Source organism: Thalassophryne amazonica, chromosome 3 (genome assembly GCF_902500255.1).
Source record: "Thalassophryne amazonica chromosome 3, fThaAma1.1, whole genome shotgun sequence".
Lineage (NCBI taxonomy): Eukaryota > Metazoa > Chordata > Actinopteri > Batrachoidiformes > Batrachoididae > Thalassophryne > Thalassophryne amazonica.
The window spans coordinates 121261530-121370129 of NC_047105.1; the positions used below are offsets into that span (position 1 = coordinate 121261530).

General features: G+C 40.9%; 1 protein-coding gene and 2 long non-coding RNA genes across 5 annotated transcripts; 2 read left to right on the forward strand and 1 right to left on the reverse strand.

The window, feature by feature from the left end:
- Window positions 1–28042: 28042 nt before the first annotated feature.
- si:ch211-117k10.3 (Krueppel-like factor 15) lies at window positions 28043–67277 on the forward strand. 3 transcript variants are annotated; one of them, XM_034167391.1, is made up of 4 exons: window positions 28043–28178; window positions 41972–42059; window positions 42527–43675; window positions 67046–67277. In XM_034167391.1, the coding sequence occupies exons 3-4, from the start codon at window positions 42585–42587 to the stop codon at window positions 67065–67067; spliced, it is 1113 nt and encodes a 370-aa protein (XP_034023282.1). In that variant the 5' UTR covers window positions 28043–28178; window positions 41972–42059; window positions 42527–42584; the 3' UTR covers window positions 67068–67277. The 3 variants fall into 3 exon arrangements, with proteins under 3 accessions (XP_034023282.1, XP_034023279.1, XP_034023280.1); XM_034167388.1 differs by lacking the exon at window positions 67046–67277 and adding an exon at window positions 50081–50851; XM_034167389.1 differs by lacking the exons at window positions 41972–42059; window positions 67046–67277 and adding an exon at window positions 50081–50851 and having other exon boundaries at window positions 28044–28178.
- A 1747-nt stretch (window positions 67278–69024) lies between these two features.
- On the reverse strand, window positions 69025–98978 carry LOC117507522. Its single transcript, XR_004559736.1, has 3 exons — window positions 98943–98978; window positions 91787–91791; window positions 69025–69204 (listed from the first exon to the last, which is right to left on the reverse strand). It is a non-coding gene; the product is annotated as an uncharacterized LOC117507522 (long non-coding RNA).
- LOC117507521 lies at window positions 79519–86959 on the forward strand. The gene is made up of 3 exons (XR_004559735.1): window positions 79519–79593; window positions 85774–85778; window positions 86949–86959. It is a non-coding gene; the product is annotated as an uncharacterized LOC117507521 (long non-coding RNA).
- Window positions 98979–108600: the final 9622 nt, after the last annotated feature.

The following is a 108600-nucleotide window of genomic DNA, read 5'->3' on the forward strand; positions in this document are numbered from 1 at the left end:
ACTGTACATGACATTTTAAGCAGTTTTTTAAAAGAAAATCTTTCCTGTGCTGCTCCACCATGATGCCGTGCAGCTATTGATACATGACAGTTGCACTGTGCACAGTTTCTTTGAACACAGTCGCAGAAGCATGTAACCCCTTCAGAGTGGTCGCAAGTCTTTTGAAAACTGCAGGCAGGTTTGCTACACAGTACCATGCTGTTTGTACTGAATTATTGATGTAAATGAAGCACAAGATGCATTCAGAGACTTGGAAATGTTATTGAATCCATCCCTTGAATTGTCTAAACAAACTGGCTAAAAAAGTGATTATTTGTAGGGGAAAAAAATCCACAGATCATCCATTTACTTCTGACCTCTGAGCAGAAAGGGGCCGGCTATAAAAATGTGTACAATTCCTTAATGGCTAATGTGATATTTTTATTAAACCCCTTGAATTGAAGCTGAAAGTTTAAACCTTAATCACATGTTGATTGTGTCATTTGAACTCTTTTGGTGATGTACAGAGACAAAAAAAATTTTATTCCCCAAATACAGACTTGTTTTCTGCTTTTAAACATCTGGAAGACGGGAGAGTTTTAACAGTGCGCTGTAAGCTAGTTGTTTTAAAATCAGAACCCTTGGTTTAGCTTAATTGAGTCTCACTTTTGTGTTTATTGCCGCGGCTCTGTGTATTTGCTGGAACAGGTTTAGATTAGTCGCGGTGTGCCACGCAAACGTGTGTTGGGCGGCCTGGAGCCGGTCCGTTCGGTCAGCGCCATGTGCCGGGCAGACTCCACCACAGGCAGCAGGTCCATGTGTGTCTGTGTGCGCGCGCGGCTTTTTGTTTTGTTTTGTTTTTGTGTGCACTCTTGTAATTTGTGCGGCTTCTTGTAAGAGGACTCCATCAGCCTCGTCTGTGGAACGGTTTATTGCGTGTGTTGGGCGTTAAAATGATGCACCCACACCTTTTAAAAACGTCACACCCTCCCCTGCATGGCCAAAGCATCTTCTCGGCCTACAACCCCTTGTGCCAGGCACCGTGAATTCTTACTTTTTATGAAATGCAAGAACTTTTTTTTTTTCCTTCAAGTCCAAAAAAAGTTGAATGTTTTTTCTCCTGTTGGTTCGTTATTCTAATTCTCTATTCAGATTTTTTGTAATGTTTGTTTTTTAAGAAAAGAAATAAAATGTATCTTGATTTTAAAGAAAGAAGTTGACCCTATCCCATCTGTTCTGCCTGGTGGACGGTCTGTGACTGAAGAACAAGTCGTCCATCCCTCCCTTAGCTACTCGTCTTTCACTCTTTTGCAAACTCCCTCCCTCCCATCAGCTCAGTGGTTACTGTTGGTATCTATGTTCATTTGTTTCTTGGAGCTTTTTGTCGCCCATAATTCCTTAGACATTGGAGATGATCTATGTAGACGTGTGACTTTTCCAGCCGCAGCATTTATAAATTCTGAACGATGTGGTACTGATGTTCAGAAACGATCGCGATCTTAAAGAGTAGGCAGCTCAGTATCTTTTCAGATGAACTCAAGGTATTCGTTTGTCTATTAATGCCTTAATTTTCATTGTGTTTCAGTAGCAAAGTCGTGGCTCATTTTCATTACTGGCGGTTAAATAAACGAGGCCTCAGAATGTAAATCTGTCCTCATGTTTAGCTTTTTTAAGCGGCAAAAAACAATTTGTCTGATCCACTGATCGTACAAAGCCATAAATGATCTTGGTACTAGTGAGGGGAGATCACTGCAGCAGAGTTTTAAAAAACATACAAAAAAAACAAAACATTTTTTAAAAATATGAGCAGTGATCGTTTAAAAATATTTCTTGTGAATTTATGACATTTAGGAAAAAGATTCCCTTCTGATTCATCCCAAGACTGCAATAGAAACCAGTTCTCTGTGGAGGAAATCCTTTGGCTCCAAAGCACATGAATTCTTTTTATCACTGTCATTAACGCACTGGTGTATTTTTCTACATTTGGACCCCAAATTGGCAGCAAATACTTAATAGTTAGTTAAGGAAAACTGCATATTAACAGAAATCTGATGCTCAGAACTGTTTACAGCTGACGTAGGATCAGTTTGGCGTACTCTTGTTATGGAGGACTCCAGCCTCTCTGTCATCTCATAGGAGGCACGTAGCACAAGGCTATGAAGTTATCCTCATTCACCCATTCATTATGTTGTAATGTTTGCTTTTTTTTCTTATATGCCTTCAGTTGTACTGGCAATGTAAATGTAAGCCAACTTGTGATTCTTCTTACAGGTGACAAAGTGGAGAAGCTTTTGTCAGTCGTGTGGAAAAGGAACGTTGAGCTTTTGAATTTTGTGCATGTTGTGGTAAAAATGAGAAGCAATGATGATGATGATAGTAATGGCATTGCGATCTTTCAACAAAAACAAAAAAGGAAAAAAGTATTAACAACGATGTTGATAATGTTTTGGCTTCTAATAAAGGCAACCTACTTTTTATAAGGATTTAACTACTTGTTTTGTGACATTGACCTCTACTGTACAGGTGTCAAATGGTCCGGTGGGGAAAGTTCAAGTTTTGCTGCTAAAGAAGAGATCGTTCTTATTATCGACCACTTCGTGGTGCTGTGTGAATAATGGAACAGAATGCACACAAACTCCTCCAAACCGGAGGCCGTACTCACACTTGTATCACGAAACCTCCTTCACAGAAATGTACTAAAGTACAGTGCAGATAAAACTACAGCATCAATTTTTTTAATGCATAGTTTATTTTAATTAAGCTTTTTAATTTCAAGCTCAAAACCAAACCTCTTCAAATATAACCAGTACAAGTGTAAACCTTACTGGTTAGCTTCCTGGTAGAATGACAGAAAGCTGCTGTTTTGGGGGGGTGGGGGGTTCAAGTGGAGGCTTGTGCTTGCCAGAAGGCATGAGGGGGGGGCCTGGGTGATTAGGATTAGGAAATCCGCCCCTAATGATTTTGAGTTTGATAATAGGACTTTAATTAAATTCAACTTTGTTGCCATGCAGGAACCGCCTTGGGTCCTGCATGGCAACCACCCAGGCAGACACCCGTTCCGTTCTCAAATCTCTAAAATAACCATCTGTGTGCAGCAGCCAGGTGATACCTGTACCAGGAAGATGGCCCACTTGTTCTTCTCCAGCTACTGAGATCCTCAACACTCAGACATCTGCGTGGTGGATCATGTACAGAGAAATGGGCCACGTGGCCAAAATGTAGCTGCAGTTAAGAATACAGGGAATTCTAATGTAATACATTTCAAGTGCACCAAAATTTTAAAAAATTCTATTTGGTGCACTTAAAATGTGAAAGGTACAAATGGCACCCCCAAGTCAATCTTTTAAAACTAAAGTGTGTTCAGACCTTTTTAAGAGCATTTTGAGTCTTGAGTATCTTCAGAAGGAACTAAAGTTCATTCAGCTACATTTTTTTTGTTCTTTATTCTAATTAACTGAGGTCTTTTTCAGATACGTAGTGAGAATTTGTGTCTTACGACAGACGTGTGTTCCTCCAGACATAAGTAGTACAGGCATGGTCACACTCCAAACAATTGATCACAGAGAACAAATATTTACAAACTTAACAATATTACCAGTTTCTTGTAAGAGTATGCGGTGCTCATTAGGAGCTCACGTGAGTATTTACAGTGCAACTGTCTAATCACCAGTCAGTGTGCAGCTCTGCACACTGACTGAGCTCTTGACATGATCCATCATTTATCCTAATCTGTTGTTTGTACTGACCTGACCCCAATTATAGGTGAACCCCATTAACTTGCGTATGTGTCGCTCGCATTTTGGATTTACTCACGGGTTTGTGGACCCCGGAAATTAATGTTCAGAATAATAGTGGTGCTATGTGACTAAAAAGATTAATCCAGGTTTTGAGTATATTTCTTATTGTTACATGGGAAACAAGGTACCAGTAGATTCAGTAGATTTTCACAAATCCAACAAGGCAAACATTCATGATATGCACACTCTTAAGGCTATGAAATTGGGCTATTGGTAAAAAAAAAAAAAAAAATAGAAAAGGGGGTGTTCACAATAATAGTGTGGCATTCAGTCAGTGAGTTTGTCAATTTTGTGGAACAAACAGGTGTGAATCAGGTGTCCCCTATGTAAGGATGAAGCCAGCACCTGCTGAACATGCTTTACTCTTTGAAAGCCTGAGGAAAATGGGACGTTCAGAAGAACAGCGTAGTTTGATGAAAAAGTTGATTGGAGAGGGGAAAACTTAAACGCAGGTGCCAAAAATTATAAGCTGTTCATCTACAATGATCTCCAATGCTTTAAAATGGACAAAAAAAAAAAAAAAGACGTGTGGAAGAAAATGGAAAACAACCATCAAAATGGATAGAAGAATAACCAGAATGGCAAAGGCTCACTCATTGATCAGCTCCAGGATGATCAGAGACAGTTTGGTGTTACCTGTAAGTGCTGTGACAATTAGAAGACGCCTGTGTGAAGCTAATTTATTTGCAAGAATCCCCCGCAAAGTCCCTCTGTTAAATAAAAGACGTGCAGAAGAGGTTACAATTTGCCAAAGAACACATCAACTGGCCTAAAGAGAAATGGAGGAATATTTTGTGGACTGATGAGAGTAAAATTGTTCTTTTTGGGTCCAAGGGCCGCAGACAGTTTGTGAGATGACCCCCAAACTCTGAATTCAAGCCACAGTTCACAGTGAAGACAGTGAAGCATGGTGGTGCAAGCATCATGATATGGGCATGTTTCTCCTACTATGATGTTGGGCCTATATATCGCATACCAGGTATCATGGATCAGTTTGGATATGTCAAAATACTTGAAGAGGTCATGTTGCCTTATGCTGAAGAGGACATGCCCTTGAAATGGGTGTTTCAACAGGACAATGACCCCAAGCACACTGGTAAACGAGCAAAATCTTGGTTCCAAACCAACACAATTAATGCCTCGTAGATGTGAAGAAATCATGAAAAACTGTGGTTATACAACTAAATACTAGTTCAGTGATTCAGATTGCTAAAAAGAAGAAGTTTGAACATAATTTGAGTTTGTAGCGTCAACAGCAGATGCTACTATTATTGTAAACACCCCCTTTTCTACTTTTTTTTTTTTTTTTTTACTAATAGCCCAATTTCATAGCCTTAAGAGTGTGCATATCATGAATGCTTGGTCTTGTTGGATTTGTGAGAATCTACTAAATCTACTGGTACCTTGTTTCCCATGTAACAATAAGAAATATACTCAGAACCTGGATTAATCTTTTTAGTCACATAGCACTACTATTATTCTGAACATTACTGTATGGTTTTGGTCAACCTCATTAACTCAGTTTCAGATAACTGGCAATTCGATTTTGCGGACCCCAACTTGCCCGGGTTAATGAGGTTCACCTGTATTTTAAAAATGCCTATTTACATTACCATGGCAACATTTTGAAAGGCCCTATTCTTGGCTGTCAAGTTTAGCAGGAATAAAAATCCAAATCAAGGTCTCACACAGGATTCTCTGGGGGTGAACCTTTATTTTCAGTGCAGACACACAATCTAAAATCAGAATTAACTGTATATAGAAACTTGTGAAACGCAAGTGGTGTGAAACCAGCAAATGTCTGACAAAGATGGAGTGGAAGCGATTACTGAGTGACACCTGCTATAAGAATAGAAGAAAAGTTCAGGGATGCACCCATTCACACGAACATGAATGATGAATAAGTTTGCAGCAGAGCAAGCAGTTGCTGAAGGTTCAGGGTGGAATTGGTTTGAGAATGATCAAAACATGTCCAGTATTATGTTGCAGATCCAGCAAATTCTCAGGTTGTCCAAGAAAGTAGCCCATCAACAGAATCAAATGCTTTACAAAAATCAACACAGGCTGCAAGTAAGCACTGTTGATATTCACACTTGCATTCAATTAGTACTCACTTTAGATCTGGTCAATGGTTGACTTCTCCGGTTGAAGCCAGACTACTCCAGCCACTGAACAGCAGTTAATTGGGACTGATTCTTGAGAACAATCCTTACAAGAACCTTTCCCAGCACAGAGCGGTGGACACACCCTTGTAGTTGTTGCAGTTCAGAGATCACCCTTTCCAGAGTGACAAATCATTTCAGCCCATAGATTGGTACTTCTATCTGAGATTGAAACAAATATTGTTTGCAGTACCTGGATTACAACATCTCCACCTGCCTGGAGGAGTTCACCTCCAATACCACAGACCTCTGGGGCTTTCCACAACTTCAGTTGATTCACTATTTGCAGTCTCTCTAACAATTGGAGACTCAGGCACAAGAACCTTGGTACTCATAATGTCTAACATCCCAACAGGAATATCAGTCTTGTACAACTAAAGGAGCTGGGTCAGTCAAAACGTACAGCCGAGGCATCTCTCAGGACTGAGCCATCGCCCACTCAGACTGCAGTGGAACAAGGTGTCAGTTTTGAGAAGTGTGCTTTTATTTCTCTGTACACAGGATGAGGATCACTATAGACCACAGATGAGTCACCTGGTCACACATTCCGCTAACAAATACCTCCTTGTGTCCTGCTAGGATCATCAAAGCTTGCTTTCTCAGCTTCCTGTACACCGTAGTATCGACAGTTGTATTTAAAAGTTTGTTCACCCCTGATGATTTCCATGATTTTCCTTTATAAATCATTGGTCGTTTGGTGCAGCAATTTCAGTTAAATATATAGCAGACAAACAGTAATATTTGAGAAGTGACATGAAGTTTATAGGTTTTACAGGAAGTATGCAATAATTATTTAAACAAAATTAGGCAGGTGCATAAATTTGGGCACGCCAACAGAAAAAAATACATCAACATTTAGTAGATCTTCCTCTTGCAGAAATAACTGCCTCTAAACGCTTCTTATAGCTTCCAATGAGAGCCTGGATTCTGGTTGAAGGTATTTTGGACAATTATTTTTTACAAAACATCTCAGGTTTGTAGGTTTCTGAGCATGGACAACCCGCTTAAAATCACACCACAGATTATTCAATAATATTCAGGTCTGGGGACTGAGATGGCCATTCCGGAACATTGTACTTTTTCCTTTGCATGAATACCTTAGCAGATTTTTGAGCAGTGTTTAGGGTCATTGTCTTGTTGAGAAATCCAGCCCTGACACAGCTTCAACTTTGTCACTGATTCATGAACATTGTTCTCAAGAATCTGCTGATATTGACTGGAATCCATGTGACACTCAACTTTAACAAGATTCCCAGTACCTGCACTGGCCACACAGCCTCACAGCATGATGGAACCACCTCCAAATTGTACTGTAGGTAGCAAGTGTTTGTCTTGGAATGCTGTGTTTTCTTTTTCAGCCATGCATACCGCCCCTTGTTTCGTCCAAATAACTCAATTTTAGTTTCATCAGTCCATAGCACCTTATTCCAAAATGAAGCTGGCATGTCCAAATGCTTTAGCATACCTCAAGTGACTCTGTGGCATGTACGCAAAAAAAGGCTTCCTCTGCATTACAGCATCTCGTTGTGCAAAGTGTGCTGTATAGGTGAATGATGTACAGAGACGCTATCTGCAGCAAGATCATGTTTGTAGTTCTTTGGAGCAGGTCTGTGGGTTGACTATGACTTTTCTCACCATCCTTCGCTTCAGCTTACGACATTTTTCTTGGCCTGCCACTTCGGGCTTCAATTAGTACTGTGACCATGGTCTTCCATTTCCTCACTATGTTCCTCACAGTGGAAACTGACTATTGAAATCTCTGAGATAGCTTTTTGTATCCTTAACCTAAACCATGATGTTGAACAATCTTTGTTTTCAGGTCATTTGAGAGTTGTTTAGAGGCTCCCATGCTGCCACTTATTAGAAGAGATGCGAAGAGGAGCAACATTTGCAAATGGCCACCTTAAATACCCTTTCTCATGATTGGATTCACCTGTGTAAGGAGGTTAAGGTTCAGTGAGCTTACCACACCAACTTTATGTTCCAATAATTAGCACTAAATGTATTCAAATTAATAAAATGACAAGGGTGCCCAAATTTATGCACCTGCCTAATTTTGTTTAAATAATTATTGTACACTTTCTGTAAATACTAGAAACTTCATTTCACTTCTCAAATATCAGTGTGTTTGTCTGCTGTATGATATAATTAACTGAAACTTCTGATATAGACAACCAATGTTTTATCAATGAAAATTATCAGCGGTGCCCACACTTTTGCATACAACTGTATGATGGCTGGATAGATACATGCTGAATACCTGCTGCAGGGTGGATTTGATTCAGAGACTGAAATGAAACCTTTACCAACAAAACTATCCTGGATTCCAGAGAGCTGTTACACCCAGACGAAGTTACAGGCTTCTCTGGCTGTCATTGGAGAAGTAGTGCATCGTGCATGTTTTGCATTTTGTATTCCCAGTTATACAGCTTCATGATGAAGTGGCATAGAGGAGGATTTTCTTTTGCCAAATTTAGGCTTGCATCTCAGATGTACCTTCTGGCAAACTAGCTGATCTTACAGGTCTTCTGAAGCCGGCACGTGTCCAGGCCCATTTGAAGTTCACCAGTGACCCTCTGGATGATCCAGAGGAGGCACGGGAGAAACATCATTTTTGGGGATGCATTTCTGCAAAGGGCACAGGACGACTGCACAGAATTGAGGGGAGGTTGGATGGGGCCATGTATCGTGAGATTCTGGCAAACAAACTCCTTCCCTCAGTAAAAACATTGAAGATGGGTCATTTCTGGGTCTTCCAGCATGATGACCCGAAACACAGCCAGGGCGACTAAGGAATGGCTCAGTAAGAAGCATGTCAAGGTCCTGTAGTGGCCTTGCCAGTCTCCAGACCTGAACTTGATAGAAAATCTTTGGAGGGAGCTGAAACTAGAAACTTGAAAGATCTGGAGAAGATCTGTATGGAGGAGTGGACCAAAATCCCTGCTGAAGTGTGCAGACTTGGTCAGAAACTGCAGGAAATGTCTGACCTCTGTAATTACAAACAAAGGTTTCTGTACCAAATAATGTCTGTTTTTCTATTGTATCAAACACTTATTTCATGCAATAAAATGCAAATTAATTATTTAAAAATCATACAATGTGATTTTCTGTTTTTTTTTTTTGTTTGTTTGTTTTGTTTTTTGTTTTTTTTTTAGATTCTGTCGCTCACAGTTGAAGTGTACCTACAATAAAAATTACAGACCTCTCCAATCTTTGTAGGTGGGAAAACTTGCAAAATCGACAGTGGAGCAAATACTTAACTTGCCTCACTGTATCTACCCCATACAGATTTACCATAGAGTGCCATACTGTTTGTATTTCTTAATAATTGATGTAAATAAAGTCCAAGACACATTCAGTGACTTGGAAATGTTCATGTATCCATCCCCTGACTTGTTTGAAGAAAATTGTCAATAAAACTGATTATTTACGAGTATTATACTAAAGCGTTCCATTACTTATGCAACCCATCATCTTGGCTTTTTACATTTTTAATTAATTTATATGATATTGGGGAGGTGATGATCTAGTTGTTAAGTGTTGGGCTTGAGACCAGAGGATCCTCTGTTCGAATCCCAGCCTGAACGGAAAATCACTAAGGGCCCTTGGGCAGGGTCCTTAATCCCCTATTGCTCCCGATGTGTAGTGAGTGCCTTGTATGGCAGAGGCCTGACATCGGGGTGAATGTGAGGCATTGATGTGTAATGTGCTTTGAGTGTCTGATGCAGATGGAAAAGCACTATATAAATGCAGTCCATTTACCATTTGCAGAGATTTGCCTTGAGTTTAAGGAAGATAATTTTTTTTTTGTATTTGAAATGGCATATGCAAATTAAAATGTGTGAAATACCAAAAGTGCCAATACTTTTGGAGGGTTCTGTATGTGAAGAGTTTGGCTCAATTCCAAGGTGCCATTTGGACAGGAGAACAACACACACACATCCACTCTCTCTCTCATCTCTTAGTATGTGTATGTATGTATTTGTGTCTATATATATATATATACATCACATATTTGTCAGTCTTGGTGACTTGTTATTCAGGTAAGCACGTCCCTTCGGCTGCTCCCTTGTTTTCACTCGGGGTCACCACAGCAGATGATCCGAGGTGGATCTGAATATTGATTTGGCTGGAAATGCATCAAACTTTTGCTCAGTTATTCAGGTATTTTGATGACATTTTGCTGAATTTTCTAGCCATTTTTGACAAGACGTTGCTGTGAATTTCATGCAGACTAACATTTAGTCCACTGATCAACTATTTTATCTTGATGTTAAATCTCAGAAAGATGATTGAATGGTAAATGGACTACATTTATATAGCGCATTTCCATCTGCATCAGACGCTCAAAGCGCTTTACAATTATGCCTCACGTTCACACAGACACATTCACACGCCGATGTCAGGGTGCTGCCATGCAACTGAAAGTGTTTGTTTGAATTTATAAGAGATGACTCATAGTCGGTTTTATTCTAGCTGCTCCAGAAGTTGTCCTTCACAAACCCTCTTTATACGTAGATGTGAAGGATGACAAGACCAAAAGGATAAGACCTTTGAAGAGCTTATTGGAACCTAGTTATGCTGAGATTCAAACTTCTGCTTGCCACGCCCCCTCTGGGAATGTGAGTGAAGGAGAAGAAATATTATATATAATATAATTTAATATAATATAATGGCTGCACAGCAGATTCAATTTTGGCGCGTTTTTGACAACCGCCACTAGATGGCACTGTAGTAACGCTGTCGTCATTTTGGAGTGAAACCTAGTGACTAACTGACAGCTGTTTGAAAGATTTGCTTTTTACCATCATTGGAAAATAATAACAGAGACATCAGAACTTCATTTCAGAAAGAAAGTTCATCAATTTCAACTGCTGTTCATTTATGTAATAGCCATTTATGGAATTTGAGTCAAAAAATTGTTCCCAGTCCAATATTTTTTTATTGGGGAGTAAAATTAAGGAAATTTAATTTAAAATTAATTTACTTCTTGAACATGCTTATTCCAATTAAGGATTCCGGGGGGTGCATTTGGTGTGGTCCCTGGCATGTTTAATTTCTTTTTTAACGTGTTTCTTTTTGTTCAACAAAGAATAAAAAAAAAAAACACAAAACCTACATAGCTTTATAAAGTGAAAAGAATTAGAAAAAAGAATGTTCAGAATAAACTGTAAACTATCAGTGTGACATTAAACATGTTGCATTTCATGGTTAATTTTTATATATATTCTTAGAAAAATTGGATAGAATATGTACATTATAAATAATGCAAGAAAGAAATATAAATGGCAAATTATTATTATAACAAAATCGGAGAATGTGACAGCCAAATCAGAAGTGCAGTGGAAAATTTGTTAAAGTCAACAGTAAATTGTACAACACTTCCTGTCCTGGGTGTACTCCGCCTCGAGCTCTGTGACTGCTGGGATTGGCTCCAGCCCCCGTGACCCTTGATTGGACTAAGCAGTTGAAGATGAGTGTGTGTATACGTTACGGCCGAGGTACAGAATGACCTGATTGGACCAAAAAAAATGCGGGAAGCTCAGTGAGAGCAAAACAGTAACGATTTATTGGAACAGTTTATACAGACAAAATGGAATTTAGAATGTGCAGAGGACGCTGGAATGAGAAGGCACAGGTTGGACCAGGACAGAAGGAGGAACCGGTAACTGGAACCAGGTGGCCGCCCATGGAGCTGACTGGCAGTAGAAAACATTGTAGACAGAATAACAGGGATTACTGAGTCAAGGAGCACTGAGTACACCGACAAAGAAATGTCTTACGAGACAGAGGGCCGGGTACGGCTAATGACAACAAGAGTTTCTGGTGAATGTGGAGTGGATGAACCAGGGTATGAATACAGGTGGTAATGATTGCAGACAGGTGTGGACAATCAGCTCCATTTGGCGACGCCTGCAAAAAAAACAACAGGAGGGGGAACAGAACAAGGCATACACCAAGGCAAGCACAACAGTACCCCCTCCTCGAATGGGTGCCCCCAGGCGACCCAACAGGCCTGCCTGGATGGGCACGATAGAAGTCCCAGAGGAGGGAGGGGTCCAGGATGAGGCCCCCACAACACCCAGGAGCATTCCTCTGGCCCATAACCCTCCCAGTCCACCAGATACTGGAACTCCCGTGACAGATGTCCAGAATCTGCCACACCGTCCAGGTGGGGGGACCATCCATGAGCCGGGTAGGAGGAGAGGGATTGCCTGGATGGCACAATGGGCTGGAATGTACATTTTTGATCCAACAGTGTACCAGTCTGCATACTGTACACAGCAGGTACGTTTTAAGTCAGAAACACGCCCTTTCTCTCACTCGCAGTGTGCTCTGGCCCGTTTGAATTCTAATTAAAGTGTACCCTAGGCAGCCACTACTATGTAGTAAGTAAAGTGTGATGCTTGCTACCTGACCTGAGTACCATGTGAACTGCGAAAATAAGGGCTCCAGTGAGCAGGTCATAATTTTATAGGGCAGCATGGTGACTTAGTGGTTAGCACTGTTGCCTCACAACAAGAAGGTCATGGGTTCGATTCCCACCTGTGTCCTTTCTGTGTGGAGTTTGCATGTCCCACATTTAAAAGAAATGCAGGTTAGGTAAATTGGAAACTTTACAATTGTCCAGGTTTCCCTTGCAAAAGACATCTCGATCTCAATGGGACTAACCTGGTTAAATAAAGATTAAATTAAATTCTTAACCTTATTCATATAACATAATGACTGTCTCCAATAAAAGAGTGGTTATTATTGTATATAAAATTGTCTTCTTTTAGTACATATCAGTCAGTTCATTCAGAGATGGAAATGTAAACTTCGTCTTCACCAACAAAGCTATCACCTCCCACCTTTCCTGGATTCCAGAGAACTGATAGGGTGTGACAAAGCTGCTTCAAAATGCTATCGGTTTAACGTTATAAAAGTAAACTTTTCAGTTAACGCATTAGCGTTTATCGAAGGTAACTTTTCGGTTAGCTGTGCCCACCACTGCTTATTTGAAAGCAAAAAGAATGTAAAGAAAGACCATTTAAAATGTGGGAGATTCCAGAATTATTTTTTACACATTTCCCCTGCATAATTTTCAATTTGCAAAATTTAATTCCCAAGTTACACTATCACCAGGCTGGGGGCATTCACTTCAAAGTGTGAAAATCTCACATTGTCATTGTGATTCAGATTTTGTCATCCCTCTATATTGTAAAAAAACAAACAAACAAACAAAAAAACCCTAAAGGTCCAGCTTTCCTCCCCAATTCAGCAGGTGCATTCTTGGAAAACTTTTCATTGCATTTCTCGGCATGTGATGTACATTTTAGGAAAAGCAGAAACATCCCGATGGCTGGCTGGCAGTGAAATGAATATTGCTTCATCTGATAATGATGCTTCTGAGCTTTCATTCGAAAGTGAAGCTTAAGATTTACAGAGGCTGTAAGAGAGGCAGAAGGTGTCACCCCGAAACTCTTAATTTTTTCAGACTCTGTTGAGTTTTAGATCCTAATGTGTGCTGACACTGCTGTTTGTGTCACTGGACACTATTTTAGTCCCACCGTGAGCGTGCTCGTGAATTGTGAAAGAACTTTGTGAGGAGCTCCGCGACGCTGGCTGGCAATTGCACATGTAGGGACTCTTGGTGGACTTTGGAAATCACAAATGAGTGGACTGTTCTTTTTTTTTTTTTCTTTTCAGTGTAGCTGGTAGATTTTATTTATTTTTATTTTACTTTGCAAGTCTGTTCTGTAACGGAGCAGCACACTGTCATGCACCGTACACGCGCACCTCTCCGCTGTTTTTCAGGTTGTCTGTCAGACAGCCTTCTGTCTGATCACACAGATGTATTTTGACAGTTATATCCATGACAACACTTAGTGTGCACAAAGCTGAGCATCTAGTAAACTGTTAACAGGCTGCGTTCATGATTAATGGACGTGCACAGTCACTGTTTTCACACTTTGAAAAGCAGCTGTAAGTTTTCTCACAGTGGAGACCAGCTGCTGTTTTTTCTGTGACTGCAGTCATCAAAAACGAGTCATCATAACACGACATCACACTTATGGAAACTTTGCAATTAATGTGCAGCTTCATTAGCAGCATTCCATTCAAGTGCGCGCTGGGACATTTTCTTCAAAGAAATGCTGTTGGAAACACGGACATGTTATGATTTCAGTGCGACATGTCCTTTACAGCATAGAAGAATGGAACTAATGCACGCCACTATCTGGCACCAAAATCTCAAAGTGTGTCTCTGTACCTGAAGAATTTCTATTTCCGTTCTATCTCTTTCTTCATAGCAGCCTCCTTGTTCACTGTCACAGGGGCTGCAGCATCGTTCTTAGCCTCTAATTGGATCGATCCCATGGCAGACAGCAGCAATCGAGTCAGCTGTGCACCTGCCTCCGTATGCTTGGTGCCGACATGCCTGCCCCCCAGACAGCCCGGCAATCACAGCGTCCCGCACAGGCTGTGGTCACCACCTAGATGAAATAAAAAAATTCAGAAATCATCCTCTGATCATCTGGATTCGTGTAATGTTTGCGTTTTGTCATGGTTTCTTTCATCTGGATGTAATCCAGATAAATTAAAGAGCTGATGTTGTTTATGTGAAATTTCCCCACAAAAATGGATTTGTGCGCAGTCAAGTCTCACGCTAAAACATCATCACTCAGTATAATGACGCGAGGTGGCAGTATAATGGCGCAATGCCGTTGTTCCATTGTCTAGGGAGAACATGGATGTTAAGTCTAACTAAATTCATGGTCTTGAAAACAGACTGTTTTTAAGGTCTTGGTCTCACCTCCTCCAAAGATTTGGTCCTGACTCGGACACGAACACTGCAAAATCCCAATCTTGGCACACACTTGACACTTTCAGGTCTTGACTTGGACTTGATATAGGTGGTCTTGTCCCCATCCATAGTTCGGTGTACTGCGTTTGACACAATTGTGAACATTTATATGTTTCTGCTCCTTTCATCTGGTGAGTGATGGCTGATTTAAATTTCCTCTCCTGCAGGGCTTGATGGTGCAGCGGGCTAACAGTGTGATGATTGCTTACGTGCTCACTGCCTGCTGCTTTAGCTTGCTGGCTTTTTTCTTCTCCACCAAATTCATCTTCAGCCACACTGACCTTCAGCACCCACCAGCTTGGCCACCAACACCAGCATCATGGCACATAATGTCTGAGCATCCTCATGAGAATATGTCCGTCATCATATTGTTTCAAAATACACTGAGCTGTCAAAGTCGGTAAGATGTGGGCGAATGCTGTCAATCAACACATTTCATTTTAGCTGCACAGAGTACACTTTCATGTGCATAATGAGGGTTTTTGTTTTTTGTTTTTATAATGGTTGTACAGGGAGTGACAGAGAAAGATGTCCTGCTGCGTATTGTTGCTAAGAAACCTCACTGGAGTCTCGACACTCCATATGTGGCACATTATGCTGAAGTCTTCTCATCCATATGCTCCATGTGGCATCTTCATCAGCTTTATTAGTGCCAAAAAGTAACTGAACAAGGCTACAAACCACACACATAATTACAACCTGTAAATCAAAACTCCAGGTGTTCACACCTTTACCTTCTGTTTGTGAATCAGCCATGAAGCTCAATGACAAGTATGTTTTATCTCCCTGCACCTTCTGTTACTAACAATCAAGCTAACTGGCAATAAAACAAAATAAATCAGCATCTCGTGGATGATACTGATGTTGTTTGGAAGTATGAGAGATATGTGAGGCCCAGGGGATGGGATGGTGTAGCTGAACATTTTTTTTTTATCATAGAATAATTTCAAGAACAAACACTAATGGTATATACAGTATCACGGTATATTCATTTTTTTTTTAACAGGTAAAACTGAAGTTGTGTCAGGAAGGGCATCTGCTGTAAAACTTGTGCCAAATACCAATGAGGATCTGGTTGTATCCCCATTAGCAACCCAGACTAAATGCGAGCAGCTAAAAGGACAACATCACGATATATTACATTTTTCTGAAAATTTCAGTATACGTGCTTCTGAAGTGGCCATACAATGGTATGGGAACTGCATGGCACCAATCACTGTATTGTGCAAAGCTGCACTAAATAGGAAAAAAAAAATACTCTTCTCAAATAACGCCAGTCTTTGAAAAACACTTTTAGGGAATATAATAAAAATTAAGCTGCACACGGCCTTCAACTTGCACCTCCAAAGAAACCACTGCCAGATCCTGAGGGAGGGACATGGAAGCAGAGCGGTTTGTGTTCGAGTCCTCCATTGCTGAAGTGGCTGCTTTAAGCTGTGGCCAGCTCAAAGGTGCTTGTCGTGGTGGCAACCCAAGAATCCGCTGATGGTCTCCAATGGCTGAAGAAGGCCTTTCGTGTTTTGCTAGCAGAAAGATCTCCAGAGTCAGTGAACAGGTACCGGCAGGCCAGAGGGACTGCAGCCTCAGTGGTGGATGTGACAAAAATTTTGGCACGGGAGGAGTTTGGCAAGGCCATGGAAAATGACTTTCGGTCAGCCTCAATGTGGTTCTGGCAAACTGTCAGGTGCCTGAGGAAATGGGCAGTTCTTAGCCCAGGCTGTGATCAGCGGGGGAGGAGAGCTGCTAAACTGGACTGAGGATATTATCAGGCGGTGGAAAGAACACTTTGAAGATCTCCTCAACCCTAATAACATGCCCTCCATGGAGGAGGCAGGGATGGAAGACTTGGGCGGATCTGGTGCCATTTCCCTAGTGGAAGTCACCAAGATAGTCACCAAACTCCTCCATGGCAAGTCGCTGGGGCTGGGCGAGATTCATCCTGAGTTGCTGAAGTCTCTGGATGTTGATGGGCTATCATCGCTCACACATTATACAATGTTGCATGGACGTTGGGGACAGTACCTTTGGATTGGCAAACTGGGGTGGTGGCCCCCATCTTTAAAAAAGCGAAGTGGAGAACTGGGGAACTGAAAGATTCCATGATATGAGATCAACCTGTTTATGGGATCCAAGATAAGAAGATACGGGAGAGGCTATTAAGAGATGCTAAGCTAACTCTGGAAGAGGCAGAGAGACTGTGCCATGCAAGCGAGCGAGCCGTGCAGCACGCAAAGACATTTAATGCAACAAGTGCCACTGCTCTACATGATAGTGCAAAAGTGGCAGTGGTTAAAAATGGAATGAAAAGTGATACTCCACAAAAGAAATACAAAGATGAAACGACATACAGTGCATCCAGAAAGTATTCAAAGTGCTTCACTTTTTCCACATTTTGTTATGTTACAGCCTTGTTCCAATATGGAGTAAATTAATCCCCCCCCCCCCCCCCACCTCAAAATTCTACTCACAACACCCTATAATGACAAAATAATTTTTTTTTAATTTTTGCAAACTTAGAAATAAAAAAAAGAAATCACATGTACATTGAGTATTCACAGTTTTTGTGCAATAGTTTGTTGATGTACCTTTGGCAGGAATTTCAGCCTTAAGTCTTCTTGAATATGCCAGAAGCTTGGTGAACCTATCTTTGGGCAGTTTTGCCAATTCCTCTTTGCAGCAGGATGGATGGGGAGCGTCGGTGCACAGCCATTTTCAGATTTCTCCAGACAGGTCTGGGCTCTGGCTGGGCCACTCAAGGACATTCACAGAGTTGTTCTGAAGCCACTCCTTTGATATCTTGCACTATGGAAGATATTTTCAACCAGGATGTCTCTGTACATTGCTGCATTCATTTTTCCCTCCATCCTGACTAGTCTCCCAGTTCATCTTGCTGAAAAACATCCCCTGCCGCCTCTACTATGCTTCACTGTAGTGATGGTGCCTGTTTTGCTCCAAACATGGCGCCTGGCATTCACACCAAAGAGTTCGATCTCTGTCTCATCAGAGCAGAGAATTTTGTTTCTCATGGTCTGAGAGTCCTTCAGGTGCATTTTTGGCAAACTCCTTTTCGGCTGCCATGTGCCTTTTACTAAGGAGTGACTTCTGTCTGGCCACTCGACCATACATGATTGCTGCAGAGATGGTCGTCCTTCTGGAAGGTTCCCTTCTCTCCACAGAGGAATGTTGGAGCTCTGACAGAGTGGCCATCGGGACTGACTAAGGCCCTTCTCCCCCAATCGCTCAGTTTAGACGGGCAGCCAGCTCTAGGAAGAGTCCTAGTGGATCTGAACTTCTTCCATCTACAGGTGATGGAGGCCACTGTGCTCATTGGGACCATCAAAGCAGCAGAAATATTTCTGTACTCTTCCCCAGATTTGTGCCTCAAAACAATCTTATCACAGAGGTCTACAGACAATTCCTTTGACTTCATGCTTGGTTTGTACTCTGACATACACTGCTAAATGTGGGACCTTATAGGCAGGCAGGTGTGTGTCTTTCCAAATCATGTCCAATCAACTGAATTTACCCCAGGTGGACTCCAATTAAGCTGGAGAAAAATCTCAAGGATGATCAGTGGAAACAGGATGCACCAGTCTAAGGCACACCTGTGCACTAATCATGGTGTCTAATCAGCATCTTGATATGGCACACCTGTGAGGTGGGATGGATTATCTCAGCAAAGGAGAAGTGCTCACTATCACAGATTTAGACTGGTTTGTGAACAATATTTGAGGGAAATGGTGATATTGTGTATGTGGAAAAAGTTTTAGATCTTTGAGTTCATCTCATACAAAATGGGAGCAAAACCAAAAGTGTTGCGTTTATATTTTGTTGAGTGTAAGAGACTGGCCTAAGTGAGACTTTCTTTGTAGGCATGGTGTCATGTAACAATGCAAAAAATGACCATGAAACCACGGAAAATCACAGACACTCAGAAAATGACGACACATTAATTATGTCACTGCCAACTTAGTAGCACTAAGGATTGACAGATGGAAAAGTAAATCTGATCACCATGAGAGAAATTAATGTTGTGAAAGAAAAGCCTAAAACAATCAAGAAAAACTGTGTCACTGAAAGACTACAACGGAAAAGACATAGAAAGCAGCAGACTCAGTGACAATAATGAACAAAGAATACAATGTACTGTTCTCCATCGTAACTGAAAACCAGGAGTCACTGGTAGGAAGGGTTACCTCAAGGAAATTAAACCTGGTGAGGAGAGTTGACCACATCAACTGCTCTGAGGCAGTTAGTGCACACACAAGCACAGCTGAGTCCATTATGCAGCGTTATCGTGATGTTTTCAAAGGACTGAGATGCCTGCCATACACATACAAAATTAAACCGCAAGAGGATGCATAAGCCAGTGATCCATGCATCAAGAAGAGTTCCAGCTCCACTTCGAGAAAAAAGTCATCACAACAGTGAAAGAACCAGAGTGGGTAAACTCACTGAGAATATGCATGGACCCAGGAGATTTAAATCAAAATATAAAATGTGAGCACTACCAGATACCAAAACGTGAGGAAATTGCAAGTGAGATGGCTGACGCTAAATGCTTCTCAAAGCTAGATGTGGCAAAGGGATTCTGGCAAATCAAGTTGGATGATGAAAGCTCAAGATACTGCACATTCAATTTGCCTTTTGGGAGGTACGGATTTCTTAGAATGCCATTTGGCATAATCTGAAGATTCATTGCTATGTTGATGATGTGGTGATCTGAGGCTCCACACTACAGGAGCACAATGAAAGACTGACAAAAGTAAAGTGCTCCAACGGGGATGTGAAATAGTCCAACGGATATGTGAAATTATCCTGCACTTTTTGCTACAAGCATGAAATTTTGCACATTGATGCCTTTCCATAACCTAAAAAGATATACGTAGATGTGGAGGCATTTGAAAAAGTAATGTAAACTAGTTTTTTGCACTTTATTTCAAAATGGATGCAAGTAGTATTTGATTTCCTATATCTTTGCTTCTAGAATAACTAGATTAATAATCTTGGTGTCTAAATATACATTTTTGAGGTCAAAGAATGCAATGGAAATGTTAAAGCTCTAATCGTCTTTATTTTTTTCTTACTCAAATGCAAAACCCATATGTACTCAATTTTCTCAGTGTACTTAGACTATACGTAGAAACTCGTGTACAAATATAAGGAGGGATTGTAACACTTCTAAAGGTCATCATTCTTAAAAGAATGGACACTGTATTTTCTTATAATAGCACCCACAGTTTTAGTTTTATGCATTATTGCATAGATCGCATTCAAATACGCAGACTTTAACACCACTACATGTCAAAGGACATGAATAATTTGTATCAAAGTACTTTGACACTGACTGAAACAAAGTTGAATTTGTCTATAAGCAATAATTATAAGTTTAGATTTAATAACAACTCACATCCATATGCTGCAAAACTATCATTGGCACTTCCATTAAGGATACAGTTATCTACTGTACTTTTCGGTACAAGTCTGCGAGACAGGCCAGATGGTGCTTAGCTTCTTGCACAATGGTCCCCAGAACTGAGTTTTGCAAGATGTTTTTAGTCGTGCAGTTGAAGTGCACATGTGCATCCTCTAGTGTCTAGTTGAAAGGTTGATGAAACAAGAAACAGCTTCTGAAGGCTGAAGCTGCTGTGTACGAGTATATTTGGCTGAGCCGGCTTCAGTTGGAGTTTCTGCTGCTTGCCATTTCTTTTCCTCTCTTTTGAGCATTGTCGTATTAAATTTCAGATAACATGACTTGCCATGACGCCTCATTACTTTTGAGACAGTGTTCAATACCTTTGCCCTTGTCAATTTATTTTTCCTTTATTTTTATTTTCCTTTATATAGTGCCAAATCACAACAGAGTTGCCTCAAGGTGCTTCACACAGATAAGGTCTAACCTTACCAACCCCCAGAGGAACAGTGGTAAGGAAAAACTCCCTCTGAGGAAGAAACCTCAAGCAGACCAGACTCAAAGGGGTGACCCTCTACTTGGGCCATGCTACAAACATAAATTACAGAAACAATTCACAGAACAATTCACAGATGAATATACAAGAATTGCTGTTGGTGCACAGGACAGGAGGGTCGCCAACACGAACACAACTCCCATCTCTGGATGGAGCTGCACCTTAAACAGAGAAAAAACAGAATCAGGCATCAGAAAGACAAAAAATACTGTATAATTTGCCAGCATTAATCAACAAGAAAAACAGAAGAAATACTAAGGTGATCGCCAGCCGCTAGCCCTAAGTTTCACTAAAAGACCCAGAATTTAGGTAAAGTTGAGGCCACGGCCCGCTCCAATTACTAATAACATGAATTAAAAGAGTAAAAAGCGTAAAACAAAACTGTACCAGTATGCTAGCCATATGAAAGGGAAAAGAAGTGCGTCTTAAGTCTGGACTTGAAAGTCTCCACAGAATCTGATTGTTTTATTGACGCAGGGAGACCATTCCACAGAACAGGTGCACGATAAGAGAAAGCTTTGTGACCCGTAGACTTCTTATTCACCCTAGGAATACAAAGTAGTCCTGCACCCTGAGAACGTAAAGCCCGGGCCGGTACGTAAGGTTTAATTAGGTCAACTAGCTAGGGAGGTGCCAGTCCATGAATAATTTTATAGGTTAGTAGCAAAACCTTAAAATCTGATCTCACTGGGACAGGAAGCCAGTGAAGACACGCTAAAATGGGTGTAATGTGGTTGAATTTTCTGCTTCGTGTCAAAAGTCTGGCTGCAGCATTTTGAACCAATTAGAGAGCCCTAATGCTAGACTGCGGTAAACCAGAAAATAGAACATTGCAGTAGTCCAATCTAGAAGAGATGAACGCATGTATTAGGGTGTCAGCATCAGCCATAGACAGGATGGGACGAATCTTCGCTATATTTCGCAGGTGGAAGAAAGCAGTCCTAGTAATATTTGTAATATGGAGGCCATAGGACAATGAAGGATCAAAAATTACCCCAAGGTTCCTCACTTTGTCAGTGTGATGTATGACACACGAGCCGAGGCTGAGCGTTAACTGGTCAAATTGATGCCGATGTCTCACTGGACCAAGAACCATTATTTCAGTCTTATCAGGGTTTAAGAGTAGGAAGTTTCTCAACATCCAACTTCTCACTGCTGCAAGGCAATCTTCTCACACGACTGAAAAGCCACCAAAAGCCATCTGAATCTTTCGAATGGTGGAAGAGGTGAGCATGTCACAACATGTCCTGTGAGATTTCAACACGGAGGCGCTTTTCTTCCGCCATCAGCTTCGTGCCCAAGCCATCGGCATGAATTTCGCTGCAACTCTTTTCATGGCAAAATCTTCTGTCACAGTGGAATGTGCCGAAAAAGTGCTGATGTCCACCTCTTCCGCAATTTCTCGGATAGTCACATGATGGTCCCACATCACCACAGTGTTCACTTTGGAAATGATCTGGTCATTTCAGCATGTTGATGGCCGCCCGGAGCACGGCGCACTCTCCACTGTTGTGCGGCCGTCTTTAAACCGGTTGTACCGCTCCTTAATCTGTGTGATGCCCATAGCATCGTCACCGAAAGCCGTCTGAATAATCTGAATGGTTTCCACCTGGCTGTCGCCCAGTTTCTGGCAAAATTTGATGCAGTCGCGCTGCTCCAGTCATTCCGCCATTTCCTTGCAAAGAAAAAAACGACGAGAGACTACACCCATCCTCACACAAAGGCTGCTTACAAGCAAATGACGCAATCAACAGGCGTGAAAAAATTTACGCATGCGCACGAAGGTTCAAGATTGGCTCATGCAAGCACACGTGATTCAAATCCATCAGGTTTTTGAAAAAAATAAAAAGGTCGGATACTTTTCTAACAGACCTCGTATGTTCTTCTCAAAGTAATCCAGGAAATCTTGTGCTGTAAAAGGAGAGCGAGCTACAGGTGGTTGTCCATGAATAAGTGTTGCCACCATGTTGAACAAGAACTTTGAGTTATGCTTGTTTTTGTTGATCAAATCAGAGTAGTAGGTCCGCTTTGTAGCCAATAATGCATGCTTATAGTCTAAGATAGCATCACGCCACGTCTAGAAATATTCAGTTGCATGGGAATACTTCCCAACTCACTAAATCTTTCCAAGTTTCTAGCTCATGTACTATATCCAGACCCACACTCAGACCTCTTTGATTTACCAGGACATTGAAGTAGCTCTATTGTATTTTTCTGGCATAACATGCAGAGAAACCAATCATTTGGCAATGGTGATATACATTGTGTAGATGTTCCAGACTGTGCTGGATCTCTCGATTTACTGTCATCATCCATTTTATTAGTTTCTGTACAGTTAGTTTTCAGTAATATTGTGTATATTTCTACTACTACAAGCATTCTGTTATATTCTTTGCAAACACCACCACTTTTTAACAGGTACCACATAGAACAATCTGCAAAAAAAAAAAAAAAAAAAAAAGAAACAATTAGTTAACACCTATACAAAAAGTGGGGTGGGGAGTGTGCGTCATGTGAGCAGATGAGATGAGTTTGTATCAGTTTCATAATGTCTGGAGTTGCCTTGACAACATCAGACTGTAGGGGAGGACAGAAGATAAGAAGGGCAGCCGAATGGTTCACCAAGGCCATAGAAATTCTACTATTATACTAAGTACAGTTCTGCTACAGGTCTAAGGTGATAAAGATGAATGGCTGGACAGATGGACTGACTGGAAGATGGACAGATGGATGGATGGACAAACAGATGGATTGTCAGACAGCCTGAACATTCAATGTCTCCAGCCTTAATGGGAAGGAGCATTAAATATCTGCTGGAGAATACACGGAAATGATATAATTACAGCTGCCCTTTAGAGTTTATTAAAAACTGGAGAGAGTGAATGCTTTGCAAGTGTTTCCATTGTATTTCTTGACCTCAAAAATGTGTATTTAGACAGCAAGATTGTTATTCTACCTATTCTAGAAGCAAAGATATAGTAAATCAAATAACAATAATGAGGTCGGTCACTCGGGAGTAGCTCGGAGTCGAGCCGCTGCTCCTCCATGTCGAAAGGAGCCAATTGAGGTGGCTCGGGCATCTTTTCCGGATGCCCCCTGGACGCCTCGCTGGAGAGGTGTTCCGGGCATGTCCCATCAGGAGGAGGCCCCGGGGAAGACCCAGGACACGCTGGAGGGACTACGTCTCTCAGCTGGCTTGGGAACGTCTTGGGGTTCCCCTGGAGGAGCTGGGGGAGGTGTGTGTGGATCGGGAGGTCTGGGTGGCTTTGCTTGAGCTGCTGCCCCCGTGACTCGACTCCGGATAAAGCGGAAGAAAATGGATGGATGGGGTTGGCGAGGAAATGGTTACCGACCTTGACTTCACATGGAACCAATGGATACCCCGATTTCAGCACTTGAGAAGTTGAGGGAGGAATCTGGGTGGCTGGGTTTGTGACTGTCCTGGATCAAGACTAAAGAGCCAGGCTTTCTGTCTGTGGTGAAGGTTTTGAACGGCCACACCAAAACACAACCACTATGAGAACCACCGCTCAAGCCTCCAAGATATGATTTAATAAACATCATAACTGAGGATAGCCTGTTAGTTGAGCTTGTCAGTGTTGGTTTCATTTGTCCTGCCCAGGTCATAATTGGTCTTACCCATGCTCCTCCTCTTTACCCATGTATGGTCTGTGAACCCACACACACATAGAGGGGTTGATGTGGCTGAATGCTCTGCAAAGGCACCTTGACACTTGCACGCATTTAACTCCTGCACTGCTGTGCAATCTGTCATGCCAATGTGAGCAGCTGTGTTCCGCTGGAGGCTGCGTTATACAAAATATTTATTTCTGATTAATCATTTGCCCTCAGAGTTTGACTGATGAAACCATCTCTAATTGCTTCTGGAATCACAGAGGAAATTCTACAGCTGCAGCTTTCTCTCTCTCTCATGCGCTTCATGATGCGGAGAATGCATTTGGAATTGTCTACAAGGTAATTATTTATAATATTTATATTGTAATGGCTTGGTAAAACAGCTGCATTTTCATTCCTTCTTATGAGTATTTGTAAAATTATGTTTATGATAGATTTAACATCTTGTCATAATCGAGATGATCCAGATTAAATCGAGATGGCTCGCACTGACACTGACAATTGTTTGCGCAATGTTCACGTGAAGTTCACATAATTAATGCCTGCCAGAGATTTTGAACATTTTGAAATTTTCTTTGCGCACTTGCACAAAGCTACGTAAGCATATTGCATTCACTGATTAAAAAAATAGAAAAAGTAAAGATCTCATCATTTTTGTCCCTAGGGTGAAGAAGAAGTCTGCAGGTCACAGAGCTTTCTCTTATCGTGCCCCTGTTCTGTGGAATGATCTCCCTGCGTCAATAAAACAGTCAGATTCTGTGGAGACTTTCAAGTCCAGACTTAAGACGCACTTATTTTCCCTTTTGTATGGCTAGCATACTGGCATAGTTTTGTTTTACACTTTTTACTCTTTTAATTCATTTTATTAGTAAACGGAGCATGCCGCGGCCTCAACTTTACCTAAATTCTGTGGCTGGGGATCACCTTAGTATTTCTTCTGTTTTTGTTGTTGTTTAATGCTGGCAAATTATACAGTATTTCTTGTATTTCTAATGCCTGATTCTGTTTTTTTCTGTCTGTTCAAGGTGCAGCTCCATCCAGTAGAGGTGGGTGATACTGGGAATTTTGGTATTGATCCAATACCAAGTAAATACAGGCCCAGTATCGCTGATATCGATACCGATACTTTTTCATATTTACGCTTCATAGATCCAAAGGATCCAAAAGACCTAGGACAGAATTTCGCCAAACACTGTACGTGACAACAAAATACTTTATTATCACAATCAACATTTTTGTTTAAAAAAAAATCACTCAACACAACTTAAAACAAAATCTCCTAAGGTAGAGGGCTGACTCAAGGAGAGCACTGAGTGGGCAGGCCAGGTTGAGCTTACCTGCATGCCTGTTGGCTGGCGCCGCTGAGCCACATGACGGTGCAACAACAAAAGACCAGAGGGGGGAGGGTGTGCTGCTCCGTGTTGTGTGACACAGTGCAGCTCAGAGAGTAGACTGTGATTAATCTGCGTGCGTAGCAGTCAGTGCGTGCGGGAGAGGAAAAAAAGCTTGAGTATCGATCTTTTTACACGAGGATCGTTCAATATCAATACCAGCGTTGGTATTGATATTATCAATATTAGGATCGATCCGCCCACCTCTACCATCCAGAGATGGGAGTGGTATTTGTCCTGGAGACCCTCCTGTCCTGTGCACCAACAGCATTTCCTGTATATTTGTTTTGTGAATTGTTCTGTAATTTGTGTCTGTAGCATGGCCCAAGCAGAGGGTCACACCGTTGAGTCTGGTCTGCTTGAGGTTTCTTCCTCAGAGGGAGTTTTTCTTTACCACTGTTGCTCTGGGGGTTAGTAAGGTTTGACCTTACTTGTGTGAAGCACCTTGAGGCAACTCTGTTGTGATTTGGCGCTATATAAAGGAAAATAAATTGAAAATATCCCAAGCTCGCAATTCCGAGAAAAGATCTCGTAATTAATTTTTATCCAGTGAATGCGATACGCTTCCGTACAAAGCTGTGCACAGTTTACAACAGTTTACAATGAGTTTTCAACAAGTTTACTCTGTGGCATGGCAGATTGCATACATTTGTGCAAGTGTCAAGGCGACTTAATGCTTTGCTTAGTGTATGAGCTCAAGTGAGTGCCATTCTAGTTTATCTTTTTTGGGATTTTGTTTGTCACTGTGGCTACTTAAAAACGTGTGGGATGATTTTTAGTGATGGCAATTTCGAGGCCTCATGAACCAATGAGCCACTTCAACACAACTGGCTGAAAATTGACACACTGCTTCGAGGCGTTTGATACAGTTTGAAGGGTGACATCTGCTGGATTGTTTTGAGAATTACCCTGAGCGAGTGCTGTGACAAATGTTTGCAGTAATTCATGACTGATGTGGTTTGTCCTTGAAAAATACTAATAAAAAATGTCATCTTCATTATTGTGTCTTTCTTAATGTAATGAATAGTCCCTACAGATGCACACATACTGGTTATGAAAGCCTTTATTGTAGACTATATGTAGATTCATCAGTCCTCAAATAATATTTGGATGGAATGTGACGGGAAAAGTGAGAAAGGCATGTGCTTCTGCAACTTGTGCTTATGATACTGTAATTTGTAAATTAGAATAGAGGGGATAGGAGACGGTGATTGTGCAACTATCAACAATTTTTATTCAAAAAAAGAATCATTTCAACAGTGCTGGGCTTTAATCGGCTCCTCTTCTGCCTCACCACCTCTCCAGCTTTGGAGAAGACCCGCTCGCCAAAATCACAGCTCTTCAGTCACTCAGCTCAGTCTCTGATCTACCTATGAATATATAGTCTAACCTATAACTTGTGTTGATGTACTGTGGATAAATGTTGCATATGAATGGATGCCTGTTGTGTGTGGTTAGGTCCTATGTGTATGTAGCTAACTATACTAAATGAACTCTAAACTAGACCTAAATATAAACTAATGCTGTCCCTGTCACGTAGTAATTGGCAATAACACTGTCGCTTGCAGTCTCCTCCTCTCACAAACCCACAGTTTGTGCCGCGATTCAGATCTCATTTAAATACTTGGCGGGTCGTATTGACACGCCCAGATTATTCGACTTTCCCGCGAAGCTCGACACGTGGTGTGACGTAACGAGGCCTCGCTCGCAGTGGTCACGTGATGGGGGCGTGCTCGAAACGCTGCTCACCGACACTTCTGGTTCACAAAGCTCGATGCTGTGTCGAGCAGACTGACTCGAGCTTAACATCACTAATGATTTTTGTGAAATGTAAAGGTCTGGATGGAGGAATTTTGACATTGTGAGATAAGTCCCCCTCTCTTACATAACTTGTTAGATTTTTCAGTAATGCAGTTTGGTCTGATCCAAACAAAGATCGAGATCTAGCAGATTTGTAACAAACATAAAGCTCTGTTCTGCTCCTTCAGGCTGTCTGGCTTTTGGCAGAGGTGTGCGCTCGAACTGCACCCTTTCCATGACGTGTCCACAGAACACACTGTGCCACATTGTATCTACTTCACAGTGTGGCAATCGCTCCAACAACACATGGCAGTCAGGATTTATCAAGCTGCAGCCAATCACAGAGCCGCTCTTAAGGCGAGCCTCCGCCGCGCGCAGCCAATCAGCGAGGCGGAAGCGGACCCGTGCCTTCGGAGTTGTGCAGCGATGCAGTCACGTGACGTGTGGAAACGGAATGCCAACATGGATCCGTGGCAAGGACGCGGCGAGAGTGCGCCACCACAATAACACGACAGAGGAGAAAAACCCACAACAATCAAAACAAACAACAAAATACCGAATCGTCGACGGCGCAGCGTCCGGTGTCCGAGCTGCTGACGGTAGGTCGAGCCAAACGACGGCGCTCGGTTTATCCGAGTATAAATAGAACACTTTTGGCCTAGCCGAACTTGAGACTAGTGGACTCCGGTGCCGGAGTAGTTGGGTTCAGACGGGTTACCGGACGATCGTCCTCTAAAAACGCAGCGTGGACGCGGTTTTGACCCCACGCGGAGCTCCGCGGCCTTATTATACACCGCTTGTTTGCTTGTGGCCCGTTTTAAAGAGGCCCGACGAACACACGGCAACCTGTGCACGCGGACAAACTGCTCCCGTCACCAGACTTTAAAATGTTTAAAACACAACACCGATCCTCATGTACATATTAATTTCTGCATTTGTTCCTGCTGCAGCTTGAAATCTTTTACGGCTGATCTGTGCTGCTTTATGAATTAAAAATCAACTAGATATTATGAGATATTCTAACGTTATATAACGTTAAAATATTTGTTTAAAACGATGCAAAACGCCCTAAAACACACACTTAAATCAACACTGTTCAGTCAGCGCTAGCTCAGGTGCAAGATTTTGAAGTTACCCATAATGCATTGTGATGTTGGATATATGTGTCTCCAAATTTGTTGAAAAAGTTATGCTTTTATTCCAAGTTCTTTCTCCTTTCCGTGACTATTCTAGCTGAAAGATGGTGACTAAACTTATTCATATTGCGGTTTGACTTGCTGACAGTCCTGACTACTACTTCTTTTATTGTCGGCCAAGACTTCGTAGCTGTTGAACGCTCTCCGTAGCCGGCAATAAATTCACTCTATTGAGGTTTCAAATCCGGCAAAATCTTGTGAGATCTCAGAGACGTGGCTTTCACTGCGAGATGTATAGTTTATTATATGGCTGCGACGCTACACATGCTCCGATTGACTGATTTCTGGTTCGATGTTTTCCCATACCCGATCGGTTACCGTGACAATTAGTCCGAAACGTATATCCCATTCGTTACAAACCAGAAAGCTAAAACACGATTTGAAAGCTCAAGTTGGGCGTGAACATACTCCATAAATATCTAAACGGTATCAGTAAAAAGACACAGATTGAAAACTTATCAGCTAACGACCAGACCATCTGTTAGCAAGTTCTTCATCTCTGACCATGAGCCCAAAACCGTCAGCAGCTTTCATATTTGGGCAGTACTAATATAGTGTATATATATGTCATATAATAAACAAATTATTAACCTCGCTAACACCTCTGTCTGATATTATACGATTCTAGACTTTTGATGAGGTGTACCCGTGATTATGCAGACCTGGTCAGGATGGGGTTCACTGAGGCCTTGGCCGAGGTGTAAAATCGACCGAGTACTCCGTCAAGCATCTGTCTGTCATACTTTTCAAAGTTGGGAGCATGTTACTTTTCAGTGACGTACTTGCGAAACAGGTTGGCTGCTGACTGTGTATTTCTGCGGGTGTTCGTGTAAAATTAGTTTTAAGTCAGCGTCGCTAACAGACGCAAACCTGTCTTCTGCCATCTTGTTAACAAACTGACAGCCAAAGTAGGCGTATCACGTTATGATTGGTTGTTATCGATAGAAGGCGTCACTCGATTAGCTAGCACTATGCTGCACGCGAAGTGTACTCGGCTCCACCAGTGGTCAACTCGGCATGTGGTAGAGCTCAGAAAGTGGTGAATGGGCCAATCACTGGTTGTCAAAATCCCATACCATATAATAATTTCCCATACAGACCTCTCACTTGGTTAAGAATACTTTAGCATTGTATTATTATTATATATAGAGTATTATTTTTTATATATTTTATAATTGTTTAACGGCTACTAAGAGCAGTCTTTCTGTAGCCATCGGCTATGAAGTCACTTCCTTTGTTATACTCATGTGAGATCTTGTGATATGTAGGCGAATTCGTGGATCCCAGAGGTGACGTCATTCTTGTGCATGTGTAAGAAATGGGCTTCCTACAAAGCAGCAAATCACACCATTGTTGTTAGCATTTGAATCGTAACACCGTCAACAATTTCTGTAAGCGACGAAATTATGTGTTTCAAAGTACATGACTCCATTACACGTGCAAGTTCAGTAAAAATACTTCATCACGCTGAGGTGTAGTAACAGACTGAAAATTCTTCCTGATCCAGAGAAAATTCCAACGGAGAAATGGAGCTGTGACCTGACAAACTCTCCTTATTATGTCCATTGTACTGGGCAGGCTATTATTATTGCTGAGATTTACATTTGGCTGTATTTCTGGTTTCATTGTAACTTGTGTGGAGTTCATAAACCAAGCATTAAAAATACATCTAATAGGTGTAAACCAGAAACTAAGTACCAAACCAACAAACTAAGTAATAAATAAAAAATGCTAGAACCTGACTGACGTCGGTTGGACGATAATACGAGGGCTGTCAATAAAGTTACGGTCCTTTTTATTTTTTTCAAAAACTATATGGATTTCATTCATATGTTTTTACGTCAGACATGCTTGAACCCTCGTGCGCATGCGTGAGTTTTTCCACGCCTGTCGGTGACGTCATTCGCCTGTGAGCACTCCTTGTGGGAGGAGTTGTCCAGGCCCTCGTCGGAATTCCTTTGTCTGAGAAGTTGCTGAGAGACTGGCGCGTTGTTTGATCAAAATTTTTTTCTAAACCTGTGAGACACATCGAAGTGGACACGGTTCGAAAAATTAAGCTGGTTTTCAGTGAAAATTTTAACGGCTGATGAGAGATTTTGAGGTGATTCTGTCGCTTTAAGGACTTTTCACGGTGCGAGACGTCGCGCAGCGCTCTCAGGCGGCGTCATCAGCCTGTTCAAGCTGAAAACCTCCACATTTCAGGCTCTATTGATCCAGGACGTCGTGAGAGAACAGAGAAGTTTCAGAAGAAGTCGGTTTCAGCATTTTATCCGGATATTCCATTGTTAAAGGAGATTTTTTTAATGAAAGACGTGCGGACGGGTCCGCGCGTCGGGACGCAGCCGCCGCGACGCTCCGCCACAGGAAAAACACCTCTGTTGAAAGCCTTAAGGACAAGTTGGAACATGTCCTGCCTGTTAAACAATTTCTCATATACTCACTCCACTGAAAGCCATCAAAAGCCGCCTGGATTTTACAAATGGTTATCAACACGGAGGTGTTTTTCCTGTGCCGCCGCACCGCGTCGGCTGCGTCCCGACGCGCGGATCCGTCCGCACGGATCCGTCCGCACGTCTTTCATTAAAAAAATCTCCTTTAACAGTGGAATATCCGGATAAAATGCTGAAACCGACTTCTTCTGAAACTTCTCTGTTCTCTCACGACGTCCTGGATCAATAGAGCCTGAAATGTGGAGGTTTTCAGCTTGAACAGGCTGACGATGGCGGCTGAGAGCGCTGCACGACGTCTCGCACTGTGAAAAGTCCTTAAAGCGACAGAATCACCTCAAAATCTCTCATCAGCTGTTAAAATTTTCACTGAAAACCAGCTTAATTTTTCGAACCGTGTCCACTTCGATGTGTCTCACAGGTTTAGAAAAAATTTTGATCAAACAACGCGCCAGTCTCTCAGCAACTTCTCAGACAAAGGAATTCCGACGAGGAGCTGGACGACTCCTCCCACAAGGAGTGCTCACAGGCGAATGACGTCACCGACAGGCGTGGAAAAACTCTTGCATGCGCACGAGGGTTCAAGCATGTCTGACGTAAAAACATATGAATGAAATCCATATAGTTTTTGAAAAAAATAAAAAGGACCGTTACTTTATTGACAGCCCTCGTATATGAGCCTTTCATAAATGTATCGGTATCGACATTGTTTCAGCTGATATGAAAACTTATTTTACTGAATAAACAATGCAACCAAACACATTAGCTGTTGGAAATGGTTTCATTACATAGTTTGTACAGCAGAGGGTGCTCTGACTGCATTGTTTACATTGTCAAACAAACTGGACAAACTAGGTAAGAAATATTAAAAACTCATGCATATCTTGCAATACAACAACAGCATCCTGCTGGTTTTTACTTCTGAAGTGCTACACAGCACCCACGCGGAATATCGTCGTCCTGCTGTTGGACGTCTTTTTGCAAGGAATGTTTTCACAGTTTTTGCTCTATGGCAAGATGCATTATCATGTTGAAAAATGATTTCAACATCCTTTCAATTGATGGGATAAGAAAAGTGTCCAAAATATCAACGTAAACTTGTGCATTTATTGATGATGTAATGACAGCCATCTCCCCAGTGCCTTTACCTGACATGCAGCCCCATATCATCAATGACTGTGGAAATTTACATGTTCTCTTCAGGCAGTCATCTTTATAAATCTCCTTGGAACGGCACCAAACAAAAGTTCCAGCATCATCACCTTGCCCAATGCAGATTCGAGATTCATCACTGAGTATGACTTTCATCCAGTCATCCACAGTCCACGATTGCTTTTCCTTAGCCCATTGTAACCTTGTTTTTTTCTGTTTAGGTGTTAATGATGGCTTTCATTTAGCTTTTCTGCATTTAAATCCCATTTCCTTTAGGCGGTTTCTTACAGTTCAGTCATAGACGTTGACTCCAGTTTCCTCCCATTCGTTCCTCATTTGTTTCGTTGTGCATTTTCGATTTTTGAGACATATTGCTTTAAGGTTTCTGTCTTGACGCTTTGATGTCTTCCTTGATCTACCAGTATGTTTGCCTTTAACAACCTTCCCATGTTGTTTGTATTTGGTCCAGAGTGTAGACACAGCTGACTGTGAACAACCAACATCTTTTGCAACATTGCGTGATGATTTACCCTCTTTTAAGAGTTTGATAATCCTCTCCTTTGTTTCAATTGACATCTCTTGTGTTGGAGCCATGATTCATGTCAGTCCACTTGGTGCAACAGCTCTCCAAGGTGTGATCACTCCTTTTTAGATGCAGACTAACGAGCAGATCTGATTTGATGCAGGTGTTAGTTTTGGGGATGAAAATGTACAGGGTGATTCCATAATTTATTTCTCAGAATTGAGTGAGTCCATATTTTTTTCCCTCTGCTTGGTCTAAAAAAGTAACCGTTACTGACTGCCACAATTTTTTTTTTCCTGATTTCTTATAGTGTTTCTTAAAGCCAGAAAGTTGCCATTTGAAATGACTTTAGTTTTGTGTCATGTCTGTGATCTGCTTTTTTTTCTACAAAATTATCCTCCGAGGCCGGTGATTCCATAATTTTTGCCAGGGGTTGTATTAGATTTATACAGAAATGCAGCTGTTTAAGAGCGTACTCCGCCATCTTGGATGATTTTGTTCGAATGCACAGTCATCTACCTATTGACTCTGATTGGCAGTTGACGTGTTGTGTCTCTCAGTATTTGCATAAAATTGACTTCAGATCTATTTGGCCCCGCCTGGCTGGTGGCAGAGTCACTATTGTCTCTTGCTGCTGCAAAACACTCACTCTGATTGAAAATGAATGGCAAGTCATTGCTTTGCCTCTGTCGCTGGTAGCTACTATGGCCACGGCTTACCTTTCTCTATAAAGCCCCATTCACACCGGGCCAACATAGATTTGCGTCATGACAATGCCGAGTTTTGTACCCCAACGCCATAATATGGTGAGGGAAGCAAAGGGCAACGTGAAATGGATGCAAAAAATTAAACCTATTTTTTTTTTTTTTTTTTGTGGATTTTTTGGCATAGAGAGCTGGATGTAGAAAAGAAGCAGTTTTTACACAAGTTGAGGCAGCGTAACAGCACTTAACGTGCCTGGATGCCACACCCACACAGTATAATGCTACCTGATGCCAATTTATGATTCCTGCTGTGCTCCTTTGTTTCCAAGCTATAAATCATGCAGCCTGGCTGCAGCTCCTCAGTGCTCTCACCTCCTTGTGAGTTATCTCACGATTGTGTTAAAGTCCATCAACTCCTGCTCACAGACCGATCGTCAGGAAGAGGACATGTCCACATCCAGTGTCCTCACGGAGGACATCTCCACGTCCACTCATGGACAGATCGTGCACGTGCCGGCTGCAGCTCCGCGGTCACAGGAAGAAATGAGAAGAGAAATCAGTGCACGCCTGCAGCGCTGCAAAAGAAGAAAGATAAACTAGAAGAGAAATCAGAGTGCACACCTGCTCATTACAGCCTGGCTGCAGCTCCTCAGCCCTCTCACCTCTTCCTTCCTGCGTTATTAGATATGCAGCATATGCAACTGTATGCAGGTCCGGTGTGAAAGGGGCTTAAGCCTTCATGGTCGCATTCTTGCAAAATCAGGTAAAGTTACACTGCTTTCTCGTAGACACATACAACCCCTGGCAAAAATTATGGAATCACCGGCCTCAGAGGATCTTCATTCAGTTGTTTAATTTTGTAGAAAAAAAGCAGATCACAGACATGACACAAAACTAAAGTCATTTCAAATGGCAACTTTCTGGCTTTAAGAAACACTATAAGAAATCAAGAAAAAAAGATTGTGGCAGTCAGTAACAGTTACTTTTTTAGACCAAGCAGAGGAAAAAAATATGGACTCACTCAATTCTGAGGAATAAATTATGGAATCACCCTGTAAATTTTCATCCCCAAAACTAACACCTGCATCAAATCACATCTGCTCGTTGACATTGACCCTATGTCATGACATTGACCCTATGTGTCTTTTTGCAAGGAATGTTTTCACAGTTTTTGCTCTATGGCAAGATGCATTATCATCTTGAAAAATGATTTCATCATCCCCAAACATCAGAAAAGTGTCCAAAATATCAACGTAAACTTGTGCATTTATTGATGATGTAATGACAGCCATCTCCCCAGTGCCTTTACCTGACATGCAGCCCCATATCATCAATGACTGTGGAAATTTACATGTTCTCTTCAGGCAGTCATCTTTATAAACCTCACTGGAACGGCACCAAATAAAAGTTCCAACATCATCACCTTGCCCAATGCAGATTCGAGATTCATCACTGAATAGGACTTTCATCCAGTCATCCACAGTCCACGATTGCTTTTCCTTAGCCCATTGTAACCTTGTTTTTTGTTTTTTTTTTCTGTTTAGGTGTTAATGATGGCTTTCGTTTAGCTTTTCTGTATGTAAATCCCATTTCCTTTAGGCCGTTTCTTACAGTTCGGTCACAGACGTTGACTCCAGTTTCCTCCCATTCGTTCCTCATTTGTGGTGCATTTTCAATTTTTGAGACATATTGCTTTAAGTTTTCTGTCTTGATGCTTTGATGTCTTCCTTGGTCTACCAGTATGTTTGCCTTTAACAACCTTCCCATGTTTGTATTTGGTCCAGAGTTTAGACACAGCTGACTGTGAACAATCAACATCTTTTGCAACATTGCGTGATGATTTACCCTCTTTTAAGAGTTTGATAATCCTCTCCTTTGTTTCAGTTGACATCTGTCGTGTTGGAGCCATGATTCATGTCAGTCAGTCCACTTGGTGCAATAGCTCTCCAAGGTGTGATCACTCCTTTTTAGATGCAGACTAACAAGCAGATGTGATTTGATGCAGGTGTTAGTTTTGGGGATGAAAATGTACAGGGTGATTCCATAATTTATTCCTCAGAATTGAGTGAGTCCATATTTTTTTTTTCCTCTGCTTGGTCTAAGAAAGTAACCATTACTGACTGCCACAATCTTTTTTTCTTGATTTCTTATAGTGTTTCTTAAAGCCAGAAAGTTGCCATTTGAAATGACTTTAGTTTTGTGTCATGTCTGTGATCTGCTTATTTTTCTACAAAATTAAACAACTGAATGAACATCCTCCAAGGCCGGTGATTCCATAATTATTGCCAGGGGTTGTATAAAAATGAAACATTCACTATGTGAAAGCTACCAGAAGTTCAGCTGCCTGACAAACACTGGATGTTGATGAATCGGTGCATTCTGGGCTGATTTTTGCTGATATACTAAAGGGAGAATAGATTGCGTTTGGAATTGGAAATGCAATAGGAAAATGCAAAGGTTTTTTTGTCTTTTAAATGAATTAAATTTTTTTTCCTTAGCATGCATTTGGCTGTGTCTGCATGTTGAAAGTATGTTCATCACCTGGATTCAAATGTTTTTCTGTGATTTGGGTCCCTCTTGTTTGATTGGTCTTAACCACTGGTTTCCCTTGCAAAATCTTTAGGAATTGGGTTATTTTCACAAAAGTGTGCCAGTAACGGTAAAGAATATTTTGGGGAGAAAAAAAATGGTGATCCCCCCCCCGCACCTTGGATGCTCAGATGTGCAGCAGAGAGATTTGTGATCATATTCAAGCAGCAAAGCTCAATTATTTTCCAAAAATAGTGTTTCTGGGCTATGGTCTCTACTGTTATTGCATTATTCTATTGTTTTTGTAATGGAATTCTTGTCTAGCTCCAGTGTTAATGGGTAAATGAATGCAGTATGTCTCGTGAGCAGGTTTCTAGCCTAGTGCATGATGACTAAATTTATACAGGTGAACCTGTAGTTACAGTTGATGTGTGGATCCTGAAAATTTAGACTAGTGTATAAAGACTACTGTATGTTTTTGGTCAACCTCATTAACTCAGTTTCAGATAAGTCAGATAGGCATCCAGCTGGGAACACAGCGGGTGGCATCGTCACGACGAATTGTGCGGAAGTGCGGAGCCAAGATTTGTGCATACTTGTGTCAAAGCACCTTTAGTCATACATGTAAACAGGGACACCGAACAGATACCCCACTGAAGCAGAGGTAGCTGGAACTTGTAAATGTCCTCATGCCAGAATAAGTTCTTGTTGCGTTTCAGAAACACACACATCTCTCGAAGGTTGTGTCCTTCAGCAAGCACCGGTCTGGTTGAAAGATGCGTCCAGCAATACTAAATAGGCGTTCACCTGGAGCAGAGGTGGCTGGAATTTGCAAATGTTGTGAGGCTAGACTTGCCAAGATGGGAAGTTTAAAGTGCTGAACCTTCCAGTAGACAAGAATGTCTGGAGATCGGGTTCCAGAGGCTGACTGCAAACAAAGAAATCTGTTTGTGTATGTCTGCCCTTTGTCTTGGCTATTGATAAGAACATGTTCAATCAATTCATAGTCAAAGAAGTTGTGGGGGATTTTTGGAGAGGCATTTGTTGCATTGTTCTGAAACAGGTCTTAATGTTTAAGAATGTGTGAAGTTGTGGTTAGAAATTGGAGGCTACATGCATTCCTATTAGGATGATAATAAGCGCTTACAATTGGCGTGCCGTACAGTATTATGTAACCAGTGAAATGTTACACAAGCTTGCATATTGTTGGTACTAATGAAAAGGAAATCTTCTGAACAAATCTGTTGCTGAACTATTTAAGATAATCAATTTTAATTTAGTTATCTTGACTAATTCTCACAATTACATTTTTTTTTCTCCAAAGGTTATGATTACAATGATGTGTTTTGGCAGAAATTACAGATTACATTAGAATACATGAAAAAATGTAATGATTAATCAACTAAGATTACAGATTGTGATTACCTCATGTCTGATGTGACATCTGTTCTTGTCTTGTGCATGCATATTGTGCTCTGGCGACGTGTACGCATGGTGTGCTCCAACAATGTGCATCATAAACAATATTATAATGAAAACGTGCTAGAGATGATTTCGTGATAAATCACAAATGACAACCATGATATTCTGCAAATAACCTATTTGGATTTTTTTTTTTTTTCTTAGCCCTTTATGAAACTGCATTTCAGTCTGCTTATGCTGGAGCCTTCAACATGCTTACAGAGAGTGAAGATTGTTCAAAGAGAAGATTTTTATTTAGCAGCACAACAAGCACTCAGTCACATGCCTTTTTTAGATTTTGCAGTAAAATCTGTGTTGCGATGTAGCCAGAACTTGTCTTCTTGTTCTGTGGTGTGTTGCATATCATACAAAAACAGGTAGTTTCTCCCCTGTTCATCATTCACACACCTCAGCACCCGTGCTACACACATTGACACTATTGCTTAAATGTACTTGAGTTAAAGGGATGCTACTGGCTCAAAAAAAATTACTCAAGTACAAGTAGGGATGGGTATCAAGAACCGGTTCCTTTTGGGTATCGTTAAAGAAATGATTTCATCCACTGACATTCAATAACGTTTTTGCTTAATGATTCCCTTATCGGTCCTTCAGAGTGGCCGTTTTTGGGGGTGTTTGTCAGGAAAATGATGATTTCTCTACATTTCTGTAGCGTGGCTTTGCTTTGAACCTTGAACCAATCAAAGCAGTGATTCGCAGATCAAAGCACTGCTTCGATCTGCCAATTGTTGATTCATTTTTGTATTTCGCTTTATCTTAATTTTTCTAAAACCCTAAAGAGCATATGCCTCAGTAATATTTACCTTTTTATGTTAAACTGACCTGTTATGTTCTTCTGAAACAGTTGATAGATGTATATCAATGCTAACGCGTTAGCATGTCTAAGGTGTTTTCAGTGTTAAAGTTAGCATTAATCTGTTTGCGTCTCAGTCGGCACATTTGTGTGCATTTCTCTTCTGTATAATAATTATACAGAATAATAATCATGCTCAACATTCGTTGTCGTAAAGGAGTCCTTCCATCTAAAAGGACCAAGTTGGCTTTTTTGTTTTATTTTCTGTGGAATAGCCCTTCAAACCAAAAACTGTGGCAACAAAGCACCGTAGCTATGGCCTGTGTCAGACACAGAGTGATTCAAGATACCTGCAAAAGGATTACATGGAAGGAGTAAACTTTATCCCATCCTTGAAACCACTGAGAAGTACAGGCGGTGGACTCGAGTCGTGCTTGTGGTCGACTAAATTTCTTCCACAAACATGTCAAGGACAAATACATCTATTCCAAGCACTTTGTTGGTGAAGCTGGGCCAATATTGAGCATCCGGAGTTCTGGACGTTATTCCAGCCACGTTTCTTTCTAAGCAAGTAAGTCATGTTTCCCACGGGGCAGGTGCTACATGTTTAAAAAAGTGACTATTGGTATTTTCTCTAGTTATCTGTGGTATAGTGCTCGTAGTGGTAGACATTGCGTCAATTAGTGCGCCTGAATCACGCACACTTCATATGCAAATAGCCATAATGTTGTTAAAGCACATTTTAAAGCTATACATAATACCATGAAGCCGTGGTATTTTTGCCCACAGTTATCATACCGTCCAAATCTCATCTCATACCGGCCCATGCCTAGTCTCAATTTCAAGATGGCGGTGGATCTTGAAAATCCCCCATTGTCCAAGTATGCATTGCAATGTATGTATAAATCAATTAATCCATCACTAGGTGGAAAAATGTTGGTAGCCTGGATATTGTGGCCACTTCGATTAGATAGAAATTTATTGATCCCTTGGGAAGACTCCATCAGATGCTTGGACATTTTCAACTTCACTGCAGCAATCACATTAGAGATGTTGTCTGTCACCAGCACGACAGCTTCCACTGACACCTGCAGTTCCTCCACAGCATGAGTCAGTAAGATGAACACCTCTGGGAGACTCAAACTCCTGTCATATTTTAGTATGTGTGGCAAAATCTGCCAGTCCTCTTAAAGGCAATGTACCGTTTAGGGATGTGAATCTTACAACAACTCATGATTCGATTTGATTCTGATTCTTGGGGTGACAATTCGATTCAGAATCGATTTTCGATAGAAAGAGCTCAGAGAAAGTTATATTACTTAAATGTTTATGTTTAAGAAAATGCAGCTTTACAAGGTTAATCAAGTGATTCTAAAGATGTAAATTTACTTATCTGCTTTGCTTGTTCAGAGTTGACTGGCAGTTTAGCGAAATGCTGGTCAGTAGTCGGCAGAGACCGCTGCTCCGCTTCTTTTAGCTCCGGGTGATGACGTAGCATGTGGGCTTGCGGATTTGAAGTGTTTCCGAAGTACTTGACTTTCATTTTTGCAGATTCTGCACACTGCACAAGTCATGTCAAGCTCCTTCTTACGCAGCAAATAATAAAATCCAAAATGCGGCCAAACATTTGCCTTCAGCGAAGCACGCCGGACCCTCCCCTCGCGGGGGCGCTGTAGTACGGAAGCCGTTGCCTGACAGACAGTACACGCAGCGAGTAAGAAAGAAAATGTTTAAAAAATGCTTTTTAAAAATCGATTCTTGGACATTTTGGATCAATTCAGAATTGTAATAAGAATCACGATTCGGACGTGAATAAATAAATATATAAAATTTATTTATTTATTTCCCCGGCACCCCAGTACTCCCCAGTAGTTGACTCATTGATCCCATTACCGGGAAATTGGTTGCAGTTATGACTTTTGTGTGAAGTGACTACATGATGGCAGGTAACACGGTGGCTCCAGCATCCTCAACAGGCTGGACGAAGAAACTTGTGAATCTTCTATTTCAAAATAAAGCCATAGATCCTGAGTTATGAAAGCTGCCCTGGACTGGGGCATTCTCTGCACTTTCTTAGAGATGGACAGCAAAGTTCAAAGCGTCTCAAGGTCTTGGCTGAACTCTCACTGTTTCTTTTATGATGGAAAGTGTTAGCTTCTCGCAGTGAAAATGGTGAATTTCTAAGATTGGTGGTAATTCCAAGGTATTTGATTTTTGTCTACTAGATTTTATACACAGCGTGCGTCTTGTCCAGTTCACGGTCACCAGTAATTTCCTGAAATCAGAAATGTGCTCAGACATTTGCTTTCAAAATCCTAGGCTTTTTTAAATTACTTGCTCTTGATTTTTGCCACATTCCGCCATTTTGTGCAAGCCCTGTTCTTCCCACCAATCAATGGGCCATGGCAACTAGGAAGTTATGCATTAGGAAGCAGTGTTACCACACTATAATCCATCATGTTCCTGTCATTGCAAAATCATCTGCGTCTGCAGTACCTCTTAGAAAGGATTAATTTTAATACTCCCAGTGGTCGTGATGTTCGACAGCTTGTATATCACCCCTCTGATGCTTCGCATTCTCTTTTTATACAAGCATTCCCAGATCAGAACTCGGCTGGAAGCTGTCGGTGACCACCACATGCTCCAAGCTGAATTCAGGCGTCTTCCCTCCTTCACAACTAACATAGAAACGGAATCTGACATACATCCCTTGCAGTCATTATTAAACAATTCAGGTATAAATGAAGCAGCTCCTCTTTCACACCTCGCACACGTATAACACAAACTTGTCATTTAAGCCCCTTTCGCGCCGGGGCCAACATAGAGTTGGGTATAGTGCCGTACGGACTACTCCGAGTTATGCAGCTCTACGCCAAGTTTTTGCTCCCTTACGCAGCAGTATACTGAGAGGTACGCGAGGCACACGCAAGAAATTAAACATGTTTAATGTGTTTTGTTATGTTTTTTTTCTGTGTAGAGCACTGGACACAAAGTATGCAGTTTTTAAGCAAGTCTGCGCAACACTTCGCTACTGTATGCAAATCTGTGCAACTGTACACATCCAAAAACTGAGTGCATGCATCCATAGTGAATCAGCAAGAGAACAGGTGTAGCGCATGCGTATATCTGCATGATCCACGCAGCGATTGTGCATGCTTAAAACGTGATGGAACTGGTGTGTGTGTGTGTGTGTGTGCGCGCGCGCTCAGAACAGGTAATCTAACCTGCACGTGAGTGTGTGGTGAAATGTGTCCAGCCCATAGCGCCTGTGCATACTTACAACAGGTGATGGAACTGGCTGAACGAGCCATTGTGTGCACATGATGAGCCGGTCTAAAGGCACGGATGCATCCGTATGCACTTCAGTCATCCGGTATTCAGAAAAACAAGGTTTACATTGTTTCAATTCATAAACTGGATTTCTTTTGAAATTCAGAGAACAGAAACAGCAGGTCCTGAAAAAAGAGCAGAGAGAGAGACAGCTCTCTCTCTCTCGCATGCTGAAGCAAGAAATAGGATGCTTAATTATGTTTGTGAGTTTAAATGGCAATATCTTCTACTTTTTTTAGGAAGGGGACACAACGGACTCTGAACTTGGTAATCTGATATTCCAAGGCCTGACAACGCAGCAGTCTGTCTCTCTGTACATCTGGAAATGTGAGTGCCGTTTGCTTTTTTGAACCGTTTTGAGAATGGAGTGCGTTTCCACAATGCCAAAAAAAAAAAAGTGGAATGTGAGAGGCAGAAAAATAGCAGCGAGGACTACATACATGGTAGTAAGCATACAATAAGCAACTGTAAGCAAGACTAGGAACACAGCCGTACGCCATCACACACCAGCTTACTCAGGGACTACACCAAATCTACGCAGTTTCCAGCGTACTCCATACGCATCACAACGCGATTGTATGGAAGCACGGAGTGAAAGGGTCTTTAGCGGATCAAACCCTGGTTACTTCTATGTAGTACTGGCTTACTGGGCACTTGTTGAATACAAAGGATGAACATAGTTGTCTGTTTTCACTTTATTTTCTGTTTTGTACAATCAGATGTATTCATTGTTCTTACTGACCTCTAGTTCTTCTCACATAAGGTTTAATCCTGTTCTCTTGTTACCTTTGCAGATTTATCCTCTGGTTCGTGTTTCTCCAGCGTCCTCTGCCCTGTATTTCGTTTGGATCAATGGTGTCTGTCAGCAGCAGAACGCCCAGTTTGGAGACTGGCCTGTTCCGGGACAGCAGCCTGTTCACCCTCAGCCTGGATGAGGGAGTCTGCAGTGAGGGTGGAAGTTCAGCCTTCTGTGACAGCCCTGAAGCAGAGGAGCTGGGGCCTGGGAACAGCTCCAGCCCTGTAGAGGAAGACGAGGAGGAGGAAGAAGATGAGGAGCATAATGATGAAACTGTGCAGTTGCACATTTTTCATGGACCAGAGAGAGAAAAGGAAAGTCAACCTCCAAGTGAGGATTCCACGCTGCCTGAATTCTCTTTCCATCTACCGTCACCTTTCTCCCCAACCCTGGATGACATTGAGGAATTCCTCAGAGAAAAGATGGAATTGGTGAGAGAGGGGCTATTGGCCCCCAAAGTAGATGCCACACTTCCATCGTGTGTCTCCAGTGCACCGCCAACCTCACACCTGGAGACTTGCAATGACCAAGGCACTTGTGCCTCTGTATGTACCCCAAGGCCAGAAACCTCCCAGAATGAACAAAACGGTCCCATCACTGCTGAACCATCTGCTGCGACGACCCTGGAAAAACCTTCATCTTCCTTAACCCCTCCAGTGCTCTTTGGTGCGCCATTGCTTCTGCAGATACAGGCACTTCCTCTACCCCAGCCTCCAACCTTGGCAGGCTCTTCTCCTGGAGCCCCCCGTAGTGTTTTTCTCACTCATGTGGTCATGGGGCTCCACGGTGCTACAGGACAAAATGTCACCATAGTGGCTCCACAAGTGCCCTCTGTCCCCACCACACTGGTCTCAATAAATGGTGGAGATGGAAAGTCAGCTGACCATAAATACGTGAAAATCGCCCCTCTACCCATCACCATGAGGACTCTAGAGATTACAGGGGTTGGAGACCACAGCAGTGGCTTGTTGAAAGCCATTTCTCCACGGCTGACCAGAGTGCCCCCAACAGAGACTCAGAGGGTCCATAAGTGTTCCCATCCAGGTTGTGGGAAGATGTACACCAAAAGCAGCCATCTGAAAGCACACTTTCGGCGACATACAGGAGAAAAACCCTACATGTGTAGCTGGCCTGAATGTGGCTGGAGGTAATCACACACACTCAACTTCAAGTGCTTAGTCCAATTAAGGGTTGCAAGGGGCTGGAGCCTATCCCAGCAGTGATAGAGCGTGAGGCGGGGTACACCCTGGACAGGATGCTAGTCTGTCGCAGGGCCACATATAGACAAACCCATGCACACCTACGGACAATTTAAATTTTCCAATCTACCTAACCTGTGTGTCTTTGGATGAGAGAGGAAGCCGGAGCACCCGGAGAAAACCCACATGAACACAGGGAGAACATGCAAACTCCACACAGAAAGGCCACAGGTGGGATTCAAACCCATCCTTCTCACCGGGAGGCAACAGTGCTAACCACTAAGCCACCATGTGGCGGTAAGTAGTGTAAAATAATCAGATTAGACTACAACTTTTTGGGGGCTGATATGTTTCCACTGGCCACCCATTGGCTTTAATGCTTCAGGTTAGTACTCTACCTTACGTGTTATATTAAGATGCTAAAATTACCCAAGGTAATAAAGACAAAAAGCAAGTTAATTGTACATGATTTTGGAGGGTACTGTGGTCGATTATCAACCCCCCATCTATTTGCAGCATCCATTTCATTAGCAGCTTTCCGCTATATGGAGGGCCTATAATCGACCACAGAGCCCGGAATAAAATTACGTTATTTGTACTGCCATCATTGTGGATAAATCCACTATCTGAAATTCACCAAAGTAAAAATATAAAAAAAATATATATATATATATAAACGACTTGTATAAAATCTCCCAAGTAACAATAGGTAACTATTTAATCAGTGATTTAATCATCGTATTTGATTATAATCAGACAATAAATTTGGTTCTAATCTGCTGAATCATTAGCCTTTTAGAGCAATTATTAGGAAAATACTTGTATATCTCTACGTATAAAATAGTTGCAATTAATCTGGTAAATACTGTTATTGTGTTGCAGCATGTTTTCCTAATTTTAGTAAAGTTACCATTGTCATAATGTACTTAAAAACACATACACGCTAACTATAGTCTGTTAGCGGTGCTAATGTTGGCATGAAAACACACTAACGGATATAGTTGGTATTAAAAGTAACAAGAATTTGGTTATTTAGAGGGGACAAATTAACACAATGTTAATGACATGTAAATTGATGGATAAGATTCATTTTAGAATGTTTTATTAATTTTTATTACCCCCGGTATGGGGGGGGGGGGGGCGACATAATGATCGGCATGTGCGTTTTTGATTGTTAGCCCGATTATCTCAAGAAGCAGCTGAAAACTTTCCTTAATATTTAGCGTAAGGGTGTACTTGGGTGACCCCCAACGCCAGTCGATTACCGATTTGTGGGGAGCAGGGGGGATATGTCATCTGGTGATGACTCTTGTTTGCATGGAAGTAATGCATCACATTGTAATTACTAACATTCTAGTCTAATTTATTCCTCCTCTATATAGTTTCTCAAAAGTCGATACAAGACATATAATTTGACCTCAGATACTATCGATGTATTTAATACTGCCTAAACAAATTTTATTTAAATGCATGCAGAAGTTGTAGTATGTGGTGTTTGTATAGCGTCTTTACCCTATCCAAAATGAACATCACAACCTATATATTTGTTTGATAAGATTACTAACCCCAAGACCCTTGATCAGTTTCATGTTTATGGGTTCCCCTAAATGATCTGGTTTTAAATCTCAAACCCCACACAGACCCAGTTATGCCCTATCTTAGACATTGCTTTAAAAACAATTGCTTTCCTGTCTTACTGGGAGCAAGCCTGACCTGCTGTCTGAGCAGCAAGACTGGAGAACTGGTGTATTTAATCTGCAACCTGATGAACAGGTAGAAAGTTCTTATCCATGCCATCCATAGAAAGAGACACTGTGTGTATTTAGGGGGAAAAAGCAAAGCATTAATTTTTATTTTTTAACTCACCGCAGGTGTGCTGCTGTTCTGTTTGTAGCCACTGTGTCGGCTTCGCGCTAACACAGTCAGGTGATGTGCACAGATTTTGTGTGTATTTTAAAGAAAAAGCCTAAATATGTTTCTGAAACTCACCAAGGGTGTGCTGCTCTTATTCGTTGGTTTACCAAAGCATTGAGACACAGTAGGATCATGCAAACTGTTTTAAATCACTCAGAGCTGCTGCAGAAAAAGCAGACAAATAGCACTTCACATCTAGTGCTGACTCATCGAAAACATGGGGATGTGATTCTGGTACTTGTACCCAACATCTTACGCCACTGCTGTGTTAATACCACGACCATGGTATAAACTCCTACTGCAGTGCAACTTTAATTTACACTTGGGCTTTTAAACGCCGTTTATCTTCTGTTAAACCTCGGACCTTGTTACTCCTAACAACCAGTCAGCTGCCTCTCAGCTCAGTGGGTAAACTGACACACCCTTTGAAGTCCGTGTGGTGAAATTGAATATTAAAATTAAGAACCCATCATTTATGATGATTAAAAATTAGTTTTTTGTTTTGTTTCAGAATACAACACTTTTATGTCTCCAGATTTTTGTTTTTCCAGTTTTTGATGAAACATTTTCTGTCATTCTTAGTTGTTAAAATAGTGAATAGTTCTCAGAGCACAGCGCTGGTTACAGTCAAATATAAAAGCCTATGTCTACCCATGATGGTATCATTTCAAGGCTCCCAGAAATTTTTCCTGTGCACCACAGCACCAGCACTTGAGGCTTGAGCAATTTGGTGATAGCAATCTTGCTCATTTATAGTGTTAAAGCCTAAATGCAAGTACAATTCAGTCCAAAAATATTTGGCCCCTTTGGCATTTCACACATTTTAAGTTGTTTAATGCCATTTAAAAAAAATCTAAAATTATCGTACTCAAAGCAAATCTCTACAGCTTGATATAGATTAATTAAAAATATAAAAGCCAAGATGATGGGTTGCATAAGTAATGGGCCACTTTGGTATAATACCTGTAAATCATTTTTATTGCCAGTTTTCTTCAAGCAAGTCAGGGGATGGATACATGAACATTTCCAAGTCACTGAATGTCTTAGACTTTATTTACATCAATTACAAAGAAATACAAACAGGTCTGTGGCACTCTGTGATAAATTTGTGTGGCGTAGACAGTTAGGTTGGGTGAATTGGAAACTTTATAATTGCCCAGGTCTTACTTGTAAAAGATCTTGATCTCAGTGTGATTAAACTGGTTAAATAAAGGTTAAATTAAAATCACAGGCTTAAGGATTTTCTTAAAAAGACCTGAAAGTTCAGCTACAATTTGCCAGAAGGTACATCTGAGATGTAAGCCGAGATTTGATGTTTTGGTGAAAGAAAACCCTCCTCTATACCATTTAATCATGAAGCTGTATAACTGGAGATACTATGCACAATTTCTCCAATCACAGCCACAGAAGCCTATAACTTCTTCTGAGTTATCTTGGTGGCTTTCCTCACTGTTTTCCTTCTTGCAGACTCACTTGCCAAATAATTTTGGACTGAACTGTTTGTGAACAAGATGAATCGGATCTACGTTTATATCCCTGCAAGGTGCTTTGAACAACCAACATTTCATGGTCTTCATATTATTTGAAGGGCAGTAAATGGCCACATGAAAATTTAAACCATTTCTGTCCATAATATCAGAAAACCAGGACCATACACCCTGAGGCCGAAGGGTGTATGGTTTTCTTCACCGTGTATAAAGCCATATTCATACGTAAACAACTTGATAACGATTTTATCATATACCTATAAATGATAAATGTTGTTTGGTTTTCTTCAGGGTGTGTAAAGCCATACTCATTGGTAAACAACTTAACGATTTTATCGTATACCTATAAATGTTGTATGGTTTTCTGAAGGGTGTGTAAAGCCATATTCATTGGTAAACAACTTAACAATTTTATCGTATACCTATAAATGTTGTGTGGTTTTCTGAAGGGTGTAAAAAGCCATATTCATTGGTGAACAACTTGATAACGATTTTATCATATACAGTGGTCCCTCGTTTATCGCGGGAGTTACTTTCTAAAAAGAACCCGCGATAGGCAAAATCTGCGAAGTAGTCAACGTTATTTTTTACAATTACTATAGATGCTTTAAGGCTGTAAACCCCTCACTACACTATACGCTTTTCTCAAACAGGCATTAACATTTTCTGTCTTTTCTCTCCTGTGTAAACACTCAAAGTTCAAACCTTAGTAGAAAAAAAATATTTTCCTATAAATAATTGTGATGGCTTTTAGAGCTAACGAACGCTCTGCTGTCTGGATTGGCTGATTACCAAGGCGCCATTCATTTTGTGGGTTTTACTCGGGTGGTATGAAAAATAATACCCATCCGTGAAAAGAGTGTATTGCTATTTATTCTTTAGTGTTTTATCCAATCATATTGGCGTATCATTTATAGGTATATAAGTGTCCATACCACTTTCTAAATGGTTATATACGAGGTCTGTTAGAAAAGTATCTGACCTTTTTATTTTTGCAAAAAACCATATGGATTTGAATCACGTGTGATTGCATCAGCCAAGCTTGAACCTTCGTGCGCATGAGTGAGTTTTTTTCATGCCTGTCGGTTGCGTCATTCGCCTGTGAGCAGTGGTCCACCCCTCTCGTCAGATTTTTATTGCGAATAAATGTCTGAACGATTTGGAGCTTTGCTGCATCAAATCTTTCCAGAAACTGTGAGAGACCTCCAAGTGGACACCATTCAGAAAATTCATATGGGTTTCAGTGACTATTTTATGGGGATTACACAGATTAAGGAGTGCTCCAGCCGGTTTAAAGACCGCCCACAGCGTCTGAGAGCACGGCGCACTCCGAGCGCCGATCGACAGGCTGACACCCCGCTGAAACAACCAGATCATTTCCAACGTGAAGGCTTTGTTGATCCGGGACGTCGTCTGACTTCCACAAAAATGGCAGAAGACGTGGACATCAAGACTTTTTCGGCACATTCCACTGTTAAAGGAGTTTTTTTCATGGAAAGAGAAGTGGAGGGATGTGCCGCGGAGCCGCGCATGGCGTGCGACAAAAGCACCTCCGTGTTGGTCTCACAGGACGGCTTTCAGATGGCTTTCAGAGGCTTTTCAGTCGTGTGACTATCCAAGAAATTGTGCATGAGCTGGACATGCCAGAACATGTCCTGTGAGGCTTCATCACGGCGTTGCTTTGGGTCATGCGGCTCCACCGCGACGCGCGGAATTCTTCCGCTCCTCTTTCCATGACAAAAACTCCTGTTAACAGTGAAATGTGCCGTTCATTTCCACACTGGACGCTGTGTTGATCCAGGATGTCGTCTGGCTTCCACAGGAATTGCAGAAGACGTGGACATCTGCACTTTTTCGGCACATTGAGACAGACGTGCGGAGGAGCCGCATGGCGCAAAGCAACGCCGTGATGAAGCCTCACAGGACATGTTCTGGCATGTCCAGGCTCATCCACAATTTCTCAGATAGTCACACGACTGAAAAGCCACCGAAAGCCATCTGAAAGTTGTCCTGTGAGACCAACACGGAGGTGCATTTGTCCCGCGCCATTCGCGGCTCCGTGGCGCATCCCTCCGCTTCTCTTTCCATGAAAAAAAAACTCCTGTAACAGTGGAATGTGCCGAAAAAGTCTTGATGTCCACGTCTTCTTTCATTTTTGTGGAAGTGAGACGACGTCCCGGATCAACAAAGCCTTCACGTTGGAAATGATCTGGTTGTTTCAGCGGGGTGTCAGCCTGTCAATCGGCGCTCAGAGTGCGCCGCGCTCTCAGATGCTGTGGGCGGTCTTTAAACCAGCTGGAGCACTCCTTAATCTGTGTAATCGCCATAAAATAGTCGCTGAAAGCCATATGAATTTTCCGAATGGTGTCCACCTGGAGGTCTCTCACAGTTTCTGGAAAAATTTGATGCAGCAAAGCTCCAAATCGTTCAGACATTTATTCGCAATAAAAATCCGACGAGAGGGGTGGACCACTGCTCACACAAAGCCTGCTCACAGGCGAATGACGCAACCGACACGCGTGAAAAAACTCACGCATGCACATGAAGGTTCAAGCTTGGCTGATGCAATCACATGTGATTCAAATCCATATGGTTTTGCAAAAAATAAAAAGGTCGGATACTTTTCTAACAGACCTCGTATGATAAACATCACAGCATTGTTGGATAATATCGCACCAAATATGAAAGAAATGCACCAAATGTTAGTCGGAGTTGCAGAATTCACCGCTGTATCTTTAGAAAATTATCGCAGATACAAATTTTGACTTGACAGGCATCAGGCCAGCATTCGATGTTAACATAAGTATGAAGGATGTCGTTTGTGTAATCACTGACATCTTGCTCAAGGCTGATGGACAAACTTGTGCAGGTCAGATATTCCATGTGGGCCTCATACTCTTGCGTACTATGATACTATGACTGTACCTCAAATGTCTGATTCTGTGTCTGCAGGTTCTCCCGGTCTGATGAACTGTCACGTCACCGGCGTTCTCACTCAGGCATCAAGCCTTATGAGTGTTCACTGTGCGAGAAGAAGTTCGCCCGCAGTGACCACTTATCCAAACACACCAAGGTCCACCGCAGCTCCAGGCCCAGTCGGATTATCAGGGCCACTGTTTAAAACCGTGACATGGCCTAGACACTGCCACGCGTCCACCTATCCTGATCTAGGCCTAGCCAGGGGATTTTGGGCCTCCCTCAGGATTTTTGGTGCTTCATCAGCAGAACGTTCACGAGTCTTGAGAGTTGGCTCCTGTTTTCCCAGAGCATTTCCTTCCTGTCTCGCCTCCCTGTTGTTTCACTCTTCTTGGCAACCATTGGCTTGTCTCAAGTTTAAAAAAAAAAAAAAAAAAAACAACATTGTGGAGTTCTTGGCCTTCACACACATGACAACATGTGGCGGATCTGTCTTTCGGAAGCCCCTTTGCTTGCACTATTCCTCGTGATATCAGGTGCTGCTGGGAATTGAGCAGCAACAACAAATGACAGCTTCTGTAACTACGATCTAGACTTCCCTGTCAAAGTCAAATCCCAGGGTTCATGTTTCCAGCTTCCCAGTGTTTTCATGCTATCACTACTGGCATTTGGGTCACATTCATGCCAAGTATTAGTCTTTAAAGGTCTGTGTGAACACAGATTCATGAGACAGAACCTTCATTTAACCCATTTGATAGTTCACAAAACTGTTAAACTTCATGTTGAAATCTACTTAATATAAAGTACCTTTTTAAAATTACAACTAACTGTATTGTGGCAAGTTTCAATGCGTGATTTTACAGATGGCACAATTGGAAGAGCGTATGCAAAGTTAATCTTGGAAATTAGGAGCTCTGAATTACCGATTTGCCACAGACAAATACAGTAGTGTTCAGAATAATAGTAGTGCTATGTGACTAAAAAGATTAATCCAGGATTTGAGTATATTTCTTATTGTTACATGGGAAACAAGGTACCAGTAGATTCTCACAAATCCAACAAGACCAAGCATTCATGATATGCACACTCTTAAGGCTATGAAATTGGGCTATTATTTAAAAAAAAAGTAGAAAAGGGGGTGTTCACAATAATATTAGCATCGCTGTTGGCGCTACAAACTCAAAACTATTATGTTCAAACTGCTTTTTTAGCAGTCCTGTGAATCACTAAACTAGTATTTAGTTGTGTACCCATTTTTTCATGATTTCTTCATATGTGCGAGGCATTAATTTTGTTGGTTTGGAACCAAGAATTTGCTCGTTTACTGGTGTGGTTGGGGTCATCGTCTTGTTGAAACACCCTTTTCAATGGCATGTCCTCTTCAGCATAAGGCAACATGACCTCTTCAAGTATTCTGACATATCCAAATTGATCCATGATACCTGGTATGCGATATATAGGCCCAACACCATAGTAGGAGAAACATGCCCATATCATGATGCTTGCACCACCATGCTTCACTGTCTTCACTGTGAACTGTGGTTTGAATTCAGAGTTTGGGGGTCATCTCACAAACTGTCTGCGGCCCTTGGATCCAAAAGAACAATTTTACTCTCATCAGTCCACAAAATATTTCTCTTTAGGCCAGTTGATGTGTTCTTTGGCAAATTGTAACCTCTTCTGCACGTCTTTTATTTAACAGAGGGACTTGCAACTAAATTAGCTTCACACAGGCGTCTTCTAACTGTCACAGCACTTACAGGTAACTCCAGACTGTCTTTGATCATCCTGGAGCTGATCAGTGGGTGAGCCTTTGCCATTCTGGTTATTCTTCTATCCATTTTTGATGGTTATTTTTCATTTTCTTCCATGCATCTCTGGTTTTATTTGTCCATTTTAAAGCATTGGAGATCATTTGAAAAGCTTATTTTTTGCACCTGCGTATAGGTTTTCCCCTCTCCAATCAACGTTTTAATCAAACTACACTGTTCTTCTGAACAATGCCTTGAATGTCCCATTTTCCTCAGGCTTTCAAAGAGAAAAGCATGTTCAGCAGGTGCTGGCTTCATCCTTAAATAGGGGACACCTGATTCACACCTGTTTGTTCCACAAAATTGACAAACTCACTGACTGTATGCCACACTACTATTATTGTGAACACCCCTTTTTTCTACTTTTTTTTTACTAATAGCCCACTTTCATAGCCTTAAGAGTGTGCATATCATGAATGCTTGGTCTTGTTGGATTTGTGAGAATCTACTGGTACCTTGTTTCCCATGTAACAATAAGAAATATACTCAAAACCTGGATTAATCTTTTTAGTCACATAGCACTACTATTATTCTGAACACTACTGTATATCTAATGATGCTATGGTAAAATGTCTCACCATAGACTCAATTTGGCAGTCAAGTAAGAACATAACTGTAACTAACATTTGTATTGACAATAGGGCTGCCATGATTAGTAAACTAGTCATCGACTATAAGCTGTCAGCGACTAATTTAATAAGCGCCATTGTTTATTTTGTTAAGCTTTGTTTTTCTCTCAAAACTGCTGCTGTATCTTCCGCTGCCTTTCTGTCCTTGATGCACATGCACAGTAGTGGTAATCCGGGTCAGCCGTGATGTCACCGGAATAGTTATGTCCAAATATCATGGCTTCCCAGCAAGGAAGCTCAAAAGTTTGGGAGCATTTTAACCAGATTAAAGAGGAAAAAACATACAATAAAAAAAATGTGCAAGGCAGAACTTGCATTCCACTGTAGTACAACGGCGATGCAGGAGCATCTGAGAAGGAAACACGTTATGGCTGATTCTGACGAAGCAAGAGTCATCTCGGGAAGCTAACTGGCTAGTTAGCCGCTAACATGAGCGTCTGTAGTGAAATACTTACTTAGCTAAAAACTTTTACAATAATTTCATTAGCCTTAGCACACATGTGTTTGCTGCAACGTTATAACAGCGATGTCATGTTTGAATAGGAACTGTGATATCGCTAATGTTTTATAATGCTACGTTACAGTGCTAAAAAATGTCTCTCTTCAGTGAATGACTTACCAAATAAAAGTTGAATTATCTTAATTATTTTTAGGTAGCACATACCTTAAATACTTCAAGCTTTAAGCTAATTATGGTTATACAAGAGCAGCTACATGCTGGTGCATTAAGCGGCATTTTTTTGTTCTGATTAGTCGACTAATCGGTGACTAGTCTATCAAAATAATCATCTGTGGCAGCCCTAATTGACAACTGACAGACCTGTGTGAGGTTTGTCTTGCCTGTTGAGCTGGTATCCAGCGAAGCTTTAATGCTAAATTTATCCAGAATTTATCTTCCCAGTGGGATTTTTGGTGGCCTGTTTATTAGCTGTGTCCATCATATTTTAGCACTTTCAGTAAAATACTTAAAGAACGACTGCTTTTCTTTGGCTTTGTCAAGCTAGCGCAAGCATATTTAGCTCTCAATGCCCACTGACCCTTGAAAAGCATCGTGGGAAGCCATTTTATAGTGTGTCACGACGTCTTGTTGCAATATTTATCCGTATGGTTAAAAATTATAAATTCCAGACCAGACGGTTTTTGACCATATTGGTGATGTAGGATTGTAAATCCTTTATGTGAATACAAAGAAAAAAAAATTGTTGTAGTTGTGAATACATTTTTTTTTCCAAATAAATCCTAAAATCCAAAGGCGCCATAGCTTTAAAGTTTCCCGTTAATTAAAAAACAAAAAAACAACAAAAGCATTATTTGTCTGCCACTGTGCCATGGATGAGTGGCAGGAAATGATTGAACAAATGAAAAAACATTGTGACAAATTTGCTTTTAATGATAGTTTAGGCTTCATATTTTGAAATCCTCAAAATCCCACAATTCTCTCTGTGTGTGAAGTAGCAAGTCTTGCCTGTGCCTTAAGCACATTTTAGGAATGGAATGACTCCATTCCTTTTAAAGCAACAGTTACAGAAACGAGCCCAAAGAATTTTCACCAGGGTCCGGTTTCATAAAGCAGTCTAATCACCGTTTCACATCGACGGCTAAACATGTAGGTTAGCCGTTTTACATTAGTCAGCGATTTTTCACTTGCATAGCAGCCTCGTGAGCGCCATTCTCAAGAAACGCCTCCAGTGTGTGAGAGTTTTGTTTACTTCGCGGTTGGTCATTGTCATTAACTATCCAGCCTGTGTTTTGTTGACTGGCTTTATTAACATTTACAGACACATACGAACTGCAGAACGACGTGCTTAGCTCTTAGCCTAGCAGTTCTTTTTCTACATTTCCATCAAGCCGTTTTGTGCAAACAACGCAGTTCAGTGTAATGACACCCGGTGGCTAATGTGAGAACTGTCACAAACGCATCATGACAGTCATCGTCTGCTACAACTATGGACAAAAGCGGAGGAAGCTGTCCTTTTGGAGGAATACAAGTGACGTAGGGGTGCTCTAGAGTGTTCCATCAAGTGATGATACACGATAGCCACCGCTTTTGAGGTAAGACACTGAAGTTTTGTCAAATAAAATGAGATTAGCCTCCTCTGTACCCATCTAAAAACCTTTGATGGGTAATGTAAAACTTTAGCCGACTAAGCTCTTTGTGCAGTGACTAACATCAAAAGATTAGCCAATTAAGTTAGTTTAGTTAACTAAACAAGATTAGACCGCTTTATGAAACCGGGCCCTGATATCACTGGGCTATTTTTGGTCAGATGCTTTGTAAAGTTTATTTTAATGACACCTGGAGACCTGTATTTGTTTCCAGAAACTGTGCAAACTGTGGCCCTTTATTTATTTACATTTTAAAATTGTTCCTGCGTGGGTGCGTTCACATTAATGGCTGAAGTGACCAGAAGCAAGGGCACATGAAGGCCTTGTTTGGACTGCCAGTAAAAAAGATTTATATGTATATCCCATTTGAATCTGACTGCATAATGCAAGTCTGAATAGTCAAAAGTCGCATGAAATCTTTTTTTTACAAATCCATTTAAAGCCTCATTCATAGGGGATTTAAAGTGTGATTCAGATCGCATGTTTGCAAAGCTGTTTTGCTGTAAATGCACAGATTGAGTTAAGATTGTTTTCTTACATCTGTAACACGTCACGCCTGAAACACACTGCACGTTGTTTTAGGCGTGCGACACACACCAAGAGTCTTGGGGAGAGATTGAACAGCAGCTGAAACACTGTCGTATGTGAACACTCAGACACACATCATTTTTCTGTTTTATTCCACGCCCCACTCCCCCTTCCTCGTGTGTCCTTCATTACTATAGCAACCAATGTGGAGACAGCAGATGACTGCAACTCGGACACACAGATTTTGCTATTTAAAAAAAAAAAAATGCTAATTTGCATTATAAAATGTGGACAGTCAGTCAGTGAGATCCAATTTGAATCGGATATGCTTTAAGTCCAATCTGAACTGGCAGTCTGAACAAAGACTTCAAAGCCTACATTCCCATTACCATTTAGTGATCAAATGACATTTTTATCTATGTACTATACTTATTTTTCTAATTTAGTCTTTTTTTTTTTTTTGATCTGCAGCTAATCTGTCATTGGAGTCTGCATAGATGACAGTCATGTGTGCAGCTATATAGAGGATTTGCACAGTCATCACTTTTGTTTGGACACAATTTAGGTGGTCGCACTTTTGCAACATTATTGTCGCTGCAGGAACTTCATGTATGCTGCACTGTAATTTCTAAACTGTTGATCTTAATTCAGAAACATTGGTAACATGGTTGCCCCACTTTCCCTAAGTAAACTTTCAAATAAAACTCAAATTAGTTCATCCAAATACTCATTTAATGTTGGTTTTACCTCAAAGTTCACTTGGAACAAGTGAGGCATTTTCCCAACTTTTAAGTAAAGTCAACATGTGAGCTTTACAGTGGGTTCGTCCAACCAACTTAAAAGGCACAGAAAAGCTTTTAAAAAAAGCAGCTGTTAGACCTCAGTTCTTGTGATATTTATCACTATTTGATCAATGATTTGAGTAAGTAACAATATGTTTTATTGTAATTATTATTATTTTGGCCTGATAGGGTATGTGAATACCATATAATGAAAGGTTTTTGTTATTTTGGGGAATATTGTTGGAGTCCCTGTGTCAGAATGTGTAAAAATCTTAAAGTCCCCATATAATGATAAATACGTGAGTGGTATTTACAAGTCACTGAGAAAATTAGCATGCCAGTCGTTGACGACCGGGTCAGGTGTACAAATGACCCAGTGTTCTGTAGAGATGAGGTGCGTCATTGAGATGAGGTTCCTCGCGTAATTGCATATGTGTGCACTGAAAAAATTACTTGACGAAGTTCGCTTATTTTGATGGGCAAGTAAATGTGTAAATTGTTCATCCGAACGTAGTAATGTATAAAATCTACTCCCTATAAAATAAGTATTTTTAACCTGGAGTTAGCTTATTTCAACAGGCAAAATATATATATACATTTATGCTCCTAAGGTAAAATACAGAAAATGTTTTACTTACTAGGCTATAAATACACTGAATACAATTTATAAAAAAAAAAAACTTTGACGGAAAAAACAAGAACAAAAAACAAAATGTGCATGCGCAGTTGCACGTCGAGTGAGGCACCTCATCTCGACGGGTGACGTCTTCAAGTCTGGGGTAGAGCGATATGCGCAGTAGCATGACGCACCTCATCTCGACGGGACACCGGTTCAGTGATCCTCTATGAAGTCCTGCAGAAACATGTTTTCTGTAGCAAAATAACAATAGAAGTAATAAATCAGAAATTAATGTTATCAGTGCCTTCATCTGCCAGCCCAACATTGAATTATACTATGATACATGCAACTTGGTGACTGCGTTGCTTTCGTGCATAAGCAGGAAGCATTTGTGCCATTGGCCAGCAAAAACCTGATCGAAATTTGAGTGCAGTTTTTCTGCACAACATTCAGATACGTCTTACACGGGCTGTTTCATGACCTACGTATATTTTGCGAGTATACACACAATGAAACTAAACACAAATGTAACCCACCCAAAAAAACAACTTTTAATCCTTTATCTGCTTCATCTCAGGGAGCTTTGATGGCTGCTCTCCATTTGCATGGTTTGACACATTGTGCACAGATCCACTCACACAACAGAAAACCTCATAATGGAATCTGTTGTTCACAGTGGTTCCAGCATACCACAGCTCTTAAAGGGGATGGTGGATGATTGGTTAGTTTATTCCATGTTAGGGTGAAAACACACCAATGACTAATTGACTTGTTAACATTACAAAACATCTGCTAACGTAATCTGCTCCTTTTCTACCAATACAGAAGAGAACGACTGACCAATGTTTTTGTTTTTTGAATTCACAAAATGATTAATCACTAATATACTAGAAGTTGGTCAGCATCCCTTGACCAAATGTCAGTGCAAATCCTCTATAAGGAAGTGTCCTAAATTTCATATGGATTCAAAATAAAAAATCAGATGTCCCTGTTCACACATTCAGAAAGTGTGGGATCTGTCATGTAAGGAATTAATTAAAATCTAATGGTCACATTAACTAATACTCATCAAAAATGTAAATGTAACATTTGTTTCTGCTTCATTTTTTTTTTTTTTTTGTCAATACAAGTTAAAAGGTTTTCTATGTATAAAAAAGATTAATTTCCCTTGAATTTTCACAAATTTGTTAAAAATACATTTGAGTAAGCACATCACAGTACCCAGGATAATCTATTCTGGGTACTGTGCATCCACTAAGATGCTGATTAAAGCATGATTATTGTCAGATGTAGAACTTGGAGTGGTCATAATAAAAGGACACTCTAAAGTGTGCCTTTATGTTTGAGGGAGCCAGATGGGCTGTCGTGGTTCCATGGCTGGATGTACCGCCAGATTCTCGGAAACATGTTGGACACGGCTTTTGAAATGAACACTGATGCAATTGCTCCAATCCCCAACCGCAGTGTTCCTCAAAATTTGTGGCATTGTACTAGGTTATAAAAGTGCAGATAAAAATATGGCCTTTTATTGTGCCCAGTCCAAGGCACACGTGTGCAAGAATCATGCTTTTTAATCAGCATCTTGATTGGTCACACCTGCCAGGTGGATGGATTATCTTGAGAACGGTGATGTGCTTGCTGATGTATTTCAACAAACTTTTGCTGTAAGTTTGTATTACTATAGAAAATTGGAAATATAAGTAGATTTCTCATGGATGGTCGTATGTGGCTGTGTTTGAAGGTGGGATGTACAAAGAGGTGTACTTATGTTATTATTGGAATATAGTATTTAATATTGTTTTTAAAAATCAGTTTATTATAAGTAATATGAAAATAAAGGATTCCTATTAAACAGGTTATTGGAAGAGACAGACAGAATTAAACATTTAGAATATTTGGAACAGCAAATCCTCAGTATCCTTAATTAAACTTGAACTCACAGCAAATATAAGACTTAATTCAGTTTATGTACTTACTGAAATGTTCAAATTGTGGGAAAATATAAGAGAGCTTATGTACATACTGAAACGTGTATATATAGTCGGAAATTTGGTGGTGTTAGCAATAAACTGATTTTAGCTAACGCCTCCTCTGTGTTAAGTTAAACTCAATCGCAAGGAACACTGACAGCGTGCCTTTCACAGTAAAGTTATTTGCTGGGATGCTGGCATTAAACATTTTATTGTAAAACGGTGCAAGCAACATGAACTATTTGATTAACTTTACTACCAGTAACATCAGCAAGCTGCAATCTTGGAAGTACAAGTGTTGCAGTGTTAATCAAAAAAAGGTTTCAAAATACGTTTTGAAAATGAATTCCTAACATTTGCATAATAAAGGATACACATCATTGCTATGCGCAAGCCATATCCAAAAGCTGAGGTTGATCTGACAAATGGAGAGATATGCGAGCCACATACCCACACACAGACCTTTCTTGCTTTATAGATCGATGTGTGAACAGAATTTGAGAAAAATAAACATTTTGTATGCACAGAAATCTTAAGATTTGCTTCATTGCTGAAAAAGCAAAGTAAAACAAAAGTGTTGCATTTATAGGTTTGTTGAGGATGTGAAATTAGTGGAAGTTCCTTAAATTTGATTTGATGAAACTAGATTAGACATGTTCACACTTTGCACAAAACAAGGGTGTCACATGGGCAAAAGAATAAAAAAAAAAAAAAAAATCACTTCATGGTAATGTGAGTGTGAAATAACTGTAATGTGAGATTTTGTGAATTTAATTCTGGCCTTCATTGCATTTGTTCCATCACGACCCTCCCTGTTTTCGCCTGTATGCCTTTTACGTGTTGGTCCCAATGTTTAGTTGATGCCTTTTGTCGATGTCACAAAGCTTCACTAAGGACCCACGGTTGTAATTTAATCACGTGGCTGCACCATCTCTGCCGTTCTAATCTCGGGGGTTGCCAAACCTGAAATCCTTCTTCTGGTCATGTGACCGATGTGTGAAAATGACACCCGTGTCGTATGAAAATGTATAAGCTTTTTGTTCTTTGAATTCACGTGGCTTCCAAGCTGCTCTCTACTTCAGCTCCATGGTGCAAAATGATGTGAAACACTACTGTTCTTGACAGGAACAGCTATTGTACAGTGTTCTCAGTTTGTTGTAGCAGCAAGAAAAGCTAATGGCTGTAATGGCAGCACACGCGGTATCATGTGTACTGATCATAATAACATGTACAGAGCTCGTAACCTTTGAACATTTTTCTAATCAGAGATTATCAATCAGTGCGTTAAGCTATCCAGTCGTGTTTTTTGGCCTCTTATGCGAGTTTGATTGAAGCATGATCAGTCTGTGGAATGTCGATGACTGTCTGTCTGGGATTTGGAACCCCAGTCTGCTTATTCACAAGCAATGAAGCTAAATCTGCTGGTCTCAAGTGCACTTGTGTTACTGGGAAGTGGAGACGTTCCTGTGCTCTTAAGTAGTTCCACGAAATGTGTCGGAACCAGAAAATGCAAAAAGTGTGTTTTGTATGGTGCATTTCTCACCTGTTCTTCTATTTGAACACTTTGGTGCTCATTAGCTGACCCAGTGTTTCACGTGAAGGAAACTACAAAGCTGAAAGCCAGAAATAACTGGATTGCGACTGCCGAACCTGCAGTCAGATGTACTTACTCTATTACTCCAAACGATGGCCGACTGGAAACCTCGCCGCAGCAGCTTTGGTGCTTTGGATAAACTATAAATGGCAGCACTTACGCACAGCAGTGCACAATTATTTGTAAAGCACTCGTATCTATGTTTGTGTCTCTTAGCATTAATCACATTTAAGAAGTTTTGTCTGTAAAACAGCTGCACTTCATCAGGTGGAAACCTGTTTAAAGGGATACACTGGGATTCTTCAGCCTGGTCATTATTTTTTAGATGTTTTGGGGTTTAACATTTCACTTGTGATTAAAAACAATGAGATATGGTCCAGTACTGAGTTACAACATAAAATTGTCATGGGCCAAACAGCTGTACAATGTACGCCTATGGGGCAAGCTCAAAACATCACAGTAAACAGCTTTTTCTTGTCACTGAATATGCAAAAATTTCATTTGAGGTGTCTGGTGGCATTGAGGAGCATCCCTACAGAGGTAATGATTTGATTTAGAGGCGGGGCAGCACGGTGGCTTAGTGGTTAGCACTGTTGCCTCGATTCCCACCTGTGGAGTTTCCATGTTCTCCCCATGTTTGCATGGGTTTTCTCCAAGTGCTCCAGCTTCTTCCCACATCCAGAAACATGCAGGTTGGGTAAATTGGTCATGTTAAATTGTCCATAGGTGTGTGTGCTATTATGAATGTGTTTTTGTCTATGTTCGTACAGCAGATAACTGTAAGAATCATTCAGATCCGGTTACAGGCACCAAAATTTCACTGTGTATACCTTTTGGTACCTATTGTAGAAAAATGTTAGCCATTTGAATTTTCAGTAGGGGTCAATTGAACTGCATAGGGGTAAAAATAAATAAATAAATAAATTGTTCCAATCATATTGAATATTATGTGTCTGATCACAAATATTCCAAAAAGGTATAGTTTGGACTATAACTGAATGTTATGGGGTAAAAACAGCAAGAATGGTGACAAAGGTCAGTTTCACTTTGTACAGGGGTCAGAAGTTTAAAAAGTTGCTCCAGTTTTTGTAAAACGTGGTGCAATTTAAATTATTGGTTGAACTAATAGCATTAACAAATGGAACAGTTTCTGTGTAGGCTCTCACTTGTCCAGGTGGTTTCCATAGTAGAGAAGCTTGAATCTTCGACTGGACTCGGTTGCTTGACGCGAGGACGTTTCGCTTCAAATCGCAGAAGCTTCCGCAGCTCAAATTCTTGTAGTCTGACTTGTCTTGACTCTTGTAGAGAAGAATAAACAGAAGCCACAAAAGCTGGAGTTTTAACCTAACCAGATCCCTCCTACCGAGAGGCAGACTGCTATAGGCTAGTGACTAAACAATAGCTCTAATTAGCACCCTCCTAATGACAGGGCAGCTATCCCTACTAATGATGGGACGGGCGCCTCTCCTGATGGCTCCCTTGACGACTCTCCTGATGACGTGAATGCCTCATTACCATGAACAAAAGACTGAAAATGCATTGACCTGAGTACCCCATTGTAAACGGGATAAAGCGTGTCTGACCCCCTCCCCGGTTAAGGTTGGGTTTCAACTGTTTCATATAGAATGCCTCCTTGACCCCTCTCTCAAACCATTTCTTCTCTCTGGCTAAGATTTTAACTTCCTTGTCCTCAAACGTGTGGTTAGTGTCTTTAAGGTGGAGATGAACTGCAGATTGAGGTCCACTGGCGCCCTCTGTGGTGCTGGTATAGCATTTTGTGTAAAGGTTGCTTAGTCTCACCTATGTAGTGTTCGTTAGTTTTCCTGACATCTGATAGAATACACTACATTGCTCTGTTTGTAACTAGGGATCCTGTCCTTAGGGTGAACTAATTTCTGTCTCAAGGTGTTAACCGGTTTAAAGTAAACTTGGATTTTGTGCTGTCTGAAGATTCTCTGTAGTTTTTCCCCTACTCCTGCTAAATAAGGGAGAGACACTCCTCTTCTTCTTGTCTCCGTCTCCTGTCTATCTGGTCTCTTTGTTCTCTGGGACTTCTGTACTTTGTTCAGGGACCATCGTGGGTACCCACATACTGTGAGGGCTTTCCAGACAAGTTGTTCTTTAGCCCTTCCCTCTGCAGTTGTGGGTACCTGTAGGACTCTGTGTTGAAGAGTCCTGATCACCCCGAGCTTGTTCAAGGGGGTGGTTTGAGCCAAAGAGCAGATATTGGTTAGTGTGAGTGGGTTTTCTGTAAACCCCTGTCTGGAACTGCCTGTTCTCTCCAGTTGTAACATCACAGTCCAAGAAGGCTAAATGGTTGTTTCTGGCATCCTCACGTGTGAACTTGATATTGGAGTCCACCAAGTTGTGTTCTGTAAAGTCCTCAACCTCCTGTTGCTTGATTGTTAACCCATGTGTCGACATATCTGAACCAGTGACTGGGAGGGATGCCCGAAAGACGTCAAGGCTGTCTTCTCCACTCACTCCATGTACAGATTGGCCACAATGGGGGATACTGGAGACCCCATCGATGGATTTGCCTGTAGTAATTCCCCCTAAACAGGAAATGCGTGGTGTTAAGACAGATCTCCAAGAGTTGGCAGATGTGGTCTGGTGTGAGTTTGGTCCTTTCAACTAGAGACACAGCTTAGACGGCCTCAGCAGTGGGGATGCAAAGAAAGACTAGGTCCCATTGTATTACTCAGGCACTACAGCATCTATTCACAGGCGCGATCCCACATCTTTGTTCACCTGCATCCCCACCGCTAAAGGTCAAACAATGTCGACGTCCATTGGATTCTATGACATGTGACATATGTTACCCCGTAACATAACTAAGCCTGACACATGTTGCAAACTATTCCTTTTTAAAATCCTACTAACTCAACCAATAATTTTCATCATGTTTTATCATAACTGGAGCAACTTTAACTTTTGACCCCTGTACAAACTGAAAGTGACCTTTGTCGCCATGCTTGCTGTTTTTACTCCAGAACATTAAGTCACAGATAGTCCAAACTATACCTTTTTGGAATCTTTGTGATCAGACACATAATGTGATATAGCTTTCAATATGATTGGAACATTTTTTGACCCCTATGTAGTTCTTCAGTTGACCCCTACTTGGCCCCCTATTGAAAATTCAAATGGCTGTTATTTTTCTAAAATATGTACCAAAAGGTACACACAGTCAAACTTTGGTGCTTGTAACCGGATTTGAAGGATTGTTCTGCAAATACTCTATCTGCTGCACTATATGTGGCCCTGCAACAAACTGGCGTCCTGTCCAGGGTATATACCCTGCCTCACCCTTATCTTAGTCTGATGTAAACATGTACCCAATTAGTTCCATATGGATCCTTCCCATGCTACCAGACACTCCAATGACATTTTTGTTTATTCAGCAGTGACACATCCGTATAGTTTTAGGTTATTAGTTTGCCCTGTAGGCTTGCATTATATAGTTGTTAGTTTGACAATATCAGATGTAATCTTGTTCTCCTTGTCCCTTAAAAAAAAAAAAAATTTATGTGGTGTACTACTGTACACCATGCAGGAGCACCCCCAATTTCGTTGTACACCCCCGTACAATGACAAAGACTATTCTATTCACACTCAATACTGGATTGATTAATGTAATTTCTGTCCAGAGTGAAAAGTTGAATCCTAAAACATGAAATAGAGCCCATGTTGAAAAATTCTGATGCTCCCCTTTAAGGCAGACAGATGGTCAGACAGGTTTATCTCTCTTTGTGTCTGAGCCATCCCAGGCTGCTTCTGCTGACCTATAAACAGACCTGTAGTCCCTAATCAGCATCCACCTCTCTGTTCACCCCTTCCTCTAAGTCCTGTCTATCTTATGCCTGTATTTTTTTTTAATACAAGAAATGCTATTTTCCTATTTGCAGAAATAAAAAGAAGTAAGAGGAAAAAAAAAAACTTGTCTCCTTATTTGTCATGGGTAGTAGAAAAGATGCGACAAGAAGGGTTGCTGTGCCAGTTTATTCAGACGTGCATTCAGCTTTGCACATTTGAGAACAAATTGAGAATTTCACAGTGTGACAAACTTTTCAAAGTGGATGTCAGATCTTAATGTTTAACACCTGCTACCGTTTTACATGAAGCCTGATTTGAATTTACTGTGTGAGTAGACTCAGCCTCCCCTGGAATTTACCAAAACGTTAGTCATTAAGCATTTTACAGCTGGGGAAAAAACCAAACAGATTTCTGAATGGAATGTATTTCATTCAAACCATAGGGGAATGTACATTTGGGACATTGACTTTTATTTTAGCTCTCACATTATATTGGAGTTGAAAGCAAACAATGAGGCTGCTTTAACCAATATAACCAAGTGGCCTCTGTGTGCATGCGTGCGTATGGTTTTGATCATGGCGAAACCAGGGAGAGCTGACATTTGCCGTTCAATGTGCTTATGTATTTTGGGTCAAGAATGAACACTGACAAATTTATGAGAAATTAGCAGTTTTAGTTAACTATTAAACAAGGCATTGTGGTTTATGTTAAACAGTTTTGTTAGTGTTACTGATTTATTGTGTTTTTGTAGTTCGGTTGGTTTAGTCAGTTAAGTGTTGTGTTGCTGTTACCATGAGTGAATTGTCATTCTCCTGATACCCTAAGTGTAAAGTGTATTGCTTTTAATGTTTTACGCCACAGTCTGTTTTTGTCTAATTAAAAGCACCTGCTTACAGCAGAATGCAGAAAAACCTTAAAGCTCTGCATGTGTGAAATTTTGATCACACAAGAACTGGGGAATTTGCTGTTTGGTATGTTTGTGTTTTGGGTCAAGGATGAACTGCACCAAAACCGAATATTGATAGGATTAATGTATTTTTAGAGAAGCTACATATTGGCTAACACTGAACAATGGACATTGATATTTACATTCTGGACTCACACACCAATCCAACAGGGGGTGGTAAATCATCTATATATTAAAAGCCTGCATAATTTTTATTTGGTAAGTTCAATGTACGTACATAATATAATTGTAAATACATGGATGACACAAGAATATGAAAACATTTCCTTTGTGGTCAGTTTAAAATAAAATGACAAAAAAGTGAAAATAATAATAGTGTGTTTACAATAGCATGAACCTAAACAATTTATAAATACATTAAGACAATAAACCTTTAAACTGACATATTTAATAGGAAATAAAAGGGTTGAGCTCTTCTAAAAACTGTTGTCTAAGCTCTAAGGTTCAAAAAACATTTTGGAATCACACGCCATTCCAACTCATAGAAACTGCTTAATTTATTACCACCATTGAAAAATGTCAGCTACCTCTTTTATATACACTACCCAATCTACAGCCTGTGGGTTCCCACAGGTAACACGCTAGTTATGTTTATTATTCAAAAGCCTCCAACATTCAAATCCCTGTCAGATGACATCAGGTATAATTAAGCAACTGGGAAGACTAAGGCAGAGAATCCAGTAGTCTTCAAATACAGTGCTATGCGGTGTAATGTAATTAATGAATTTAGAACAGTAAGGTGTTACTGAATTGTGTTGCGGCCAAAGTAATTCTAAAATAAGGCATTGCATCCTACAGTAAATATTAAATGTGCCCAAGCAGAGGGTCACCCCTTAGTCTGGTCTGCTTGAGGTTTCTTCCTCAAATCATCAGAGGGAGTTTTTCCTTATCGCTATCACCTGTGTGCTTGCTCTAGGGCAGACGTCTCAAACTGATTCCAGAAAGGGCCAAGAGGATGCAGGTTTAGGATGTCAAACCTGTTTGACATCCTGAAGAAGGCCATGCTGGGCCGAAACGCGTTGGTGCATATTTTAATGATATAGCCATGCCACAATAAAGGCTTTTTAATTTAATTTTCACAGAGTGCCTTGGGGCTTTGTTTTTGGTCTTCCTGAGGCTTTCACACAAAACAGTTTTTCTTTTTCATTTTTTTCACCATTTGAAGACAAAAAAACGTCTGTTTTCTTAGTATTGAAGAGCACCCCCACCTCCAATTGAGCACCTGTGTATTAAGATTTTTTTAAATATTTTTTGATTCACAATTTGTGGACCCACGTAGCACTCCTTTTTCGATTTTATCTTTATAGGATGCAGGTTTTCTTTAAAACCACCAACTCCACCAGGTGATCTCACTGACTGATTCCATCTGTTCTAAGTGATGTTAGACCACTTGTAGATGTAGCAACAAACTGTGTTAACTGACAATGGTTTTCTGAAGTGTTCCAAAGCCCATGCGGTAAGATCCTTTACACAATGTCAGTTTTTAATGCAGTGCCGCCTGATGGATCAAAGGTCATTCAGTGTTGGCTTTCGGCGTTGCCACTTACATGTAGAAAGTTCTCCAGATTCTCTGAATCTTGTGATTATATTATGGACTGTTGATGATGGAATCCCTAAATTCCTTGCAATTGAACATTGAGAAACATTGTTTTTAAACTGTTGAACTATTTTTTTCATGCATTTGTTCACAAAGTGGTGATCCTCGCCCCATCTTTGCTTGTGAATGGCTGAGCCTTTTGGGGATGCTTCTTTTATACCCAATCGGACACTCACATGTTTCCAATTAGGTGTTCTTTGAGCATTCATCAACTTTCCCAGCTGACTAACTGATTCCATCTGCTCTAAGTGATGTTAGTCAGTGAGATCACCTGGTGGAGTTGGTGGTTGTAAAGAAAACACCATCTTGGCCCTTTCTGGAATGAGTTTGAGACCTCTGCTCTAGGGGTTGGTAACGTTAGACCTTACTTGTGTGAAGCGCCTTGAGGCCACTTTGTTGTGATTTGGTGCTATAAATAAAAAAATACAGTGTAGGTATGCACTTGTAAATGACTTATGACTCAAGTGCTATAGGCCATATTTATCAAGAAACCAAATCATTTGTAGAATGCATTACACTATACTCTCGAGAACATTTTAGGTTGAGATGAATAATATAGCTTTTTTTTTTTTTTGCTTACAGCCGAAACATCCTGAAATCTTGAGTCTGCAACCAGCAGTCACACAACTGACCCAAACCAAGCTGCAGATGATGGTCATCCTCCAGCAACAAGCTCTAAGTGGTCAATGAACGATACATGTCAAGTTACTCTCACTGATAGCATTGGTATACGAGGGCTGTCCGTAAAGTATAGGTCCTTTTTATTTTTTTCAAAAACTATATGGATTTCATTCATATGTTTTTACGTCAGACATGCTTGAACCCTCGTGCGCATGCGTGAGTTTTTCCACGCCTGTCGGTGACGTCCTTCGCCTGTGAGCACTCCTTGTGGGAGGAGTCGTCCAGCCCCTCATCGGAATTCCTTTGTCTGAGAAGTTGCTGAGAGACTGGCGCTTTGTTTGATCAAAATTTTTTCTAAACCTGTGAGACACATCGAAGTGGACATGGTTCGAAAAATTAAGCTGGTTTTCAGTGAAAATTTTAACAGCTGATGAGAGATTTTGAGGTGATTCTGTCGCTTTAAGGACTTTTCACGGTGCGAGACGTCGCTCAGCGCTCTCAGGCAGCGTCATCAGCCTGTTTCAAGCTTAAAACCTCCACATTTCAGGCTCTATTGATCCAGGACGTCGTGAGAGAACAGAGAAGTTTCAGAAGAAGTCGGTTTCAGCATTTTATCCGGATATTCCACTGTTAAAGGAGATTTTTTTAATGAAAGACGTGCGGACTGGTCCGTGCGTCGGCACAGGAAAAACACCTCCGTGTTGATAACCATTTGTAAAATCCAGGCGGCTTTTGATGGCTTTCAGTGGAGTAAGTATATGAGAAATTGTTTAACAGCTGGACATGTTCCAACTTGTCCTTAAGGCTTCCAACAGAGGTGTTTTTCCTGTGGCGGAGCGTTGCGGCGGCTGCGAGCCGATGCTGCAATCCGCCCGCACGTCTTTCATTAAAAAAATCTCCTTTAACAGTGGAATATCCTGATAAAATGCTGAAACCGATTTCTTCTGAAACTTCTCTGTTCTCTCACGACGTCCTGGATCAACAGAGCCTGAAATGTGGAGGTTTTAAGCTTGAAACAGGCTGACGACGCCGCCTGAGAGTGCTGCATGATGTCTCGCACCGTGGGAAGTCCTTAAAGCGACAATCACCTCAAAATCTCTCATCAGCTGTTAAAATTTTCACTGAAGACCAGCTTAATTTTTTGAACCATGTCCACTTCGATGTGTCTCACAGGTTTAGAAAAAATTTTGATCAAACAAAGCGCCAGTCTCTCAGCAACTTCTCAGACAAAGGAATTCCGACGAGGGGCTGGGTGACTCCTCCCACAAGGAGTGCTCACAGGCGAATGACGCATGCGCACGAGGGTTCAAGCATGTCTGACGTAAAAACATATGAATGAAATCCATATAGTTTTTGAAAAAAATAAAAAGGACCTATACTTTACGGACAGCCCTCGTATATACATTACAAATGGTCTGCACCCCCTTCTCTACTGTTGAAAGTAAGGATTTTATGAATATATTTTAAGTGGCCCACCCATCCTTCACAATGCCATCCCAAAGAGTGCTTAGCCAAGAACCTCATCGCAAAGTGCTCAGACTGCGTAAAAGCACATCTGGCCAGTCTGATGGGAAAAACTCACCACATTTGCTTGACCTATGGTCAAATCGATCAATGAGGTAATTCTGTGAGATGATGGATCATGTTATTGTTGATTTAGATTTGCAGAGCATTAGAGGTGGGCGATACTGGGAATTTTGGTATTGATCCGATACCAAGTAAATACAGGCCCAGTATCGCTGATATTGATACTGATACCGATACTTTTTCATATTTAAGCTTCATAGATCCAAAGGTTCCAAAAGACCTAGGATAGAATTTCGCCAAACATTGTACATGACAACAAAATACTTTATTATCACAATCAACATTTTTGTTTAAAAAAAATATCACTCAACACAACTTAAAATGTCCTGAGTTAGAGGGCTGGCAAACCACAATACAACAAAATTAACACACCACAACAAATACTGTAAACAGTTTCAAACCTATTCTGTTTTTCAAGTCGAACAATACAATAAAATTATACAAAAAATAAGGAATTTCTTCCCTTCATTGCACTTTACGTTGTTTCTTAGAGTGTAAAAAAAATAGAACTTAAAGTAAATTAAAACAATCTTCTGAGGTTAGAGAGCTGACAAACCACAATAGAGGAAAAACTAACACACCACAACAAATATTGTAAACAGTTTCAAACTTGTTCTTTTTTTTTCAAGTTGAACAATACAAGAAAATAATACAAAGAATAAGGAATTTCCTCCCTTCAGTGCACTTCTGGCTTTAAACGAAATAAAAACATTAAGTGAAAATTAAATAAAGTATAAATAAATAAAGAGCGCTGCTCTTACAGACAGAAAGTGGACTTTGATTAATCTGCGTGCGCAGCAGTCAGTGCGTGCGGGAGAGAAAAAATTCTGAGTATTGATCTTTTTACACGAGGATCGTTCAATATCAATACCAGCGTTAGTATCAATATTATCGATATTAGGATTGATCCGCCAGCCTCTACAGAGCATTGTGCTGAGGTGCCAGTGTTTTAAAGACAGGCACACAGCTGAGAATATTTAAATTTAAATTAAGTTTTATGAGGATGTTCTTGAGAATTTCAAAATTCAGACCAAGGTCTCTTTCATTGTAATTGACAATGCTTCAAATATGACAAAGGCATTCACACTGTTTCCACCAATTCACGTTGAGAGTGAAGAGGGTGAGGAGTATGACACCTCCAATAGAGCGGTTTACACCGTGGTGTGCTGCGGGGGCAGCACATGCAAGAAGGACGCATCCAGGCTGGGCAAACTGATCAGGTGTGCTGGCTCTGTGGTTGGCATGAAGCTGGACTGTCTGGTGATGCTGGCAGAGAAGAGAACACTGGACAAACTGTTGGAAATTATGGACGATGCCAGTCACTCTCTGCACACCATCATCAGCAACCAGAGGAGCCTCTTCAGCCACAGACTGCTCCTTCCCAAGTGCAGGACCAACAGACTGTACAACTCCTCACTCAGGGGGAGGGGAAGGAGAGAACAGTTGTAGCCAGTAAACCAGTATTGATCAGTATGTCTGGTATTTATATTTGCAAATTTTGTTTGTTTTTACTTTCACTTTCGATGCTGTGTGCTTCTTACCCTGTATACCGCTGGAACTTCTATTTCCCTGAGGGAGTCTTCCTAAGGGATTTTAAGTTGTATCTAATGTAATCTAATTTAGAAGTGGTCAAAGTAGAGGAGGAAATTGCATACTTTCCTCCAGAAGGAACATCCTGTTTTGCCCATAGTCTACAACTAGTGGTCCATGATGCTGTAGAGCAGGGGTGGGCAGCTTGTTCCAGAAAGGCCCAAGAGGGTGCAGGTTTTCTTTGCAGCCACTGATTCCACCAGGTGATTTCACTGATTAACTGATTCCATCTGCTCAAAGTGATATTAATGTTTTCACACCACCTTCCAAAAAAGAGAGGGAGAGAGAGAAAGTAAATGAATGGTTGGGGGGTTCTAAGATGAGTGGGGAACTGAGTGATTGGATGAAAACAGACAGCGAGAGAGAGGTGGTCCACAGCTGAGACTCGATCCAGAAAACGTTTCTCCAAATCCTCACACCTTTTCCCGGTTAACGACAGTCGTCCGGCATCCGAACTATTCAGCGAAGCCGTTTGGGCATTTTTTTTTCTTGCAGACCTGAGCGCAATGTGCGGTCACATGCCTCCGCAAACAAACAAACAAAAAAGTCAAACAGACTTGGCTCCATTTGTAAGACGTGAGGCTGGGAGCTGTTTTTTTTTTTTTTTTTTTTTGGCATCGTCATGCTGCTTCTTTCCCACGTACCAAACTCTGAGCCGCCTAGGTGAGCGCAGCCAGTGTGCGGCACATTGTGGTCGCTCCTTTATCCCGGGTTCCCCCCTCACCTCCCAAAAACTGTGTCCCAAAGTTCTTCAACTTATTCCAGCAAAACACACGGAGACAATAAATAAATAAATAAATAATCCAAACGTCGGTGGAGTTTTTGTTTCTGCCAAAAACAGTAGCACTTTCAGGGGCGACCCAAAACATTAAATTTGGTGATGCTGATTGGCCAAATATTTATTATTTTTCCTTAGCAACCATACACAATTGGTCATTTCACTGCACTTCAAGGGGCTCTTTGAGTGAGCACCCAAGAAAAGAAATGATATGTTCTGTCAGTGGAAATGTCTGGTGAATGAGAGTTAGTTGGTGGAAATGTTGTTTGCGCATGAGCGCCCCCTATGGGCCAGCCGCCACTGGGGTCCACCCTTCCAAGGCTGCGCCCTACAAAGATCTGGTCTTCTGAGACTCCAGAGGCCGAACCAACCATTCTGAAATGAGACTGTCAATCCCACAAAACATTTTGCCATTGTGTGATTAGCTTTTCCCAGCCTTTCATCCTGTCGCCTAGCAACCTTGATAGCTGCGAATACAAACTAGCATTAGGAGTGTAACCTATAATTTAGCAATCACTTTACAGTACTTATACTTAACTGCTAAACATTATTTGCTGAAATTGTTCTTTTTTTTTAACCAACCATTATGTCTAGAAAAACAAATTGGTTGTGGTGGGATTGGGGGGCTGCATTCATTAAAGGAAACTGTACCTGAATTATATTTCTGTCCCTCTTTCTGGGACAAAGACAAAGGTCCTCTCAAACTCTCTCTCACTCTCAAAAAACAAAACAGTAGATGCTTTTTGTGTGCCCGCAGGAGAATTTACACACATCTTTCCCCTCGTTCAGTGCTCCATCTCGGTGGGTTTCATGTCAACGTCCTTTCATAAAGTTCCTGTCATGTTGTCATGCAAATGGACCACCAAATGTGGTGGCCTTGATTGTCTGCATCCGGCTGAGAACAACCTGGGTGGGTTTCACTTCACGAGGTTGAGGACCTGGGAGTCAACCTGGGAACAATTACAGCAAGTTGGTGCAACAGCAGCATTTGAGGGCCGGTTTCCTGAGGCAGATACTGAAATGTGGTTTGTTGCCAGATTCAAATACAAGGAGAAAAAAAGAGGAAGTAGGGAAAAAAAACTTCATCAGCAAGCAAATAAACATTACTGTATCATTATCATGTGGGGGAGAAAATAGTATAAGTTTGTTCTGTCTTTGAGTGAATTGCAGAGTAGTTGTGTAGTATAGTGCCACCAAAAGTCTTGCTGCTGTAATGCAGCCTTCATTGTCACGGTCTGTCTTGGTCCTTGCCCTGTTTAACCTCGTGTGTGTAGTTTGTCTGTTGTCTCTCCAGGTGGCACCTTGCAGAGCTAATGAACACCTGCTGCTCATCAGCTACTCACACCTGCAGCTCATCAGGAGTAGGTTACTTAAACCCCAGCTTTGAGCTCAGTCACTGCCGGATTCTACATGTTGACTCTCCATGAGAAGTCCATGACCTTGTCAACGCTGTCTCTTCCATGCGCCCTGATGTCTGAGCTTTCCACAGCTCATCTCAAGCTAACCTGGCCAACTCTAATTTCCATATTAGGGCTCGTTGATGTTTTTGGTGTTTCCAGACGCCTTCCTGTGCGGCTCCCAGGTCGCATATGCTCCTGGCTCCCACGCCACTACCAAGCACTACGTCACTTAGGAACTCTTCAGCTCTCAGCTTCAGAGCACGTAGCTCTGCCACGCTTCAGTTAAGTTCCAGCATGTCTGTGAGATCCCGTTCTCACGCTGCTCCTGTTTGTGACTGTGCATAACTAAAAACCTTCCAAGAACTAGTACCAAGAACTATTTCCAAGAACTGTTTTCCAAAAACTGTACTGAACTCTGATATAGAACATTAAGAACTTTCCAAGTTGTTTCTAAAAGTCAAGTCCTGCTTAATTGGAACTGCGTCACAGGATGCACAGCACCTGACCTCTGAAGACTATTCATGAATTGTGAACGATTCCTGAACAGCAAACATTATTTCCTAACAGTAAACCTTATTTCCTAGAGAGTGAACTTTATTCCTGGACCTGTGAACATTCCTGTTTTAAGCCTACTGTGAACTGTTTGTTGCTGAAGGGTTCCCAGTGTTACGAGTGCAATCAATCAATCAATCAATCAATCAATTTTTTTTATATAGCGCCAAATCACAACAAACAGTTGCCCCAAGGCGCTTTATATTGTAAGGCAAGGCCATACAATAATTATGTAAAACCCCAACGGTCAAAACGACCCCCTGTGAGCAAGCACTTGGCTACAGTGGGAAGGAAAAACTCCCTTTTAACAGGAAGAAACCTCCAGCAGAACCAGGCTCAGGGAGGGGCAGTCTTCTGCTGGGACTGGTTGGGGCTGAGGGAGAGAACCAGGAAAAAGACATGCTGTGGAGGGGAGCAGAGATCGATCACTAATGATTAAATGCAGAGTGGTGCATACAGAGCAAAAAGAGAAAGAAACAATGCATCATGGGAACCCCCCAGCAGTCTACGTCTATAGCAGGATAACTAAGGGATGGTTCAGGGTCACCTGATCAGCCCTAACTATAAGCTTTAGCAAAAAGGAAAGTTTTAAGCCTAATCTTAAAAGTAGAGAGGGTGTCTGTCTCCCTGATCTGAATTGGGAGCTGGTTCCACAGGAGAGGAGCCTGAAAGCTGAAGGCTCTGCCTCCCATTCTACTCTTACAAACCCTAGGAACTACAAGTAAGCCTGCAGTCTGAGAGCGAAGCGCTCTATTGGGGTGATATGGTACTACGAGGTCCCTAAGATAAGATGGGACCTGATTATTCAAAACCTTATAAGTAAGAAGAATAATTTTAAATTCTATTCTAGAATTAACAGGAAGCCAATGAAGAGAGGCCAATATGGGTGAGATATGCTCTCTCCTTCTAGTCCCCGTCAGTACTCTAGCTGCAGCATTTTGAATTAACTGAAGGCTTTTTAGGGAACTTTTAGGACAACCTGATAATGAATTACAATAGTCCAGCCTAGAGGAAATAAATGCATGAATTAGTTTTTCAGCATCACTCTGAGACAAGACCTTTCTGATTTTAGAGATATTGCGTAAATGCAAAAAAGCAGTCCTACATATTTGTTTAATATGCGCTTTGAATGACATATCCTGATCAAAAATGACTCCAAGATTTCTCACAATATTACTAGAGCTCAGGGTAATGCCATCCAGAGTAAGGATCTGGTTAGACACCATGTTTCTAAGATTTGTGGGGCCAAGTACAATAACTTCAGTTTTATCTGAGTTTAAAAGCAGGAAATTAGAGGTCATCCATGTCTTTATGTCTGTAAGACAATCCTGCAGTTTAGCTAATTGGTGTGTGTCCTCTGGCTTCATGGATAGATAAAGCTGGGTATCATCTGCGTAACAATGAAAATTTAAGCAATACTGTCTAATAATACTGCCTAAGGGAAGCATGTATAAAGTGAATAAAATTGGTCCTAGCACAGAACCTTGTGGAACTCCATAATTAACTTTAGTCTGTGAAGAAGATTCCCCATTTACATGAACAAATTGTAATCTATTAGACAAATATGATTCAAACCACCGCAGCGCAGTGCCTTTAATACCTATGGCATGCTCTAATCTCTGTAATAAAATTTTATGGTCAACAGTATCAAAAGCAGCACTGAGGTCTAACAGAACAAGCACAGAGATGAGTCCACTGTCCGAGGCCATAAGAAGATCATTTGTAACCTTCACTAATGCTGTTTCTGTACTATGATGAATTCTGAAACCTGACTGAAACTCTTCAAATAGACCATTCCTCTGCAGATGATCAGTTAGCTGTTTACAACTACCCTTTCAAGAATTTTTGAGAGAAAAGGAAGGTTGGAGATTGGCCTATAATTAGCTAAGATAGCTGGGTCAAGTGATGGCTTTTTAAGTAATGGTTTAATTACTGCCACCTTAAAAGCCTGTGGTACATAGCCAACTAACAAAGATAGATTGATCATATTTAAGATCGAAGCATTAAATAATGGTAGGGCTTCCTTGAGCAGCCTGGTAGGAATGGGGTCTAATAAACATGTTGATGGTTTGGATGAAGTAACTAATGAAAATAACTCAGACAGAACAATCGGAGAGAAAGAGTCTAACCAAATACCGTCATCACTGAAAGCAGCCAAAGATAACGATACGTCTTTGGGATGGTTGAGTAATTTTTTCTCTAATAGTTAAAATTTTGTTAGCAAAGAAAGTCATGAAGTCATTACTAGTTAAAGTTAATGGAATACTCAGCTCAATAGAGCTCTGACTCTTTGTCAGCCTGGCTACAGTCCTGAAAAGAAACCTTGGGTTGTTCTTATTTTCTTCAATTAGTGATGAGTAGAAAGATGTCCTAGCTTTACGGAGGGCTTTTTTATAGAGCAACAGACTCTTTTTCCAGGCTAAGTGAAGATCTTCTAAATTAGTGAGACGCCATTTCCTCTCCAACTTACGGGTTATCTGCTTTAAGCTACGAGTTTGAGAGTTATACCACGGAGTCAGGCACTTCTGATTTAAAGCTCTCTTTTTCAGAGGAGCTACAGCATCCAAAGTTGTCTTCAATGAGGATGTAAAACTATTGACGAGATACTCTATCTCACTTACAGAGTTTAGGTAGCTACTCTGCACTGTGTTGGTATATGGCATTAGAGAACATAAAGAAGGAATCATATCCTTAAACCTAGTTACATCGCTTTCTGAAAGACTTCTAGTGTAATGAAACTTATTCCCCACTGCTGGGTAGTCCATCAGAGTAAATGTAAATGTTATTAAGAAATGATCAGACAGAAGGGAGTTTTCAGGGAATACTGTTAAGTCTTCTATTTCCATACCATAAGTCAGAACAAGATCTAAGATATGATTAGATAATAAGATATAAGTGGTGGGTGGACTCATTTACTTTTTGAGCAAAGCCAATAGAGTCTAATAGATTAAATGCAGTGTTGAGGCTGTCATTCTCAGCATCTGTGTGGATGTTAAAATCGCCCACTATAATTATCTTATCTGAGCTAAGCACTAAGTCAGACAAAAGGTCTGAAAATTCACAGAGAAACTCACAGTAACGACCAGGTGGACGATAGATAATAACAAATAAAACTGTTTTTTGGGACTTCCAGTTTGGATGGACAAGACTAAGAGTCAAGCTTTCAAATGAATTAAAGCTCTGTCTGGGTTTTTGATTAATTAATAAGCTGGAATGGAAGATTGCTGCTAATCCTCCGCCCCGGCCCGTGCTACGAGCATTCTGGCAGTTAGTGTGACTCGGGGGTGTTGACTCATTTAAACTAACATACTAATCACTCACCTCTGTTCACCTCCGTCCTCCTAGTTCTTTGTCCTCGGCTCTGTGCGTCCCACCGGGCACCGGATCCAGTTCCCAAATACTCCAGGATTCTTGCTTGTTCGCAGACTCCCTAATCTGTCCGTGTGTGCACTGCAGCTTCCAGATTTCCCAGCGGGGCCTGTCTTGGCTCAGCAGGCCGTATAATCAGTGCAGTTCATTTGTTCAATGTAAATAAATCTCTTTTCGTTCACAACCAGTGCTGTTCCTTGCTCCCAGCATTTAAGTCCATCACCTGTAACAGTCTGGTCACGTCCAGACTGTTGTGTGGGCCGCCAGAAGAGGAGGTACTGCTGGCCCACCACCAGAGGGCGCCCTGCCTGAAGTGCAGGCTTCAGGCACGAGAGGGCGCTGCCGCCACGGACACAGCCGGGGGTGACAGCTGTCACTCATTATCTCATGACAGCTGTCACCCATCTACACTTCATCATACCACTCAATAAAAACCGGACATCATCTCCACCTCGTTACCGAGATATCATCGACCTGTGACGGTAATATTCTCAGCCTTAAAACTAACTGTGTCTTAGTCTGAACTCGTTTTACAGCTGTTTTCCTGTGGAGTGCCTTATCTGGGAGATTGGCGTAATCAGCGACGGCTTCGCTTCACACCCCAGCCAGATAAGTGTTTGAGACAGGAGCTGCATGCGTGTGTGTGAGAGGTGGAGGTGGACTCTCCACCATTGTTGCTACTGGGTGTGCACACACCCACATCTTATTGTTTCTGCTCCTCGCCAGCAGTACCAGATCCGACATTTGGAGACGGTGGCCACCTGGGGACTCGGGACTTGGCGGCTCCAGTATTCTCCAGGTTCGGTGGCGGAGGAAATCATGTGGTTCCGGTTCTTCTCAGGACAGACGTCTTCTATCCTCGAGCCTGCCCACACGTCACCTTTGTGGATTGACTGTTTGCAAAATTCTGTATTCCTCTGTATTGTGGTTGTGCTCATTCACAACAGTAAAGTGTTCATATTTGACTCTTTCATTGTCCGTTCATTTACGCCCCCTGTTGTGGGTCCGTGTCACTACACTCTCCCAACACAGACCCCTAACCATAACATTCATGCTCGAGCCTGGTTTTATCTTCTATGCTGCTTGCTGCACATTGGCCTGTCTTGACTAGAGTCCCTTGATATAGACAGTAACGACATGAGTCGAAAAAAAAATGGTCACGTGACTCATGATGCCATCTTGGGGCCAAAATAGCATTCGCTGTTAATCTGTCTGTATGTAAATCCAACTATTTATTTAATAATAATAAAATGACAGGTTGCTGTGCATTTGGAGGCACGAATAGACACAACAAGGGCTTCAAGGTGTACAGAGTCCCTTCAGATCCAAACAGAAGAAAAATTTGGGAAAATAAAACCAGCTGTGTGGGATGGAAGTGACTTCAGTGTCAAAGCTTTGAGAGGTAACTTTATTGTTCAGTCCCATGTACAATAAAACTCACTTAAACGGTCATCGTATAAACCAGATATTTGCAGTCACCGGACAAAAAAAGTCCCAATGTTTTTGTATTGTTTTCCATTTAATAAACATCATATATAACAGAATTTGTATAACGATTTGTCACATCGGATAAAATGTCCCATCCGATCGCAATGTATTTCCATTAAAAACTCCTCACATGTGGGATCGGAGTCATTTCTGTGATTAAAAGCCTGACTCTTTTTTTTTTGTTGTTTTTTTTAAACTGTGCTCAGACTGACACCCACAGCCTGATGTGCACCCGTTAAATCAGACACAGCAAAAGGCTGTGATTTGACACTTTTCTGCTTTCATTCCTTCATCTGCCGTCATATTTGAATAGTTTTTCCAGTGCGCACGCTAATTACAAATATATCAGAAAAGTCTGCACATTTACAACACGGAGTCGGTAAAAACTGGAAATTGTACACCTTACCTTTGATTTGGAGGTGATGACTGTAGAAAGAAAAGCTTGTTGACGGACAAATTAGTCCATAATAAAGCATAATCGAGCGACGGAGAAGTTTAAAACAGTCCACTTTTCATCAACGTCATGACACAGCGTTACAGAGCTGCAGTAGCATAAATCAGCTTTAAATAAATTAAATAAATCATCATAAAATCTAAATCCATGTAAATTTTATAGCTTAACTATTATTTATATTTAGTTGATAGCACCTGTACCTGGATGCGTTGCTGTATGTGGCTAAATGCTAAAAATGTTGAAAACATAAAAGGTTCCTTCAGTAGTTCAGTACAGTTTCCGAGTCTTGACCGCTGCCCATCACTACATTTTGGTTCACCTTTTTAATTTTCCACTGGTGACAGGCTCAGATGAAGTACACCACATCGAACCCTGGCCGAATGTGGTGAACGAACTAGCCTTGACACCAGCAGCTAAATGAGAGCGAATGGCCATTCGACCCACAGTCAGCCAGAATCAAGCTGCCACCCTAAAACTTCCAACAGCAGTCGCTGGGCACTTAGGAAATGCGGGCCCATTCACACAGCCAGCATGAATGTAGAGTGCAGGACACCACTGTCGAGATGTCAAAACATCAAAGACATCACACCATGATCCAACATTGTCAAGGTGCAGCTGAGGTGGCGTCTGATCTTGTCAACGGCCAGCTGGCGAGGCAAATGTCACGTCCGCCACATGAGTTATAGTCCACATGGTGCGGTGTCCTTTGGCCCGATTGGCCAGAGACAGCTGGACATGCGGACCCTCCGTGTGGCTGGCTGATGTGTTCATGATGCGAGTACACCAATTCATTCATGTCAGTTCATTAATTCCTTGTTTACATCCGTTTACGTTACATCATGGTTCATGAACATAAAGCAGAGGTCTCCAACTTATTCCAGAAAGGGCCGACACGGTGCAGGTTTTCTTTACAACCACCCACTCCACCAGGTGATTTCACTGATTAACATCACTGTGAACAGATGGAATCAGTTAATCAGTAATCAAACACATTGTGCACGAAACCGTCGCCGCAGAATCATACACCATCCATACACAGCTGTCTGATCATCTGTCCCCCTCAACAGTGGCTGGAATTTTTTGGGGTTTGCCAATTCGGCCTGTTTCAGCCTCAGTCTCCCAACTTCATATTATGTGTGAAGGGGCCTTAACAAATGCCTCCTTGTCCATTCCCAGAGCCATGACAAACCGCTTTCTTAGTTCACTATACAGCACAGAATTCCCATCAAGTGATGCAATACAACTCCTCTGGATGATATTTAACATGTCCTCAGATATGAAACACCTCCTCGTATGGACACGGGTGACTCCTGTACAATCCTCAGCAACTTTAAGGGTCTAGTTGCAGAAGAACTCCCACAATCCATTTGGCTTGCCAGTTTTGTCCACGTCTGTAAGCCCTCTGGCTAGATTGCATCCATATTCCTAAGAAACAGATCTTAAAGTCTGTCCAGATTTTGTCTTCAATAGACTTCAATGGAATCCTCAGGGAAACCACAACAAGGTTGTGGTCGGAATTCACAAACTGGGCATGTCTGTAGACACTACAGTTCTGGAGAGTTCTCCAGCATTGTCCCACAAAGATATGGTCAGTCTCCTTTGCAACATCATTGGCATTAGAATATCATGTCTGGTAACATCCTGGATGTTAAATCCAGGATCCAATAGTCCTCAAATTTTGCAAAGTCAGGGAGCATTGAGCAGTTTAGCCAGTCCATGCGAACCATTGTTGTCCTCATAGCCAGACCTGTCAGTGCCAAAGGTGACACTGAGTCCAAGAGAAAAAGAGGACCAAGACTTGGTGTTCAAATTTATTATCTGTTCTCCTCAAAAATTAAAATTACTCCTGCTGCTGGCTTTGTACTGCAAGCATTGAGGTTTTTCTCTCCCCAAGCAGGCAGGCTTCATTTAAACGTGTATATTATGGGCTTCAGCCAAGTTTCACGAAAGGAAATCATATCTAAATTATGTCCTTAAAGTAAATTTAACAGCAGTGAGTTAGAGGACAGCAGAATGATGTTAATAAAGCCTTTACTAATAAAATACTATTGTGTTCAGAATGTAAATACATCTGAAAAAATATGCCTCATATTTATGGTCTAATATTTGAAATGTCTCGATGATAAATGCAGCAGAGTGATCAAACAACTCTCAAGCATCCATGAAAGAAAAGTGTTGTCATTGTATATACAGTTGAGCTCAAACGTTTATATACCCTGACAGAATTTTTGTTTTTTTTGGCCATTTTTCAGAGAATATGAATGATAACACAAAAACTTTTTTTCACTGATGGTTACTGGTTGGGTGAAGCCATTTATTGTCAAACAACCAGGTTTTCTCTTTTCACAAACTACCCAAATGACCCTGATCAAAGGTTTACATACCTCTGTTCTTAATAACATGTATTGACCCCTTTAACATCGCTGACAGCTTGGAGTCTTTTGTGGTAGTTGTGGACTAGGCTCTCTGATGGTGAAGCTGCCATTGAATATGTTTCGGACTTTGTTTACATCAATTACAAAGACATACAAACAATATGGCACTTTATGGTAAATCTGCATGGAGTAGACGTTTCTCAAAAACTGACTGTACAAGAAGTAGAAGAGTGAGGAAAGCCACCAAGACACCCAGACAACCCAGGAGATGTTATGGGCTTATGTGGCTGTGAATGGAGAAATTGTGCACAGTGCAAGCTTTGCATTTTGCATCACTACTCTTAGCTTGATAGTGGAGTAGAGCAGAGAAGGATTTTCTTTCACCAAAACAGATCAGTTCCAGGCTTGCATCTCAGCTATACCTTCTGGCAATTTATAGCTAAACTTTCAGGTCTTCTTTTTAAGAAAATCCTCCTCTGTACACTTCATCATGAAGATAGATAACTGGTGATACAAAATGCTGTTAAATAAGCAAAGAACAAAATGTACTTAGGGTTATTTACACTCAATTTCAATTTATGTATTTCAATTTATTTCCTTTATATAGCGCCAAATCACAACAGAGTTGCCTCAAGGCGCTTCACACAGGTAAGGTCTAACCTTACTAACCCCCAGAACAACAGTGGTAAGGAAAAACTCCCTCTGAGGAAGAAACCTCAAGCAGACCAGACTCAAAGGGGTGACCCTCTGCTTGGGCCATGCTACAAACATAAATTACAGAAATAATTCACAGAACAATTCACGAACGAATATACAAGAATTGCTGTTGGTGCACAGGAGGATCGCCAACACAAACACAACTCCCATCTCTGGATGGAGCTGCACCTTAAACAGAAAAAAAAAAAAACAATCAGGCATCAGAAAGACAAAAAATACTGTATAATTTGCCAGCATTAATCAACAAGAAAAATAGAAGAAATACTAAGGTGATCGCCGGCCGCTAGCCCTAAGCTTCACTAAAAGACCCAGAATTTAGGTGAAGTTGAGGCCGCGGCCCACTTCAATTACTAATAACATGAATTAAAGGTCAAATGTCACCTAAATTAGGTCAAACTTCAGATTACAGTAAAACATGTCGTGTAATACACCAAATTAAAGGGCTTGATGAGAGGATCCAGAATATAGCAAAGGTTTTAAGTTATGACATCATTTGATGACATCATCATGAAAAAACCTGCACAATTTAGATTTTTTTAAGAGTGTGACAGCGTGTAAATGATCATTGCAGACTCTTGTAAGTTCACATATAGCAGTCCTATCAAAATACCTTTCAGCACACAAAAGGATCAAGCTCAGGGTCAAAGGTCATGGTCACAGGAAGGTCAAACACTAAATTTGACAAAACAACTTTTCTCGTTGCAATTTTTGAAAGTTTGCCTCTAAATGTGGCATGAAAAAAGTGAATGGCCTTACCCATAAGCCATTACCTGGGATAAGTGATCGACCTTGACCTTTACATTGAGGTCAAACGTGAGCTAAAGTAGGTCAAATTTCAGATTTCAGTAAAACATGTCTTGTAATACACCAAGCTAGAGTGCCTGATGAGAGCATCCAGAATTTATCAAAAGATTTAAGTTATGATGTTATTTTATGACATTATCACAAAAAATTGCAAAATTTAGATTTAAGGGTGTGACCAAGCATGGAAATCATCTTTGCAGACTCTTGTAAAATCACATGTAGCAGTCCTACAAAGATACCTTTCAGCACACAAAAGGCTCAATGTTGAGGTCAAAGGTCAAGTTCACAGTAAGGTCAAACAAAAATCACCAAAATACTTTGCTAATTGCAATTTGTGTTTTTTTGCCTCAAAATTTGGCATGAATATAGTATGTTCCCTTGCCCATCAGCCCCTCTTCATGGTGGTCATTCCATGTGGGAGTCTCTTTTTTTCACCTTTTGGCAAGATACCAGTCACTTTCAGGGTGACCGTTTTCATTTTTTTCCTTCGTGAATATAAAATAAGCTTGATTATGTATCTATAGGATTATTTTAGACTGTATAGCTAGTGAACTGTGTAGAAAAGATGTTCTGTTTGATGAACTGTATGATTTAAAAATGTTTACGGGAAATTTTAGCTTGTAGTTGGTCAAGTACAAGCTAAAATAGTGGTTTTACCCATTTTCTGCGCACCAAAATAAGTTGATTTTTAAATTTTTAAGAATTTCAAGAGTAAGCTTGCATATTGACATTTGTCATGGCTTACTGCCAATGTGCAGTCTTGGCACCTATTTCAGCTATATGCAGCTGCTGTGTTTCTGATCTTAATAATTAAAATAATGGAAACCATGCAGTCTCAGTTGGGGGCTATGTCCAGCTTCTGGACTGGGTAGGTGTAGGTGATATAGTAGTATATGATCTTTGGCAAACAGTATGTCAGGGGTTATTGGGGATGGTGTGGGAGAGTACCCCCCCCCACCCCCCATGGAAAAACTGGTACAAAATTATGTTAAAATGGTGCAGTCTGAGACTAAACCTGAAACAAACTTTTTTCTCATATCAATAACAAATAAGTTCAGAGAGTGAGACTCAAACTTTTTTATTAGGAAATGTGAGGCAAACTTTAACACAAAAAGCATAGCCCCCCCCCCCCCCCCCGATCAAATGTCTGCTCCTAATAAGTTCTATTTTTTCTTTTTTTTTTTTTTCTTTACCAATCAGGTATTTTTTATTAATTTTTATTATTCTGTCATTTGGTGAGGGGTGACTACACTATCTCCTGCCTTGAAACATCTGTTTGGGGTATGTGTTTTGGTATAGACACCTTTTTGCCATTGTAAGCACATACTGTTTACAACCCCAATTTCAATGAAGTTGGGACGTTGTGTGAAATGTAAATAAAAACAGAATACAGTGATTGCAAATTCTCTTCAACCTATATTCAGTTGAATACACCACAAAGACAAGATATTTACTGTTCAAACTGATAGACTTTTTTTTTGTTTTTGTGCAAATATTTGCTCATTTTGAAATGGATGCCTGCAACACATTTCAAAAAAGCTGGGACGGGGCAACAAAAGACTGGGAAAGTTAAAGAATGCTCAAAGAACACCTGTGTGGAACATTCCACAGGTGAACAGGTTAATTAGAAACAGGTGAGTGTCATGATTGGGTATAAAAGGTGCATCCCCAAAAGGCTCAGCCGTTCACAAGCAAAGATGGGGCGAGGATCACCACTTTGTAAACAATTGCATGAAAAAATTGTCCAACAGTTTAAGAACAATGTTTCTCAACATTCAATTGCAAGGAATTTAGGGATTCCATCATCTACAGTCCATACTATAATCAGAGGATTCAGAGAATCTGGAGAACAGTGTAATCTGATGTGGCAGCATCCGAATCAATACTAAAAGTGATCAGTTATCTGTAATAAAGATACATTTTTTAGCGGTTTATCAGTTTAGCATCATAAAAACATAACTTTTCAGTTATTGGATTAATGGTTATCAAAGCTAACTTTTTGGTTAGCTGTGCCCACCACTGAATAATAATAACACTAATACTGATAAGAATAATAACAAGAGCAAACAGAGATTTCTGACATCCACCAATCTGGATCTGGATCAACTCCAAAATACAGTGGAGTCTTCCATGCCCTAATATCTATCTGTGGTGTAAATTTGGTGAGAATCCGTGAAGTAGTTTTGACGTAATCCTTCAAAGACGATATAAAGGGAATTTTTTTATTCAGAATCCAGATCCAGATCACCTCCAAAATTCAGTGGAGTCTTTCATGCCATGTGGTGAAAATTTCATCAAAATCCGTACAGTAATTTTGACGTAATCCTGCTAAAAGACAGACAGACAAATAAATAAGTAAATAAACAGATTATTTTATTACATCCTTGGTGGACATAACAAGAACAAACATAGCTTTCTGACATCTGCCAATCCAGATCTGGATCACCTCCAAAATGCAGCGGATTCTCCCATGGCCTAATATATGTATCTGTGGTGGAAATTTGGTGAGAATCTGTGAGGTAGTTTTGACGTAATTCTTAAAAGCCTATATAAAGTGAAACATGATCCAGAATCCGGATCTGGATCACCTCCAAAATTTAATGGAGTCTTCCATGCCCTAATATGTATCTGCGTTGAAAATTTTGTCAAAATCCGTAATTTTGCTGACAGACAGACAGACAAATAAATAAATAAATGCTGATGATTTTATTACGTCCTCAGCGGACGTAAAAATTCCGTAATTAACAGGAAATAAAAGGGTTCTAAAAACCTGTTGAGATCTAAGATTCTAAAAACATTCTGGACTCACACGTCATTCCAACTCATTATAGAAACGTTGCATAATTTATTACCAACCTTGAGAAATGTCAGCTCCCTATTTTATTAACACTACCCAATCTGGAGCCTGTGGATCCCCACGGGTAACACGCTAGTATTTTATGAATCATTTATGATTCTTTTGCAGAAGTTCACTTTTTATGGTATCATGACACTATAGTGAGTCCCTTCAGCTTTTCCCTTGTTTCATTAGGGGTAACCACAGCCATCATTTTTGACATTATTATTGGAAACAAGTGAGCTTCTCATTATATAAACAAAATTCTTTCAGCTTGTCTATTGTTTTCATTCTGGGTGGCCACAGTGCGTCTGAGGTGGATTTGCATGTTTATTTGGCACTAGCTTTATGCCAGATGCCTTTCTTGATGCAACTCCACATTATATGGAAAATGAGCGGGGGTGACCCGTGAAGCATTAACCTTCCACACTGAAAACAAGCGCACTTATCCATTTGTCCGCCACCACCGCTTGTGACATGTGACACAAATTTTTCCAAAAATATAAATGATACAGGCTTCACCATGCAATTATCAAGATTCACGATGCATCGTTACACCCCTAACTTATGTTTTACATTATCCAGCATCAGAGAAGGACAGCGATATGAACCATTGTGACTTTTTATTTTATTAACCATGTTGGACTCAAAGTCCTGAAGTCAGCCATACCCGTGTTTTGATTCTGTGTCGTTATGGTCTCAGCGACCGCCCCACTGACAGCACATGACTTCATCATAGTCACAGTTGTGAATTTGTGGCTCGAAAATCCTGCAGGCAGCTTCAGTTCTGCTCTGACCGCAGCCAGGAAGCTGTAGCTTTATCTCAGACCATATCAGGGAGGAGTTTGTGCCTGTTTTTTGCTTTCCAGTTGTGTTTGGCACAGTCGGAGCACCCTGAGGAAACTGAGGGCGGCTTCAAAGGAAAAACCAGCATTCTCTCCTCTCCTCATCTGCTACGCTTTATGAGCCCAAGTGATCAGAAGAAAGCAGCTCATCTGATTTCTGGGTAGCTGTTTTGATCCTGCGAGGCAGCTCTCTGGAGAGAAGGAGAAATCAGGAAGAAGGAGGTTTCCATTTAGAATTGAAACACCCCCCTCAGGGCTGCAGCTGAAAACAGTTGTGAGCAGAGGTTACTACAGGACAGAGTGCTGACTGGAAGCAGGAACTGTAGATTTGCTGTGCAGTCTTCAGATTTACGAGGGGCAAGTTCTGACTGATGAGAGTAAAAGTTTGATTTTGTCTGAAAAACTATTTTATAAAGACTAGGAACTGTATTTTTAGGATGTATAAAGTGTCTTCCTTCCTTCCTTCCCTCCATTCCGAGATGTCTTCAGGACATCATGTGGCCTTGAAAGTGAAAACACACCAGAAAAGAAATCTGAAGATGACTTGAAAGTCATGTGAAAATCCTATAGACGTGCTGACTGTATTCTTTCAATATGAAATTTAAAACAGTGGGATCTTAGTTTGTTCACTTTACTTTTCATGTTTCAACACCAGAGGGAGCAAATCAAATGACACACTTTGAAGCATTCCAACTGTTCACATCGGTTTGTGATGGACACACATGGTTCCCTTGACTCTGACCTTTGACCAGACTTTGACCAAGCTATTCCTAAAGCTATTCACCTTTAGCAGTGGTGGGCACAGCTAACCAAAACCATTAATCCACTAACTGAAAAGTTAACTTTTATAGCAGTAAACTGATAAACCAATAAAAAATAGCGGACATTACAGCTAACCACTAACTTTTATTATTCTCAACGTCAGCGCTAGGTCACTTTGGCAACGTGATCAATCCGAAGCCGAGGATTCATACTTCCATGACTGGCTGCTCGGTGATAACACACTCTGGCTGTATGTTTTTATTAAAATCAGACAGTTTTTTTTTTTATTGTCTCTAACTTGCTTCAGCCAGCTGACAACTAGTATTGCCTGGAACAATGAGATTTATACACCAAGCTGACCTAAAATGAAGCGTTGTACATTAAATTGACTTTATTGACGAGTCTGACATGTTTGAAAATTGACCAAAATACATATATTTGTATTGAGTTCGGCAATGTTTTCACCGAGAAACTCCGCCCCTCGAGGTTTAATGCCCGGATGACCGACCTTGAGAATTGACACGGTCGCAGCCGCATCTGTCGGCTACTGATAAGCCGACTTCAAGTTTAAGCGCCACAGGGGCTGCTGGATCACAATCACAAAATGAATGGATGAAAAAGAAATAAAATAAATTCCCAAATACTGTCATCATCCTCATTAAAAGCAGTAAATTGCATTATCATATACCTATAAATGATACACCAATATGATTGGATAAAACACTAAAGAATAAATAGCAATACACACTTTTCGCGGACAGGTAATATTTTTCATACCACCCGAGTAATCAGCCAATCCGGACAGCGGAGTGGCGCCACGACGAAGAGGCACGGTCAGAGGAACTGTGAAATATTGGTGAGTCACTATTAATAATTTCTTACGTGTCCAACCTTGTAGGTTGATCGTTAAAATTAAATTTGTTATTTCTAAAAGCCATCATAATTATTTATAGGAAAACGTTCTATTTTTTTTTTTTCAACTAAGGTTTGAACTTTGAGTGTTTACACAGGAGAGAAAAGTGAGAAAATGTTAATGCCTGTTTGAGAAAAATGCATAAAGTGTGTAGTGAGGGGTTTTACAGCCTTAAAACATCTATAATAATTGTAAAAAAATAACGCTGCAGACTTTGCGGATTTCGCCTATCGCAGGTTATTTTTAGAACGTAACTCCCTTTCGCGGCCTCGCAGTTTCGCAGATTGTTTTTGTGCAATTTTGCATGCTTCTTCTTCTTCTTTTTTTTTAACAGCGCATTGTGTTCTGCGTCCTTATCGGGCGGGCCGGTCACGGCACCGGTCAGCATCACTGCGATTGCTCTCACTGCCTCCAATGCGCTTATTGAGTCTGCGGGCTCAGTAAGTGCAGCAGCGGGCCACTCACACCGCCCCCTGTCTGCTATGCCGAGCTGCATCCAACTCCAGCACCAGGTCCAGAGACTATGCTCGCTGTTTTGATGCGCAGCGCCCGCTGCATGGTCTCAGTAACACAGCCGCAGAGCTCCGTGGCCATGACTTGGATTCCTTGCGGGTCCCGCATCCGTACCCCCGGAGGCACTGCCTTGCCGCATCCATACACCCTTACACCCTAGGGTGTATGGTTTTCTTCAGGGTGTATAAAGCCATATTCATTGGTGAACAACTTGATAACTGATAATATTAATTGTCACAGTTTATCTCTGTATTATAGTTATAAAAACAGGAATGGCTCACCCGTGTTGCGTTCAATACGACTGGTAAAATCGACACCTCATCCGTCGCGTTGCGCTTCCCCACCGAATAAAACCCCTGTACGTTTTGTCTTTCCATAAAAATACAACAATAAGTGTCTTTTCACTTTAAAAAAGTAAAGATTTGTGTGTACACACTGTCTTTAAAGCAGACACACTGTCGATTTACACTATGGGAGCTCATCAGAACCGACTGTTGCAGACACACAACAGATAGAAACTAACTTGTATGATTTTCGGGTTTACAAACATTTTTGACCGTTAAACTTTGCTCACTTTACCAGCAAAAAAAAAAAAAAAGTAAGTGGACTGAAAGTTGGCGGAACTAAATTTAGCGGAAAGTAACTGGTTCGCTGATAGTTTTCAAAGTTTGTTGAAAAGCTAATCCACTAATGAAAAAGATAGCTTTGCTAATTAGCGGTTAGTGGATTAGAGGAACTGTGCCCACCACTGATCTTTAGATACCTACCAAAGTAATATTACTATCACGGCTTCGTGGTTGTTGAGATACACAAACAAAGGTACTTTGGACCACATTTTCCTTGACCTTTGACTCCAAAATCTAATCACCTCTAGATATCTATCCAAGTAATATTTTCTTCAAATTTAATCCACCGAGGGTCCTTGCTTCTTCATTCATTCATTATCATTCTATACCTGTTTACGCCAGTAAAGGATCATGGAGGGTCTGGAGCCTATCCCAGCAGTCACAGGGCGAGAGGCAGAGTACACCCTTTACATAGTGCAACAGATAACTGAAACAATCGTGTAAATGGTGATACAAGCACCAAAGTTGGCACAAACACTCCTTAGACATTACTCTTTTGAATAATAGGCGGCCAGGTAGGGGTCAGTTGAAGAATTACACAGGGGTCAAAATAAAAAAAATGCTCAAATCATTTTGAAAACTACACCACATTATTTGTCTGATTCCAAAAAGGTATAGTTTGGACTATCTATGAGTGAATGATCAGGAGTTATGGGGTAAAAACTGCAAAAATGGTGACAAAGGTCAGTTTCAGTTTGTACAGGGGTCAAAATTTAAAGTTCCTTCAATTTTGGTAAAAAGTGATGCAAATTATTGTTTGAGCTAATAGGATTAATAAATGGAATAGTTTTGATTCCGTTGAATGTTTGGTCTCCAAAGTAAAAGGTCAAACAATGTCAACGTCCATTGGATTCTATGACATGTGACATATGTTACCTCGTAACATGATAACTAAGCATGATACATGGTCCAAACTATTCCTTTTTAAAACCCTGTTAACTAATAATTAGTCATACATGTTTGTATGAACATTTTTGATTCCTCATGCTCTGGTTCAGTTCTTACTCCATTGTCTTTGTGCCCTCAGCATTCCTGTCTACTATCAGCACCGTCGCAGCCCCCTGGTCCTGGTACTGTCGTCATTCGCCTTCTGGTTCGGAAACTACTTCATCCACATTCGGTTCAAGTTGACGTCTCCGTCCTCCAGTGTAGCTTTCCCGGATTTTTACGTTAAACCATTTCAAATGTTCACAAAATGAATTGTCAATTTTCATCCTGTTTGACTCTGCATTTTGGGTCCTAGCGCCTGTCTTTGGTTTTACCATAACAACTAGGGTTCAAGCATGTCATACACAGTATTGATCATACCTCATGTATATATGTGTCAGTCACCATATTTTGTAATACTTGTTTTAATTTGAAAAGTGAATTACACATTCTCAAATATTTAGTTCAGCCCAACATTTTATTATTATTATTATTATTATTTTACATTTGTCCCTAACCTTGTTTCTTATTTTATTTCTTTTTTTTTTTTTGTAAAACATGCAAATCCCCCTCAGATTACACTCACTCATTTTCATTTGAAACAGCCTCTGGATACAGCTAAAAAGTCCACACTCTTCTCCTTCTTGCACAGTCACTCAGTTGTGAGAACTGTCTACTCCACACAGATTTACCATAGAGTGCCATACTGATTGCATTTCTTCATAATTGATGTAAATAAAGTCCAAGACATATTCAGTGACTTGGAAATGTTCATGTATCCATCCCCTGACGTGTCTGAAGAAAACGCAATAAAACTGGTTATTTACAGGTATTATACCAAAGGGGCCCATTACTTATGCAACCCATCATCTTGGCTTTTATATTTTTTTTATTAATTTATATCAAGTTATAGAGATTTGTTTTCAGTTTAAGTTTAAGAAAGATAATTTTAGAAATTTTTATATTGAGAAGCCTGGTTTACTTTTTGTATTTGAAATGCCATAAACAAATTAAAATGTGTGAAATACCAAGGGGCTGAATACTTTTACAAGCCACTCTATATTATCTGTTATTCTTTTTTTGTCATTAGTGAGTTCTAGTTTAGTCTTTGCTTTTTTCTCATTGTATTTGCACTCTGCCTTTCACTGTAGTCATTAGTTGTTTTTCCCTTTATACTTTACCCACGTGGTGAGTTCTGTCTTAGTTAAGTTTCTACCTTTTATTTTCTGTGGTATTCAGTTCTTTTTGTCTTGGTTGGTTGTGAGTGGTACCACTTGCACTCAGTTTTCTTGTCTGTCACACCCACCTGTCTTCCCTGTCTTGTCTGGCCACGCCCCTTCTAGAACTTTCCTCGCACCTGCTTCACATCACGCCCTGATTACTCCCTTTGTATTTAAGCCCTCACTTTCTCTCTGTCCTCTGCCAGTTTGTCGAACTTGTTTTACATCCTCACATCCTTGTTTCAGTCCTGTTTACTTCGTATTTTTGACTTTACTTGTTTTCTCTGACCTCTGCCACACCGTGATCCTGATCCCTGCTGGTTCACTGACCTACGAATCTGCTTCTCGTTGAACGGTACCGCCGCCCCGCTGACTGCCACACTGTGTACCGTATCCTTGCCTCTTACCTTGATAAAGCCTTTTTACCTTTACTCCTTTACCTGCATCGTGTGTCCTACCTCCTCCTGTGCCATGCTACACTCAGCCATGACAATCTGTGCAATTACAAATTCAGCAAGATCCCACAATTTTAGAGTGTGTAATTATGTAAATAAGATGTGTTGGTCCATAATAATCAGAAGTACTTACAATTCTTATGGCTCACTTTTGTAGCATAAAGATTGGATTCGTATTTATGTTATATGCGTTTTCGCATAATTTCACACAGTAAGCCCCCTTCACACATAGCAAGAATGTGCCAGAGCCATGCCTGACACAGCAAATATTGCCATAATCTGACGCAGTTGGGAGGAAAAGAGGCATGGCCAGCTCTGTCAGAACGCAAACAGACTGCCTCATCCACACCTGTCAGATTGCATCCAAAACATATGTAGATGACACAGACTGCTGTCAGATGCCCATAAAAGGCGCTGCAGATTGAATGATCTCCAAATGTCTGGATGGCAAACACAGACTGGAGCGCTGTGTTCCTCCCTTTGCTCAGCACCTGTACTGGACATCAAAGAACAACCAACGTATGGACTGCACTCACGCCAGATGTGTCCATCCGTGCGGTCACCCACTCCCATTCAAGCACTTCTTCGCTCATCCTCTTTTCCCCAGGGTCACTGACCTCACGTGCGTGTGTGTGCGTAAAGGTGTTGACATGAGGAAATGACCACTCAGTGTGTGTGTGTGTTTTCATAATAAGCCGCTACCTTTGGCGACAGTCAAAGGACTCCTTTACTTAAAAAAGATTGCATTGAGCTTTTCCACTGTATTTGTGGCAGGAAACTTTAGTTTCTCCCCCCCCCAACAACGGCACTCTACATGGTGATTTGTGGTTGGATTATCCCATGAGATTTATGTTTGGCATCATTGTTTCCAGCATTCCACCACAGGCTGTGTGTTCCTGGCTCCTGGCACACTTTGCTGAGGTGAGATTCATGTTTCGTATGCTGTTGTGACAAAACAGCTCCATGTCATATGTCCGACAGAATTAAATGTGATCAAGCAATAATTTGTTTATTACAGCGGTGAGATCTGTTCAGCTCTGAGCCTCTGATGTGAGGTGTGACAGCGTGCCCGACTGTGGATGAGGACATTGTAAGTGGATAAGTGGCATGTGGAGGTCATACCACACATGCCACTTATCCATTTGCCATGCCTGATCCATCTCGAGCTTCCCTCACACGAGCTCAAACCGTTTCGAATCCTGTTTATGCTGCTTTCAGAATATGTGATTTATAGTCAGATGTCGTTCAGACCGCCGTCAGATAGGTGTCCCATCTCCACTGTGCCCGAGAGTTTTGAACATATGCGTCACACTCGGGGCCACCGGCCGATTTTGACCAGCTGTATGGACTTCCGCAGATGGCTGTCAGAACATTTTGGAACTGAAATCTGACACTTCTGGGATGTGCGTCGGCTCATAAGTCCGACGCCATTCTGCGTGATTCTGGCTATGTGTATAAGTAATGTAAGGAAGTATGAGAGAACAATAAATTATATGCAAAGAATTCTGATTCAAGATACATTTTGTTTTGTGTAATATTCCAGTGGTTTTGGCCATCTTTATTTTTACATTATTTATACGTAGTGTCCATCATAATTTCTGATCAGTTATGAGACCTAGAAACTTATTTTTCATAGACTCTGAAGTTGTACATCATTGATAATAATTTTAGTTGGATTTTTTGATTTAACAATTATCAAAAATGATAAACTTAGTCCGACTTAAATTCATTGACAATTTATTAATATCAATCCATTTCTTTCGGACTTTAAGTACTCTTTCCACTGAATTCAGAAGCTATTCTATTTTTTTTTCCAGAGCATTATAAATTTGTGTTATCTGTAAACAAAACAATTTTTAACAACTTTGGTACTCTACAAATGTCATTAATGTGCAGTATAACCTCCTGAGAACTGAGAAAACAAAGTATGCTTCAATTTAACTTTTTTGCCCACTACAGAGGACATAATGAATGGGCTGGATCTCAGCAGGACAAACAACTGAGGGCCCAGCACTGAACCCTGTGGAACCCCACACATAACCTTCAGCACATCAGATTTGTGATCATTGATTTGTACATACTTCCTTGTTAATGTAGTGGTTAGTATCTCTGCTTGTATAACATAGAAGGCAGGGGCTTGATTCCCTGATGAGAAATAGCTGACATTCGGGCCTTAGGGTGGCTGGTTTGCACTATTGCCTCACTGCAAGGATGTTGTGGGATCGCTTCCCACCTGGTCCTTTCTGTGTTGACTTCACATGTTTTCCCTATGTTTGTGTGGGTTCCCTCCAGATGTTGTGGCTTCCTTCCAAAGACATGCAGGTTAGTGAATTGGGCATGGGGGATCCGCTTCATACAACAGTATCTGGAATAAGCATCAGTACCAAAGGGCCTGTATAGGACTTGTCTTAAAAAAAAAAAAAATCTGCCCTTCAGGACTAACAGTCAGAACGGGCAGGAGCCCATCTACCATGGTGGCTGGACCTGCAATGCAAACTCCCAGACTAGGCTTAGGTGTAGGAGAAAACATGGTCTTTATTCCAGGCTCTTGTTCAGTATGCATGTGATCAAGCAGCAGAGCAGAGGTACAATCAAGATCAGGCAAAAGCACAGTCATGGTTGAGCAGGGGTCAGAAGCACGAGCAAACACAGACTTCCAGGATGAGGCAAGAGGCATGGTCAAGGAAAACAGAGCAGAGATACAATACATGGCAAAGCAAAAATCAGGACTGACAAAGTGTGCTGGAATGTGTACGAGACAACAAACTGGCACTGGTGTGGTGACTGGGAGGAGATTAAATAAGCAGGGGTTAACAAGGTGCACATGAGGAGAAGGATCTAGAAAGGGGGCGTGGTTTATGGACAAAGAGTATGGATGGGGAAAGATTGGGGAGGAAAGGAGTGTGCAAAGTGGAGTGAAGTAATAGACAAAGACACGTGAGCTGTTGCAAGAGCGGTAGTGAAAGGAAACAAAGCAGACAGAAGCAAAGTGAGGGAAACAACATGATGGCAGGTGCAAGGGGTGGAGTGAACATAATTAACAGGGCGTGAGGACTAACAGGGAACAATGAACAGGCTAAACATATGACAGAATAAAATATAACAGAACAGGAAATCAATACTAAAGCAAAAACTAACCGGGAACAGACTAAGAAATCAAAACCCGATATAAAAGTACAACCGAAACGAGAACAGCAAAAATAAGCAGATGATAAATGAAAGATAAACAATGAAAACACAGATTGCCTGAACAAAACAAGAATGGAACTAAAACATGGCTGAAGTATAAAAGTAACAAAGAAAGAAGGTGACAAAGCAAAAATAGAACATAGAACATGATGAAAATGACAACTAATAAAACAAAGCTGGGGCAGATGAAGATGCAGTAAAGGAGCCTAGATAAGGGTGGGGCATGACACTAACAGCTTTGATGTCTTTGCTTGAATCTCATAAATGTCTTCAAAATAATAGTTTTGCTTTTGTTTTGCCACAACTTCTCTCTGCATGTGTGTATGGTGTATGTTTTTTTTTATTTTGGAAACTTGTATCCTTAGCACCCCTTGTTTGTTGGTGTGTAGATGTAAGACATGAATAGTTGGTAAGAAATCCATGAAACAGTGAGTTTATTTAAATATTTTATTTACATTTGTCTTTTTGAATACACTTTCTTGGTGAATTGATGTCTAGGTGACTAGAGTCCACTTGATGTTACTGGTTGATTTTTTTTTTTTTCCTTGAGCTTCAATATGACATACAACTCATTCATTAGTAGCTTGAATATGACAAATAAGATTTTGTTGTTGTTGTTGTTGTTATTTCTAACTTGCACCTTACATCTCTATACGCATCCCATACCTGGTGCCTGAATATGTAATGCCACATTGTATACAGGCCACTCATACAAATGAATGTTGATTTTAAAAAACTCAGTATTTTTTCATTCAGGTCAATTTGGCCTGAAGTATACAGTTTTCATAGAGAATGATAATGATTAAATTTAATGAAAAATTTTATGATATCTAAATGAGCTAATTTCGGTGAGCCTTAAATTGTGTTAATATGGGTGGACATATGTAAATGCTAATGTGTGACCCAGGAGGGCAGGGTGACGGTGGGTGTCACTGCTGTGATGTGCTGCCACTTGGTGGTCAGCTTCAGTATTTCTGTGAGAGAACATTTAACTTGAAAACTGAAAAATATTTACTAGCTCATCACTGTGTGGGGTTGTTGCCACTTCGAGTTCATAAGTGAAAAGTTATGCAGAATTAATTTCATATTATTATAAAACCAAAAGAAAAAAGCAATATATATATTTAAAAATTTAATAATAAGAAGAAAATAAAAAATACTTCTGCAGTGGCCCATTTGACTGACTCATTCATTATAGATCATTACTGTGAATTGCAAGTATTTTCCAGAGGTACATACTGTATATGAAAGTGGGTGAAAACTCAACTAGACAGCTGAAGGTGCTAATCATTTGTGATGTTGTGGCTCATTTTTGGATGAGGAGCTGTGTACAAACAGAACTGAGTGTAACATCTGCACATAATTTTGTGAGTAAATTACCTAAAACCACCACACAATACATGTATTTGTATTTTATGATGGTAAGAATGAATGACTTTCTCCCTGGAGTCCCTTTCACACGCTGAAGTGGTTAATGGAAAAGCAACAACATGCACACAAAAATCAGATTGATGTAAAACTCGCACCAACAAAGGCAAAAGCCACAGCACAAAAGCAGATTAACCCACAGCAGAGGTGAGCAGCAGCTCATTTATATTATTGGGCCATTTTTCTAGGGAATTATTAGCTTTTGTGGAAAGCTGGCTTCATATACAGTGAAGCAAAAAGGATTTGATCCACTATCAATTTTGCAGGTTTTCCCATAGGTCTGTAATTTTTATCATAGGTACACTTCAACTGTGAGAGACAGAATCTAAAATAAAAATTTGAAAATTACATTGTATGATTTTTAAATAATTAATTTGTATTTTATTGCATGAAATAAGTATTTGATCCAATAGGAAAAACAGACCTTAATATTTTTTTTATGAATTTTTTTTTTTTGTTCTGGCTCTCACAGTTGAAATGTACAACCAAGAAAAATTACAGACCTCTCCATTCTTTGTAGGATGGAAAACAGATATATATATATATATATATATACAGCTTTGATAAAACAAAGTTATTCTCTCTTGTTTTGCTTTTTCCCCATTATGAAATGTTTAAGTGTTTTGTTCTCTGTTATGGAGTAAAAACAGCAAGAATGGTGACAAAGGTCAATTTCAGTTTGTACAGGGGTCAAAAGTTAAAGTTGCTCCAATCTCTGTAAAATGTGACGCAAATTATTGGTTGAGTTAATAGGGTTTTAAAAAGGAAACGTTTGCACCATGTGTCATGCTCAGTCGTCACGTTACAGGGTAACATATGTCACATACCATAGAATCCAATGTACATCGACATTGTTTGACATGTATTTGCAAACCAAGCATTCAATACAGTCAAAACTATTCCATTTATTAATCCTATTAGCTCAACCAATAATTTTGACCACCTTTTACCAAAATTGGAGCAATTCTAACTTTTGACTCCTGTACAAACTGAAATTGACCTTCGTCATCATTCTTGCTGTTTTAACCCCATAACTCCATAACATTCAGTCATAGATAGTCCAAACTATACCTTTATGGAATCTTTGTGATCAGACACATAATGTGATATAGCTTTCAATATGAAATTTTGACCCCTGTGTAATTTTTCACTGACCCCTACCTGGACACCATATTGGATTTTCAAGTGGCCCGCACTTTTTTCTCAAGCACTGATTTATGAAGAACATTCACACCAAATCCGATGCTTGTATCACCAAGTGAAGGATTGTTTCAGTTATCTGCTGCACTATTTGGGTCAAGGAAGAACTGTGTGAAAGCGAAAAGTTGATTTTTTGGAGAAATTAGTAATTGTAGTTAACCAGTAAACAATGGACATTGTGCTGCAATGCACCATGGGAGTTCAGGGTTTTCAGGTTTTAAATGTTGTTATTGTGGTTCATGTTAGTTTAACATTGTTGTTAGTGTTATTACGTCCGCCAATGAAGTAATAAGATCATCTGCATTTATTTATTTGTCTGTCTGTTAGCAGGATTACGTCAAAACTACTGCATGGATTTTTTATGAAATTTTCACCACAGATAGATATTAGGGCATGGAAGACTTCATTAAATTTTGGAAGTGATCCAGATCTGGATTCTGGATCAAGTTTCACATTATATAGGCTTTGAAGGATCACGTCAAAACTACTTTACGGATTCTCACCAAATTTGCACCACAGATACATGTTAGGGCATGGAAGACTCCACTGTATTTTGGAGGTGATCCAGATCCAGATTGGCAGATGTCAGAAACCTGTGATTGCTCTTGTTGCTTGATTATGTTTTTGTTGGTTTAATCAGTTTTGTTCAGTGTCATGTTGTCATAAACATGAGTGAAAAAGTATTGCTTTTGATGTCTTCCATCACCGTCTCTGTTTGTGCATGTATAAAAATTAAAAGCACCTGCTTGCAGCAGAATGCAGAAAACAAAAAACAAAAAAGCAGGGGTGGTGGCCAAATGGTTAGTGCACTTGGTTTCAGTACAGGAGGCTCCGGGTTCAAATCCCACCCCTGCCACATTTCTCCATGCAATGTGGAGTTGCGTTAGGATGGGCATCCGGTGAAAAACTTATGCCAAAATCAACATGCAGATCCACCTTGGCTCAGCTATGGCAACCCTGAGTGAGAACAAGGGAGAAGCCGAAAGGGACTTATTCACTCTGTGTGCATGCAACTGCGGAGAGCTGACATTTGCCATATGGTGTGCTTATATGTATTTTGGGTCATGATGAATTCCGCCATTGATAGGACTAATATTTTTAGAGAAACTACGGATATATGCTAACAACCTGGTCTCACGGCAAGTCGTGATTCAGCAGCACGAAATATACATTCATCTATTGGTTCATGATATTGTGACGAAAACTGCCTCATTTTTGTCACGGCAACACAAATTCATTCTAATTCCTTCCGTGATGGCTGCACGAAATTAAAAGTGAAGTGGGGGGGGGGGGGGGGGGGGGCGGTGATTAAGGTTAGGGTTGGGGGTAGGACTAGGTTAGTAATAGTGATTTTTAAAAAACCCTGTCATGAAAATTTGACTCATTTCATCACAGAGCCCAACAAACAAACAAACAACAAAAAAAACAAAACAAAATGTGAGACTGAGCTGTAGCTAACATTGTTAATTACATTCTGGACTAACATGTCATTGTAGCAGGGGGTGGTAAATCATCTTTATATTAAAAGCACATGCATGCGTGAATCATTTTATTTAGTAAATTCAATGTAAGTACATAATATAATTGTAAATACTTTAAAAATACATGGATGACACAAGAAATTGAAACACTTATTTCCATTGTGGTCCATTTAAACATTCATTCATTGATTCATCTTCTACTGCTTAGTCCAATTAAGGGTCGCGGGGGGCTGGAGCCTATCCCAGCTGTCATAGAGCGCGAGGCGGGGTACACCCAAGGCAGGACGCCAGTGTGTCGCAGGGCCACAAACAGACAAACAAACACAGACACACACACACACACACACACCTTCGGACAATTTTTTTTTTTTTTTAAGATTCCAATCCACCTAACCTGCATGTCTTTGGATGTGGGAGGAAACCGGAGCACCCGGAGGAAACCCACGCAAACACGGGAAGAACATGCAAACTCCACACAGAAAGGCGACGGGAATTGAACCCATGACCTTCTCGCTGTGAGGCAACAGTGATAACCACTAAGCCACCGTGCTGCCCCCATTTAAACATCAAAAGACAAAATAGAAGTAATAATAAAATATAATAAGAATTATAATATTGATGATAATATTAATAATCATGATTGTTTAGGTTGTTGTTGAGTTCCTCTTCTAAAACCTGTTGCAGTCTAAGGCCATTCCAACTCTTTTCAGAGAGTTTGTTTAAAGATGATCTCACTGAAACGGGCAGGTAAGACTACATATGTACTTCTTGTGTGAATGGTTTTAATATTTAATAATAACGTATTCAAGAAGGAAAACAATATTTATTTTAAAAATAGCTGATATTTTCAGCCCCTCGTGTCATTTTTCATATTTGAAATGGTTTCTAAGAAAACACACACACACACACACACACACACACACACACACACACACACTCACACTCACACACACACACACACACACACACACACACACACACACACACACACACACACACACACACACACACACACCACAACTTTGCAGCACACTGGCACACGCTGCTGTGCTGCTCCACCATGAGGAACCACTTCCTGCATTTCTTTCAGAATAAAAGCCCTGTAGAGTTTCATACACAGTCCAGTCTTCTACTAGGTTTCAGTTTTGTTTCCTTTTGATCAACGGTAGCTGACAACCAGCACAACGACTGACATGACCAAGCTGCCGTGGAAGACCCCCCCCCCCCCCCCCGCATATTAACACAAAACATCGCGTTTATGTACATTTGACACCCACATACAGAATAATGATTTGATTTTGCTTGAAGTCCAGACTCAGCTTTTATTTTCTCCAGTGTTTCTGGTTTTGCCTGCATAATTGTTTAAACACCACATTGGCTGGTTTTTGTACCATAACCCCTGACAGGATGAGAACAGAATGCTATTTTATTCTGGGATTTGGCAGAAGGAATTCAAATTTCAATTTCAGTTAATGAAATCACCTCATGGAGCTGCAAAGCAGAACCAAAATAGGAAGTAAAATGTGACTGTCGCTCAGTGACTTAACTCAAGAAGATTGAGACAATGATCCAGACATGTAGATCTTTTAAAGTTAATACTCATGTTTTATTTACAGATTATTTACAGTGTTTTATTTACAGATGATCCATCTTTGGAAACTTTCTTCCAACGGTCTTCTTGTCATGTCTCCTTCATAATTTCCTGAAGTCTTCAAGTTGTTTCTTAAATCGGCTCCTTGCAGCGCTCATTTCCTTTTTGAGGGATCTGGTCTCCTCCATCAGCTCACTCATCAGGTCTTCCTTGATTTCATTCACTTCTTTGAAGCTCTGCTTCATGGCTCGCAGCTCCAACTGGATCTTCTGAGAGACAGCCTGTGCTTTGCGTTGGCTTTCCCTCAGAGCTTCTTTCCCCTGAGTGAGCTGAGCCAAAGTGTGGTCGGGGACAGACCGGTCCTTTGGTTCAGGTGGAGGGATGGGAAGAATGCAGACTGGAGGTTTTACTTCTCTGTTCTTAGGTTCTGGCCTCTCCTTTTTAGGGGATTGTGGCTTTTTTGGGGCCAAAACATCAGACCACAGGTTCTGCTTGGTCTCTGTTCTGGTGGTGGGTTGGTGAGGCCTCCTTTGTTTCTCCCAGACTTTGGGTTCGTCAACTCTTGCCGGCTGCTTTACCTCTTCCCTTGGAGGAGGGATGGGGTCCCTCTTCTCAAAGTCAGACCGCATTAAGTGGTCTGGTCTTCCAAGGGGCACCCACGGACCCTTCCAGACCACGGTGTCGGCCGTCTCTGCCACCTTTGCCTTTGCCGGCTGCTTTACCTCTTCCCTTGGAGAAGGGATGGGGTCTCTCACCTTTACCTCTTCCTTTGGAGGAGGAATGGGGTCCCTCTTCTCAAAGTCAGACCACATTAAGTGGTCTGGTCTTCCAAGGGGCACCCACGGACCCTTCCAGACCACGGTGTCAGCCGTCTCTGCCATCTTTGCCTTCTCCTCACGGCGGAGCTCCTCGCACACCAAGTCGGCCTCCCACACACTTTGCCAGTTCATTCCTCCACCACCACCCGTCTTCTTCTTCTTTTTCTTCTTTTTTCCTCGTTGTTCATACCTGCACTCATCATCCATCGTATACTGTGGTTTAGGCTCCACAATTTGACCCGTGGTCTCCAGGAAAGCCCTATGGAGACGCAGAGTCTGCCTTTTGGCGTTTCCTATCCTTTCATCACCACAGTACTCCAAGTGTATTGCCATCTACACATAAAAATAAAGAAACAAATCACGCGATTAACAAAATATAATATAGATTTGAAAGTTGTAAATAAAAATGTTAAATCTGAATAGGAATAGTTTTTTTAAGATTAATAACATATTTAAAATATGGTTATCTGCTTACCACCAAACGGTTTCCTGGTGACTTTGTTTTCACAAAAAAAAAGCTCACAAATGAAATTTATTGTAATTTCAGGAGCTTTTTCTTTCCAAATGGTACAACACGATGAAGATCACACTGAACTAATGAAACAACCTCAACTGTCCGCAAATATCACTGAGAATTCTTGCTTTTGTGGCTTCAATCGCTTTGTGAGTCATCAAATTTATGTGCTTTATGAGTCATCAGCTGCTTTGTTGCTTTATGAGTCTTTATGTGCTTTGTGAATCATGGGGGGGAACAAAAGACAACAACCCTGCAGGAAATCTTTGGTTTTCAAAAGAAATTCCTGGTGGAAGGTTTCCTGGTGACTTTTTTCACAGAAATAACGTTTACAACTGGAATTTATTGTAATTTCAGGAGTTTTTTTTCCCAGATGTTGCAGCACGATTAAGATCAGACTGAACGAATGAAACAACCTCAACTGTGCACAAATATCATTTAGAATTTGTGCTTTTGTGGCTTCAATCGCTTTGTGAGTCATCAGCTGCTTTGTTGCTTCATTAGTCTTTACGTGCTTTATGAGTCATCGGGGAGGGGGGCAACAACCCTACAGGAAATCTTTGGTTTGCACAATTAATTTGTATATTTGAGGACTTAAAAATAAAGTATTCAGCTAAAATGTCATTGGGTTGCTGCCTAGTTCCTAACCAATCAGAAGCTGCAGTTACCGCTGTGTAAAATAAGTAAACAAACAAACAAATAAATAAATAAATAATGTTAAAACTGAAAATGTTTTCTTTTCTGTCTTTTTTTAGATTAACAACATATTTAAAATGTAGTAATCTGCTTACCTCCAAATGTTTCCTGGTGACGTTTTTCACAAAAATAAAGTTCACATCTGTAATTTATTGAATTTTAAAGAGGGGGTCATTTGAAGAATTACACTGGGGTCACTGCTCCAGTCATATTAAAAACTATACCACGTTATTTGTCTGATCATAAAGATCCCAAAAAGGTATAGTTTGGACTATCTATGAGTGAATGTTATGACGTTATGTGGCAAAACCAGCAAAAATTGTGTCAAAGGTCAATTTCAGTTTGTACAGGGGTCAAAAGTTAAAGTTGCTCCAATTTTGGTAAAAAGTAATGCAAATTATTAGTTGAGTTAATAGAGTTTTTAAAAGGAATAGTTTGCACCATGTGTCATACTTAGTTTCACATTACGAGCAACATTATGTCACATGTCATAGAATCCAATGGACATTGTCCCTGTTTTGACCTTTACTTTGGAGACCAAACATTCAACAGGTTCAAAATGATTCCATTTATTCATCCTATTAGCTCGACCAATAATTTGAATCACTTTTTACCAAAATTGGAGCAACTTTAACTTTTGACCTCTATACAAACTGAAATTGACCTTTCAATCAATCAATCAATCAATCAATCAATTTTTTTATATAGCGCCAAATCACAACAAACAGTTGCCCCAAGGCGCTTTATATTGTAAGGCAAGGCCATACAATAATTATGTAAAACCCCAACGGTCAAAACGACCCCCTGTGAGCAAGCACTTGGCTACAGTGGGAAGGAAAAACTCCCTTTTAACAGGAAGAAACCTCCAGCAGAACCAGGCTCAGGGAGGGGCAGTCTTCTGCTGGGACTGGTTGGGGCTGAGGGAGAGAACCAGGAAAAAGACATACTGTGGAGGGGAGCAGAGATCGATCACTAATGATTAAATGCAGAGTGGTGCATACAGAGCAAAAAGAGAAAGAAACAGTGCATCATGGGAACCCCCCAGCAGTCTACGTCTATAGCAGCATAACTAAGGGATGGTTCAGGGTCACCTGATCCAGCCCTAACTATAAGCTTTAGCAAAAAGGAAAGTTTTAAGCCTAATCTTAAAAGTAGAGAGGGTGTCTGTCTCCCTGATCTGAATTGGGAGCTGGTTCCACAGGAGAGGAGCCTGAAAGCTGAAGGCTCTGCCTCCCATTCTACTCTTACAAACCCTAGGAACTACAAGTAAGCCTGCAGTCTGAGAGCGAAGCGCTCTATTGGGGTGATATGGTACTACGAGGTCCCTAAGATAAGATGGGACCTGATTATTCAAAACCTTATAAGTAAGAAGAAGAATTTTAAATTCTATTCTAGAATTAACAGGAAGCCAATGAAGAGAGGCCAATATGGGTGAGATATGCTCTCTCCTTCTAGTCCCCGTCAGTACTCTAGCTGCAGCATTTTGAATTAACTGAAGGCTTTTTAGGGAACTTTTAGGACAACCTGATAATAATGAATTACAATAGTCCAGCCTAGAGGAAATAAATGCATGAATTAGTTTTTCAGCATCACTCTGAGACAAGACCTTTCTGATTTTAGAGATATTGCGTAAATGCAAAAAAGCAGTCCTACATATTTGTTTAATATGCGCTTTGAATGACATATCCTGATCAAAAATGACTCCAAGATTTCTCACAGTATTACTAGAGGTCAGGGTAATGCCATCCAGAGTAAGGATCTGGTTAGACACCATGTTTCTAAGATTTGTGGGGCCAAGTACAATAACTTCAGTTTTATCTGAGTTTAAAAGCAGGAAATTAGAGGTCATCCATGTCTTTATGTCTGTAAGACAATCCTGCAGTTTAGCTAATTGGTGTGTGTCCTCTGGCTTCATGGATAGATAAAGCTGGGTATCATCTGCGTAACAATGAAAATTTAAGCAATACCGTCTAATAATACTGCTTAAGGGAAGCATGTATAAAGTGAATAAAATTGGTCCTAGCACAGAACCTTGTGGAACTCCATAATTAACTTTAGTCTGTGAAGAAGATTCCCCATTTACATGAACAAATTGTAATCTATTAGACAAATATGATTCAAACCACCGCAGCGCAGTGCCTTTAATACCTATGGCATGCTCTAATCTCTGTAATAAAATTTTATGGTCAACAGTATCAAAAGCAGCACTGAGGTCTAACAGAACAAGCACAGAGATTTGACACCATTCTTTCTGTTTTTACCCCATAACTTTATTACATTTATTCATAGATAGTCCAGACTATTCCTGTTTGGAATCTTTATGATCAGACAAATGATGTGGTGTCATTTTCAATTTGATTAGAGCATTTTAAAAAATATTTCTCATATCAAGCATTGAAGCAAAAGCGACTTTTGCATTTTTGCTGTGACTTTTGGATTCATGTTGTGACTTTTACATTCGTGTTGTGACTTCTGGTTTCGTGTTGTGGCTTTTGCCAAACTGTGCCTTCTTCATGGTGGTTTTGAATTGCTTAAACATTCCTCACATCACAAAATGCATGGATCAAAAGACAGGACAATATTGAAGCCTTTACTGTGTCAAATCTTGCATGTAAATCACGTTCTTGCTGGGGAGGCCGAGATTTCGTTGTCAGTGGAATGGACAAGCAACAAGCAACTTGTTTGCAACATTGTGTCATTATGGAGGTGAGTTCAACCAAAATATGTATTTAGGTATTTAACTAAGATAATCGTAAGTCTTTAATGTAAGTTTTATAAAAAAAAAATTAAAAACGTGTCGCTATTAGGGTTGCGTGTCATGAACCGATTCTTTTCGGCTATCCTTAAGAAATTATTCGAACCATTAACATCAACAGCCTTTTTGCTTAACGATTCCCTTATCGGTCCTCCAGGGTGGCCGCTGTTTTTGGGGGTGTTTGTCAGGAAAATTATCATTTCTCTACATTGATTACAGACCCTGCAGTGGGTCTGTATAATCAACCATTTCTGCTGTGCTGCTTTGCTTTGAACCTTGAACCAATGAAGCAGTGCTTTGATCTTTGATCTGTTGCTTCATTGGTTCTTTGTTTTATTTTACTTCATCTTCATTTTTCCCAACTAAAACCCGAAAGAGCATATGTCTGTGAGTAATATTTACCTTTTTTTATGTTAAACCGACCTGTTATGGTCTTCTGAAACAGCTGACAGATGTATTTTCTAACTTAAAAACGGGACCGATGCTAACATGTTAGCATGTCTATGGCACTTTCAATGTTACAGTTAGCATTAAGCTGAGCCAGTATCAAGCCTCCCTCCCCAGCGCGCAAAGGATTCTGGGATACTCTAAAACCATCAGTAGGAAAAAAAGACACTTCTTGGAGACAACATGCTTTGCTTATATGCCCCAAGAGGAAGACCATTCATGGACAGATGTAACAGGTCAAAGCCACAGTTCTATAAACCTTGAGTCTCAAGGGGATAACTCAACAAAACAACTCTTCACTAACTTCTGCACCTCTCTCTGCTCTCTCCTGCAACAATCAGACTGAACAAATAAGTGAAGGAATAAATGTAATGTGATGAAATGTAATAAATGTGGAATGAAAGGATGGACATATGAAAGAAATTAGAACAGAAGAGCTATTGTAATAACTGGGCCACACTCACAGAGCCGTATATGAGAACTCGAGTCTGCACTCCCAATTCTGCCTACTTCACGTGAATGTCCCTGATGCGACATGTTTCATGAGCATTTCCAATGCGGATACGGGAGCGAACACACACATGGAAAATAGCTTGTTGAAAGTTACACGGATCCAGCAGCTTAGCCGACACGTTCACCTGCTGCTGCTGTGTTCAGCGCAGCGCAGCTCATCAATCCATTCCAATATATATCTTATAAATGATTACCTTTGAGAGGATTCCAAATGCGTTCTCCAGTGCACGACACGGACGAGACCGGCCACAGTATGTCAGGCAGAGCGACACCACATCTGACAATGTGATAAGCAGCACCAGAGCACCCCAGGGCACAGTGCTGGACCCTCTTCTCTTCACCCTGTACCCCTCTGACATCTGCTCTAAGCTGTGTCACATCCAAAAGTTCACAGATGACACAGCCATTGTTGGATGCATCAGGGATGACAGAGAGGAGGAGTACAGGAGCCCAGTGAAGGACTTTTCTGCCTGGTGCCACCCAAACCAACTACAGCTCAACACCTTGAAGACAGAGGAGCTGGTCATTGACTTTGGGCAGTCCAGACCAAGTCCACAACCATTTCTGATTGAGGGAGCTGAGGTCGAGGCTGTGGATTCCCATAAGTACCTCGGGTTGTAACTGGACAGCAAACTGGACTGGACAACCCACACCAACCACCTGTACAGGAAGGGACAGAGCAGACTGCACTTTCTGAGGAGGCTGCGGTTGTTTAACATCTGCAGGAAATTCCTGTGGATGTTCTTACAGTTCTTAGTAGCCAGCGTCCTCTTTTACACCGTGGTGTGCTGGGGGGCAGCACATCCAAGAAGGACACATCCAAGCTGGACAAACTGATCAGATGGGCTGGCTCCATGGTTGTCATGCAGCTGGACTCTCTGGTGATGGTGGCAGAGAAGAGAATAATGAACAACCTGCTGGACATTTTGAATGATGCCAGTCACCCTCTGAACACAGTCATCAGCAACCAGAGGAGCCTCTTCAGCCACAGACTGCTCCTTTCCAAGTACAGGACCAACAAACTGAAAAACTCCTTTGTCCCTCAGGCCATCAGACTGTACAACTCCTCACTCGGGGGTAGGAGGAGCAACAGGAAGACAGAGGACAGAAATGAGAATGAGAGGAACAGTAGTAGCCAGTAAACCAGTATTGATCAGTATCTCTGGTATTTATATTCTGTATTTATATTTATTTATATTTGCAAACTGTTTTTTTTTTTACTTTCACTTTTGATACTCTGTGTGCTTCTTACCCTGTGTGCTGCTATACAATGCTGCTAGAACCTCAATTTCCCTGAGGGAGTCTTCCCAAGGGATTAATAAAGTTCTGTCTAATCTAATCTAATCCATTTTTTGTGGCATTGCCAACATGACAGCTTTCCAGCATTTTTCCATCTTCTTGATGAGATTCTTTAAGCATCTGTGCATGGTGCCCACTGAGTTGCCCGGTTCCAAAATGGTGGCCACGCCTCCTTGCCAGGACAAGTCTCAGTATGACTGTGGACTCTCGTAGTCATATAAGGCTCTGTGGCCACACCCCACTCGCTACCTCATATAGCACCCACACCATCCAACAAAATATAGTATTACTAAACACATGAAGGGAGGGAATTATTTCACATATTGTCTTACAACTTCCTAAAAAAATGTATTTATTTTGAGGACAACAAGGTGGATTTGTGGTGTTACCTCACAGCAAGAAGGTCCCATGATCGAATCCAAACTGGCCCTTTGTATGTGGAGTTTGCATGTTCTTGTCATGTTTGTGTGGGTTCTCTCTGAGTGCTATTAGTAGAATACTAATAAACTCAATTTGTCTCAAATACATGATATTCATTACACAATATATTTATCACGAATAAGTGCAATTTGTATCACATTCATATGAACCGATTTAGCTGATAAATATGCCTTAAGTTCAATAGTTAGAACCACAATCCAAATAGAGGAAAATCTTATATGCAATTTAAAAGAGTAAATACAAATGAGGCTAAATAATTTTTAGTGCATAATAGCAGGTGATGTGGCAGGGTAGCTTGGTAGGTATCCTCACATAAGAAGGCACTGGGATCCCTTCCCACATGGTCCTTTTATATATATTTAAGTTCGGTCATCCGTGGGGAGCTCGGAGTAGAGTCGCTGCTCCTTCGCGTTGAAAGGAACCAGCTGAGGTGGTTCGAGCATCAGGTAAGGATGCCTTCTGGGCGCCTCCCTAGGGAAGTGTTCCAGGCACATCCATCTAGGAGACCCCGGGGAAGACCCAGGACGAGGTGGAGAGATTGTATCTCCACACTGGCCTGGGAACGCCTCGGGATCACCCAGTCAGAGGTGTTCAATGTGGCACGGGAAAGGGACGTCTGGGGTCCCCTGTTGGAGCTGTTGCCCCCGCGATCCGAACCCAGAAAAGCGGTTGAAGATGAGATGAATTTATATATATATATATATATATATATATATATATATATATATATATATATATATATATATATATGACTCATCAAATTCTATTCAAATTTGTGATCCTCGGTGACAAATTGATATCTGTGGCATTCCTGACTTTTCGGCGTTATGTGTAAACGCACCCTTAAGGAAGATACTGGAGCTGGGACTTACGATCCAGCCTCTGTATACTGTGGCTGACACAAAATGTGCAATAGTCTTCTCAGGGTGGCAG

Excerpts from the sequence above, each read along its gene's own strand:
- si:ch211-117k10.3 (XM_034167388.1), top strand. The coding sequence starts at position 42,585 with ATGGTGTCTGTCAGCAGCAGAACGCCCAGTTTGGAGACTGGCCTGTTC. Across the intron at positions 43,676-50,080 it reads TGGCCTGAATGTGGCTGGAG|GTTCTCCCGGTCTGATGAAC; the intron begins GTAATCACACAC and ends CTGTGTCTGCAG.